The 131,348-nt window shown below is 41.3% G+C and overlaps 2 protein-coding genes across 2 annotated transcripts; one reads left to right on the forward strand and one right to left on the reverse strand.

Moving 5' to 3' along the window:
- Window positions 1-28,260: 28,260 nt before the first annotated feature.
- Window positions 28,261-30,988, reverse strand: LOC118829207 (GSK-3-binding protein FRAT2-like). Its single transcript, XM_036736183.1, has one exon. The coding sequence runs from the start codon at window positions 30,986-30,988 to the stop codon at window positions 30,095-30,097; it is 894 nt and encodes a 297-aa protein (XP_036592078.1). The 3' UTR covers window positions 28,261-30,094.
- Window positions 30,989-53,335: 22,347 nt separating this feature from the next.
- ARHGAP19 (Rho GTPase activating protein 19) lies at window positions 53,336-108,119 on the forward strand. The gene is made up of 12 exons (XM_036769583.1): window positions 53,336-53,459; window positions 78,764-79,029; window positions 81,505-81,585; window positions 84,965-85,174; window positions 85,952-86,178; window positions 88,692-88,778; window positions 90,357-90,422; window positions 91,542-91,733; window positions 97,512-97,610; window positions 99,842-99,952; window positions 100,381-100,459; window positions 104,128-108,119. Exons 1-12 carry the CDS (start codon window positions 53,404-53,406, stop codon window positions 104,136-104,138), a joined length of 1,485 nt encoding a protein of 494 aa, XP_036625478.1. The 5' UTR covers window positions 53,336-53,403; the 3' UTR covers window positions 104,139-108,119.
- The last annotated feature ends 23,229 nt before the right edge of the window (window positions 108,120-131,348 follow it).

Consider the following 131,348-nt stretch of genomic DNA (forward strand, 5'->3'; position numbering starts at 1 on the left):
GAAGAAACCCTAAAGACAAGTGGATGAAGAAGATGTATTGTCCAGGCTATAGCATGGAGGTAGATGGGTTGAACTCATGGGATTAGTTCATCAGTTCAAATGTCTTGGACAGTCACTATAGATGGCTAAGATGCTAGGAGGAGAGTAATCTGGATTGCATTTGGGAAGTTGTGTAGCACTTTCATCGATCCTGACCTACCTCCTGACACAAATAACCATATGTGCTAGTCTCCAAACCACCATCCCCCTTTCTCTGAAACTCACTCATATCCTAAAACTTCTAGTTTTCTAACTTCTAGGTGCCTGTCATTGGAAAAAATAAAAGAATCACATATGTCTGAGAAAGACCCTGAATGAAACATCAGACGTTTTTCCATATTAGTGAGTGATCCAGTTATGTGGGATTAACCCAGGGATATTCACTTATAAATTGTGGTACAATAAAAAGAAGCTGGCACATAACCTGGGGGTTAGAACTGTAGGTACCTCTCAAGTGATCGTTAACTGCCTTCCTTCTTCTGCTGTGGCATCAGGATCATCTCACTTTTCTCCTGTCAAAGCCATGAATGTATCCTGTTCCTTGAGAGATCCAGTTGTACCTTTGAATCTTGGGTGATTTTCGTTCCTGTGTAGCAAATTGTTGAAGGAACTGACCACGTGATGCCCAGAGAACACAAGATTTAAGGAGATGTGATCATTGTCCTTTTTCTTCTTTTTTGGAGCCCCAAAGTCTAGTTCAGTGCCTGAGACATAAATGTTTATTGTGGGATTGTTCACTTGATTCAAGCATTTGAAGGGACCAAATAGTTTGTTTGGCCTCAAAGGATAGAACCTGAAGCAAGGGGTGGAAATTGAAAACAGGCAAATTAGATGTCAGGAAGCCATTTCTAACAACTACAATTGTCTGTGGTGCTAATATGATCAAAGATCTTCCCCACCCATTCAATAGCCCTCAGGTGGAGCTAGTTAATGGAAGCTTGATTAGGAGAGGCTTGCTTGTAGACAGGCCCACACCCTTTTGCTATTAGGTGCTAAGCCCCAAGCCTACACCCATTTGCTACTAGGTGCTAAACCCCAGGCCTACATAGGGTATGTATACCCTGTGGGTAGCCATTAAGTTCAGACTAGAAGCTTTGGAGAGTGGCGATGAGAGAGCTGCAGAGACAAGACAGCTGAGAGGAGGAGGAGAAGAAGAAGAAGAAGACACAGAGTAGAGAGAGAGCTGCAAGAGGCGGAGAACTGGAAGAGATGCAGAGATGGAGAGACAAAGAGAGAACTGGAAGGGCTCTGAGAACTGCAAGGGCTTTCAGAATTTCTGGAGGAGAGGACATAGGCAAGCAGACAGTTAGGATTAGTGAGTGAGTGTTTACAGAAAGGCCCTAGCAGAAGGGAAGGTTACAGGATGGCTTGGCTCTTTGCCATGATAGTTTTAATCTCCTTGCTGTTACATTGAGGTGGACTTACTGGTTTTGGAATACAATTACTGCTATGTCAAATTGGAGTTATTGGTTCTAGGATTTGATCCTCTGCTATCTGAATAACTGTTTTACCTCTTCTGCCTTCTATACAGAGAGTCTTTATACTTTGCAATTCCAAACTCTACAGGCATATCCATGGTCACCATCAATATCATGAATCTTGCCTTACTGATACACTGTCTTAAAGTGGAATGGGCTGCATCAGTAGGTGGTGAGTTCCCCCTTCTTGGAGGACTTCAAGCAGAGGCTAGAGAACCTTGTCAAGCATTTACAGGAGGGATTCCTCATGGGTTGAACTGGATTGGTGTTGAAATCCCTTCCTACTCTCAAATTCTATTATAGGATGGGCTTTTACCTCTACCCCAATCAATCAGTCAAGTACACTAAACATTAAGGAACTTTCCTCTAATTTCATTCTGTTACCACCTTTGTAAATACCCTTTTCTAACAGAAAAGGTAATCAAAGTCTGGCTGGCCAATGTTAATGGAAAGCACAGGGTGGGAGCTTGTGAACAAAAATGCTCCTAGCCCCTCAGGGTTATCCCTAGAACCCTGGGGGTGATGTCAGCTACCCTCTGGAGAACCAGTCTGACAATGGGGTGTTTTGAGGAAGTAGTCCTAGAGGAGTTACTGAACTGTGATTCTATGATTCTGTGATTACCTTCTCCTGCTTATTTCCCCACGGATGTCTCAAGTTAAGTATCACCTCATATGTAAAATAAAATGCATTCTTAGGAAAGACTTTTTACTTTTACATTATTAGCTGATTTACTTATTTCATAGATATCTGAGTCCCCCTAAATAGATGCAATTGACTGGGACACTCTCTTTTTTTTTTTTTTTGGGAAATATTTTTTTAATTTATTTATTTACTTAACATATTTGGTTTTCAGCATTGATTTTCACAACAGTTTGAATTACAAATTTTCTCCCCATTTCTACCCTCCCCCCCACTCCAAGATGGCATATATTCTGGTTGCCCTGTTCCCCAGTCAGCCCTCCCCTCTATCACCCCCCTACCCTCTCATCCCCTTTTCCCTTCCTTTCTTGTAGGGCAAGATAAATTTCTATGCCCCATTGCCTGTGTATCTTATTTTTTAGTTGCATGCAAAAACTTTTTTTTTTTTGTTTTTGAACATCTGTTTTTAAAACTTTGAGTTCCAAATTCTCTCCCCTCTTCCCTTCCCACCCACCCTCCCTAAGAAGTCGAGCACTTCAACCTAGGCCACGCATGTATCATTATGTATAACCCTTCCACAATACTCATGTTGTGGAAGGCTAACTACATTTTGCTCCTTCCCAACCCATCCCGCTTTATTGAATTTTCTCCCTTGACCCTGTCTCCTTTCCAAAGTGTTTGTTTTGATTACCTCCACCCCCATCTGCCCTCCCCTCCATCATCCCCCCCCTTTTATTTTTTTTTTTATCTTCCTCCCTCTTCTTTCCTGTGGGGTAAGATACCCAACTGAGTATGTATGGTATTCCCTCCTCAGGCCGAATCTGATGAGAGCAAGGTTCACTCATTCCCCCCTCACCTGCTGTCTCCCCTCCTCCCACAGAACTGCTTCCTCTTGCCACCTTTATGCGAGATAATCCACCCCATTCTATCTCTCTCTATCTCCCTCTCTCAGTATGTTGCTCTCTCATCCCTTAATTTCATTTTATTTCTTTTACATATCTTCCCTTCATCTTCAACTCACCCTGTGTCTGTTCTCTCTCTTTTATATATATATATGTATATATATATATATATATATGTATGTATATACATATATAAAAGCACACACATATATATACCTACATACACATGCATACATATACACATAGATACATACATACATACACATTCACTTATATATATACATAAACATATATACATGCATATTCCCTTCAACTACCCTAATACTGAGGTCTCATGAATCATACACATCATCTTTCCATGTAGGAATGTAAACAAAACAGTTCAACTTTAGTAAGTCCCTTGCAATTTCCGTTTCTTGATTACCTTTTCATGCTTCTCTTGATTCTTGTGTTTGAAAGTCAAATTTTCTATTCAGTTCTGGTCTTTTCACTGAGAAAGCTTGAAAGTCCTCTATTTTATTGAAAGTCCATATTTTGCCTTGGAACATGATACTCAGTTTTGCTGAGTAGGTGATTCTAGGTTTTAATCCTAGCTCCATTGACCTCCGGAATATTGCATTCCAAGCTCTTCGATCTCTTAATGTAGAAGCTGCCAGATCTTGGGTTATTCTGATTGGGTTTCCACAATACTCAAATTGTTTCTTTCTGGCTGCTTGCAGTATTTTCTCCTTCATCTGGGAGCTCTGGAATTTGGCGACAATATTCCTAGGAGATTTCTTTTTGGGATCTATTTGAGGAGGTGATCGATGGATTCTTTCAATTTCTATTTTGCCCTGTGGCTCTAGAATATCAGGGCAGTTCTCCTTCATAATTTCTTGAAAGATGGTATCTAGGCTCTTTTTTTGATCATGGCTTTCAGGTAGTCCAATAATTTTTAAATTATCTCTCCTGGATCTATTTTCCAGGTCAGTGGTTTTTCCAAGGAGATATTTCACATTGTCTTCCATTTTTTCATTCCTTTGGTTCTGTTTTATAATATCCTGATTTCTCATAGAGTCACTAGCTTCCACTTCCTCCAATCTGATTTTTAAGGTAGTATTTTCTTCAGTGGTCTTTTGGACCTCCTTTTCCATTTGGCTAATTCTGCCTTTCAAGGCATTTTTGTCCTCATTGGCTTTTTGGAGCTCTTTTGCCATTTGAGTTAGTCTGTTTTTTAAGGTGTTGTTTTCTTCAGTGTATTTTTCAGTATTTTTTTGGGTCTCCTTTAGCAAGTCATTGACTTGTTTTTCATGGTTTTCTTGCATCCTTCTCATTTCTCTTCCCAATTTTTCCTCTACTTCTCTAACTTGCTTTTCCAACTCCTTTTTGAGCTCTTCCATGGCCTGGGACCCAGTTCCTGTTTTTCTTGGAGGTTTCTGTTGTAGGCTCTTTGACTTTATTAATTTCTTCTGTCTGTATATTTTGGTCTTCTTTGTCAGCAAAGAAAGAATGCAAAGTCTGAGACTGAATCTTGGTGCATTTTCGCTGCCTGGCCATATTCCCAGCCAACTAACTTGACCCTTGAGTTTTTCAGTGGGGTACGGCTGCTTGTAGATTACAGAGTTCTATGTTCCACGTTTGGGGGGGAGGTGCCAGCTCTGCCACACCAACACTGCTCCTTCCCCAACCCCCAACCCGAACTGGGCTTAGATCTTCGGCAGGCTGTGCCCCCCTGCTCTGATCTGCCACTTAATTCCTCCCACCAGGTGGGCCTGGAGCCGGAAGTAACAACAGCTGTAGCTGCCCCACCTCCGCTGCCCCCGGGGCTGGAAGCCGAACCACGAACTCCTTCCACTCCCGCAGCTTTTCCCACTAACCTTCTCCGCAGTCTTTGGTGTTTGTGGGTTGAGAAGTCTTGTAACTGCCGCAGCTCACTGAATCAGGGCGCTAGGGCCCCCTCCGCCCGGCTTCTGGTCTGGATGGTCCACGCCCTCAGGCTGGGCTCTGCTCCACTCTGTTCCCAGCTCCCAGCTCCCAGCTCCGAGCTCCGTGTGGGATAGACCTCACCCAGAGACCATCCAGGCTGTCCTGGGCTGGAGCCCTACTTCCCTCTGCTGTTTTGTGGGTTCAGCCGCTCTATAATTGGTTCAGAGCCATTTTTTATAAGTTTTTGGGGGGTCTCTGTATGGAGCTCACATTATTCCCTGCTTACCAGCCGCCATCTTGGCTCCGCCCCCCGACACTCTCTTTTTAATATGAATATTATCCTGGTAATGCTATATGGCTATGGGTAATGGAGCATCATGATTGCCAAAGAATAAAAATTGTAGATGTCTTAAAAATCAATTTCCAAAACTTAAAATTTAAATAGTAGATGACCCAAAGACTAAGGAAGAGATAGTTGTGGGAACATATTACTAATGAAGACATAAATGAAAGAAATAAAAACTGGAACATATTACTAATGATGGCTCATGCTTGTGAGAAGTGGCATCCAAAGTGTCATCCAGGAAATATATGATCAGAAAAGAAATGAGGCAAGTCGAGTAGCAAGGTCAAGGCGATAACAAATGAACAGAACAGTTGCTTCTGTAATGCCCACAGAGTATTAAAAGATATAAAGGAACAGCTTATTCATTTATTCCTTCAATGAACACCTATTAAAAACCTACTGTATACCAGGCACTATGCTAGGTGCTGGAGTTACAGAAACAAAAATGAAAACAGTCCCTTCCTATAAGGAAGTTACATTATTTTAGGAGGAAATAATGTGAACATGGAAAAGTAAACACAAAATATACAAATAAATATATGTCTAACACACTGAATACTTCCTCCATGGAGGATATTTGGAAGCAAATGGGCAGAGTCATATAGAGCAAGAAGCCAAGGATGTATGGGTTTGTCAGAACCACCTCAAGCCGGATTGAACTGGCTTGACAGAGCCAGTTCCTTGGAAATCAGCAAGTCACATATCAGGTCTTGATTTATTGTTTTGTTGATTGCCTTGACTTAAGAAAGTGATAGAGAAAATGTCAATACTGGAGATTAAACTTAATGATATAGATTAAACTGTGCTGTACAAACATTTCTCCTCCTGGATACCAGTTGCTAGATATTTACCAGCAAATGCCTGCATGGATGGGGTCTAATTTGCATCATTAGAGGGAGTAACTGATATTAATGAAGTTATGGATCTGTCGAAATATATATATATATAATGTATATATACATATATATTACACATACATATATAACATGTAAATACACACATATATGCACATACACACATATTTCAATTGAGATAACATATGTACAATGGAACCTTGTAAAGTGTTTTAAAAATGTAAGCTATTATTATTATCTCCCCCTAGTGCCTACCACAGTGCTCTTCTGCATGGTACTACTTAATAAATATGTTGCTTTTCTGTAGTAACAAAGAACTGGAAACAAAGTATGTGCCCAGCCAAACAAATTCAGATCATAAAAGATTTTGAGCTGGAAGAGACTTTGGAGACCAACCAACCAAATCTTTTCCCCTCATTTTGCAGATGAGGAAATGAAGGCACAGAGGGTAAAGAAGTCAGCCAGCATTATACAAGGAATAAGTGTGAGGCTGGATATGAACCTGGATAGATCCTCCTGACTCTCCAACCCATATACCATGTGACTCTCAAACTGGGCTAAATATTATTGTGCTGTAAGAAACTATGAATGTGGCCTCATTATTTCAAGTCTATGAAACAGGGGGACATGGCAAGACTTATATGAACAGATGACATAAAGTGATGTAAGCAGAATCAGGAAAACAATATACAGAATGAGTACAATAATTTAAGTGAAATGAGCAACAAAATTAAAACTGAATGCTACAGAAGATGGTGATTAGAAGCAACCCAGTGGAACTCTCTCAACATTCCCCTCTCAACAACTTTAAAATAATGCCTCAGCTTGAATTCTGGAGGGGCAGTGACTTTGAAAGATAAGACTGAGACATTTTCCTGGCCTAAGGGAACTTAGGAGCTTGACAGAAGTTTGTGACACTGGGGTGGAAGCTCATCTGGAGCTCAGACAAATGGCAGCAGTAATGGTGGCTGGAGTAGCAGGAGCAGCAGCTGGAGCTCTCAGCCCAGAGGCAGGGGTCAGATAACTGATCAGAAAGACACTAGAGGGGGCAGCTAGGTGGCACAATGGATAGCACTGGCCATGGAGTCAGGAGGACCTGAGTTCAAATCTGGTGTCAGACACTTGGTACTTACTAGTTATGTGACCCTGGGCAAGTCACTTAACCCCTGTTTGCCTTGCCAAAAAAATGAAAGAAAGAGATTATAGGGGCTCCTTTGCTGGCACTGGGTACAGCTAGTGCTGATTGGCACCTCTGTTGTCCAAAAGCAGTTCTGGGTCGCAGGTCTGGGGCAGAGACGAGAGCTTGTGTTTGGTCACAAGGGAACAGGACCCTGGTTGAAGTTCCAAGGCAAAGAGAGCTCAAGTGCTGGTGGATTTAGGGGACCAGGGGCCCTTCCTGGGTAAAGACCAGAGAGCAGACCAGGAGAGCAGTGACCACAGCTCTCCCAGGATCGCACCACCTTGAAGAACCAAAAACTTGCAGACTGTCAGAACTAGTTCTGAAAATAAGAGCATGAAAAAAGCCTGAAGCTGGATACAGTGCCTCCTCACTCTCAGATGAGCAAAGCCCAACTTTGACATAAAGTTCAAAGTCAAAAAAATTGAGCAAACAACAACAAAAAAATTTGACCACAAAAATCTACTATGGGGAGGGAAGACCAATATATAAACTCGGGAGAAGACAACAATATGAAAACAGCTATAACCAAAGCCTCAAAAAGAAATGCTAATTGGACCCAAGACTAGCAAAAATTCCTGGAAGAGTTAAAGAAAGAGATAAGAATGGTAGAGGAAAAATTGAGAGAAGAAATTATAATGATGTAAGAAAATTATGAAAAGAAAATTAATAGTTTGATAAAAAGAGACATACAAATGCTGAGAAAAAACCACTTTAAAAAACAGAATTGTCTTCATGGTAAAAGAGGCACAAAAATTCACTGAAGAAAAGAACTCATTAAAAAACAGAATCAGCCAAATGGAAAAAGAGGTACAAAATCTCACTGAAGAAAATAATTCCTTAAAAATTAGAATTGAGTAAGTGGAAGCTAATAACTCCATGAGACATCAAGAAACAACAAAACAAAAGAGAAGAAAATGTGAAATCTCTCAACGGAAAAACAAATGACCTGGAAAATAGCTCAAGGAGAGATAATTTAAGAATTATTGGACTACCTGAAAGCCATAATCAAAAAAGAACCCTGGACATCATATTCCTAGAAGTTATCAAGGAAAACTGCTCCAATATCTTAGGTCCAGAGGGTAAAATAGAAATTGAAAGAGTCCACCATTCACCTCTTGAAAGAGATCCCAAAATGAAAACTCCCAGGAATATTATAGCCAAATCCCAGAGCTCCCAGGTCAAAGAGAAAAGACTTCAAGCAGCCAGAAAGAAACAATTCAAATATTATGGAGCCACAGTCAGGATCACACAAGATTTAGCGGCTTCCACATTGAAAGAGCAGAAGATAGAAGAGGTTTCTGGGAAGATGACAGAGTAGGTCAGAAAATTCGAAGCTCTCCAGATTTCCCCCACAAACAAGATAAAATAGCACCCTAGAGTGAACAGAGAGCACTGAAAATTAACAAGAGTTGTCGCAGAACAGTGGTCCTGCTGGGACAATCTCAGAAGATTCAAAGAAAAATCCCAGAACTGGAGTTTGGTCCCGGTGAAGAGTAAACACTTCCAGCTAGTTTCACTGAAACAACAAAAGGTGAGCCCTGAGGCTAGCTGGATTGGGAGGTGGCCTCAGTCCCAGCCCCAGGAGCTTTCACCCCCTGGACAGTGTGGGGAGCCAGCTGGGAAGATTGATGGAATCTCTGCTGATAAGGAACACCAGCCCCGGCTGTGCAGTACAGCTGAGGCCCTGGGTGAAAAGAAGCTAGCACACACCTGGTGAGTGCAGAAGCAGTGGGGTGGGCACACCATTGGCTGTGTGCACTTAAGGGAGGGCTAAATTCTTGGTTTCTGTTCCAAGCTAGAGGGGAGAACTGTAGGAGGAGCTGAGGCCAGAGGCACCATTCCCCCATACCCCAGGACTAGAGATGATTACAAAAAATAAGCTGTTAGAATTTTTAAAAAAAATGAGCAGGCAAGGGAGAAAGAATCCAACCATAGAAAGTTATTATGGGAATAGAGAAGACCAGGGTTTATCTTTAGAGGAGGATACTGAAGCAAAAAAAGCCTCTCCTACTTGGCTGCTTGGTCTCCTACCTGAAATAGTCACCTGCCCAAAAAGAATTCATAGAAGAACTTTAAAAAGACTTTAAAAATCAAATGAGAAAGATTGCGGAAAATTTTTTTAAAAATAGAAACAATCCAAGAAAGACAAGGAGATTACTTAAAGAGAAGGTCAACCAACTAGAAAAGGAGATCCAGGATCTTAAGGAAGAAACTCCTTTAAGGAAGAAACTCCTTGAAAACTAGAATCGGACAGGGGGAAGCCAGCAAAGTTATGAGATAAAGAAATAATAAAACAAAATATAAAGAAAAAAATAGAAGAGAATGTGAAACATTTATAAGAAAAACAACTGATCTGGAGAACAGATCAAGAAGAGAAAACATAAGAATAATCTGACTACCTGAAAGTTACAATAAAAAAAAAAGAATTTTGATACAATAATACAAGAAATAATTAAAGAAAATCCTCCTGAAGTGTTAGAACAAGAGAGGAAAGTAGAAATAGAAAAAAAATCCACCCATCACCACCTGAAAGAGATTCTAGGAGGAAAGCCTACAGGAATATAATAGTCAAATTCCAAAACCCCCAGCTCAAGAATAAAATATTATGAGCAACAAGAGAAAAACAATTTAAATATGGTGGTGCCACAATTAGAACTATACAAAACCTAGCAGTGGCTACACTAAAAGACTGCAGATCTTGGAACACTATACATCAAAGAGCAAAAGAAGTGGTGTTGTGGCCAAAAATATCATACCCAGCAAAGCATAATCCTGAATGAAGAAAAGACATGTAATGAATTGTCAAATTTTCAGAATTTTATTAAAAAAACAAAACAAAACCTTGAACTTACTAGAAGATTTGACATATAAGATCCAAGAGGAAATATAAGGTACATATCAAAGACTAATTATAAGGAACCCAAGGACGGACTGCTTACCTTTTATATGAGGAAATGTAAGATGTATATCTAAGATTCTTATTAGTGATTGCCTAGTTCATAAGAAAGATTGGGGTAGACCTAAGTATGATATGATTTTTAAAAAGTAAACTCATTTAGGAACAGGTAAAAAAGGTAATTATTTTATACAAATGAGGTTCGAGAGGAAGAACCGACACAGAGGAATTAGATGGGGGAGGAGGGCTGGTAGTTCTGGAACCCTGCTTTCATTGGGAATGAGTTTAAGAGGGTAGAAGGCTATAAAAGTCTTCTAAATTCAGAAAGAAATTAAAGGCTAAGAGAATAGGGAGGGGGGAGAGGATAAGGGAGGGACTTCTAGAGGGAAGGGTGAGGGATTAAGATGGGGGGGTAATAGAAGGGTGTTTAGATTAATAGGAATGGGAGGATAAGGGACAGATCATTGGAGGGGGGTAGATTAAATAATAGGAGGGCAAGGTAGTGGGTAGAAGTAAAGCAGAGGAGTCAAGAGGGATAGGAAATAAGAGGTACACACAAACATAAAATAAAGATCAGGAGTAGAATTTATTAGGAAAAAATCAGGGATAGTAATCATGATCTCAGACAAAATTAAAGCTAAAATAGATTTAATCACGAGAGAAAAATAGGGAAACTACATATATGTTAGCCATATTAATCCATATTGTTTTAGACTATTGCTGTGGTATAGGACATGATAAGTTAGTGGACTTAGAAAAATATGGAAAGACTCAGACTTATGAAGGAAGAGGTTATCCACCCTCGGAGAAACAGGGGACAAATAAGTATAATACAGTCTTGCATAGATGCATATGAATGTATATGTCTACATATGAATATGATTATAGATATCTAAGTATATGTGTGTAAGTGTACATATATATACATGCACATATCTGTGTGCATGTTTGTATGCATACATATGTATGTATATTGTATGTGTGTATGTATATTCTGTGTGTGTGTGTGTGCGTATCCACACTTAATTGTACCTTCTTGGTAGGGGGAGGAAGGGGAAAAAAAGAACAAAGTAAAAAGTACACAGCAAAGAACAAAAGAAAACTTACAAGGAAGTAAAGAAAAGATGGATAGCTCTGAATGCAATGTGTAGTATTTATTATATAGGCTTTCTTGAAATGGAAATTTATTGCTATGGGGCAGCTAGGTGGCGCAGTGAGTAGAGCACCAGCCCTGGAGTCAGGAGGACCTGAGTTCAAATCCAGTGCTAGCTAGGTGACTTTGGGCAAGTCACTTAACCCCAATTGCCCTGCCAAAAAACCCAAAACAAAACAAAGGAAATTTATTGCTGTATATTTTGAATCCTCTCAAGTTCTGCTGTGCATATGGCAAAGCTTTTTTTTCTTTTCTTATTGTGTATTTAAGTTTAAAATAAATTAATTTTTTTAAAAAGAGCAGAGGGTTGGAATATAATATTCTGATGGGAAAAGGAGCTAAGATTACAACTAAGAATAAACTAAAAATCAAAATCTATATTTTGATATATTTATGTAAAAGCTATAGTCATATAAAAATTCTCTAAATCACTATTGATGTAGTTGGGTATAATCTTCCAGGAAAAAAATACATATTTAATTAAAAAGAGAACTTTTAAGCATTCCTGATCAAAAGATTGTGATGGAGTTCTATTGTGCTGTGAGAAATGATGGTGGGGGGTGGTTTCTGAAAAACATGGCAAGACCTATACAAACTGATGCGAAGTGAAGTGAGAAAAACTAGGGGATCATTGTGCACAGTGATAGCAATGTTGTAATGATAATCAACTGTGAAAGACTTGGTTATTTTAATCCAAGACAATCGCAAAGAACTCATGATGAAAAAATGCTATTTGTCTTCAAAGAGAGAACTGATGAACTGAGTGTAAATAGAAGAATTATTTTCTCACTTTATTTTTCTTGCTTTTTAAAAATATGGCTAATATGTAAATATGTTTTGCATTATTTCACATGTGTAATTGATATCATTTTTGCTTGCCTTCTCAGTGGGTGAGGGAGGGGGTGGTAGGGAGAGACAAGTCGGAACTCAAAAATCTAAAAAGAATACTAAAAACAAATAATAAATTTTGGGAAAAAATTTAAATGCTATGAAAATGCAAAAACCAAATCTATCCCCAAAGAAGAGGATGGACCTTTAAGAGAGGGAAGGGGAGGAAAATGGTAAAGGAAATGAAAAACTGGTAAATGAAATCAATGTAAAATCAAAAGCTACTTTAAAGTGTTAAAGAGAGAGGCTTCTCGGTGTGGTGCTATGCCTGGAGCCAGGGAGACCTGAGTTCAAATGCAGCGTTAGACACTAGCTGTGTGACCCTGGGCAAATGACTTAACCCTGTTTGTCTCAGTTTCCTCATCTGTAAAATGAGCTGGAGAAAGAAATGACAAACTACTCCAGTATCTTTGCCAAGAAAACTCCAAATGGAGTCACAAAAAGTCAGACACAACTGAAACGAATGAACAATAACAAAAGTGTTAAAGAGACTCTTTTACCTCCTGATTTGTGGTTCCCTCTACCTTGCTACTAGATCTCAGCACTAGTAGAACCAGCAGACCATTGTGCCAACCCCCAAAATTCCACTGAATTCTCTATCCTAAACCTGTGTCTTAATAAACCCTCGTGAGCCAAGGAGGTCCAGAATCATTCTTTCATTCATGTACTCAATATTAACTGACTACTATGTACTAAGTGCTGTACTGACTCTGAGGGAGATGTAAATATAAATAAGACACAGGCAGCTCAAGGACTGATGTCTGATCAGGAAGGGGTATATATAGCCTGCCTTTACTTTCAATTGAATGTGTTTAAAACCGAACTCATTATCTGCCTCCACAAACTTGTTTCCTGTGCCAACTTCCTTGTTTCTGTTAATGTCACACTTCAAAGCCTTCCCCTCTCACCTCCCATCAACCTCCCCCACTCCAAGCCCAAACCTGGGCTGCGTTTCTCCCTTCTCATCTATCTTGTTTATAATTAAATCCTGTGGCTACTTCTTTCAAAATGTCTCTTCTGAGCATGAGAAGACTTGCATGAACTGATGCAGAATGAAGAAAGCAAAACCAGGAGAACATAATACACAATGATTGTGATAATGTAAAGATGAGAAGGCAGCTAAACTTCGATGAACCATATGGGTTCCAGGGGCACAGATGATGAAACATGCCCCTTGGTGGAAGGAATGGCGGGAGTTTACTAAATGTTGCATGCCCTAACATTTTCAATTGCTGTGTCCCTAACTTGATTTTACTTAACGGTTTTTCCTTATTACCAGGGAGGGTTCAGTGGAGGTGGAGTCGGGTGGGGTGGGTGTAGGCATTTGGGGAAGTGACTGGGGTGTTAATAAAACCATTTTTAAAAAATGCCTTTCCTATCAGACCTCTTTTCTCTGTCCCTGCTTCCTCAACACTTATCACCCCAAGCCTGGGTGATTACACCAGCCTGGTTTCCCTTAACTGTAGTTTCTCCTCCTCTCTAATCCACCCCTGCCAAATTAATCTTCCTAAAACATCCCTTTTATTGAAGTCATTCTTATGTCCTCAAAGAATTTATCATCTCTTTGGGGGGACAAGTCATACATACATGAAACCATTAAATATCAATACAAAACAGTCAATGAAATGAAGGGAGTTAGAAGAAATGATCCCCATGGTCCCTTTGAGTTTCAGTGATCCACAGTTTTGCTGATTCTTTTTATGGAAGTGACTGTGAGGTTCGGAGAGCTGAGTTACCAGCATGACCTGAAGGGCACTAGGAGTCTGGAACAGGGTACATGTACATACTAGACTGTTCCTTTTAGTGTCTGATTTTCCTCTCCCTACCTTTCTATCTCAAGGCTTCAGGGAAATGAAAAAGCAACTCTTTAGAATAAAAAAGTTGGAAATCAGGCAATCACTTCATACCATATGCAGCTACAGGTTTACTGGTACAATATGTAATTTAGGAATTATTTTCTAATTATTTCAATCCCAGAGGAAGAGACTCAGAGGAAGAAGTAGCCTTCTTCCCTTAGATAGCAGGTCCACCTGAACCCTCTAAGTTGCATTAATTACCCTCATATCATTGGTCCTTCTCCAGAATGAAGGATGAACAACAACATTTCATTTTCACTGCAAGAATAAGAGGTCTTTTTAAGCCTAGAATAGACTCCTAGCTAGTCCCCCACCTTTGTGTGTTTAAGTCCTTCCCTTCCTTTTGAGGCTCAATTATGATCTTTTCTTAGTCCTTAAGCCTAGCTTGACCCTCCTCATTCCACTGTCATACAATCATTGGAGGACTTTAGAGATCATAAAGTCTAAGCTTCTGGTTTGACTGATGAGGAAAGTGACCTCCAAGGGGCACAATAATGTGCTCTCTGTCACATAGGTAGAAATGACTAGAGCCAGGTTTGGAAGTCAGTCCGTTTGACTTGGTTATGGGTACCCCATTTTAGGAAGGGCTTTGATGAGCTCGAGAGGTACCAGAGGAAGGCAATCAGAATGGTGAACGGTTTCAAGGTCATGTATCATGAGAATCAGGTGGAAAAAATCTGGTTAGTCTGGAGAAGATGAAGCTTTGGGGGGTGGGGTGTGAGGAGGATGTTTACTGTCTTTGAAAATCTGAAGGGATGTCATGTGGAAGAGGGATTAGACTTATCCCGCCACAGAGGGTAGAGCACCAGCAATGTGTTATTGTCACTGACAATGAGTTGTTTCACTTGTGTCTGACTCTCAGTGACCCCATTTGGGGTGTTCTTGGCAGAAATACTCGAGTAGTTTGCCATTCCCCTCTCCAGCTCATTTTACAGATGAGGAAACCAAGGCAAACAGGGTTCAGTGACTTGCCCAGGGTCCCACAGCTAGGAAGTGACTGAGGCTAGATTTGAACCCAAGTCCTCCTGACTCTAGGCCCATCAATGTGTGGAAATTGCTAAATTAAATTTCTCTTGGCTCTTTCCATGATTCTTCTTTGCAATTATTTCACTCTCCTTTGTAACCTCATTAGCCCCGTAAACTCTTTGAAAACAGGGCTGGTATGGTATTTATCTTTGTCCAAGTGTCCAACCAGTCTTCCTTTGCCCAGCCTACAGGATCCTTTCAAAGGCCAAGGCCCAAGGGTATAGCTGGTGAAATAGCTTTGAATCATCAATCAATCTCTCTCACTGAGGTGTCTGGGCTAGGTGAGCTCATACCTTAACAGTGAATTATTTACTTCTCTGAGGCGATTTTACACCTTGTTAAGGAGACTTGTCAAAGCCAGAACCAAGTCCTTATCTGAAGGCCCTAATGAGGACTTTTACAACCTATATTAGGAGAGGAACCATTAATGAATGATTCCATCAGTGGAGCAACCAGGACACCTAGGATGATGCCAGGGCACACACATTCCTCTGCCTGAGTAATTGGAGCTCACTTTCAGTTATGCTTGGATTAGATGGAAGCTCCTTCACTGAGGTGTTTTTACTGTGATTTCAAATCTGTAAGTTTTAATATTTCAGCCTTTGAGAGGTAGTGGAGACTAGAAGGGCTTGGTGTGCCATGGTTCCATGGGGTCAGGAAGAGTCGGACACGACTGAACAATTGAACCAAAACAAATTGTAGAACATTAGTGTAAAAACTTGGTCTTGGTTTCCTTTTCTGAGAAAGTGAAGCATTTGGACTGTAAGATTTCCATTGTTCTTTTTAGTTCTAGAGATTTTGTGACTTGAATTTTTTAATAGTTTAAATCTGTATTTTTTTGTTTGTTTTTCCATCATCTTTATTTTTGTCTTATTTCTCTCCCCTCTCTTTCTATTCACCTAACCAAAAATGTGACAGAGACAGAGACACACACACACAACACAGAGACAGAGAGAGGGAGGGAGAGAGGGAGAGGGAGAGGAAATAAAAATAGCTAGGAAGACTAACCAACACATTAGCTGAGTCTGATAGCATCTGTAATATTCCTTTTCCATTGTCCTTTACTTCTGCAAAAAGGGAAGAAGGTGCATTTTCTCACTTATTCTTTTCGGAAATCTCCAGGATCTGCTTCTGATTCTCTGGACTTTGTCCACTCTGCCTCTGCAGCCCTTTCTCTGTTTGGGTCGGTTCCTTCCAGACCCCTCATTTTTAAGGAAAGTGCCCAGGAAAGCCATGCTCATTCCTTCCTTCCTCTCAGGGCCCTCTCCTGATTCTCTGGCCTTTCTCCATTATGCCTTGGCAAGGGTACTTTCTCCCTTCCAATCTCCCTTTTCCTTTTCCTTTTTCTGTTTGTTCCCCTTATTCTAATGTAATCTCCTTGAGGGTGGGAGCTGGGCTTTCTCTTAGCTTGTATTGTATTACCAGTCTTAGCCCAGTGGCTGGAACATAGGAAGTGCTTAATAAATGCTTGTTGTCTTGGAGAAAAGGATTGATAGCTACTGAATATTAATAAAAGAAAATGGAGAAGACTGAGTTAAACTTGGTTGCTATGGCAACTTTTTTCTGACTCAATTCAATAAGAATTTTTTTAATCGATTTTCTCTGCATGAAGCACTGTGTTGGGCAAAGAGATATACAAAATGGAGGGGCCCCTAACTTTAAGGAGCTTGCTGACTACATCCTTCGAGAATGAGGGGTAAACAACAACAAAAGTCCACACCAAATTAATATGAAATAGAAGTGATTTGAGTGGGGAAAGGAGCTCTAATACCTGCGAGAATCAGGAGAAAGTCTTATGTAAGAGATGGTACATAAGGTGAGTCTTGCAGTGAGTTAGGGATTCCACAAGACAGAGATCAACAAGGCTGGGTCCCTGATTGGAGATAGAGGATAGAGAAGGGAGAACTGAAGACGACAAAGAGATTGCGGGTCAGTAGCTATCATAGGCTGTATGGAACCCTTGCCAGGGAGGTCAGAGGTGATACTGCCTTCTTCTTGATGTTCCTCAAACCCAACATTCCATCTTCTGACTGTGACTTTTCACTGGCTGTGCCCCCGTGCCTGGAATACCCTGCCCCATCACCTCTGCTTCCTGGCTTCCTTGCGGTCCTCCAAGATTCAGGTCAAATCTCACTTTCTGCAGGAGTCTTTTCCTATTGTGATATCTCTTGGGATACTTAAAGAGACAGCAAGCATTCCCCTTCCCCTCCCTGGACCCCCAAAGCTTTACCTTCTTCACACTAACCAGCCTCGTTTCTTCACCTGATTCTTATAAAGCACGACCTTAAGAATATTTACCGTTTTGATTGGTCTCCTCTGGTAGCTCTCTAGCTTATTGATTTTATACACACCCCTACACACGCACACACACATATATATACACACCCATACCCATGCATATGTGTGTGTGCATACACACACACACATACATGCATATGTTGTTGTTCAGTCGTGTCTGACTCTTCACAACTCTTGGGGTTTTCTTGGCAAAGACATTGGAGTGGTTTGCTATTTCCTTCTCCAGCTCATTTTACAGATGAGGAAACTGAGGCAAACAGGGTTAAGTGACTTTCCCAGGGCACACAGCTAGTGAATGCCTGAGGCTGGACGAATCTTCCTGACTCCAGGCCCTGAACTCTATCCACTGTGCCACCTAGTTGACCCTACATATATTCTTGCATGTTTTCTCCTCCATTAAAAAAGAGGCAGCTGGTGATGCAGTGTATAGAGCACTAGGCCTTGAGCCACGACGATCTGAGTTCAAATCCAGCCATAGACACTTGCTAGATGTGTGACCCTAGGCAAGTCACTTAACCTCTAATGGTCTCAGTTTCCTCAACTGTAAAATTGGGATGATAATAATAGCACCTACCTCAAAGGGTTTTTGTGAGTATCAAATGAGATAAAAAGAGCTTAGCACAGTGTCTGGCACATAGTAGGCACTATATAAATGTTTATTACTCTTCCCTTCTCCATTAGAATGTGAGCTCCTTGAGAATAAGAACCGTTTTTATGTCTTTCTTTATGTCCCTAGCAGTGCGCACAGTGCCTGGCACATAGTAGGCACTTAATAAATTTGTGTTGACTGGCTTTTCTCAATGTTTACTTAGGAACAGAGGTTAAATATAATTTAAATATATTAATATTTAATCTTTATTGCTCTTATTGGGTATTGGAACACTGGTTCCATTATTTCATTAGCATAAAGAACTCCCTAGTAGGAAACTCGTCTGCCAATGCATCTTAGCACCTTCTCTGCCTAGTTTATTGAAAGGTTAAGTTACTTGTCCAGGGTCACACAACCAATGCTAATAATACCTCCCATTGATGCAGTATGTTACTATTTGTAAAGTACTTTCTCAAAACCATTTAGTGAGGCAACAGCCTGGTTATTATTTATCTTCCAAGTTCATTGTAGGTTTAGAAAGTCAGAAAAAAATTAAAATTCAAGTTCCAAAATATTGAATTCTGAGCACTTTTTTTTTTAAACAATAAGGGTTAAGTGACTTGCCCAGAGTCACATGGCTAGTTAAATGTTTGAGGCTGGATTTGAACTCAGGTCTTCCTGAATCCAGAGCTAGTGCTGGTGCAGCCTCTTGAATACATTAAAAAAAAATTCCACTGTCAAAGTAATCCCATTTATAAAATTTCTCTCTTTGTATCTCTCTCTCTTCTTCTCTCTCCCCTCCTTTTTGGGGTAGTTTTCGTACAATTAATTTTAATGTTTTTTTGAGATTACAATATTGTACTTCAATGGAAATTTTTACCCAGACAGGTCACTAGCAAAACTGAGGCTGTGAAGATTATTTTGGCCCATGATACACAATTGTTTTCCCTCCTTTTTAAGGGGCATACTAATTAGTCAGTGCTAAAAAGAGTATGCTGGTATTAATCCAGGCATAATTACAAGCATTTTCCTCCTGAATTCCAGATTGGTTTAGCAGCTAGGAGGCATAGTGGATACATCATTGGAATTAAGTTGGAAAAACCTGAGTTCAAATCTTGCTTCAGATACTTCCTAGCTATGTGACTGCAACTTAACTTCTCTCAGGTTTCTCATCTGTAAAATGGGGATGATAAATAGCACCTGCTTCCCAGGGTTGTTGTGAGGGTCAAATGAGCTAATATTTACAAAGGACTTTAAAAACCTTACCATTCTATGTGAATGCTATTATTATTTTTTTCACTGCAATGGTGATAACTAAGTAATTCTCCAAATGTAAGCTCCTTGGGCACAGGGACTGTTTTTTTTTGTCCTTGTATCCTTGTATATAGTTGGTGCTTAATAAAGTTATTGAATTAAAAACAAATAAAAATAAGTAATATTTTGGTTTGAAATAAATACAAACAGACTGAGAACTTCAGGAGATCCCAAGTAAGAAACTGCTTTAATCTAGACCTGTCCTAAACTTAATTTTTCTTTAAGAAATAGGTTAAATTAGAGAATTATAGCTCTACAGCTGGCAGGGACTTCAGAATTGATCTAAATTTTTAAATTTACAGATGAGGATGCTGAGGTCTAGTGAAGTTAAGTGACTTGCCCCAAACTCATATTGGATGTGTCAGAGGCAGCATTTGAACTCAGGTCTTCTGATTTCAAACCTAGTGCTTTTTCCATTCTTTTGGGGAATGATTATACTTTTTTTAAAAAATTATTTATTTAATTTATTTAATATTTTTAATTTTCAGCATTGATTTTCACAAGAGTTTGAATTACAAATTTTCTCCCCATTTCTCCCCCCCACTCCAAGATGGCATATATTCTGATTGCCCCATTCCCCAGTCAGCCCTCCCTTCTGTCACCCCACGCCCCCCATCCTCTTTTCCCTTACTTTCTTGTAGGGCAAGATATGTAGGGCCTGTATATCTTATTTCCTAGTTGCATGCAAAAACTTTTTTTTGAACATCTGTTTTTAAAACTTTGAATTCCAAATTCTCTCCCCTCTTCCCTCCCCACCCACCCTCCCTAAGAAGGCAAGCAATTCAACATAGGCCACATGCATATCATTATGTAAAACCTTTCTACAATACTCATGTTGTAAAAGACAATATTTTCCTCCTTCCTATCCTATCCCCTTTTATTCAATTTTCTCCCTTGACCCTGTCCCTTTTCAAAAGTGTTTGTTTTTGATTACCTCCTCCCCCTATCTGCCCTCCCTTCTATTGTCCACCCTTTTTTATCTCCTTCCTCCTTCTTTCCTGTGGGGTAAGATACCCAATTGAGTGTGTATCGTATTCCCTCCTCAGGTCAAATCCGATGAGAGCAAGATTTACTCATTCCCCCTCACCTGCCCCCTCTTCCCTTCCTACAGAACTGCTTTTTCTGGCCACTTTTATGTGAGATAATTTACCCCATTCTATTTCTCCCTTTCTCCCTCTCTCAATATATTCCTCTCTCATCCCTTAATTTGATTTTATTTTTTTAGATATCATCCCTTCATATTCAACTAACCCTGTGCCCTCTGTCTATGTGTGTGTGTGTGTATTTATATATGTACGTATGTATGTATATTCCCTTCAGCTACCCTAATACTGAAGTCTCATGAATTATACACATCATTTTTCCATGTAGGAATGTAAACAAAACAGTTCAGTGTTAGTAAGTCCCTTATGATTTCTCTTTCTTGTTTACCTTTTCATGCTTTTCTTGATTCTTGTGTTTGAAAGTCAAATTTTCTATTCAGCTCTGGTCTTTTCACTGAGAAAGCTTGAAAGTCTTCTATTTCATTGAAAATCCATATTTTGCCTTGGAGCATGATACTCAGTTTTGCTGGGTAGGTGATTCTTGGTTTTAATCCTAGCTCCAATGACCTCCAGAATATCATATTCCAAGCCTTTAATGTAGAAGCTGCTAGATCTTGTATTATCCTGATTGTGTTTCCACAATACTCAAATTGTTTCTTTCTAGCTACTTGCAGTATTTTCTCCTTGATGTGGGAGCTCTGGAATTTGGCAAAAATATTCCTAGGAGTTTTCTTTTTGGGATCTATTTGAGGAGGTGATCTGTGGATTCTTTCAATTTCTATTTTACCCTCTGGCTCTAGAATACCAGGGCAGTTCTCCTTGATAATTTCTTGAAAGATGATATCTAAGCTCTTTTTTTGATCATGGCTTTCAGGTAGTCCAATAATTTTAAAATTATCTCTCCTGGATCTATTTTCCAGGTCAGTAGTTTTCCCAATGAGATATTTCATATTATCTTCCATTTTTTCATTCCTTTGGTTCTGTTTTATAATATCTTGATCTCTCATAAAGTCACTAGCTTCCACTTGCTCCAATCTAATTTTTAAGGCAGCATTTTCTTCAGTGCTCTTTTGGACCTCCTTTTCCATTTGGCTAATTCTGGCCTTTCAAGGCATTCTTCTCCTCACTGGCTTTTTTGGAGCTCTTTTGCCATTTGAGTTAGTCTATTTTTTAAGGTGTTATTTTTTTCAGTATTTTTTGGGGTGTCCTTTAGCAAGTCATTGACTTGTTTTTCATGGTTTTCTCGCATCACTCTCATTTCTCTCCCCAATTTTTCCTCTACTTCTCTAACTTGCTTTTCCAGATCCTTTCTGAGCTCTTCCATGGCCTGAGACCAGTTCATGTTTTTCTTGGAGGCTTTTGATGTAGGCCTTTTGACTTTGTTGACTTCTTCTTGCTGTATGTTTTGGTCTTCTTTGTCACCAAAGAAAGATTCCAAAGTCTGAGTCTGAATCTGAGTCCAGTTTGGCTTCCTGGCCACGTTCCCAGCCAAACCTTGAGTTTTTCATGGGGGTATGACTGCTTGTGTAGAGTACTTCGTCCCAAGCTTGAGGGGCTGTGCTGTTGTTTTCAGAGCTATTTCTACATAGCAAGCTCTGTCACAGCAGCGCTACTCCTCCCCCAAGAACTGCCAACCCAGAACGAACTCAGATCTAAGCTGGCTCTGTACTCCAGCTCAGATCTGTCACTTAATTCCTCCCACCAGGTAGGCCTGGGGCCAGAAGCAACTGCAGCTGTAGCTCTGTAAGCAGCTTCAGAGCTGCACCACCTCCGTTGTCCCTGGGCAGTGGCTGAACTGGGAACTCCTTTTACTCTGTCCCTGCAGCTTTTCCCACTAACCTTCTCTGTTGTCTTTGGTGTTTGTGGGTTGAGAAGTCTGGTAACTGCCACAGCTCACTGATTCAGGGCACTAGGGCCTGTTCTGCCTGGCTCCCGGTCTGGTTTGTCCAGGCGTGGCTCACACCGGGCTCTGCTCCCATCCCAGTTCTGTGTGATAGACCTTACCCCGCGACCATCTAGGCTGTTCTGGGCTGGAGCCCTGCTTCCCTCTGCTATTTTGTGGGTTCTGCAGTTCTAGAATTTGTTCAGAGCCATTTTTTATAGGTGTTTAGAGGGACCTGGGTGGGGGGGAGTTCACACAAGTCCCTGTTTCCAGCCTCCATCTTTGGGAACGATTATAGTTGAGGGTTAATTGTAGATTAAAACAAAATGCAAGGTCTTAGCTCTGAAGTAAACATTCCTTCTGCACTAGTACAAAACTTCAATTTCAACTCTAAATTGAACAAAATCATTTTAGATGTTGAAACATCATCAGGTTTTGAGAGGTAGCACCATGTAGGGGAAATGCCACTGACTTCAGAAACAGATGATCTGAATTAAAGTCTCTGGCTCTTTGTTTCCTGGGGCAAGTCTCAACTTCCTCGGGCGCAGGTTTCCTCTTCTACAAAATGAGGCAGTTGGACTAGATGACCTTGAAAATCCTTCCTAGATCTAGATCTGAACCTTTGATCACTCTAGGAATGCAAACTGGGCAGTTTCTTGTTTTCAGGTTGATTTAGTGATCTTGCTTTGTTCTCCAGAGCTCCTGACAGCACAGAGAACACAGACCATTTCACCTCTATTAACTGCCCTAACCCCAAGATTCTCCAATGTGTTCTAACCATTATTCTATCAGTATTCTAGTTCTGAGCCTGAAGATGGGCTTTCTGAGATCTTCATGGAGCTTTAATGGCCTCTGTCATAAAAATAAAAATCTTTTCACTACTTTGGAAATTATCTTTGAAAGGATAGGTGTTTCTGGGTAGAGAATGTGAACTTTTCCAGTAGGATACAAGCTCCTTGATGTCAGAGGCCATGAAGAAGCACTGGTGTGGGAGTTGATGGAAATGGACTTGAAAACCAGCTCTGTGTGACTTTGGACAAGTCATAATTTTGCAGAGCTTCAGTTTCGTCATCTATAAAATGGGAATCATAAGTGAAGAGCTGGAAGGGACCTTATAAGATCATTTGCTCCATCCCAGATTTGATTTCACATTATTCTCTCTTCTGCATTTTCTATCCCAACCAAACTGATGTACTTTCTATTCTCTGTCATATTATTCAATTTCCACGCCTTTGCAAGGCCATTCCCTAAATCTGAAATACTCTTAGTCCTTAAGGAGGAGATTGAAAAAAAAATTCCCATCCATCTACACCAAAGTACGTATAGCAGCACTTTTTGTGGTAGCAAAGAACTGGGAACAAAGTAGATGTCTGTCAATTGGGGAATGGCTAAACATACTGTGATACATGAATGCAATAGAATATTACTCTGCTATAAGAAATAATTAATGTGATCAAAACCAAGAAGCATAGAAAGATTGACATGAACTGATGCAGAATGAATACGCAAAGCCAAAAATATATGCATGACTAAGACAACGTAAGTGGAAAGAATGACCACAAAACAAACAAAAAATGAATGTTATAAAATTATAAAGAATAAGCTTCACCTGAAGAAGAGATATCAAGACACCTCTCACCATTCCTTTGAAGAGGTGAAAGGTCTATGAATATGGAACCCTGCCAGATTTTTTTTCAATCTCTCAACTGGTTTTGCAGATTTTTTCTCTTCTTCTCCTCCTCCTCCTCCTCCTCCTCTTGTTAAATTCTTTATCATAAGGGATGACTCTCTGGAAGGGGGAGACGAGGGATACAAGGGAAAATCTAGGTGATGTGGAAAAAAGGTACCAATAAAAATATATTTTTAAAAAGTCCTCTCTGTTCTCACTTCTACCTCTTGGAATCCCTATTTAATTTCAAGACTATTCATATACTGTCTCCCCCAAAAGGTCTTTCCTGATTCTCCACTCTATTCAACTCCCTTTCTTAATGCTCTTACCTCCAAAATGACTTTGAATATATTCTGCACTTTGTTTGAAGTAACATTCCTTCTCTTTTACTTCCTATCCCCATTACTTTTAGTATGTCATTATTGGTGTGCGTATGGAGAGGGGTCTTCATGTGTGAAACAATGGGGTTGAACTAGATCAATGATGTCAAAGTGAAATAGAAACCAGGCCACTAAACCATATAATTCCTGTGGGCTGCATATTGGCTTAGAAAACCAGCTATTAACATTAACTATATCCTGTTGTATTTTTATTTATTTTGTTAAATATTTCCAAATTACATTTTAATCTGGTTCTGGCCACACATACTGGCCCTGTGGGTTTGATATCTGAAAACCAGATGATCCTTTCCAGCTCTATATTATAAAAGCCTAAGATTTTCTGACTGTCAAGACTTGCTGCTCTTCCCCAATCTGAGCGGGGAGAGGTTCTCCCTAGGATTTCATGTTATTGGTGCAGCAGCATTTGACATGCAGAGCATTATGGGTTGGTTATAATACATTGTCAAAATCACTACAAGAACAGCCCAGCAGTACTAGATAGTTGTACCTAGTCAGGTAAGACCTCCTTTGACACTTACTAGCTATGTGGCCAGGGGCAAGTCACCTAACATCTCTCATTCACATTTTCCTCATTCATAAAATGGATACCTGAAATACCTGTCCCACATTTTTGTTGTCATGATCAAATGAAATAACGTATGCAAAGCACTTTGCCAACTTTTATAAATGTCAGGTGTTGTTCTAACTGCAAACCTTAATCGGTTAAAGCAAACCTATGTCAGAGGTAGCCTTGTAACTATTGTTTCCAAGAATTCTCAGCTACATGTTTCCTGATGTCCTAGCATGATGTGAGGCTCCTCCATAAACTTCTCCTGGGATGAAATCTTCATGGGAATCTTCCTTCTTTGTTCTCTCTTATTGTCTCAAATTCTTCTTGGGGCTCCCCACTGCTGTGAGGGCCTATGCTCAGAATTTCAGTGTTAGAAGGGACCTCAGAGCCCAAATTATATGTAAACAAAGATCCTTTCTACCACATAGCTGACAGCTGGTCATCCAGCTTTTGGTCTTTGGACCTTTGGTTTTTGGAAAGATTCAGTGAGAGGAACCAACCGTGACCCCTCCCTAGGAAGCCCATCCCCCCTTTTAGATAATTCTTAAGAATTTCTTCCTTCCAGTAAGCCTAAAATGTTCCTACCTGTTTGCAACATCTGCCCATTGCTACTAGAGGCCAAGAAGTCCATTGCTTTTTCTATCCCACAGCCCTTCAAGCTGTCTCATCTTTTCCAGGATAAACATCCCTAGATCTTCTATGACATCGATATTGATAGACAAACTAGTCCACTTGCTGTTTCTCAGATATGATATTCCATTCCCACCTGCCCCTCCCCTCCATTGCTGGGCCTTTGTACAAATTGCCCCACCCTATGCCTAGAGTGCCCTCTCTCCTCACCCCTGCCTCTTAACATCAACAGCTCCTTTCAAAGTTCAGCTCAAGGGCCACCTCTTACATGAGGACTGTCCCAAACACCTGAACTACTAGCCCACCCCCAATTGCTTTGTACGTCCCTTGTGTATATTCTGCAGAGTGGATAGAGTTCTGGACCTGGAATTGGGAGGACTTAGTTTCAAATCCTGCCTCCAATTCTCTACGAACCTGGACAAATCACTTAAGCACTCGGGGCCTCAGTTACCACATCTAAAAAATGAAAGGGTTAGACCAAAAAGCCTCCAAGGTCCTTTCTAGCTCTAAAACCATGAGCCTATGAACCTAACCTTTCAGCACCCTCATGAAAATCTGGGAAGTGCTTAAATTGCTGAGCAGGTGCATGCCAGTCTGCTTTGGAAGATAAAGCTTCCTCACCAGTGGCTCCTTACAACGACATCACATGCCTGCCTTAATTAAAACAAACAAAACCCCAGTTTGGCCTTCCTAATACCTAAGCTTTCAGACAGCTGGGACCGTTCTATTTCACCTTTGTACCCCCATCACCCAGTATATTGCCTGGCACTTGGTCAGTTGTTGAATTGGAATCTATCCCATCCATCCTTCATATTGTCACCCTCATGATCTTCCTATTGCACTTTTAATAATGTCACTCCTTGTAAAGCTTCCATGCCTTCTCATTGGGCCTAATACAAACTTGATTTTATTTTAAAAAAATCAAGACTTCACTAAGGCTTATAGGGTGGCTTGCTTCAAATCATAAGGCTGACAAATAGCATCTGGTAGTTAAAACTCAGGGCGTCCTTGTCCAAGCCCTGGCCTCTTTTCACGGTGGTACCTCGGCACACAAGGCCTTCCACCAAAGATCCAGCTTTATTCCCTATTATTCCGCTTTGTGCACTTTTGTTATAGCTCAGCCTCATGCTCCCATGTCATCCTCTATTGTTGTTAAGAGACATCCCTATGTGTTGAAGTCTTTCCCTTTAGGGCCCAATTCAGGTGTTTTCCTGTTTTAGTAGGAAAGCCTTTATCATAAAATGACTTCTCTTTCTTTTAAATGCCCTTTCCCCGCATTTCTTCTTTAAACTTCATCACACATCACATTCTCCCATTATCACCTGCTTGTGTGGTATTCGCTCACTCCTTGAATGCAGACTAACACCCATCTTTGTATCCTCATCACCTCGTACAATGCTTATACCAGAAGACCCTCATTATCTAGGAGACAGAACAAATGTCAGTGTCCTATCACAGATAGTCTGAGAATAAAGGGACAATTTAAGTCATACATATTAGTGTAAGCTAATGCAGGGAGGTGATAAACCTTGTTTTTTTTTTTTTTTGTTTTTGTTTTTGTTTTTGTCACAGTCAAGTCAATATTCAAAACACCGAAATCAGTTCTGGGCACTGTATACTTCAACATGAAGGGTGTTCCAAGAATGATCAGTTTAGTGCGTGGAGGGGGGAGGGGGACAAGTATGGAAATTTTATCAAGTGAGCAAAACTAGTCAATAGCAAGGACTTGGCAGAACCGCTTGATTCTATCTTCAGTGTTCCACCAAAGCTTATTTCCTTTGTGATAATTCTTACCATGATGACTGATTGGTAGCAACAGAGGGAATGGGATCAGTGTCTCTGAGGCACTGCTCCTTGCAGAACATATGGGCAGCTGTGGTTAGGGTGGGGCACCCTTAGCAAGACCCAGTTGTACATTCATAGCAAGGGTGTGGGGAGTATTAAGCTATAGAGCTGAGAAATCAAGACCTTGTTATCTTGTTTACCTTCTTAGGAATAGATCAAAATACCGTAATTTAAATTTGGTGGTGTTTGGACTATGCTTCCTGGCTGCCCACATTGGACAGTCAAAAGTTCAATGCCCCAGCAGATGCCTCTAAAGGTGCCTACTTTTAAAGGGCACAGGCTGCTTCAAAACATACCCCATAAGCTTTACAGAGTAACCATGCTATGGTTTTTTTGGACTAAGAATATGAGAATAGAGATTGATGTGTTGTTTAACGTATTTCAAAATGGCTTACTCAATCTGAGCCTGGCACCCACACAGTTACACATAAGCCAGATCTGTCCTAGATTAATGGTTGGAATGAGAAGATATGTTGGAGGATGTTAATAACCAGAAAGGTGGGGGGAAAGGAAAGCTTATAACATAACCCTCGCTACCTCCACCTCTGGGCTGGGGCGATGCTTGGGGAACAAACTGTCATCAAAAGTGGCAGATGCCTATTACTAGTGTGCTTAAATTGCCTGGTTGAGGCAGATTTGAATGTTATTTCACTCCCCTATTACTGTCTGTTGTTTGGATAGTTCCAAGGATTTGATCTTAATTAATTTTGAGCTAGCTCTAAAAGCATTTACAGGATGCATTTGTCCCACCCTTTTACAGGAAAGCAGAATGCTGAGGAACACAGGCTAATTGTCATACATAATCCATGCTGACATGTGTTTTCATCCCCATGGAAATCCACTGGTTAGGCCTCCTTTTGCACAAACAAAAACAGAAAACAAAAAAACCAACTTTATTTAACATAGATACTTCAGTAAAGATAGAATCCTATAAATCAGGACCACCACAATTTCAGACACTCCGCTGCGAAGTGTATGTGTGTGAGGATGTATGTGTATATACACGCACACATCCACACACATCAATAGCCACATCTGGATGATGACCAAGCCATTGAAACTTCAAATAACAACAACAACAAAACAAATATTTGAGCCACCTTAAAGGAAAATGTTTGCAGTTCTTCTAGACAGAGGGTCACATTTTCAGAATACTGAATTTACTCAAAAAAAGTGAGGGATGAGATGGAGAGAGGAGAAAACAAACCCCTTTCATTCAGAGGAGCTGCAGGAGATACCACAGATAGCCTCAAAGACAAACATATTCGAATGGGTCTCTGTCCCTTGGTGCTGAGACCTCTACTAAGGACCTGAAAGTATAAACAAGAAAGGAAGAATGGCCTGGGAAGAAAGGAAACCTTAGTGACCTATGGTATTATGACAGGTACTAAGGCATCTTACTCCTCGGTGGGAAAAAAAGGCCCAAGCAGTAAAAGCGGGAGCGGTGTCAACACACAAGCCTGTGGACATGTGCACACACGTGTATGCACACATGCACACAGCTCTCCCTCCCAACTAGTAGCTACAAGCACAAAGTGCATGTCCCCAGGAGACTCAGCAGTTTCAAAACACAGGGCTCCTTTGGAGGAGGTGCTGAATATAGTTACTCCCTTGACCAGGGAGCCACAGCACCATGTGTAGAAAACCAGGACCTTGCAAGGACGGAAAGCCCTTCTAGACAGGCAAGACTGTGGAGCTGGGAATTCTTCCTTCCCCACAAACAAATCCTTCCCCTTCTCATTCCCTAGCATGACCTGGTGGGAGTATTCCCTAGTTAAGTCTTAGAAATATCGAGCTGTTGCAATGCCAGGGCAGGAGGAGGTTGGCAGGTAGTCTGCTATGAGCCACCCTACCCAGGCTTTACTCATTTTCTTTCCTCTCACATTTACTGAGCTTAATTGTGTTCTTGCAGCAAGAACCCACAACTCAGAAGATTCAAATCTAGTTTGGAAAATGCTATCAAGTTTTCAAGTCAGGTTAAGTCACCTTGTTTCTTCTTGCTACTCTCAAAGCCTTCTCTCCATTCACACTCTGCTTCCTCCCCCCCCCCCCAAATGAGTCAAAACTACCAGTAGTGAAAACAAACTGGGTCAAGTCAAAGCAGGTAACTGGAATAATTCTCCATTCTGAGTTCATCCCCAATGGTTAGCTCAGTAGGATAGAGCGTGTCCTAAGGAGGCCAAGATGGAAGGTCTAATTCCTATTAAAAGGCCAGTTAATATTGCACAGAGGAAAAAAAAACAACAACTCTGTTCCAAAGGCACCTATAGAGGTGGCCAGTTAAGGAGTCCTGAAAAAGGTGTGCTGTTGGTCACATGGCAACCAGCCTAATATGCTGTGGATGGCTCAGTGCAAATCAGCACCACTAATTACAAGTTAAAGAGTGTCTTCTACTGATGCTCTTAGGTCAGTAGTGTAGTCTGTCTATAAATAGGATATATTCATCCTAATTAGACCGAGGGGTTCTAATTCTCAGCCCAATGAGGCCTGTTTGCCAGGCAATCCCCTAAAAACCACCCAGATCCACAGCTTATAGTTCTGTTCTACCTCACCCTTCCCCACTTCATAACCTCAAAAAAGGGACCCCCATGTTTTCCCTTTGCCTTAGAACCCCTGTTCCCCAATCCAAGTTCATTCATGTCAGTTTCTGGGGCTTCAGCTTTCAGGTTGTCAGCCTCCCTTCTTCTTGCCCTTGAACATGCTGGTCTCACTAGCTGCTCGGGACCAAGATGCCATCTGCAAGTCTGTGCACTAGCTGGCTCTGGAGGCCCTCTGGGTTGGAGCAGGCTGGTCGTCGAGGGCTGCAGTGAGCTAGAGTTCCTTCTGCCTCAGCCTCCTGAACAGCCAGGGGCAAAGGCGGAGGGGGGACCGGTGCTAGGGGCAAAGGGGCCCTAGCTCGAAAGTGCTGCCTGGGGCGCCGAGAATGAAGTCGTCGCACGGCCTCTTTGATGAGGTTCCCCGAGAGGACAAGCTGCTGCAGAAGCTGGTGGGGGTCGTCGTCTCCAGCACGGAGTCCCGGCTGTCCTCGGTACCGGTACTGGTGGTGCTGGTGCTGCTGCTGCTGCAGGCGCCGGGAGGCGGCGGCGCCCCGAAGCCAGGCGCGCCGGCATGGGCCGGGCAGCGGCTGCGGGAAGCTCCGCTTGCAGACGTGCGGGGCACAGGCGCTGCTCCGGGCCGGGGCCCCTCCTAGCACACAGGGACCCGACGGCGTCCGCGGTCGAGGCTGCGAGGAGGCGCCCACGTCTCTCGCCCAGGACAGGGCAGCGCGGGCTCCGCTCCCCATGCACTGCAGCGGTCCCGAGGGCTGCAGGGGTGCCGGCGGCAGCAGCAGCGGCAGGACCGGGGGCCGTTGCGCCGGCGGCGGCTGCTTGCGCGCCAGGGGCCCCCGGGGGGCGGGCCGGCTCCCGTGCGCCGCGTCCAGCTGCAGCGCCTCTCCGATCTGGGCCACCAGGCGGTCCACGTCCCCCGAGCCCCCAACAGTCACCGACTGCTGCAGCAGGAGGAAGCTCTCTTCTTCCTCCCCCTCCCCCTCCGCGTCCTCCTCCTCCTCCTCTCCAGCCGCCGCCGCCTCGTCGTCCTCGTCCTCCTCCCTCCGGCACGGCATGGCCTCGGTCCGCAGCCCGGACTCCGGAGCACCGCTGCCGCCGGGGCCGCTCCTCGCTCCCGGCCGGGCCCCGGAGACAGCTCCCGAAGAGCAGGCGCTGCGGTCTCGGACCGAGCCGGCCGCGTGCTGGGCCACCGAGCACGCTAAAGCCGCCGCCGCCGCCGCCGCCGCCGCCGCCGCCACCGCAGCTCCGGGAACTGGAGCTCAGCCGGTTCAGTTCGATTTGTAAACAATGGGTGACGCGGGGCGTTCGGGCGCTACCACTGCCGCGGAGCGGGGGGCGCGGGGATGGTCGAGTTCGGCGGCCTGGAAGGATCCCGGGAGGGCACCCTGCGGGAGCTCCGCCGGGCGCGGATGCGGCGCTGCCCGTTTACTCCAACTGCCTGGCCCTGGTCCACGGTGACTTCGTGTGCTCCAGCCCGGGCAGCCCCAACACACAGAGCCAGGCGCACGCCTTCTACCTTATGTTCTCTCCGCTTGGACTCGCCCGGCCCCCTCCTCCGGCCTCTCGTGGGGGTCCTGAGCTTGGGGGTGGGATGTACTGTCTCTGGGTTTGGGGTTAATGGTTAATGTGGGGGAGGGGAAAATTCGGGGTATTGGGCGGTGGAAGGGATGGGGCAGAAGGAAAACAAGGCCCGCAGAGCTGAGAGAAGGAAAGGGGGCAGTGTGGAGTGGGAGGGAAAGAAGGCAAAGAGAAGTGATTATTGTAACACCTGCTCTCCCCCGCCTCCTTATCCCAGTGCAGGAGAGGGACCTGTTTTTTCTTGGGGCGGTGGGGACCAGAGAGTGGGAATCTCGAGGCAAGTTTCCCTCTGGGTAGAGCAAGGGGGATTGTTCTTACCGGCTAAGGAGCGGCGAGCGGGAGCTGGGAGGTGTGTATGTGGGGAGGGGAGGTACAATCTGTTGTACATGCTGCTGTCAGCCTTGTCTTGGGCTCCTCGATCTGTGTCTGCTTTAATAAATGGGAGAGACTCTTGGAGGACCTTGCAATAATCTTGGTGTGGAGGGATCAGAATGTCTAGGAGTATTATGATGACAGCGGACTAAAGATGAAGGATGGATAGGAGAAGCTTTTAGGAGGACACAGAGCCACAAGCTGAGAGCTGGAAGACATCTTGGGAGTCATCTATTTCAACACCCTCATTTTATAGAAGAGTGAATTGAGGTACAGAGGCCAAGTGGCCTGCCCAGGGTCATGCAATTAGTGTTAGAGGCAGCACCCAGGCCCGCCAACTTCAAATTCAATAATCTTTTCGAGGGGTTAAGATTAGGGTTGGGTTAGATTTAGGATTTGAATTTAGCATAAAGTCATAGGAAAGATTAAGGTGGGGCAGCTAGGTAGCAGGGGATGGAGCCCTGGTCTTGGAATCAGGAATTCATCTTCATTTAAATCTGGCCTCCTAGACACACATTAGCTGTGTGACCCTGGGCAAGTCACTTAATCCTGTTTTCTCAGTTTCTTCATCTGTAAAATGAGCTAGAGAAGGAAACAGTAAATCACTCCAGGATCTTTGCCAAGAAAACTCAGAATGTATCATGCAGTTAGGGATAAAAGATAACATCCCCTTTATCCACTATCCTGGTTCAGTTCTTCATCACCTCCAGGCTCCACTAATGTAATATAAGCCCCTTAATTGATATACTTGCTTCTGATCTTTTTCCCCTCTTCATCATTCCTTTCTCCATACAACTGCTAAATTGATATTGCCAAAATACAACTGACCATATGGATCAAAAACAAAATACTCATCCTGTCATCTAAAGTCTTTGATCCGAGTTCCACTTTCTAGTCTTTGTACACTATTCCTGGCTTACCAGCCCCTATTCCAGGGGTGGGGAACCTTCAGCCTAGAGGCCACACGTGGCATTCTAGGTCCTTGGGTGCCATTTTTTGACAGAGTCCAAGTTTTGCAGAACAAATCCTTTTATTAAGGGGATTTGTTCTGTGAAGTTTGGATTCAGTCAAAGGATGTAGAAAGCCATGTGTGGCCTTGAGGCTGCAGGTTCCCCACCCCTGTATTCCCTTACAAAACGTGCCATCTTCCTTATACATCCATATATATATATATATATATGTATATATGTATATGTATATATCCTTGTACACCTCCACCTTGCTCACTTCCACCTCTTAGAATCCCTTGTTGTTGTTGTGTTCTTTGTTTTCGAAGAGGACCATGACATCAGGGAAATGATGACATAACTTGCAGTTGACTTTGATTTGAGTGAGGGAGGGCTGTACAAGGTCACCAGCCTCACTTTCTCCTCCAGAGCTGTCTGGGTCCATATGACCCAGGTTGCAGTGGGAGACCCTAGCTCTTTTAGGCTAAGGCCTTTTCAACTTCTCACTTTGAGTGAGGTAATGCCCATTCAGGGAATAGGCCTCTTTAAGAAGTGAGTCAATGGATGGCCTCTTTAATTAGGGGAAAAAAAAATACTGGGAGGGGAAGACCCTCAGGGTTGCTGGCCAAAAGAGAAACCATTACTATTAACATTCCCTCTGAGCCCGGAGGGTCCAAAATATAGCCATTAAGTGGAGCTTGGACTGGGAGCTATTGTGGTCCAATCTATAAGTGCCAAAGTGAAATGGGTTTAAGGTTTGGTCTTTGAGAAAAGATGAAAGAAAGAAAGAAAAAAAGAAAGGAAGGAAGGAAGAAAAGGAAGGGAGGAATCTAACCAGTAAACCCCAGAGCCAAGATGGCAGAGTACAGACTGGGACCCCCTGAACTCTCCTAACATTGTCCTCCAAACAATTTTAAAATAATACCTCGAGCCAAATTTTGGAGCAACAGAGACAACAAAAGGTCAGAAGGAGACATTTTTCCAGCCTACGACAACTTAGGAGCACAACCTCGGAGAGGTCTGCTATACCACAGGCCAACAGTACAGAAGGAGCACCAGCCTGGGCCTCAGAGGCAGCAGCTTTTGGAGCTTTCCACCCAGAGACACAGAGGTAGGGGTGGGGGTGGGGAGGATAGCTGGTCAGAAAGAGATTGCAGGGGACCCTTTTCTGGCACTACGGTGGTCACACTTTAGATCTCATCATCACCAGAACTGTTACATCTCTGAAATTCTGAAATCCCCCTGTTCTGCTTCTAATCCCCTGTACCTTAATAGACCCAATCTTTATCCTCACTGCAAACTCTGGTTCCCTAATCCTTTCTTAATCTCCCAGTAATTGTCCCTGTTCTGGCTTCACTTCCTTCCCTTCACAATTGTCTTGACCTTAGAGTTAACAACAACAAGGACAAAAACAACCACAAAAAAACAACTCTCTTCCAACCAAGAGTCCCTAATCTTCTTGAAAAGTATGTCACTGCAAAGTATTTATTAGGCACCTGGATACCAGTCCAAAAACAAGGCAGTCCCTGACCTCAAGCAGCTTACATCAATTGGGGAATGGCTGAACAAGCTGTGGTATATGAAGGTAATGGGATACTATTGTGCCATAAGAAATGGGGATGATATGGACTTCATAACAACCTGGAAAAACCTACACAACATAATGCTGAGTGAGCGGAGCAGAGCCAGGGGAACATTATTCACAACCACAGATATATGGATTCTGTGAGGACTAACCCTGATAGACTTTGCTCTTCTCAGCGGCACAGTGTGCAAAGACAACTCCAAAGGACTCACGATGGAGAATACCATCTACATCCAGAGAAAGAACTATGGAGTCTGAATGCAGATTGAGGCACAAAGGTGTGCCTTTGCCTTTTTCCCCCTTTTTTTCCCCTCTCTTTTGTTTTCGTTTTTGGGGTTTTTTTCGGTTCTGTTTCTTCTTTCTCATGATTCATTCCATTGGTCATAATTCTTCTTCACAACTTGACTAGTGTGTAAATAAGTTCAACGCGAAGTTATATGTAGAAGATATATTGGATTCCATGCCATCTTGGGGAGGGAGGGAAGAAAATCTGGAACTCAAAATTATGTAGAACCGAGTGTTGTAAACTAAAAAATAAAATAAAATAAAATGAGGTTAGACTTGAAAAAAAAAGAAGCCTACATTCTAGTTGGGAGAGACAACACATTTAAGAGAGTGGTGACTAGGAAGGGGTGTTTTGGTTTGGGAAGTCACTGGAATGGTGAGTGAAACCATGGGGCCCTCCACTCTTTTGTCACCCTTTCAAGAAGCCACAATAGTCTTCATCTGATTATTGTTCCTAGAGTAAGAGGTAGAAATTGATCAAGGAGAGTTGTGGTAAGGCAGCAAGGTGGATGGCAAGGAGGTGGTGGGTGTAGGTGGTCAGATGGAATGTGAAGCATCTTCAAGCCTGAGTCATACTTACTTCTACTCCTAAATTGCTGATAAAAGTCATAAAATCATGTAGACAATTCGTTCCAAAGTCATGTTATCCAACCTTAACTGGACCCTTACTATTCCACATCTCTGGTTGACTCCTTCACAGAATCACAGAATTTTGGTCATCAAAAATCAAGGGCCATCTAGTCTTGGGAAAGAAATCCCCACTAACAAACAGGTCATCCAGCCTTTGCTTGCAAACCTAAAAGGAGAGGGACATCCACCACTTCTTGGGGGAGCCTGAGACACTCAGCATTTGGGGACAACTTTAATTCTTAGGAAGTTTTTCCTGACATCAAATTTTCCTTTTTGTAACTTCTACCCATTGTTTCCTAGTTCTGCCCTTTGCGGTCAGAGAAAAAGGCCCAATCCCTCTTTCATATGACGGCTCTTTAAATACTTGAAGACAGCACTCATATTCTGCCTTGGATCTTCTCTAAGTTAAATGTACACAGTTTCTTTAACTAATTCTCATATGACATTGACTTAAGACCTTTCGTCATCCTGGTTGCTATCCACTGTACACTCTCAGGTTTATCAATATCACTCTTAAACTGCCACACTCAGAGCTGAACACAATGCTTCAGATAAAGTCTGATAAGGGCAGAGTACAGTGAGACTATCACTTCCCTTATTCCTGGAAGCCATGTCTCTTGCTGCAGCCCAAAGTTGCATTAGCTTTTCTTGGCTGTCACAGCACACTGCTGACTTACATTCAATTAATAAGCATTTGTTATGTATCTACCATGTGCTAGGCACTGTGTCAAATTTTGGGGATCCAAGGATAAAAGAAGTCCCTGCCTTCAAAGAACTTCCACTTAAATGGAAGAGGCAACATGCAGACTATATACAAAGTAGTTTTGGAGGGGGTACCTTAGCAACTGAGAGGAACAGGAAATGTTTCATGTAGAAGGTGGTGCTTGAGCTGAGTCTTAACACCAGGGATTCCAGGAGGTAGAAATGATCAGGGGCTGTAAAACAGGCATGGGAGACAGCCCATGAAAAAGTACAGAGATCAGAAATGAAGTATCCTGTGCATGGAACAGTGAGTTGGCCAGGATGGCTGGATCTCTCAAGGAGGGAAGTAAATGTGAGAAGACTGGAAAAATAAGAAGGGGCAAGGTTGTAAAGAGGTTTAAATATCAAACTCGGGAGTTTCCATTGGAATTTGTTCAGCAAGGTTGGAGTGATATGAACACACTAGCGTTTTAGGAAAATAACTTTGATGACTCTGTGGAAGATGGATTGAAGTGGGAAAAAGCTCAAGGTAAGGAAACCAAGTGGACTAACTCAATAATCCAGTTGTTGTGGTTGAGACATTTTGAGTCATGTCTGACTCTCTGTGACCCCAGTTGGAGTTTTCTTGGAAAAGATACTGAAGCGATTTGGCATTTCCTTCTCTGGCTCATTTTACAGATAAGGAAACTGAAGCAAACAGGGTTAAGTTACTTGCCCAGGGACACACAGATAATACGTGTCTGAGGCCAGATTTGAACTCATGAGTCTTCTGACTTCAGGCCCGGTGTTCTAGCCAATTAAGAGGTGATAAAGGTTTTTACCTAGGGTGGTGGCTGTGTGAGTGGAGAAGAGGAATACAAGTACAAAATAGATTTATGTGAAAGATAATGTAGAGATAGGATAAGATTTGCCAACTGATCTGATAATGTGGAGTGAGTGAGAGTGAGGAGAAGATGGTGCTGAATTTGTAAATCTAGTGAATGAGTAGAATGACTGGAAGAAGTACAGCTAGGTGGCTCAGTGGATAGAGCTGGGCCTGGAGTCAGGAAGACTTGAGTTCAAATTTGACCTCAGATACTTACTAGGTCTATGACCCTGTTTGCCTTAATCCACTGGAGAAGGAAATGGTGAACCACTCCAATGTCTTTGCCAAGAAGACCCCATGGATAGTATGGTCCATGAGGTCACAAAGAGTCAGATATGACTGAACAACAGCAACATGACTAATAAATGTCCGAGGTAGGACTTGAAACCATGTCTCACTGACTCAGAATCTAATGTCTTATCTACTATGTCATGTTGCTTCTCAAGTATAATATATTGTATTATACTTACTTGTTTAAGTAAATATCATATCCACCCACCGTTAGTAGAATATAAGCTGCTTGGGGTCAGGGAATACATGATTAAAAACCCCCACAACTTTGTGTCCCCAGGTATGGTGGGAGTGATATTGGAACTCCCCTGCTCTTATGCAAATTATGCTAGTTTTTCCTTAAAAGGTATGGAAACCATTCCTTAGACTTAATTAGCTCATGGGACTGAAGACTCAGGCTGTTGACATTTTCTAATTGCTAGAGTACAAAACAGGCACAAGGATCTCCAGATGCTCTTGGAAGCTTGGCCGGAGCACCACCTTGGGCAACTCAGAGGCAGAGTTTCTTTGCTCAGCTGAATCAACTTGTGGGCTCTTCAGTTCCTATCTTTGTTGAATATCCTTTCTCTACTATGGCTAAGTATATCTCCTTTTATTAACTGTTGAATGTTATCTGAGTGTTTCCTAACCTGATTCAGGCCCAGCCCAGAATATCAGGGATGCGGTGCCTTGTACATGATAATTGATTGAGTGCTAGTCAATCAGTTAATAAACTTTTATTAAGTCAGGTACTGTGCTAAATGCTGGGAAAACAAAGAAAGGGACAAGATAGTCCCTTCCATCGAGGAGTTTACAATCTAATGAAATAAGACAAAAGGAAGCATAAAAGCAGGGAGACTAGGGGAAAAGAAGGCGTACAGGGCGTGATGGGAAATACCAGAGGAGTCAGCTGGGTGGGAAATGAAGAATGCAGAATTGAAATGACTATGTGCCTTTTTAAGTTGATGTGTTTAAAGGAAAGCTATGAAGTTTACCTGGAAACATCCGAGTTTTTTTAAGTGTAATAGGAATTCATTATGGACAAGAGTCATTGAGGAAAGTTTCATGGAGGAAATAGGGTTTAAGTTGTGACCTGAAGGAGAGATAGAATTTGGATAAGGAGAGAGGAATGGGAAAGATGCTTCAAGAGTGGAGAGGGATAGCATAAGGGAACATAAAGAAATGGCAATTAGTATAAGGCTGGATGAAGTAGTGATGAAGGAACAGTCTGACCGCCTAGGGGTATCTGGTGAGTAAGTTATAAATAAGGTTGGCATGGTGGTGGTGGTGGTGGTGGTGGTTGTTTGTCCTTTATTGGCTCCCTTTTGGAAGGCAGGTTTCCCTGCAATTTTTAAAATCATCAGTAGGGCTTTGTGACCCCCAGATCTCTTTTCCTACTCTCAACTACATACTCATTCAAATAAGATTATAAAGCACAGAAGAACAATATACTTTCTGAATGTTTTCTGGTCAGAAATAATTATGGTAATAATTATGACAGCTAGCGTTTATATAGTGCTTACTGTGTGCCAGGCATTGTGCTAAGAGTTTTACAAACATCTCATCTGATCCTCATAACAACCCTGTGAGAAGTAGATGCTATTATTATCCCCATCTTGTAGTAGAGGAAACTGAGGCAAATAGAAGTTAAGTGACTTGTCCAAGGTCATACAGCTATCAAGTATGTGAGGCAGGACTTGGACTCAAGTCTTCCTGACTCTAGACCCTGGCATCTACTATGCCAGCTAGCTGCTGAAATAACATTAAAAAACAGAACACTCCACTGTTTGAGAACGTTGACTTTTCTTTCTGCAGGCAAAGACTCTTTCAGGTTCTGTTCCTAGGGTACAAAGGGGTTCCTTTGTACCAGGTTTACTAACTAGGCTAAACAAGCATGGTAGCAAGCACACAGACCTGCTTCACTGCATTAGTGACAGGGCAAGTGTGAGAGCATTGTCCTTCATCCAGAACCCGTGTAAGCATGCCATCGTGAAACTGGTATACAATGATACTGATGAACTCTGGGTAACCAAATTTTACCATGATCTTCCACAAGCCCTCACAACTGACAGTATCCAAGGACTTGGTCAGATTGACAAATGTTGCATAGAGACCTCTGTTCTGCTCCTAGCATTTCTCCTGGAGTTGGCTGAATTCAAATGTCACAGAACAAATCCCCTTAATAAAAGGATTTGTTCTATAAAACTTGGACTCAGTCAAAAGGCTGCACCTGAGGACCTACAAGGACACATGTGGCCTCAAAGCCGAATGTTCCCCATGCCTGAGTCCTAGTCCCAATTCCTCATGCATAAACCAAGGCCCAGAGAAGGGGCCTGAAGTTTGGATTCCGGCAAAGGGCTGCACTTGAGGACCTAGAGGGCCACATGTGGCCTCAAGACCATAGGTTCTCCACCCCTGAACTAGGCTAATAGCAGATATTAGAACAATCTCTTTAGTAGAAAAGTGAACTCCGCATATATCAAGTGTGGGAACTTGTGGACTGGTAGTGATTTATTGGCTTCACTCATAATATACAGTAAGCACTAACTATTCTTGAAACGCATCCTACAGGTTTCTGCCTCATTGCCTTTGGTCACATGGTTCCATATGCTTTGAATTACCTGCTGTGCCCCTAACCCTTCCTGTTGAAAATCTATTCAACTTCAAGGCTCAACTCAAGTACTCTATTACCACAGAGCCATCTACTTCCTCTTGGCTGGATATGTTTTTTCCTCAGGGTTCTCAACATTTTGCCTCTATCTCTCTCATACTCTTAGATTTGTTACCTGTCATCTAGACCTGGATCTGTATTTTGACATTGACTCAGGTTCAGTTTTAAAGATTTATTTAATAATTAATAGTATCCTGGGCTTGTGCTTTCACCCAGAATCTCTGAGAAAATTAGAACCTGGCTCATTTCTGTCTCTCTTTTAGAGGCAAATTCATTTTCTCTCCTGGAAACAAACGCGCTTCTAACAAGCATTTAACCATGGACTATTTTATTTAGAACAGCGATGAATTGAGAAGGGGCTAGTATCCCAGCCCTTTTAGTAAGAGAACAGAACAGTCACCTCATGGTCCCTTTTCATGCTTCTTCCCAGTCAGGAATCAGTCTCCCTTGGAGAGGGGTGGGAAAAATTCCAGAGATATTTATCCAAGGTTACCTATTAGACATTATATGTGGTCATATGTACTTTATATGGGCAGCATAAACCTTGCACTTGAACAAGAACACAGGATACTTATCAAATTGGAGCTAGTACAAAACTAGAAGAGATAACTAATATGTTGGATGACAGAATCAGGGTTCAAAAATATCTCAAAAGTCTAGAAAATTGGACTATATCTAGTAAGATGAAATCAAATAGGCATAAATGTAAAGTCTCATCATTTAAGCTAGAAAGTTAAATTTCACAAGCACAGGATGGGAAAGATATGGCTAGATAGCAGTTCATTTATAAAGGATTTTAGTGATCATACTCTCAATATGAGTTAACAGTGTGATATGGCATGAAATAGACTAATTTACAATTTTAGGATGCATTAATTGAGGCACAGTGTATAGGATGAAGACAGTGATGTTTCTGCTTCTCGGCTGGCTTGGTCGGACAGCATACATCTGGATTAGTGTGTTCAGTTCTAAGCACTATATTTTAGAAAGGACATTAATATTGTGGAGATTTTCCAGAGGAGGGCGACCAGGATGGTAATAGCCTTCAAAAACATGCCATATGAGGATAAGTTGAAGACAGTAGAAAAAATTTGGGGGAGGGGGGAAGAATATGCTAGCTGACTTGAAGTATTTGAAGAGCTCTCATTATGGAAGAGAGATTAGACTTGTTTTGTTTTTGCCAAGAGGACAGAACTAGAAGTGAAAATGATGGAGATATCAATTTTGGCTCAATTTAAGGAAAACCTTTCTACCATTAAAGTTATCCCAGAGTGGAGTTAGGCCTTTTCGAAATGCAACGGGTATCTCTTCACTAGAGGTCTTTAAGCAAAGACTAGATGACCAACTACTTGTTCAGTATTTTGTAGAAGTATCATTGTTTAAGTAGGGGTTGGATTAGGTGTCCTCCAACTCTGTGATTCTATGATTTTTTAACCTCAGGTTCAAAGCATGACTTCAACATTTACTGGCTTGTGACCTTGGGCAAATGCCCTTCTTGCGGTCAGCTCTGAGGCTACTTTTTTCTTTCTTTTCTTTATTGTTTTGGCCAAAATAGAATCTCCTTATTTTAACTCAAATGTTCTGTTCCTCGATATGAAAAGCCTCAAGTTCATGTTACATGAAGATCCATTGAAAGCTCTGGGCATGTTTACCCCAGATAAGAGAAGATTTAGCTCTTTATAGCGGTCTTCAAGTATTTGGAGGGTAGTCATACGGAAATGAGAATTGACTTGTTCTGTTTGGTCCCAGAAGACAGAACTAGGAGTAATGCTTAGAAGTTACAAAGAAATAAATTTAGGATTGGGGTATATTCCCAGGAAAAACTTACCGACAAATAGAGTCATCTAAATCTAGAATAGGCAGCCTTGAGAGGGAGTCGATTCTCCCTAACCAAAAACTGGACAACTATTTGTGTACATGGTAGAAAGGATTCCTGTTCAGGGACAGGTTGGACTAGATGGCATCTGAGCCCCCTTCCAGTTCTATGAAGTTAATTAATTAACTTCTCTGAGCCTCAGTTTTATCATCTGTGAAATAGGAGGAATAAAACCAACACTACCTCTTATGGTTGGTATAAGGAAATTTTTTTTTTCACAAAGTGTTATAGAAATGTGATTATAATTGTAATGATTTCACGTTTGTTCATCTTGAGCTGATAGACTACGGAACTGAAAGGGATCTTAGAGATCACTCATTATACAGATAAGGAAACTGAGGACCAGAGGCAAAGTGTCTTGCTCAAGGTTACACAGGTCACAAAAAGTAAAACTGGGATTTGAACCTTTGACTCCAGATCCAATGCTCTTTCCATTTTTTTCTTCCCCGTAAAAACCCCAAATGGGGTGGTGAAGAGTTAGACATGACTGAAACGACTAAACAAGAACAACTCCCTGATTACACTATAAACTTCTTGAAGGCAAGTGTTAGGTCCTCACTGTTCTCCAAGGAACCTGAGAGAATTCTAGATGGATAGAGTAAGTGTTTGTTGAGATAATTGCCTTGAAAAGAAGTCCAAAGCTACCAAATCAATCCATTGAGATAGAATCAGTGGCAAGTTCACCATAGACACAGATGAAAGAAAACTGTCAGGGGCTCATTTCTCCCAGGGAAGGTGCCTACTATGAGCTGGTAGTGAGTCAGTGGTGAGCAGTGAGTTTCCTAGGTCCCCCTAGAGATGGAGCGGATCTGAGGTAATTGTATTAAAGGACTTCAATTTGTATAATAGAATCATTCCTGTAACCATGAGGGGCAAGGTAGGATTTTTGAGAATGTCTGATTCTGCCATTACATTCAAGGAAACCAAGGAATTACACCTTACAGTATGTTATTGGAAAGCACCTTAGCAGCTGGTACAACATAGGCTCTGACTTCTTGAAGTGGAAGCAGGGAAAACTATCTCAGAACACTTGTCTTTAATGAAGATAATAATAGCTTGCATATTCATAACACTTTATGGTTATAAAGTACTTTTTATTATGTGATCACCAAAATAATGTTTCATTTGATCTTCACAACAGTCTGGGAGGTAGGTGAGGCCACTATTAGTATCTCCATTTTACAGATGAGGAAACTGAGGCTTAGTGAGGCTAAATGGCTTGTCTGTGGCCATGCAGCTAGAGCCAGTGGGAGAAAGATCTAGAACTCAGGTCTCCCGACTTCTTTCCAACATACCAGGTTGCTTCTTTTGTTGGGTATTTTGCATTCTTGTTTGAATGGCAAAGGATTGGAACCAGTTGACTGCAGTCTAGTGCTGCTGTCACTAGTTGTATGACCTTCAGCAAGCTGCTAACTGTTCCTGTTCCTTTATTTCCTTGTCCCCAGCTGCCAAAGGGGCTAATAAGTATCCTTCCTGTCTCAGTATATTTTTGTGCTGAGAACATGAAATACTACGTACGTGAAGAATACACTTTCTATTTCCCTCTAGAAACTATTATATAGTCTGTTGAAATGCATTTTTTAAATGTTCTGGTGGATGGGGAGGAAGGAGAAAAGTCTCTTTAAAAGTAGCCTAAAGCAATTGAGATGTGTCTGCATTTTTGAACATTGCCCGTGCCAGACTCCAGTGCCAAGCTTGGTGCCTGGGATATACTAGGTACTTAATAAATGTTTGCATTTCTTGGCTATACAGGAATAGGAATTCTTTGTAACAGGAATTTTGTTTTTCTTGTTTTTTAATGGGGGAGGGTCAAGGTGGGGAGGAAAGAATGAGGACCTGAAAATAAAATTAAATTGAATTTAAAAAATAAACATAAACAAAATGTAAAATTAACCTAAACCAATGGTTTCTAAACTTTTGTGATTGTATATTCAATTAGTAAAAAATGTTTGATTATGTTCTCCTGTATTTGTATATTTACTTATTTACAAATTACATAAGTGTACTGATATACTAATAATGTATATTACAAAATTTACACGTCCTTTAAAAAAGATGAGATGAAGATGATGTTTGATCTTAGAATGTTATCTCTGGAGGTGGCTGAGCAGGGTAGTGACTTGGTAACACCTGCATTTGAATAAAATCACTGCAGCAGTTGTGTAGAGGATGGATTGGAAAGGAGAAAGCCTTGAGGCACGGAAACCAATTAGGAGGTTACTTCAATAGTCTGGGAGGAATAAGTCCCTCTCAGCCTAGAGTGGTGGTTAGGTGAGTGGAAAGGAGGGAATATGTGTGAGAAGTGTAGAGGCACCAATAAATTTAGCAATTTTGGAGGTATGTGGATTGAATGAGAGTGATGAGTGCAAGATGGAATTAGGGTTGTGAATCTGGGTGAATTAGAAGGATGGTGGTACCCTAGGGAAATCTGGAAGACAGGTGGAGTTGGGGTTGGGAAGAAAGATAATGTGATGAGATTGTATGATCTGTTGAAACCCGTCCATGCCTTCTCATCCTGTGAGTCTCTATTGTTCAAAAGCATGGAAGCAGAGCTCTTCTTACTCACTGGTCACTGTCATATGGTGATCTGCAGGTTACTGGATAGGTTTCCTGGAAAGGGGGTGGAGTGTATATTTTCCCAGTGGCACCTACACTACACATTGGCTGCTATTGGTGTCCCGTAGGGCTATGGTGGAGCCAGCTTGGGAAAGCAGATTGTAAATTTTCAGAATGGGCATTTACACCTCAGAAATCAGCAAATGCTATGAATCAGGGCTTCATTTTTTTTTGTTGATTGTCTAGATTTAAGAAATGGATGGAGAAAATATTAATAATGTAGATTAAACTTAAAAATATATCTGGCTATTTCTGCCCCCTCTCCTCCCTACCCCACCACCGAAGTCAGTTGTTAAACTTTTACCAGCTTATCTTTGCCTCTAATAGTTGGGTTACAAATATCCTGAGGGGGTTGCCTACACTTGGCTCTGAATGGGGGAAGCAGGGTCAGGGTAGTATTGATGGATAAAAGTAGGTGTGGTTGTTTTGTAGACAGGCTCCATAATTGGCTACTGTGGAGAGAATGGGGTTCAACACATCTTGCCATCCTTGAATTGATCATTACTCACACTGTGCGTTCTGGCCATGGGCTCTCCCTCTTCCTCCTACCCCTCCCAGGGAGTCCCAACCCCCCAGTTTGGAGACTACTGGCCTAAAGGGTCTTCCCTCTTAGCTCTGTAACTGCTTTGTCTATGCCAGAGCTCTAGAAGAAGGCCACATTTCTCTTCACTCTTTAGCACTGGTGGTAGCTTTCTTCTCATCAATATCAGATCCCCTCACAGCTGCAGTGAGCTCCCCAAAGACTTCCACTTCTGTATTTGAGGAGGAGACTTTAGCATTCATAGTGGAAACCGGGACCACTCAGAAAGTGAGTGACTGAGAAAAGTGACAAGAAGAGGGTGGAAGAGGTGGCTGTGACAGAAAGAACCGCCAAAGACTATTTCCAGAGGAAAATAGTCCTATCACATTAAAGTGCTAATGTGAAGCAAATATCAAACCTTTCCCAAGAGCTATAGCTTCTTTCCAGGTATCTTCATAAACATCCAAGAAGTCCCAAAACTTCAGGACAAATCCATTTCTGTAGGATTGTCTTTGGAAATAGCAAATATGGATTTTTTCCTTTCCAATTAGAATTCTCAGCATGGGAGTAATTTTGTTTTATGGCTTGTTTGGTTCCATTTTTGGTATTTAGTAAGGTATTTTTCTAGATAGATTGTAAGAATTTTATTTTTTTGTATCTATAAAATTTTATCCCTTTCTGTACAAGTTGCATGTTCCTTGACTTGGTGACCTAGAGAGTATCAGCATGTTCCAAATTCAGAATAGTCCCATCTTTTTCTCCCTGCTTCATGCTACTGAAAGCCTTTCCATCTTGCTTTTCTGTCCAGTCTGTCCTGTGGGACCAACCATACTCATGCAGGTGTAACTTACCATGACTGCCTTAAGCAGGGTCTTACCAGTTTAAGCAGGTTTTTACTATTTGTACTGGGAAACACAGCAGTCATTACACCCAGTTTGGGGTGAATTTCCTCCTGTTGGTTTATGATTAATTTCTGTAAGTGAAGTCAATCCAGTAAAAAAAATTGTATTCTTTCCTCTTGCCCCGCCCCCAAATTAGTCTAATGCATTGTTTGTTGTTATTTTTAGTTCTGTCTGACTCTTCATGACCCCTTTTGAGGTTTTCTTGGTAAAGATACTAGAGTGGTTTGTCATTTCCTTCTCTGGCTCATTTTACAGATGAGGAAACTGAGGCAAACATGGTTAAGTGACTTGTCCAGGGTCACATAGCTAGTGAGTCTCTGAGACTAGATTTGAACTCAGGTCTTCTTGAGTCCAGGCCAGGTACTTTATCCACTATACCACCTAGCTGCCCAGTCTAGTGCATCCAAAATGACAAATATGAAGGAATTTCAAGAACCATGGGAAGACTTGGATGAACTGATGTAGGACAAAGTACACAGACTGAGGAGAGTAATATAAGGCAAATGAAAAATTTGAATGCTACTCAGTGTTTCTTTGCTTTCCCTTGCATTTTATAGATTTTAAATGAGCCAATGAGAAACAGAAACATGATGGTGGACTTGCTGGAGGAGGCATACTATGAAACGCAGATGTCGGAGGTCATTCTCTGGCTGTACTCTGGCAGAACTTTTAAAAAGGTTCAGACATAGGGCTTTGGAGCTTTCTTACTCTAACTTTTGGCATGAGTCTGCTTCACATCAAGAAAAAACTCAAGCAGACAATGCTATGTGAGTTCTTAGGGCTGAGTGGCTTCCCTAAATCTAGACTGTTGAGGTGGTGACCCCTCACACCCACAATCTCCTGGCAATAGGTCAGGAGTTGAGTTACAGCCTTTTTGTTAACAATGCCATGCATTGAGGTCATGAGGAGAGACTGTGTGAGCTGGATGAGATGAGTCTTTCTCTCCTTTCTCTTTGGTTTCTAAGACTGAGAATGCTGATGGTACTCCTCTACATGTAAAGGGGTTATCAGGGGAATTTCCCAAATCAGTTTGCTGAGTGGGACAGGAAGTGAGGTTTTGGGACATCTGATGGGCATCTCCTCATTAAGAGTGTGAACATACCCACCAGTACCTTGCTAGGAGAAAGGCTAGATCCTGATTGGGTTTCAGGGAATGGGGCTACCATCAAGATAATTTTGGTTGGTTTGGATTCAGGGGGAATGCAAATTCTTGTTGGAGAAGCTGCCCCCTCTCTGTTGGCCTGACAAATCTGTTTGGCCCTTTCTTCCTCTTTTCTGTGTTCAGAGGACACCTCTAATGCAGAGGCATGGACAGGGGTATTGGGGCTACAAGAAGCCTGTGCAGTCTCCTCTATCCAGGAATGGTTATTGACTGCCTGGGGCTAAAGTACAGATGACATGTGTGCATTGGTCACATGTGATTTCTAGAGCATGTCAGAGGATGGAGACACAAAAGAGGATTTCTTTCAAACCCAAGGGATAGCAGCAGCCAGTAGAGAAGTGGAGGAGTGAGAGTTCAATAGGAAGAAGCGGGTTCTTCAGATAGGGACACAGGCACAGCAGGTTTGTTACTCTTGTATTAAATTTAATATACATCGAAAAAGCAAACTGTGTAATGGAAAAAAGTCTCTTCTTCTGCTCTTTGAATACTGGAATGGTCATGTTTGTCAAGTTTATAATAAAAACAATTTTAAAAAAGAGTCTGGAAGAATAAGATTAATGGCAGAATAAGATTAATAATAACAGTACCTAGCATCTGTATAAGGTTTGCAAAATACTTTACAAATATTATTTCTTTATCCTTATAACAACCCTGGGAGGTTAGGTGGTTATATATTAGGAGGTTATTAACCTCATTTTACAGATGAGGGAACTGATGCAGACAGTGAAGTGACTTGCCCCAGGTCATACAGTTAGTACGTGTCTGGGGTTGAATTTGAACTCATGTCTTCCTGACTCTAGGTCCAGTGGGCTATCCATTGAATCATCTGGCTGCCTCACAAATGTATGTTTGTCTGTATGGTCTTACAGTAGACTTTATGGACTATACTTTGGGACCTTAACATCTTGTGTTGAGAAGGTGGAAAATCTTGATTTCTTAGGCAGCATAATTCTAGGATCTAGTATTCTAGCTCAAAGACTTAGATTTCTTGGGTCGTATTAGCCAGCCTTAGGGATTTCTATGACAGACAGTAATCCTTAGATCAAATTCTGAACAGTGTGTCTGTTGGAGAAAGAACCTCCCTATGTTCCTGGTCAAAGGGCTGGAGGAGCAGCAAGGAGATTTAAGGTTACAACATGGTAGGTGTAAGAGATAGGAGCCTTACTATCATTCCCACCCCTCTCTATTACACATAGCATAGGCCCAACGGGGAAGAGAGTTACCTCTCCAGCAGGCCCTAAAGTGTGGTTTACGGGAGACCAAACCACAGGGGCACTATGTGTATAGAACCCTGTTAGAGAGCTAAGAATTCAAATTATTAGAGTTTTGCCTGTTGGCTATCCCTAATTTATTTCTTTTCTTAACTCTTTGAAATGAAACTTCTCTCTCCAAAGTCACTAGTAATCTCTTAATTGCCCAACTTAAGGACCTTTTCTCAGTCCTCATCTTTCTTGACCTCTCTGAAGATTTCAACATGGTAGGTCACACACTTCTCCTTGGTACTCTCTTCTCTCTAGGTTTTTGTGACATTGCTGTCTCTTGGTTCTTCTCCCACCTATCTGACTGCTCCTTCTCCTTTGCTGTATCTTAGCCTAGGTCACATCTGCTAACTGGGAATTCCCCAGTGCTCTGTCCTGGGCTCTCTTCTCTTCTTTATCTATATTATTTCACTGGGTGATCTCATCAGCTCCCTTGGATTCACTTATCATCTCTATGCAGATGAATCACACATCTACTTGTTCAGCCCTAACCTCTCTCCAGACCCTCTAGTCATACAGCTCCAACTGCCTATTACACATCTCAAACTGGATGTCCCATAGACATCTTTAGCTCAATGTGTCTAAAACCGAAATTTTCTTTCCCCTCCAAGTTTCCATTCTTCTGAACTTTCCCGGTATTATTCACCTAGCTAAGCTCACAACCTAGGCATCATTTGCTTTTGCAACTTGTCTTATATAGTCCCCCTTCTCTCCTCTGACACTACTACTACCTTGGTTTGGGTCCTCGGTACCTCATGCCTAGACTATTGAAATAGCCCCATGTCTCTCCCTACTTCAATCTATTCTCTACTCTGCTGAAAAATTGTTCTTTCTAAATAAATTGAAGGTCTGACCATATCATCCTCCCTCCTAACTCTTCCTATTCACTAAAGCCAGTGAGTTCCCATTATGTCCAGGATCAAATTAGAAAATCCCCCAAAACAAAAACAAAAACAAAAACCCAACTCTTTTGTTTGACTTTCAAAGCTCTTTGTAACCTCTTTCCTTCCTACCTTTCCAGTCTTGTTATATCTTACTCCTTTCCTCATAGCCTGTGATCCAGGAACACTTGGACTCCCAGCCGTTCCTGACACATAATACTCCCATCTCCCAACTCTGAGTGGTTCCGCTATTCTCTCATACCTGGAGCACTCTTCCCTCCTCATTTGGGTCTCTTCGCTTCTCTGGCTTCCTTCAGTCTCAGTTAAGAGTCCTACCTTCTGCAAAAAGCCTTTCTCTTCCCTCTGAGATGATTCTTAATATCCTAGATCTATCTTGCCTATTGTCTCTTCATTAGAATGTGAACTCCTGGAGAATAGGGACTGTTTTTTGCCTCTCTTTGTAACCTCAGGGTTTAGCACAATGTCTGCTCATGGTAGGTGCCTAATAAATGCTGGTTGTCTGACTGCTGACAGCACCAATTTCGTTTCCTCCTGAGGGGAACTTCTTTGAGTACTTTATGATGGACTCCTGTGAGTTCCCTGAAAGCTCTATAAGTTTTCTTTATTTATTTGTGGGCTCCTATGAGTCCTTAGGTGGCTAGGTGGCTCAGTGGATAGAGCTCAGTGGAATCAGGAAGCCTCTTCTTTATGAGTTCAAATCCAGCCTTAGACACTTATTAGCTGTGTGATCCTGAGTGAACCACTTAACCCTGTTTGCCTCAGTTTCCACATCTGTAAGGAGAAGGATATGGCACACTACTCCATATCTTTGCTGAGAAACCCCAAAATGGGGTCACAAAGACTAGGACATGACCAAAATGACTCAACAACAAATGAATCTTTAAAGTCTTTGGCATTTTATGTTGGGTGAAATAAAGGCTGTCTAATACCCAATATGGATTTGGTTACCTAGAGTTTTTGTACAGGAACTGGAGACCCCAGTTCTCCACAAATATAGGCATGTGGATTAAACTCTAGGTGGGGGTAACATCCCCTGAGCTCAGACCTGAACTTTGTGAGCCCCAAGCTTGAGGGCCTCTTGATCATAGGTTCCAAATGGAAAAAGGCCTCTGGGAGCTTTTCTTTTTGTTCTCTGAAGAGGGGCTAGAAAAGAGAGAGGGTGTGGAATGGAAATCGATTCCTTAGTCTCAATGACAAGTGAGTGAATTCTTTGGGACCAAGCTGAGAAGGAAAGCAAAATCTAGTGGGGGTTAGAATAACACTCAAGTGGGGATAGGAGTCATTCTTATGTTAAGATTTTTAGAGAATTTATGCCTCTAAATTGAAATTCAAATTTGGAATTCAGAGAATGCATTAGGGCTGGGGAGCAGGAGGAGATAACAATTCATACAAGCTTTGAAAGCTATCTTGTGATCTGTACAGGCTTAGCCCTTTTTAGCATAACACTCCAAACTTAGTGGACCAATCCTGTGTGTACGTTAACAGCAGCTAAATGGCACCATGAACAGAGCGTCAGGAAGACCTGTGTTCAAATCCTATCTCAGACACTAGCTTGTGTGATTCTGGACAAGTCTTTGCTTTAATTTCCTCATGTGTAAAGTGGGGATAATAATAGCACCTACCTCGCGGGTTGTTGTGAGGGTCAAAACGAGATAATACAAACTGCAAAGTGCTACATAAACGGCGGTCACATTTTACAAAAACAGCCCTGAGAGGCGGCTGAACTGAGATTAACTACCACGACCAGTCTTGGTTTGGGAGTACCAATGAAGAGACACTTCCCTCCTCTCAACCAAGAGGTAGGGGCTTATAGAATGCCGAAGATGGAGCTGTTTTGTCAGTCTGTTCTGCAGAACTATTTTCTTTTGCTCTGTGGGAGAGGTGTATCAGGAAATGAATGTGGTATAAAAAATGAAAGGCATCAGTAAAGCTGCTGATGAGGACACCTAACTTAATGTATTTAATCTGGGAAGAAGAAGCAAAGCTTAGTCTGAATTTCTCAAGCAGCCGTGGAGCTTTCTGGGGATTCAAACTTAAGGGCATAGCAATTTTTACCTAGACTTGCAACTTCATGTACTGATGTGATTCCTCCCTCCCCTTACCCCCAACCCCTCCTGTTTTATTTTGCCACAAATGAGAGGGGAACAAGACAAGCTGAAGTGAGAATGAAAGAATCAGTTAATTAAGCAGGCATTATTAATGGATAATAAGTCTGATTAGAGGATAGTAGTAGCCTCTTGCAGGCTTTAGGTGTTACTCTGGAGGGGGTGTGGTCTGAGGGAATCAGTGCTCCTCTCAGTCCTTGGGTCTGATCCTTTGGAGTCTAAATAAATGTTATACTTCCTCTGCCTTCTACCTAGAGAATTCATTATACTCTGCGATTCCAAACCATTGAGGCATTGCTCATGGTCCTTTTTGAGGTCATGAATTTAGCCTTAATGATATAGGTGGTATTTCTTGTCTTGTACTGGTTTAAGAAGATGTAGCTGGGAGGTAGGAAGAAGATGCTTTACCATCATTCACACAACATTTGCCCAGTGCCATCCAGAAAACGGGTGTTACACTTTAAAATGAAGTCCTATACGCAAATACAACAAGATGCTTTGAGATAGACTTGCCTTAAATTGAATAAAATATAATTTAATTTTGTTTGCACATTTAAAGCAAGATAGTTGATTGAGGTAAGGAGGAAGCTCCCCCCACCTTTCATATCTCTCTAACAGTTCAAGGGTCCTTCTAAGGAGAATAGGTGGGGAGGGGGAGAGAGTAGGAACCTAGTATTTGTTGCAATATCTCTCTATAAACCCCTTTCCCCCGACACTGACAGCATCCTGGTGCAAGCTCTCATTACCTCACATCTGTTATTGCAATAATCTGGTTTTTCTCCCTGGCTAGTCTCTCCCCATTCCTATCCATCTTTCTTTCACTGGGCTGAAGAAGTGTTCTTCCTAAAGTGAAGGACTGTCAGAACCCTCCACCCCAACTTTCAATAAATTCCAGTAGCTCTTTATTATCTGTAGGAGCAAATATAAAATCCTCTGTTTGGCTTTTAAAGCCCTTCATTATAACCTGGTCCCTCCCAGTCTTCTTACAACTTTCTCTCCTCCAGGTACCCTGTATTGCCACTGTGTGTTCCCCACACCTCCAATTCTCTCCTTTCTCACTTGGCCCCCTGGCTTCCTTCAGATAACTCCCACCTTCTGCAAGAAGCCTTCCCCATACCCCTTAATGATTTCTCTTTGAGATTATCTCCAATTTATCTTGATTGTATCTTGTCTCTACATGGTTGTTTGCATCTTAGCTTTTCCATTAGAGTGTAAATTCCATGCTTCTTGCATTTCTTTGAATTCTCAACACCCAACAAAGCACCTGGCACATAGTAGGTGCTGAATACGTTTGTCAACTTCCTGAAGGCAATGGATTCCCAGAGAATCATTTTGGGTATAGTACAAGTCACTATGAGACTCATTAATTTTTAAAAAGCATCCTGAGAAAAAGAAAGTGGTCATGATTTTTACTAGACTGTAGGTTCCTTTATTACAGGGACCAGGTCTTATGTAAACTCAATGTATCCCTGTGGGCAGCATTCCCCACATCTAGCTGTGCTCTGCACATAGTAGGTGCTTAACAACGTTTTGAATTTTCTTGGAGCATTTTGTCTGGATCTTTCCTTTGCCCTTTTTATTTCCTTACCTTGCATATTTTCCAAGTACATTCAGCAAGCTTTTATGAAGTTCCTACCATGTGCCAGGCATCGTGCTAGCTTCTAGTGATAAAGATTAAAAAAACAAAACAAAACCCACAAAAGATCCCTTTAGAAAATAATTTTACTTGTGTCTCCCTCTCTGTCCTCTTACTATATACTGCAAGCAATTCGAGGGCCGGTGAATGTGTCACTTTTTTTTCTCTTTGACTCCCCAGAGTCGTGCACATAGTAGGTGCCTAATATAGGTCTTGAACGGTAAAAAAAAACCAGGGGAAGGAATTCGTGAACAATGTAGACGGAACAAAAGAAGTGGGAGAGGACGGGAAATCCCACCAGACGCAATTAGGCAGGTTTGCTTCAGCAAACGTTATCAATATTCGTGGGCATTTCCGGCCTCAAGTTCAAGGCGGGCGCCCGAAGCGCTCAGAGCCGAGGCACGCTCGGACCCGAATTCCACGTTAGCGCGGGGCGGTCGGTTATTTGAATAGACCAATGGGAAGGGCGGCTCAGGAGCAGGCCGCCCTCAGCCAATCCCCTGCAAGAAGTTTGAGACTGTGAGCCAATAAGGAGGAGCGGAAGGCGGGCCCGTGGGCCGGAGGAGAGGCTGAGGGTGATTACAAAGATGGCGACTGAGTCGAACAGCGACGGGGAGTTGCAATATCAGGGACAGAAGAGACGGTGAGTGAGGTTCCTGAGACGACCCTCCCCCGGAGCCCGAGTCGCGGGGTGGAGGCTGCTGCTGCCTCGGGGCCCGGCGCCGGCGCCACGGGAGGGTTTTTCTTTCTCCCTCCAGCCGGAATCTGCGGAGGCGGCGCGTCCGTAGTAACGGCGGCTCGCTGGGGCGGTAGGTGGGCAGCGGCCGGGGCGCGGCTCGGCCCTGCTGGGCGCACACCCTGCCCTCTGCGCACGCGCCCTACGTTGACCCCTCCGCTCCTCCTCATCCTCAGGCTTCTGGGCTGCGGGTGTCTTTTTAGCCTCTTCCCTGGCGACTCTCATCTCTTCTCCTCCCCCCACTCCATCTCCCGCGACGATCTCATTGGCTTCCGTGGATTTCATTTGCATATCGACGAAATTGATGCTCTGATGGCTAGAGCCAGCGCTAGCCTCTGTCCTGAGCTCCAGCCTCGCATCACCAGCTGTCTGCCGGCCAGTTCCAGCTGGATGGCGTCTCAAAGTCACGTCCTAAACAGAGCTCAGTATTTTGCGGGACCCCCGCCCCTCAATAAATCTTCCTCTCCTGGCTTCCCTGTTAATGTCGGGGGTACCACCATCCTCCCAGTCACTCAGGCTTGCAAACTAGACTGTCATCCTGGGATCTTTACTCCCACTGCCCCAATATCCAGTCTGTCCAGTAATCTTTTCTGTCCTCACCGCGTCTCTGCACTGCTGCTGCCCCGGGTCAGGCGCTGTCACCCTCCTCAGCCCTCACGTGGGGCTCCTGGCCTCAGGGGGGGTTCCCACTCCAGGAGTCTACACCCAGCTGCCAGAGGGATTTTCCCACAGTGGAGGAGGTCTGACCCCATGGCCTTGAGAGTCCGTTACCTGCAGTGGCCCAGAGGCGCCCAGCATCAAATAGAAAATTCTGTATTTGGCTTTTAAAGTCAAGGAGCATTCATTAAGCACCAGGCACTGTGCTAAACACCAGAGATACAAAGAAAATCTCTCTTCTCCAGGAACTCATAGTCTGATGAGTGAGGCAATCTGCAAACAAGTAAAGATTCAACTACACACAGGCACGCACACACACACACTCCTTCCCTCCCTCTAGGTGCCTTACAGGAGGCATTAGTTCTATTGTAGGTACTTATCTGTGAACATGTTGTATCCTCCTAATAGAACGTAAACTCACTGAGGGCAGGAATTGAAGTTTTACTTTTGTATTGTTTACACCAGTGCCATTTATAGAACTTGGTATATTATAGACACTTTATTGCTTGTTGGTTGCTTGATTCATTGAGGTCACAATGAGCGGTTTCTGTGAAGATTAGGTTGGGTGCAGCAGATTTTTCACCAGAGATGGGAATTTTAGAGTTTAAGATCTTCGCCAGGATAAGCAAACACAATACAGAGCAGAATTTGCTGTGACATAGGCTTGTCTTGGACTTTATCCCAGGTATTTCTAGAGAGTAGAGAGGACGAAGTTAAGGAAATGTCTAATTACGAAGTCTTCAATGATGTGACTCGGCCTGTTGTCACATGGTCACGTTGTTTTCACCCCTACCATAGGGATTACAGAATCTCCTGATGGTGACGTTTGGTTTGTGAGATAATTAAATCCAGTAATTACTTTTTTGGTAGTGATGAGTGTGTTGAGATTATTACTTATTTTTTAAAATACCTAGATGAAATAGTGACTGATGACAACAGTGGTTGGAGGTGTTGGTTTATATTTCCATCTGTAGGGGTTTTTAGCCTAGTGTGCTTTTAGAATACCAAGCGGTAACCTTTGTACCTTTTACTATCCGCACATGGTCTAGTGAGAAGTACATTGGACCGTAAGTCAGGAGGCCTGTGCTGGAGCTCCATCTCTGGTGCTAACAGGCCACATGAGCTTCTCTTGGTCTCAGTTTCCTCAGGACAAAATGGGGGTAATAATACTTGCATTACCTATTCACTGGGTTGTTCTGAGGAAAGCATTTTGTAAACTGTTAAATACCATATAATGTGAGCTATCGTTGTTAGTGCTGTCTACATTTGGCTCCTTTGGTTCATCTTCATTTATCCTCCTTTCTGTACCTCTTATTTTGGTCTGAGCAGGCCTTCTTTAATCCATAATTTACAATCAGGTTTTGTTCCAAAAATTTATCTCTAGATTGTCTAGAGGGCAGCTAGGTGGGGAAGTGGATAGGGCACTGGGCTTGGAGTCAGGAAGACTCATCTTCTTTGAGTTCAAATCTGGCCTCAGACACTGATTAGCAGTGTGACCCTGGGCAAGTCACTTAACCCTGTTTGCCTCAGTTTCCTCATCTGTAAAATGAGCTGGAGAAGGAAATGGCGAACCACTCCAGTATCTCTGCCAAGAAAACCCTAAATGGGATCAGGAAGAATCAGACACGACTGAACAGCGACAACAGATTGTTTAGAAGCCAGAATTTGTTTTTCCAATAAAAACACCACTATAAATGGTGGCTAGGTTCTCAGTTTAGCTTCAGAAGTCTATTTATTTTATATAGTTGCTGAAATATTTTCCATTAGAGGAAGCAGTTAAAGAAAAATGGCCTGAAGATGCTAAAGAGGTGATGGAAGATGGGGGTGGAGGGCTGGTTGCGGTAGTTCCACACTTTCTTACTCCTCTGTGAAGCTTTCTTGATTCCACATTTCCTGCTCCAACCCCTCTCAGAGCCGGAAGTGATCTCTTCCTCATCTGTTCTCTTGGCAGCACTTTATATTGCTACTATAAATTTATCACATGATCCTATTTATCCACATACTTTGTTTAATTGATATTTTCTTTTTCTTACATCTGTCGTAATTGCCTCTATCTCTTCTTTGGTTAAGAATAACGTCTCCTACCCATAGCTGTGAGAGGTATATGATCCATTTCTCTTCTAATTGTTTTTATAACCTGATCATTAATATTAACATCATCTATCCATTTAGGATGAATTGTGGAGTGTGGTGTGAGGAGGTGTTAGTCTAAGCCTAATTTCTGCCGTACTACTTACCAGTTTTCCCAGCAGTTTTTACCAAATAGGGAGTATTTCCCCAGATAATTTATGCTTTTTACTTTATCGAACACCGGATTATTGAATTCTCTGCTTCTGAGTCTTTGTTGTCTATTCTGTGCAATTGATCCATTTCTCTGCCCTTTAGCCTACCAGATGGTTTCGATAACTGCTGCTTTATATTAGAGGTCTGGAAGTGCTGTTATGCCTTTGTCCTTACTTTTTTTCATCATTTCCCTTGATATTCTAGATCTTTTGTTTTTCCGAATGAATTTTGTTGTTATTTTATCAAGTTCTGTTATGTATCTACTTGGTAATTTGATTGGCATAGCATTAAAAGTATAAATTAATTTTGGTAATATTGTCATTTTTGTTTTATTGGCACGGCCTAGCCATGAGCATTGAATATTGCTTCAGCTATTTAAGTTTTCTTTCTTTCTTTAAAGAGCATTTTGCAATTGAATCTATACAAGTCTTTTTTACCCTTTGGGAGGTTGATCCCCCAACATTTTATGCATATTGTAGTTATTTGGAATAGGACTTCCCCTCTATTATTGCTTCTTGTGTTTTGTTATTATGTAGAAATGCTGTTGATTTTTGAGGATTTACTTGATAGCCTGCAGCTTTGCTGAAGTTATTGTCTCAGTTAGTATCCTCGAAGATTCCCTAGGATTTTCCAAATAAACTACCATACATCATCAGCAGAGATAATTTTAACTGCTTTCTACTTATACATATCTAATGTATGTCTATACTGTGTTGTAAGGTTCCAAAGGGTGGTGAGCTTTAGATTTAGAAAGGGAAACATTGATTAAATGTTCATTCCTGGTTTCATTAAGAGCAGGTCATGCCAAACTTACCATTTCCTTTTTAGGGAATTTTTTAGTTAGTTTTTATTTATTCATTTATCTGTTTGTTTATTTATTTGATTTTTTAGTTAGCTTCTTAGCTTCTAAGGAAGCTTTTTTTAATATCAAGGCTAAGTCTGTCTCTGCAACTTATACTTACTGTTTCTAGATCTGCTTTCTGGGGCCACACAGGACAATTCTATCTGTCTTCCATATGACCATCCTTCAAATTGTTGAAAACAAGTGTCATGTTTTCCGTACATCTTGTCTTCTCTGGGCCAAACATCTTTAGTTCATTCAGTTGGTCCTTATAGAGTCTGATTTAAGGTCTTTCCTTCCTAGTTGTCCCTTTTTTGGGGCACTCTCTGTAAATGTCCTTCCTAGAATGTGTCTAGAACTTATCAATATTCTGGTGTGGTCTGGCTAGGACAGAGTGAAATGGAATCATCACCTCTCTCACGTATGTATGGTGACTACCAGATAACACCATTGACTTACTGAGTTCTCTTCAAGTATTTCTAAGGCTTTCAAGCACAGGAACTAGACTTACTCTGCTTGCCCCAGAGAACAGAAGTTGGAGCAATTGATAGCAATTGCCTCTAGGCAGATTTGGGTTCGATGTAAGGAAAAACTTCTTAACCCACTCTACATTTTCTGGGGGAGGTAGTTGGCTTACTATCACTATAATAGTTCTTTAAGATATGGAGGATGAACACGAAACAGATGATGGAGAGAAGATTCCTCTTTAGGTACAGTTTGCAATAGATTATCTCTAAGACCTTTCCAAATATGAGATTTTGTGGTAGAAAAAGTGAAAGTACCCCAGCATGATCTCCCTGAGAAAAAAAAAGAGGTTTTGAGAGGGCTGGCTAGCTTCTCACCCTGGCCACCAGGTGGGGCAAGTAACCCAGAACTACTGGTTGATGAGGCTATAAAATAGTCCAAGTTTTCGAGTCTATTAGTATGGGATGGGGTAAATTGCTGTCTGTAACTTGGAAAATCCTCTCATCTGTGTATACCCAGAAAGTATATCTACTTTCTGGCAAAATGGGAAGACTTATGCAAACCTATTGGTACTTAATTACTCATCATTCATCTCCAGCGTGTATAATACTTCACTGGGTGCCATGAATGAATTCAGGGAAGATTTTTTTTTTGCTTCCTCTTCATTATGGAGTGCATCTGGGAGATATTTATCTTGCAGCGAGTGGACTCCAGCCAGCAACTTTAGATTCTGGCACAGGGTAGTGACACGTAGGCAAATTTGATTTTATTTCCAAAGTGTTATAGAAAAGCTTTCTTTTCCCAGGGTGGGTAGGTGATTGGGGTGATAAGAGTCTTTAATTGTTCTTACAGATGTTTTATTTATACTCTGCCAAGCCACAAAGATAAATAATGTGATTAGAATTAGTGGGGTAAGCCAGGAATTTTCTGCATTAGTCAAGTACATCGTGTAGTGCAGTTAGGTCATCTAGCTATTACTTTGTGTCTTCACTATTATCCTGAGAAATTGAACACATCTTTTTGTGATTGTTAGGAAAATGCTTCAATCTAGGTCTTTCTAGGGCCCTTAAATAGGTATAACATAAAAATTCAGTTAGAAATTGTTAGTGCTACCGTATAGGCACCTGGAGCTTGGAAAAATGATTCTGTTTGGTTAAAGTATCCTTTTCTAGGCAGTATATATTTTAGGAATGTATAACTATATGTTCTAGGTTACCCTGGTTTAGGTTCTCATTACCTCTCACCTCTACTCTTGTAATAGCCTATTAATTGATCTTCTTTCTTCAAGGCTTTCCCCATTCTATCCTTCTCATATTTGCCAAGGTGATTTTCCTAAAGCGTGAGTCCATCCATGTCAGTTCCCTACTTGCTAAATTCCAGTCCCTGTTATTTCTGGGATCAAATAAAAACTTTTCTTTGGTGGTTTAAGACTTTTACAAGGTGGCCTCAAGCTATCTTTTCAGCCTTATTACACATTCTTCTCCTTCACACATTCTCTGTTCCAGTCTAACCGGTCTTTGTACTTTTCACATACAGTAGTCCCTCCATCTCCTGTCTCCCTGCCCTTGGATTAGGTGTCCCTCACATCTGGAAGGCACTGCTTCCTCATCTCATCCTTGTAGAATCCCTAGTTTCCTTCAGGGCTCATTTCAAGTGCTGCCTTCTTTATGAAGCCCTTTCTAGTCTACCCAGTTCCCCCCATTATCTTGTATCAATTTTGCATATGTTGTGCATGTATATATGTGTGCAGTCTAAGCTAGACTGTACATTCCTCAAAGGCAAGAACTGTTCCACCTTGTCTCTGTCCCCAGTGCCTAGAGCCATGCCTCCTGAATAGTTAAAGCTTAATAAACATTGTTGATTGGTTGATTGACAGCATCCTGGGGAACTCTAGTATTCTATGAAAAGGGAATAGGGATTCTGAGACAATTTCAATGCTAAGGAGCCACCTACAGGGAATCCTTCTTTTCAATTTAGCAGAAAAGTTTTCTGAGGTACTGGAGTCTGTGCTATGTCATGATACCTCTTTCCCTGGACTGGACCCCAAATCCCCCCTCAGGCTTACTGGGGTTCTTGTAGCCCAGGATAAAATAGTACCTCCATTGTCATCCAAAGGGAGTCAGGAGCTCCTGTCCACTGGAGTGAGTTGGTAGGGGGATGGTAAACAAAAACAATTGGGACTGAAAACTACTTTATGTCCTGGTTTTTGCTGAAAATTTTTAGGAGAGTAAACACTTTATTTCCAAGTCCAATGGTCTTTTCCCAGCTCTCATTCTTCTTTGCCTTCTTTATGTATTCTTTATAAGTGTTTCTTGAATTGAACATCCGTCCCTCATTATTGTTTGACACTGAACATACTTCTTTAAACTCCTTCCCTTGATCTCTATGACTCATTGTCTTGGTCCTTTTCCTGCCTCCTTGACTTCCTTTACTAGTTTTTTGACTCTTCTTCCTGATGTTTGACTATGGGTGTCTCTCCAAAGTTTAGTTTTTGATCCTCTGTTCTTTTCACTTTATATTTAATCCACTGAGATCAAATATTACTCTGTGAATACTTCCCAGGTCTCATTATCTCTAGCTATAACCCTCTCCCCATAGACTGTTAGAGGTAGAAGAGGCCTTAGAGATGACCGTCTATAGCCCTATCATTTTGTAGATAAGGGAACAGTAAAATTACTTGCCCAAAGTCATTCAGCCTTTTAGTTAGGCAGAGCCAGGATTGGAACCCTGATTTCCTGATTCCTTTTATTCTCATGTTGCTCGTGTCTTCATCATCTCAAGGTCAATAAGAGGGTAGCATGGTGTAAGGGAAAAGAACGAGACTTAGAGCAAGATGACTGAATCTGATGTCTGATCTCAGCTCTGCCATAAACTACCTGTGATTTTGCACAAGTCATTTAATAGCCTTTGTGGCCTTTGTTATTCTTCCCCTGTAAAAGGAGGGACTAGACCAAAATCAGGAGGTTTTCTTCTGGGGTCTGAAGTTTTTTTTCTTTTTTAGAGCTTGTTTAAAAATTAGAAGAGAAGCGTATCATATGTTTTTCACAGCTATGGGTAGGAGATACAGTTTTAATTAAACAAGGAAGAGGCAATTACAAAAGATAAAATAGATAAATTTGATTACATGAAACCGAAAAACTTTTGTATAAACAAAATTATTGTACCTAGAGTAAGAAAGAAAATGGTTGAATGGGAAAAAAATCTTTCTATCAAATTTTTTGATAAGAATTTGGTATATAAGATATATAAACAGTGAACAGATATGTATATATTGATGTATCAATTAATAAACATTTATTAAGTACCTACCAAATTCTAGGCACAGTGCTAAGTGCTATATTTCTATCTCTAGGTCTCTATCTCTATCTGACTAAAAGCCATTCCTAATTAGATAAGTGATAAAGAATATGAAAAACGGTTCTCAGAAGAATCCTAAACTATTAAAAACCACATGAAAGAATACTCCAAATTACTAAGAATAAGAGTAATGCAGATCAAAACAGTTCTGAATTTTGCCTCACTCCCTGAAAATTGGAAAAGATGACAAAAAATGAAAATAGTCAGTGTTAAGAAATTGTGGGAAGATAAGCACATTGTTACTTTGTTGGCAAAGCTGTTAATTAATACAGCCATTTTGGAAAGCAGTTTGGAATTATGCAAATATGATGACTAAAATGATCATACTCTGACTCAGAGATTCCATTTCTAGGCTTAACTCTCCAAGGAAGTCATTGATAAGAATAAAGTATCTCTATACACCAAAGTATTCATAGCAGCACTTTTTCTGATAGCAATAACTTGGAAATCAAAGTAAATGGCCATTGATTGGTGGGGAATGGTTAAGCAAATTGTGGTACATGAATGTAATAAAATATTATTGTGTTACAACAAGTGATGAATATGATTCATACTGAGAAGCATGGAAAGATCTATGTTAATTGATGCAGAGTGAACCACAAAAAAACTAAAAAAAGCATGTCTTCAAAGAAGAACTATAAGAAGATACTGTCACTCCACCCTTTTGCCAGAAATGGAAGGTCCACAAGTTTGGTACATTGCACATATTTTCATACTTTTTTTGATGCATTGATCAGTTTTGCCAGTTTTTTTCTTTTTTTGTCTTTAAAAATGTTATATCAGGTGGCTCTGTGTTGGAGGATGAGGAATGGATGTTACAGAAAATTTTGTTGATGGAAAAAAGACCAAAAAAACTTAATAAAAAAATAAAAACAGCGATACAAGGGTGAAATAGACTGCTTTGGGAGGCAGTGAGTGGGTTCCTTATTGCTGGAAGTCTTCAAGTGAAGATTGGATGACTATTATATTTGTTATAGAGGGCATGTGTTTTTCAGATATGAATTAGCCTAGATGATTATTGAGGTCCATTCAACTTTGAAACTCTTTGATTCTGTGAATGTAAAGTAGTTTCTGTTATTGAAGACCTTTCAATTAAAAAGTCAGCATGGCAACTGAAAAAGCTAGAAAAAGAACAAATTGAAAATCCTCAATTAAATGCCAAATTAAAAATACTGAAAATCAAAGGAGAGATTAATAAAATTGAAATCAAGAAAACTGTTGAATTAATAAATAAAACCAAGAGCTGGTTTTATGAAAAAAACCAATAAAATTGATAAACCTTTGGTCAATTTGATTAAAAAAAAAGAAAATCAAATTACCAGTATCAAAAATGAAAAGGGTGAATTCACCTCCAATGAAGAGGAAGTTAAAACAATAATTAGGAATTATTTTGCCCAATTGTATGCCCATAAATTTGACAACCTCAGGGATATGGATGAATATATACAAAAATATAAATTGCCCAGGTTAACAGAAGAGGAAGTAAAATTCCTAAATAACCCCATCTCAGAAAAAGAAATCAAGCAAGCCATCAATGAACTCCCTAGGAAAAAATCTCCAGGGCCAGATGGTTTTACATGTGAATTTTATCAAACATGTAAAGAAAAATTAATTCCTATACTTTATAGACTATTTGGGAAAATAGGTGAAGAAGGAGTCCTACCAAATTCTTTTTGTGAGACAAATGTGGTACTAATACCCAAACCAGGAAGAGTCAAAACAGAGAAAGAAAATTATAGACCAATTTCCCTAGTGAATATTGATGCAAAAATTTTAAATAAAATATTGGCAAAAAGATTGCAGCAACTTATCATGAGAATTATACACTACAACCAGGTAAGATTTATTCCAGGAATGCAAGGCTGGTTCAATATTAGGAAAACTATCAGCATAATTGAACATATCAACAACAAAACTAGCAGAAACCATATAATCATCTCAATAGATGCAGAAAAAGCCTTTGACAAAATACAACACCCATTCCTATTAAAAACACTAGAAAGCATAGGAATAAATGGAGCCTTCCTTAAAATTATAAATAGCATCTACCTAAAACCATCAGCAAGTATTATTTGTTATGGGGATAAGCTAGATGAATTCCCAATAAGATCAGGGGTGACGCAAGGATGTCCACTATCGCCCCTACTATTCAATTTGGTACTAGAAATGTTAGCTGTAGCAATAAGAGAAGAAAAAGAAACTGAAGGAATTAGAGCAGGCAAAGAAGAAACTAAACTATCACTTTTTGCAGATGATATGATGATTTACTTAGAGAATCCTAGAGAATCAAGTAAAAAACTACTTGAAATAATAAACAACTTTAGCAAAGTTGCAGGATATAAAATAAACCCACATAAATCCTCAGCATTCCTTTACTAACAAAGCCCAACAGCAAGAAATAGAAAGAGAAATTCCATTCAAAGTTACTGTAGACACTATAAAATATTTGGGAGTCTATCTGCCAAGACAAACCTAGGGCCTATATGAACATAATTATGAAACACTCTTCACACTCTTTACATGAATAAAGTCAGATCTAAATAAATGGAAAAATATCAGTTGCTCATGGTTAGGCCAAGCTAATATAATAATAATGATAATTTTACCTAAATTTGTCTATTCAATGCCATACCATTCGAACTACCAAAAAATTATTTTACAGAGCTGGATAAAATAATAGCAAAATTCATTTGGAAGAGCAAGAGGTCTAGAATATCTAGGGAATTAATAAAAAGTAATGCTAGGGAAGGTAGCCTAGCCATACCAGATAATAAACTGTACTATAAAGCAGCAGTCATCAAAACTACCTGGTACTGGCTAAGAAACAGTTGTGGATCAGTGGAATAGGATAGATACGTAAGACGCAGTAGTCAACGACTGTAGCAATCTACTCTTTGGTAAACCCAAAGAATCCAGCTTCTGGGCTAAGAATTCACTATTTCACAAAAACTACTGGGAAAATTGGAAAATGGTAGGGCAGAAACTGGGCATAGACCAATATCTTGCACCATATACCAAAATAAAGTCAAAATGGGTTCATGATTTAGGAATAAAGGCTGATACTATAAGCAGTTTGGGAAAGCAAGGAATAGTTTACTTATCAGATTTATGGAAAAGCAAAGAATTCATGACACAACAAGAGATAGAGATTATTATAAAATGCAAAATGGATAATTTTGATTATGTTAAATTGAAATTTTTGTTTAAAAAAAGCCAATGCACTGAAGATTAGGAGGGAAGCAGAAAATTGGGAGAAAATCTTTACAACTAATGTCTCTGATAAAGGCCTCATCTCTAAAATATACAGGGAACTGAGCCAAATTTATAGGAATACAAGTCATTCCTGAATTGAGAAATGGTCAAAGGATATGAACAGGCATTTTTCAGAGGAAGAAATTAAAGATATCTGTAGGTATATGAAAAAATGCTTGAAATCACTACTGACTAGAGAAATACAAATCAAATCAACTCTTAGGTACCACATCTCCTGTCAGATTGGCTAAAATGACAAAACGGGAAAATGATAAATGCTGGAGAGGATGTGGGAAAATTGGAACATTGTTACATTGCTGGTGGAGTTGTGAACTGATCTAGCCATTCTGGGGAGCAATTTGGAACTATGCTCAAAGGGCTATAAAAATGTTCATACCCTTTGATCCAGCAATACCACTTCCAGGGTTGTATCCCAAAGAGATCACACAAGTGGGAAAAGGACCCATATGTACAAAAATATTCATAGCGGCTCTTTTTGTAGTAGCAAAGAATTGAAAATCAGGGGAATGCCCATCAATTGGGGAATGGCTGAGCTAGTTGTGGTATATGAAGGTAATGGAATACTATTGTGCTATAAGAAATGGGGAAGATATGGACTTTATAATAACCTGGAAAAGCCTACACAATATAATGCTGAGTGAGTGGAGCAGAACCAGGAGAACATTATACACAACCACAACCAGAGAGATATGGATTCTGTGAAGACTAACCCTGATAGATTTGGCTCTTCTCAGCAATTCAATGTTCAAAGACAACTCCAAAGGACTCATGATGGAGAGAGCTATCTACATCCAAAGAAAGAACTATGGAGTCTGCAGATTGAGGCACACTGTATGCTCTCAATTTTTTTCCCTTGGTTTTTTTTTTTTTTTTGTTTTGTTTCTTCTTTCTCATGATTCGTTCCATTGGGCATAATTCTTTACGACTTGACTATTGTGTAAATAAGTTCAATGCGAAGTTATATGTAGAAGATATATTGGATTCCATGCCATCTTGGGGAGTGAGGGGGGAAGAAAATCTGGAACTTAAAATTATGTGGAACTGAGTGTTGTAAACTAAAAATAAAAAATCTTAATTATAAAAAAAAGTCAGCATGGACAAATAGAGGAAAAACATAAAAAATGGATTTGGTCAGTAAGCAATGCAAGAGACAGGCTCATATATAAACAGATACTTAGTAATGATAATATCCTATGTCGAGTAGGGGAGGGAAGAAAATGAAGAAAAAGGGGTGGACATTGGCCATTCTAGAAGTCAATTTGGAACCATGCCCTCAGAGCAGTTAAATTTAATGTACCTCTTGGCTGAGTGGTACTACCAGTAGGTCTATACCTCAAAGAGATCAGAGAAAGAGGAAAAGAGCCTATATCTACAAACATATTTATAGCAGCTCTTTTTTATTATGGCAAAGAATTGGAAGCTGATGGGGTGGGAGTGCCCATCAAGTGGAGAAAGGATGAACAAGTTATAATCTACAAAATGTGATAGAATTCTATTGTCCTGTAAGAAATGATGAAGGGGATAGTTTCAAAGAAACCTGAGAAGACTTGTATGAACTTATGAAAAGTGAAGTGAGCAGAACAATTTATAGAATAATAAAAATATTGTAAAGACAACTCGGAACACGTAGGTGCTCTGATCAATGCAATGTGAGAAACAGAAGGAATTCTGTTTCCACAGGATTAAAACTACTCCCATCTTGGAGTGATAACAGAATGTAAGTCAAAGGTGATTGGTTCTAATCAGAGCTGTGACGTAGCAGAACCAAACTTCTGATCATGTAAAAGGCTAGAAGCCTGTACTCGAGCTTAACAAACTGCTTGAGAGGGAACATATCAAGTAAGAGGACATAAAGTGGGCGATTCAAGAGGTTGCATCTAGCCAATGCAGAGCAAGGGGGGGAAATTCGAATTGGGAACAGCATAAAAAGCGTTGCACTTGTCTGAGCAAGTGTACTTCATTTGGAAGCTACTCATTCACTAGGAATGTAAAATAAAATGAGAACTTTCCTCACTTCACAACAAGTATTGTTCTTTCTAGAGTGAGCATGTGTTTCACAGAAAATACAGAAGAGGCACTGGAGGTTTCAGACTCCAGCCTCTTACAGGTTCACTCTTGATCTGGTCAGACAGGCAGATACCTTAAGAGGGGTTAATAATCAGCTTTATTCTAGTCTAGTCTTCTCAGAATGTTGTTGATAATGGGAAAACCAGCTTCTACATCATTCCCTAATCACCCTTCTCAGCAGGGACAGGTGAGAAGCCCTACACAGCTTGTGTACTCCCCTAAATCCCTTCAAGCCTTGATGGGGGCTGGTCAGGGTACACACAAGGGGGTGAGAAATAAGTGGGAGACAACAAAGAGGTAAGAAGCATAAGTAGCTTTTTCTAGGAGTTTGGCTGGGAAAGAAAGGAAAAACAAAGGGATACAGCTTCCTCCCTGTATGAAGGCTCCTCATAGTGATCTTTCATGGATTACCCCCTTTTCCAATCCTTAAACAGACATGCCCACCAAGGCTACCCCTGGCCTCCTGTGCTTTCTTCCCTGTGGATTCCCCACTCATTGACCAGTGCCCACTTACTTTATAGGGCAACAAACAAAGAAGGCATCTTACCAGCATTAAGCTCACAGGTTAACTTTAGCAATATCGTCATTCTTTGCAAGCGTAGTAAATATCAATTATGTCACCCCTATATCTCACTGCACAGCCTCAGTAGGACTGCCTATCACTGTGATTTTAGTGATTACTATCTAGGATCCTTGGGGCTATTCTGGAAACTAGACATTGCTATGGCCATGTATCCTGAGAAACTGAACTCTAAAAGGATAACAAAATCCTCCTTACATATAGAATGTTTCTCATAGCAATAACCAACCACAATTCTAGAGGACTCATGATACCAACCTCCGATTTTGAAGTAATGGAGTCAGAGTGTGCATTGAGGCCCCCCCTCCCCCAATAACTCGTGTGTGTGTGTGTGTGTGTGTGTGTGTGTGTGTGTGTGTGTGTGATCTATTTTGGATATGTCCAAGGTGAGGCTTTGTTTTGCTTGACTACATATTTGTAATGGGTTTTGTTTTCCATCTTTCTCAATGTGGGAGGAGGAAGCTGGGACAGAGAGAATATGAACCTAAAAACAAAATAAAATTGAATGAAACTTTTTTTTTTTAAAGGGTGGGCATATCTTAATTTTGGCCAACAAATATTTATTAAGTGCCTTCTGTGTGCAAGGCACTGGTGCTAGGTTTGCTCACTTTGGGAAGGAAGGTAATGGGGGAAGAGGAGGCCAGGGGTAGCTTTGGTGGGCATGTCTGTTTAAGGATTGGAAAAGGGGGTAATCCATGAAAGATCACTATGAGGAGCCTTCATACAGGGAGGAAGCTGTATCCCTTTGCTTTTCCTTTCTTTCCCAGCCAAACTCCTAGAGAAAGCTACTTATGCTTCTTACCTCTTTGTCATCTCCCACTTATTTCTCAACCCCTTGCAACATAACTGAAATTGACCTCCCACCCAAAGTTATCACTGGTTTCATATGTAAATTCCTTTTCTCAAGGGTCATTCTTTCTGATTTCTGTGCTGCATTTGATATTATTGATATTCCTCTCCTCCTGGAGACTTTGACCTTTCTGTTTTTGTGAGCCTTCCCTTGCTTGGGTCTCTCCTACCTGTCTGACTGTTCCCTCATTCTCCTTTGCTGAGTTATTATCCATATACCACCTCCAAACTGTGAATGTGCCCAAGCCCCCTTCTCTGTCATCAGTTTCCATGGGTTTAATTATCTCCAGGTGTTTGATGCCAGGTTTTTAATCTTCAGTTCTATTCCCATTAAATTGTAGTAGTCACATAGTGAGCTAAGATTTAGGCCTAAGCTACTTGTAATTATTTTTTTCTTCTTGAAAATTTTTTGATAGCTATATTTTCTAATTTGGAGAAATTTTTATCAGTGATAATGATTTCCATTAATCTCTGTTTACATGGATCATTGGCAAATGGAGTCAATTTGTCCAGCTTTTCATTTCTGTTTTGTTCCTACATGCAGACCAATACCCAGTGCCCAACAAGTGTTGCCTTTCAGGGTCTATAATATGCTCTTGTGTCCTTTAGCATGCTTGGAATTTGTGCAGGCTGTGCTGGGGTAGGGAGACGAGGGTGTCTTTGTCATTGTGAACAAGGAACAAGCTCTTCTCCAGCTCTCTGCTTCACCCAATGCCGCGCCAGAAGCTTTCATCACTCATGTAAGAGATTGATATTCTTTCTTTAAAACACAAACTTTTTATTTAAAATAAAAACATATTGTGGAATAGCAAGTTGTTTTTGGTTAAATGTAGTTATTTTTAAACTCTCTATATCATCTGAGTTAGCAGTCAGCAAATTTTTTTGGTGCAAAAATATTTCTGGGTGCCTAAATGTTTTCCGTAATATCTTTACCTTTTTAAAAAGAGTGTCATTTTGCTTTCTTCGGGAAGAGATCGGTGGGGCTTCAGGATATAGTGCAGATACAAAGGAAGCTTGGCCCTGCTCTTCTACCCTCAGTACCCATTTCCTTCTTCCTTCAGGGTCTGTTCCATGTGTGGAGTGGGTGATAATGCCTGGACTTCCTCTGACCCATGCCTCTTTTTGGGGTTCTGGAAAATAGGAAGGGGAAGGAAGGGAGAGGAAAGAAAAGAAGGAAAGAATAAACCAAACGGATTAACATGGATAGTAAGGGAAAAGTGGGAAAAGAACGTATTTTAGGTACTTGGAACCCCACATATTTTTTCTCTTGTATTTCACTTATCTTTGTGGGCCCATCTGTAGCTATTAACTGCTCACTTAAATTTCTCTATATGCTTCTGGTTGGAGATGGGGAGAGAGACGGTTTTAACTGAGCAACAAGGCAGATCTAATAGTGCTCCTTGTGTTACTAGAAATGACCATTTGCCATAGGTGGCTTAAATTTGGTCTGTTCTTATGAGGGCAAACTGATGCTAACTTTAGAACATTGATAAAGTCATGCTCTGGAGGTGATGATGCTGAATTATAGCTTGTCTCTTGACTATAAATAACTGAAATTAAAAAAAATATAGAAGAAAGCATGTAAATTGTTGGACTCTAGGCAATTGGAGAAAAGTATACTACTTCTATTGACAGAATGTCCCAGTCAGCATCTTAGCATGAAAAGTTAGCTCAGATCTTTTATTTCCTTCATACAGTAACTATATACTCGTAGATTTAGAGGCATCCTTATTTTTATATAAGAAAAATCATCTCTGAATAGAAAGAACAAGGAAGGAGAATATAAAGAATAGTTTTTTATATTTGATTTGGTTTGCATTATGAATGTCTCCCTTGGGTTCCATTGTTATTTTTTAACATTTTTGATTTTTTTTAGCATTGACACCGCTTTCCAATCCAATGCCCTGTCCTCCTCCTTACACCACACCCCCACACCAGCAAAACAAAGCAAAACACTGATTAGGTCTGATGTTGAAGGAAGGCTTCATTTCTTACCCAAAGTCCCCCACTTTTCTACCGAGAGGAGAAAGCTAGCTTTGCTTTCCAGTCCTCTGGAGTCAACTGACTGCTCACTGCACTTCAGTGTTCCTTTTTCTTTCTTTCTTTTTTTTTTTTGGAGGCAGTCAGAGTTAAATGGCTTGCCCAAGGTCGCACAGCTAAGTGTCTGAGGTCACATTTGAACTCAGGTCCTCCCAACTCCAGGGCTGGTGTGCCTCTGTCACATCGAATTGTTTCCCTTTGCATTTTTGTTGTCATGTAGATTGTTTTCTTAGCTCTGCTTGCTTTACTTTGCATCACTTCATGTCTTCCCAAGCTTCTTTGAATGATTTATATTCTTTATTTTTAAATGGAGCAGTAATATTCCCTTGCTTTCATATACAGGATTGTGTTCAACCATTCCCCAGGAGATGAGGAAGCTACTTTGTTTCCAATTCTTTGCTACCACAAAGATGTTGCTATAAATACTTCTGTACATTAAATTTGTTATCTAATCTTAAGTGAATTGTCACTGCAGTAAGGCAGTTTTTTTACTTCTCCCTAATTGACTCTATTCTACTTCCTACAGAAGCTGTTACAAACCAACTCTGCTCTTCAAGCCTCCTGTACCACTTTTCCCCCTACCTCACCAGCTCATTCTTTAGCACCTCATCTCATACTTTACTGAGGAAATAGAGATTATTTTCTGTGAGCTCTCTCTTCCCCCCTTCCCTAGATCTCAAAACCCCTTGACATCTTCCCATGTTATCGCCTTCTTCACTTCAGGGTCTGATGAAGAAATGACCTTTCTCAACAAAGTTGACCCCCTACACACACCTTTGATCCTAGCTACAAATCCCAGCTGTTTTCTCCAGCATCATCCCTATTCTCGATAATCTTCAGTCTCTCCCATCTACTAGTTATTTACCCTATACCAGGTTTCCTCTATCTTTAAAAAATCCTCAGACCTCACCATCTCATCAAGTTGTCATCCTGTCTTTCTCCTCCCTTTCAAAACAAAACTCCTAAAAAAAGCTGTTTACCCTCTGATCTCATTTCTTAACCCTTTTTAGTCCTGAGTTACCAGTGATCTCTTATTAATCCTTATCCTCCCCTGCAGCATTTGACACTGCTGACCACCTTCTTCCTTCTGGTTTTTCTTGCCTATTTTTCTCCTTGTCTTACTGCTCCTTCTCACTTTCCTCAGCTGATTCATCATCTATATCTCTTCTTCTGACTGTGGGTGCACACTAAGACTCTGTCTTAGACTCTCATCTCTTCTCTCTCTCCTCCTCTCTCTCACTTTGTGACCTCATTAGCTCTCATGAATTCACTTATCATCTCTATGCAGATGTCTCCCAGATTTATATTTGTAGCTCTAGTCTCTTTCCTAAGCTCTATTTTATTTACATATCTGCAGTTGCCTGTTGGACATTTCAAACCAGATGTCCCATATGTATCTCAAACTCAAAATGCCCAAAGCTAAATTCATTATTTTTTCCTATTCCCAACTTCCCTATTTCTGTTGAGGGTACTGCCAGCCTTCCAGTCACACAGGTTTATAACCTGGCAGTTAGACTTGACTCCTCACTCTTCCTTGCCCCGTGTATCCCATTTGTCACCAAATCTTGTCATCTCTGCCTCCAGCCCCTTCTCTCTGCTCGCGGAGCCACCACTCCAGTTCAGGTTCTCAGCACCTTTTACCTGGATTGTTGCAGTGGCCTCTTAAATGATCTCCCTGCCTGCCTTTCCCCAGCTTAGTCCATCTTCCACATGGTTGCTAAGGTGATTTTCCTAAAGCACAGACACACAGTAAAATCCAGGGGCTTTCTTTTTTCTTTAGGTTTGTACATAAGCGCCTCTGTTTGGCTTTTAAAGCCATACTTAACCTGGCCCTAATTTAATTTTTCAGCTTCGTGATACATTTCTCCATTTCCTGAATTCTGGCCAGATTGGTCTTCTTGTTCCTCACTCACAGTACCCTGTGCCAGGCACTGTGCTAGGCCCTGGGGATTCAAAGACAAAGTGAAACAATTACTCAACGAGCTTATGTCCCAATGGGGGAGACAATACGTATAGACACACATCTTTTAACAAAGTATATAGCATTTGTTAGGTAAAGTATTAGTAGTTGGGAGGATCAGGAAAGGTTCGCGTAGAAGATGGTGACAGAGCTGAAGCTTGAAGGAAACAAAGCCTTCCAAGAGTCAGGAGTGAGAAGAGGGGTGTATTCTAGGCTTGGGGGCCAGTTAGTGCTGAGGCAGAGGGAAGACAGCGTCCTGTGTGAGTGTCAGCAAAAAGCCCAGCTTGGCTGAACCAGGGGAGGAAGGAGGCGAGCAGTGTGTAATAAGGTTGGGCAGGTCACTTGGGACCAGACTGTTAAAGGACTTAAGGAGTTTAGATTTGATCCTAAAAGCAATAGGGAGGCACTGGAATTTATTGGATAGGGACATGACATAGTCAGACCTACATGGTTGTTTGCATGTTTTTTACCCTGGTTAGACTAAAAGCTCCTTAAGGGCAGCATCTGTCTTTCCCTTTCTTTGTATCCCCATTGCTTAACACACTGGCAGATAATGAACAATTAATAAATGCTTGTAGACTTGACTTCAAGGCCAACACTATGCACTGAGCCACCTAGTTTCCTGGTCAGCCAGGTGGCTCGGTAGATAGTCCTGGGCCTGAAGTTAGGAAAACCCATCTTCCTGAGTTTAGATCTGTCCTCAGACACTTATTAGCTGTGTGACCTTGGGTAAGTCACTTAACCCTATTTGCCCCAGTTTCCTCATCTGTAAAATGAGCTAGAGAAGGGAATGGCAAACCACTCCAGTATCTTTGCCAAGAAAACCTTCTTAGGATATTGAATGGGGAAGATGGACACAGGTCATTGAAAGGGGAGTGATAAAAGTTCTGGGGCATGGTGTTTAGGAGAATTAGCAAGAAGTACAACTTATGTGGTTTTGAGGGAGTTAGATGCCAGTTTGGGTGCACAGGCAGGACATCAGAAGAACCTTCACTGAGTGTGAGTTTGGGGAGTAGCCTGAGAATGGAGAATGATTGGGTGTGTCCTGAGAGAGATCATGAGTGCAGCTGAGGCTTCAGCAAGCTGGGAGGTTTTCTTACTCTGACACTTCCCTTGGAGAACAATCCCAGCATAGGCATAGAAAGTATGAAGGTAGGGACTTGCGGCCTGAATGCTAGTGCCTATCCGGGAAAGCAGGTGCTGATGAAATGGCAAAGACCATATTTTGTTTAGCACAGATTATCTGAATCATGGGTAACAGAACTTGCCTTTACATCTGTCTTTTGGAAAGGGTGGTTTTGAAGAAAATGCTTTGTGAATTTTAAAGTACCATGTAAATATGGAGCATTATCAGGTTTGGACAGCCTTTTAAATAAATTTATCAGTAAAGGGGAGGGGAATGATAGGGGAGTGGCTGGATGATAATAGAAGGGTTAAGGGAAGGTTGTTTTTTATTTATTTAATTATTATTTTTTTTTGAGGATCAGGGAAGCCTGATCATGTCCAGTGGGAAGATTGAGTGGGAAATGTTGAACGTTAAAAGAGACATGATGAAAATGAGGGGATGGCTCCTTGAGCAAGGTTCAGGATCAGGCAGGGAGAAAGTAGTTGGATTTGAGGAACTTAAGGACCTGTGTTGCCAAGGGTACCCATAGAGCTTTGAGTAGTAGTGGTTTCTCTCTGTGACCAAAGGACGAACAATAAAGAGGGTAATCGTGTGAGAAGCTTTAAGGAATTGAAGAAGGAAGCTGATTGTATTGGTGGTCTCAGTCTTCTCAGTGTAGCAGCAGGCTAGGTCATTTGTTGTGGGCAGGTTGGAGCATAGGGATATGACTGTTGGCGAGAGGAGAGAGGAAAAGTTTTATAACAGTTGTTCTGGGGGATGAAATAAATCACTAATGGCAGAGTAGGATTATTGAGCAGCAGTGAGATCCCAGCTGTGGTTGATTTTGTACCATAAATTTTTGGTGTGTAAAATCAGCTTCAAGACATTATTTTCTTCAACTGTTCAGCAGCTCTGGAGCAGTAATGAATCAGATGATAAAGACTACTAAAGGATGACCATTTGCAAGTCAGGATCTGTGATTGGTCAGAGAGGCAGGTACTCTACTGAAAAAATTGAGAGGATGACTTGGAGACAAGTAAATGACAACCCAAAGGAGGACTAGAGGATGGTACAAATGGATTTTAGAGACCATGAGAAAAGGAAAGGCCATTGAGTGATAGCAGAAGACTGGTTTGGCAGTAGCAGAGTGGAGCAAGGAGTAGTTATAGTTAGTGAAACATTAAAGTGGCAAACGTGAAGTCCTACATGTGGAGGGCGTTTAGTGAAGCTAAAGGATTAAAGGTCATGATAAGGGTGTAGAGTAGGTTGAGTGAGAGTGAGATATTGGGATAAGTAGAAAATTTGGAAATGAGTGGACCTTGGAGACTGTACTGTTATGAGAGGTGATGATATTTAAGGCATGGCCATGGTTTGTAGTTGAAGTCTGTGTATACTTTTTTGTAGTTGTCTCCCTTTTTAGGATGTAAGCTCATTGTGAGGAGGGATTTTTCCAGTCTTTGTACCTCCGTCTCATAGCACCTATTCCAGTGTCCCACAAGAAATATTGTTTGATTGAGTCAGGGAAATAATTAGAGTTGAAGAAGTTGAGGAATTGCGTGGTTAGCTTATTTGGGGGAATTTTCAACTTGAGTACTGAAGTCCACAAGGATGCAGGAGATGGGATAGAGAGGAATATCATGAACCAGGTACTAAAGTCATTGAGAAAGCATTTTTAAAAAGACCAAAGATGAGTAAATGCCATCCTCCTTTACTTCATGGATGCCATTCACAGTCAGGATTATAGCTGATAATGGTGTATTTCTCTTCATCCTCTTATACTTTTCCTCTGTGCCTCCTGCTCTCCTCTTTACAAAGAAGATGGTGGTGAGAGTGGAGTGTTTAGAAATTTTGACCTGCTTCAGTTCTATTGCCCTTTTTTCTCTTCCTTTCTTAGTCTCTGATCACAGGTTCTTACCCTTTCCTTTTCTTTTAAAATTTAATTTTATTGAGATTGGGTCACCCTGTGCCCCCCAGGCTGGACATGCTGTTACTGGGGGGCCTGATCCTGTTACTGATTAGCATGGGAAGTATAGAAACTGAACTATAAATACAGGAGTCAAGAAAACCTAGAAAAATAATTACATCGAGGTACTGGAAAGAACTCTAAAATGATCGAGTGTTTGCATACTCCCAGGAAGAGAAGCAGCTGTATATCCTTCCTGGGCCAGTTTACAGCAACTGCTCCTGCCCCTTCCCCAGGGTTGAGCCTGTCTGTAGCAGGGATTAGAGGTGTGTACCACCAAACCTGGTTCTTTCATTGGAGTTTGTTTTGTTTATGACTAATCCCTTTATGAATCTCCTCTTCTTATTCCCTCATTCTCTGTACTCCTTGTATGGTGGAGCTGTGTGTATTCAATTCCCCCTTGTCTCTTTGTCCAGTTTAGATGTAAGTTTCATGTGATGCCTGCTCCTCTACACCTTCTTTAGTGTTTGCATACTCTTCTTACCCCAGTTATGTAAGATGGTAGATTCCATCCCTTTCCTTTCCCTTTCTCCCCTTGCATATGTAATGTATTTCAGGTTCCCTCCTTTTGTCTTTCCCTCTTAAGATTATCAAAACATAAACAAAACTACTCTCAGGCTGTCCTATCTTATTTAACTCCTTTCATGACCCTTGAAGACATTTGGATTCTGAGGGGACACTTGTTTCTTCTCTTTCTGTTAGTGTGTAAATGCTTGATTATTATTTTCTTCCGGTTGCTCAAACATATTTACTTTTCTAGGTTTTTCTTGATTCTTCTCCTTACATTTTAGTTTCTATTCTCAGCCTCAGTTTTTCATCAGGGATCCTTGGAAGTCCTCTATTTTATTAAATGTCTATATTTTCCTCTTTAGGATTATACTCAGTTTTGCTGAGTGAATTATTTACTTTTTATTTTATCTTTTAGACTATTCTAAGTTCTTCCACCCTTTAAAGTGCTAGTTCCCAGATGTGCAATCTTGAGTGTGGTTCCTTGATATTTGAACTTTTTCTTTCTGACTGCTTGTAGTATTTTTTCTTTAATATGAAAAGTCTGGAGTTGGCTGTGACTTTCCTGGCAACTCTCATTTGGGGATTTATTTGAGGTAGTAAGTAGATTCTATTTTCATTTTTCTCTCTGCTTATAAAAGTCCCACACAGTTTTCATTCGTAATTTAAAAAAATATGGTACCCAGGCTTCCTAGGATTAAAGGTTCACATATTTAGTCCTTTTTTGGCTCTGGTTGTCAGTAAGTTTCATGAATCTTAGATGAGCTATCTTGACCAATTTTCTGGTTCAGTTGTTCTTGATAAGAAATATTTTCTTCTATCTTTTCAATCTTTCCAATTTGTTTTGGTATTTCTTCTTGTCCCACAGAGTCATTGATTTCTGTTTGGTCCATTCTAATTTTCAAAAAGTGTTACTTTGGCTGAGTCTTCGCACATAGTCTATTTAAAACTTATTATTCTCCTTCCAGTTCTTTCCTTTAGAGTTTACATTTAATTTCCAGGTTTTTTTTTAGAGCTCTCATTTAATTTATAATCATTTTTAAACTCTTGATTCATTTCTTCTAAGAATTCTAGTAGACCTTGTGGTAAAGCTGTTCCTGTAACAAATGTTTTAGTTTATTTTTTTTAATTTTGAGGGAAGACTATTTGATGAAGCAAGGCAGCTGATGAGGAGATGGCCAGGGATTAATGTGAGGCATGTTTGGAGTTAGTCTGAATTGACGTATTGAGTCTTCTTAGGTCCCGGCAGCTCTACCCTTTTACCCAAGCTTCTCAGAACCAGAGTTCAGGAAATGAAAGTTTTTAGTCTCTAGGGCAGGGGTCAGCAAACTATGGCCTGTTTTTGTATGACCAATTTTTATGTTGTATATTACACAGTTATGCATTATACAATGAAACTTTATGTAAAAATGTAAAGACCATTCTTACCTCTCAGGCAGTATAAAAACTGGTGGAGGGATGAATGTGTCTACTTGCCCTAGAGCAGAGTTTTCTAACCCTTGCTGTGGCCCTGCTGCCTGGTAAGGAGATGATTAAGGATGAGCCTGGTGGCATTCCCATACTACCTACTTACTTCACAAAGTATTAGGGGCATGCTCCGTACACCCAAGGTTTTAGCTTAAATGACTGATACTGGACAGTCCAAGAGGTAGGTTATAGAATTTGATAATGAAGGATTTGCAGAGTTTACATGTGACTTGTCCCATTGGTTGCTGAAGATTCGTTCCCTGAGACATCATGTAGATTCTCTAACCCTTTAAGAGCTAAGAAGGGATATTTGAGAAAGTGCTGATTTTAAAGTTTCTTGAGGCTACCACAGGAGGGGTTATGACAGCCTACCCTTTGAAGCAGAACTATATAAAAGCCTTCTTAACTTTGCTGTAGGCCCTCAGGCAAGGAGCTGCCTCCCTGCTCTGTCTGTGTCCTGCTCAGAGTTAGGTTTCAGACTCTGGACTCCTCACCTGCTTTTCTTGGACCTCAGTTGTCTGGATCCTTGGCTGCAGTGACTCCTGGTCCTCCTGAAACCAAGCCTCGTGATCTGTCCTTGAGCCCCCATCTGAATGATAAGCAAGATTGTTTTGCCCTCTCCTTCCTTCTACTATACATGAATAGGGCAGTAATAGAAATTGGGTTTGGATTTTTAAAAATAGGCAAATTTGGTCAAAACAAGTTCTGGTTTTAGTGCTTTCTCTGTAATGGCACCTATAAGCCTGATGGGATCTGTCTCTGTGTGTGCTGTTGCCTGACTTGGAAAGTGAGTCGAATTGCAGAATTGAAGAATTGAAGAGCTCCCAAAGTCATTGATTAGAACACACGTATCTGAAGGAGAATCCTGTCCTGTTGCCTGCCTCTGTGATTGGGGCTTCAGGCACTTACCTAGCTGTGTGACCCTGGGCAAGTCATTCTGCTTCTGTCTGCCTCAGTTTCTTCCTCTGTAAAATGGGGGAAGTAATCGCACCTCCCTCCCAGGGTGTTTGTGAGGATCAAGTGAGATAATAATAGTGAAGCACTTAGCGTGGTGCCTGGCACATAGCTGGTGCTACATCAGTGCTTGTTCCCTTCCTCCCTGTCTAGAACCGCCTGGAGAGACACTCCTCCAGCCTCCCCCCCGCCCCCTTTGAGGGTTGCCCCATCTCCTGACAGCCCAGGCCACTGTGGACAGCTCTAATGCCCGTGGGGATTTGCCTCTGCGACTTCTGCTCACTGCTGCTAGTGTTGTCCACTGGGGCTGAACAGGACAGATTGAGTCCCACTTAGATGGGACAACCTTTCCAGTGCTTGAAGATGTTCACATGCTTCTTAAGTCTTTTCTTTTATACATTGGACTTACTAAGTATGTTCATCTGATCCTTGATGCTGAGCCTCCTGCAGTCCTGTGCCTATCCTGGCCACCCTCTTCTAGATGGGCCCCTCTGATAAATACACACCAGTGTCCTTATGAGTCTTCCAGAGCCTCCCTCCTGTTGTCCTCACTTTCATGTGTGTCTGGGAGTTCCTTCCCTTTCTCCTAGAAACATAGGACCCTAGACTGAGAACTGAAAGGGCTGTAGGGAGTTTCAGACCAAAAAATTTGGCAATTTTACTGGGATTGCTGAACTCACAAGTGCTGTTAATTAGGGTGATTAGAGTCTGAACAAGTAGTGGACTGTCCTCTTCCTCTTTGTAAACAAAAGTTTTTGATTGTTGTTTGCATGGTTTTTATTGCCTGAGTAGGCATGTAAAGTACATCGAAAAATTGAAACAAATGCTTTTTTCTTTTTTCAGTGATGCCATCTGTAATTTTGTCATCTGCAATGATGCTTCTCTCCGAGGACAGCCAATCATCTTTAACCCTGACTTCTTTGTGGAGAAGCTCCGACATGAAAAGCCTGATGTTTTCACTGAGCTAGTGGTTAGCAATATCACCAGACTTATTGACCTGCCGGGGACAGAATTGGCTCAGTTGATGGGGGAGGTGGACCTGAAGTTACCCAGTGGGGCTGGCACAGCGTCAGGGTTCTTCAGATCACTCATGTCTCTCAAGCGCAAAGGTGAGAAATGGGTTTATTAAGGACAATCAGGATACTGCATTTTCCCTAACATTTTCATCAGTAATGATTCTCTGTTGATTTTATATTGAAGAGATGTGCAATCCCAAATGAGGTGTATGAGTCTCTGCAAGGGATTTTTGTGTAGTCTTCTCACTATTATAAATAATAAAATCACAATCGGAAGTGTGGTGAGAGAGTCAGTCTAGGGGTAAGAAGATTCAAGTTCAACTCTTTCCTCGTCCCATTCTGGTTGAGTCTTCTTGGGGAAGTCACTTAACCTCTCTGTGCCCCAGGGAACTTTCTGAGACTACATATATGTTACAAATAGTTGCTGGTCTGCATTAGAAGGCGTTTCCTCACTATGAGTGCCTAATACCATTGAACTCCCAGATCAGGACTCCCCTAAAATTGTAACATAGTCATAAAATTATAAATAAAGTCCAAGTAAATAGACCTATTAAGTTGAAATAAATGTGCCTTAAATCTTAAAAATAAAAGTTTTTCTTAGAGTCTTACAAGTATGGTAAGTGGGAAGTCAGTTAACTAGCATTTATTAAATGCTTGATATGTGCTGGGTACTGTGCTGAGTTCCAGGGAAACAAAGAAAAGCAAAAGACCACCCCTGCTCTCAGGGAGCTCACAGTCTAACGGAGATTATGTACAAATGAGGCACATATAGGGTAAATTGGGAGAAGTCTCAGAGGGAAGATTAAGGAGGATTGGGAAAGGCCTTTTGCAGAAGGTGAACTTTAGCTAAGACTTGAAGAAAGCTGGGGAAGGTAAGGGCTGGAGATGAGGAGGGGAATGGCTATCGTATGTATCTGCAGTTGGAGATGGATCACCAGGTGCTTGGAGGTAAGCTATAAGTCTGGAGGGTTAGGAAGGGGATAGGGGAGGAAGGGTTGTAAAAACCAAACAGGATTTTATATTTGATTATGAAATTTATAGGGAGCCACTGGGGTTGGTTGAATTGGGTGGGTGTGTGTGTGTGTGTGTGTGTGAGAGAGAGAGAGAGAGAGAGAGAGAGAGAGAGAGAGAGAGAGAGAGAGAGAGAGAGAGAGAGAGAGAAGAGAGAGAGAGAGAGGAGAGAGAGAGAGAGAGAGAGAGAGAGAGAGAGAGAGAGAGAGAGAGACAGAGAGAGAGAGAGAGAGAGAGAGAGAGAGAGAAAGCTGGTCAGAGCTGGAGGATTATTTTGGCAGCTGAAGGGAGGAAGGACTGGAGTAGGAGAGTCCTGAAGTAGGTAGACCCTCTGAGCAGCTCTTGTAGTGGTCCAGGGATAAGCTGCTGAGGGGCCTGTACCAGGGTGGTGGCAGTGTCAGAGGAGAGAAGGGGGGGGTGAGGGTGGGGGTGTGGTGTTGTATACATGACAAAGGCAGAAACACGAGAACTTGGGAGCTGATTGCACGTGGGGAGTGAGAAAGCCTGGGTACTTGGGAGGATGGTGGCGTTCTTAACAGTAGTAGTGAGGTGTGGCAGAGTAGGGAATTTTAGGGGAAAGATGAGGTCAGTTGTGGACATGTTGAGCATTGGATTTGGTGTCACACGACCCCGGTTCAATTTCCAGTAATGCCATGATCCCTGTGTAACTTTGGGAAAATCCCTTTGCTTTTTGGAATCTTGGTTTCTGCATCTGTAAGATGAGGTCTCTTCCATCTCTAAATTGATGAGGCTTTGAGGGTAGGTGTCAGCCGGTATAATTTCTCTTCTTTCATGTTGCATTAATATGGAAATCCAGTTCTGTTCACTTAAAAAAAAAAAAACTAAACCATACGTGGAGAAGACATGGATAGAATGAAGAAGACAGGAAATTTAGTCTTCTAAGGCAGCAGTCCCAAACCTTTTCATCCTGTGGACTACTCTACTAGAGCCATTACAAATGGATCCTTTAACCAGTTTGTGTTGGCCATGACTCAAAACACTTCCCCCAAAGAAATGGATGAATGATTCTTTTTGATGAGGTAGTAATGAGATCACGTTTGATTTTTGTTAAACATAGTAAGTTATTTATGTGAGAAGATATCAACGTTTTGATATCATAACCATCAGTGCAATGAAGTTAGTCTAAAGCCTAACTTAACTAGCTGTATACACTTGTGGATAACACTGCTCTGATGTTCTGTTGTACTTAAGTGCCTGCCTGTACATGTGACATTGTGTCAGACATTCTATAGAATAAAACAGATTTTTTTTACCCTCAAGAAGCTTGTGGTCTAATACTAAACATTGGAGAGAAAGAATAAATTAAGGGCTCCTTAATATTACCTGTAGCATTGCTTAGTATTATTTAGTACAGTGCATTAACCTCGCACTGAACTTGTAAATTAACATTAGTTTATTGACCCTGTGAAACCATTTTATAGCTCAGTAAAACACATAACCGTGTTCTGTTTATTTAGGATGCTTCAAGGCTTTAAGTAGGATGATTGTGTATTGTATGTACAAGCCTATTCACTGACTTGCTTTATGATTTTCTAGAAAAAGGAGTTGTATTTGGATCGCCATTGACAGAAGAAGGCATTGCTCAAATATATCAGCTCATTGAATATCTACACAAAAGTAAGTCATCTCCAATTTTTCTGTCCTTTTCATTATTAGAATGTGTAGTTTTGATAGGTGAGCCGCTCCATGGCAGGAAAGTAGCCTCCTATACGTTATTTGAGTTCCGAGTTCTGTGATGTGTTTGTGTATTTAATACAGTTCTTGTGTAGTTTGAATTTGTTTTATGCATTAGGGGTATTCGTGAAAAGTTGTACGTGAAAAACGTCTACATCACATGTCAAATTACATTTTCCTATTACCTTGAGAAAGATTCTTGCTGGAAAAAATACTGGCTCTGATGCATCATAAAAATCACACTTAATGGAATGTCATGCCTTCTCCCACATGACCCCTTTAAAAGAAATTAGTCACATTGATTCTCAGAAGCCCAGAAAAAGCCCTGGACTAAGACATCTATATTTCAGTTTTGGCTCTGCTTCTGATTGCCAGGTGACCACAGGGAAATCACCATCCTCTGTGGGCCTTGGTGTCCTCACTCCAAGATGAGGACGACATTAGGCCCGATGATCTCTCACTCTTCTTACTTCCAACATGCTGTGATTAAAGTAGATCACATAGTTAAATTGTGTTTGTTTTGGCAGAGTAGTTATGATATTTTTCTAAGTTTTTATTAAATTCAGTCAATAAACATTTATTAAGCATCTACCTTGTGCCTTGGCACTGTGTATCCTCAGTGGGAAGAAACAAGTGGAAATACTTTTTGAAATAGGAATCCTAGCTCAGTGCAGAGAAAGAGCAAGATGTGTGTGTGTGTGTGTGTGTGTGTGTGTGTGTATATGTGTGTGTATGAGTGTACACATGTATATGTGTATATATACACATACATATATACGTACATATGTATGTGTGTATATATGTATATAGAAAAAGAGAGAGAGAGTTGGATTGAATTGAAATAGAGGCTAGAAGATGTAAGTAGTTCCACAATACTATTTTAAAGGTGTCCTTGTCTCTTTAATGGATTCAACCTTGCTATAAATACATATTTATTGACCTAATGACCATTTAATAAGTACTAATTACTTAGCAAAACCCATTTTTGTTGTTGTCCATTCGTTTCAGTTGTATCTGATCCTTTATGACACCATTTGGGGTTTTCTTGGCAAAGATACTGGAGTGGTTTTCCATTTCCTTCTCCAGCTCATTTTGTAGATGAGGAAACTGAGGCAAACAGGGTTAAGTGACTTGCCTAGGGACAGACATCTAGTGTCTGAGGCCAGATTTGAACTCAGGAAGATGAGTCTTCCTGACTGCAGGCCTGGCACTCTATCCACTGTGCCACTTAGTTGCCCCAGAAGAACCAATAGGGCTCCTTAGAAAATGTTTCTGTTTCATTCGAGAAATGCTGTGCTTCCATGAACTGCATGCTCAGTGGTTAGAGAGTTTCCTTGGTTATTCACTTAACTCAACTAGAAGTCAGTCAGTCAGTCAGCCAGTCAATACACATTATTAGGCACTTTACTATGTCCCAGGTACTAAGATAAATGCTGAAAGAAAGCAAAACAGAAGTGGTATAATAAGCTGAAAGTCTGGAACTAGGGTTGGTGAAGCAGATCTGTGTTTGCCAGCGTTGGGTTGGACCCCATCAGTGAGCAACAGGAAATAAGATTTTCTCCAAAGTAATAACTTTTTTGTTGTTGCTAATAGTATACCGTGGTGAGATGTATTTATGTTGATGGGTATTGTACGTACCTACATCCTAAGGTGAATTTAAAGAATATTGGAAACAATATAAAATACCTGAGAGTATGCCTGCCAAAACAGACACAAAACTATATGAACATAAACATTAAGCACTTTTTATACAAATAAAGTCAGATCTGAATAATTGAAGTAATATTTATTGTTCATGGGTAGGTAAAACCAATATAAGAAAAAAATGATAATTTAACCTAACTAATCTATTTCTTCAATGCCATTCTAACTAAACATCATCTTACTGAGTTAGAAAAAATAACAAAGTTCATTTGGAAGAACAAAAGGTCAGGAACTTCAAAGAAACCAGGGCAAAAAGATACAGACAAAGCAGATTCAGCAGTATCAGACCTTAAACTGTATTATAAGGTGAGAGCGCTGTTGAAGTTTAAAATGGATAATTTTGATTATTGTATATTAAAATTTTCTTGTATAAATAAAACCTATATAGCCAAGAATATAGCCAGGAATGCAGAAAATTGGAAAAAACTTTCATAAATAATCTCTCAGATAGGATGTGATTGGGGTAGGAAATGATGAGCTGATTGATTTAGAAAAACATGGAAAGATTTGGACTTAGGGAAGAAGATGCCGTCCACCTTCAGAGAAACAGGTGACACGTGGAAATAAGCACAATGCAGACTTACACATATGTGTATGAGTGTATGTGTGTCTATGTTTATAGATATCTATGTATATGTGTGTGTGTGTGTGTGTGTGTATACACCACACACACACACACACACACACACACACACACGCACACACACACACATATCTGAGCTTAATTGTAGCCTTCTTTAGGTGGGGGTAGGGGAAGGAGGGGAAAAAATAAAGTAAAAAGTACACAGCAGAAAACAAAAGAAAATCTACAAGGAAGCAAAGAAAGCTGGGCAGTTTTGAAAACAACATGTAGTATTTATTATGTAGATTTTCTTGAGATGGAAATTTATTGTCTTACATTGAATCCTTTCCTGTGTTCTGCTGTGTACATGGCAATGTTTGTTGTTTTCTCGTTTTGTATTTAAATTCAAAAATTTACACAAATTTACAAAAATTTAAAAGAATTACAAAAACCAAAAAAAATGCTATTCTTTTAGTACCTCTAAAAACAAAATAAAGACTATTGGGGCTTTTGGTGGAGCAGGCTCCCTGCTTGGCCTCCAGATCTTCTGGAGACCTGCCTGCCAGGGTTTTTGAGAGGATCACAGGAGATAACACATATGAAGTTCTCTGCAGACTTGTAAAGCACTAGATAAACTCTAGCTATTAGTAGCATTATTACCATAGGGCTCCTATCTGATCAGCTTGGTCAGGTCCCTGTGGATTATTATGATCATTCTAGGCTCCTTCAGATCCATAAAAACTAGAGCTTTCCTTTCTCCAGAATTACTTAAAATCCATCTGGTGATATAGCCTATAGTGAACCATCTTCTAAATGAGAGCAGGGGACTTGTCTAGGAGAGTCCTAGGGGCTTAAGGTGATGTTGGCTGGGAACTATAAAGAATCATGTGCATGTAAGTTCTTTTATTATTATTGTGGCAGCAATATCATTACCACTATAAACGCTGGAGAAAAGCCCCCAAAACTATGGAAATGGTACATATTAGGATCCCAGTCTTTGTCTCTTTTTCTTTTGGCTTCTTTTGCTCTTCCATTGGTTTCCTCAATACTGAGAAGACTTGAGAGTAGAGGGTTTGTTTAGAGTTCCGGGAAACAGTGTCCGACAACAAATTCTAAGGGATGCTCTTAACAATGGCGCTGACGTTGACTTGGAGTCCGGGGAGTTTCACTCAAACGACGTGGCCTCTCTGCTGAAGATGTTTCTGGGGGAATTACCGGAGCCCCTTCTGACCCACAGGCATTTCCACGCACACCTGAAAATTGCAGGTGAGTCAAAGTACTTAGAAGATGCAAAAAGCACTTTGTAAACTCAGTAAAAGCTTTTGGAGCTTGTGTTACTTTAAACCACAGTAGCATTGCCACTGGTCTAAATGGTATTAGACACCTCCATTCACTTTCATGGGATGATTGAATTTTAGCATCCATACAATAGTTTTTGAGCTTGTGTTATCAATCTTATGTATGAGCTGATTAACCTTCCTGGCTGGGGTGGGCTGTACCTGAAACCAGTCAGTAGAAGATAGTGAAAAGCTGGAAAATTATAAGAGAAAAATTGAATTTTTTTTGGCCTTTGTTGGGCTCACTTTTCCCCTGGGGAATATATTCACACTGTATGGCTTTATACAGTGATGTCAGATCAGAGGGACAGGTGGATGGATGGATGTGGCACTTTTCTGCTACCCAGAAGTACATTTTTTGTTTTTATTTTCATTCCAATAAAATAACAGAAGAGGGAGGATATTAGGAAAATAGATCATGTTGATTCATAAAGTATTTCCAAAACAAAGCAAGAATCTTTGCCTTAAAATGTCTGCCTCCCTTTCATGAAACAAGCAGCTTGATATTAAAACAACATGTAGACACCCAAATCAGTAAAGGGGCCTACAGATCTTTTTCATGTCTTATGAACAAGATGAAGTGGTACCCTTGTTCATTGATTAGATTTCACTGCACACTTTGAATTTTGCTTATTGTGAATCTGATCTGTGGAGTGGCTCAAATAGACTCTTCTGGCTGATTTTTTCCTCTTCTTTGGCCTCCAAGATCTCATGCAGTTTGATGATAAAGGAAACAAGACCAGCATCCCAGACAAAGAACGCCAAATTGAGGCCCTGCAGTTGCTCTTCCTGATTCTTCCACCACCCAATCGTAATTTGCTAAAGCTGCTGCTTGACCTCCTCTACCAGACAGCAAAAAAGCAAGACAAGAACAAGATGTCTGCCCACAACCTTGCCCTCATGTTTGCTCCTCACATCCTGTGGCCAAAAAACGTAAGTGTCCAGGTAGCCTGATGTTGTGATGTAAGACTGGTGCCCTGTTTTAGCTTGGGTCTCACAAGTTATCTCAGTATTTTGTGTCTTCTCTTCAAGGTTACAGAGTCAAAATCAGTTTTTGTCAGTTCCCCTACTGTGATGTGACACTGACATATTTCTATCCATCCATATGGAGTAATGGTATATAGTGGAAAGGGCACTGGACCTCTAGGGACCTGGCCGTTAGCCCTTGGCGCTCGTGCTAGCTAAGGGACTACTGTTGGTCAGGGCACTTAATATCCCTTCTCTGTGGCTTAATACTCCCTCATATGTAAAACAGGGATAAAAGCACTTGTCTTGCCTGTCTTGAAGAGTTGTGTAAGGATTGATGGAGACACTAAAGGAATTTTTAAGAAACTCAAAGAAATGGGAATCTTAAGGCAAAGCAGAGAGTTTATATAGTCAGTTTCAGGTTTCTAAAATAGTAACTTTATTTTTTGTTGTTCTTTAGTTGTTTCGGTTGTGTCCGATTCTTTGTGACCCGGTTTGGGGTTTTTTGGGGGGATGGTGGTACAGGTAGATGGTGCCTTGCATAGAGTTCAGGGCCCAAACTAAGGAAAACTCATTTTCCTGAGTTCAAATCTGCCCTCAGATACTTACTAGCTGTGTGACCTAGACAAGTCACTTAATCCTGTTTGCCTCAGTTTCCTCATCTGTAAAATGAGCTAAAGAAGAAAGTGGCAAACCACTCCAACATCTTTGCCAAGAAAACCCAAAATGGGGTCACAGAGAGTTGGATGTGACTGAAAACAACTGAACAACAAACTTTATTTTTAATAAAAATTTTTTGTTTTTAATTTTTATTCCAAACTTAACCATTCACAAAACAAACATTCTGATAAGCAAACAAAATAAAGGTTATACATAAAATAATAAACTCAAAATAAAAAATCAACTTTAACAAAGTAATAGTAAATATATGCTTTTTTATTTCTTTGTCTCCTGATTTTTTTAATTTTCCCCTGGATTTTGTTATGGTTGCTGTCACCGTATTGTCCTTACTGTCATCATCATCTACTTGGTTATTGTAAATAATGTGCTTCTGTTTTCTTCATCTTGCACTATTCTGTGTCCTGTGTTTCTTGCCTTTTTTGAATTAATGTTTGTTGTTTCTTAAGGTGCAATAATATTTCATTCCATTCATATTAGTTTGCTTAGCCATCCCCCAATCTTTAGACAGGTGGATTATTTCTGCATTTTTGCTATTTTTTAAAAAAAGCTGCACTGAGTAATTTTATGCAGAGAAGTATTTTTTCCCTATTTCAATAAAACCATTATGATGTCCTAGTAGTGAGTGAGATCATTAAGTTAAAGGGTGTGAACAATTTTATATCTTTTATTATTCACTGTCATATTTTTTTTCCAAAAAGACTGTATTATTTCACACGTCTGCTGGCAGTGTAATGGCTTGTTTCTTCATAGTTGCTACTAGCATTGAATTTTATGTTGTTTAACTTTGTCACAGGTTGTACTTCAGAACTTTTCATTTATATTTCTCTGATTATTATAGAGTGAAAAATTTTCAGGTGGCTGATGTGGAATATTTTGCATAACAGACAGTTTTTGAAAGCTAACATGATGTTCTGGGGGTCAGAGACAGGTGTGGTGGGGAAGAGGAGACATAATATCACCCGGTCTCCGTCTCCAGTTGTGCCCTGTTGAGACACTTCCTCAAGATTATGGGAAGGAAAGAATAGGTGGGTCTTGGCCACGGAGAGGGTGGGACCTTGTTAAAAGGAAGGAGCCAGGAGAGGAAGCACAAAGGAGGAAGGAAGCGATGAGTTTGTTCTGTTCGTAGGAAACTAAAGTGTTACCTCTCTACTCGATAAAAAGGGTGGCTCAGTTTTATCCTCAAAGGAATCTCAGCTTTTTTGAAGGCAATAACAGCTAACATTTATACAGTGCTTACTGTGTGCCAAGCACTGTGCTAGGCGCTTTACAGTGATGATTTTATTTGATCCTCACGACAGCCCTGGGAGGTGTTATTGTTGTTGTTCTCATTTTACAGATGAGGAAACTGAGGCAAGCAGAGCTTAAGTGACTTGCTCATACGCTAGTAAGTGTATGTGGGGCTGGATTTGAACTCAGGTTTTCAACTCTCCTGGCCCAGTGCTATGTGGGCACTGTGCTAAACTCCTTCCTGCCTATTTGAGTCTTAAATGATATCCCTTCTAACTGTTTTGTTTTCTTGCTTGCTCCTTGGACAGGATGAGAAAGTATGTAGAATTAATTTCATGTGGATTTCTTAGTCATTCCAGGGTCAGGATCACTTGGTTCCTCCTGGATAAGTTCATGTCCTCAAACATTTTTTTTCTGGAAGGAAGGGCTTTTTCGACATGCTAGACGTAGCATAATAGCTACTATGGACAGCATGTTTTTAGAGTAAAGAGTTCATTTGTAAATAAATGAGGTTTTTCTCTCTCCTCGATCCAACGTCTTATCACTTTGCATTTATTTTCTCCTTTGAACAGGTTACTGCAAATGACCTTCAGGAGAATATCACAAAGCTGAATAATGGGATGACTTTTATGATTAAACACTCTCAGAAACTTTTTAAGGTAGGTATTATCCTAGGACTTAGGCAGGAGTAAAATTAGTGCCAGTAGGGAGGGAGTTCAGCTCGACAGGATCAGAGCTGAGAGTTACCATAAGTTTGATGGAACATTCATTAAATCCATCAGGATCAGCTGAGCTGGGGATAAAACAAAGGTACCGTTTGATCTATATAGGCAAGAGTAAAAGAGTCCATTAGGGTCAGTCAAGTGCAATTGGTGACCCCAGATCGAAGACTTGGAAACAAAGGGTTGGGAATCCAGGCAGAAGTTCTGGACAAAATGTCTGAATAATAAGAGGTCTGGGTCTTGGGAAAGGTGTCTGGAAGGGACACAGGGCACTAGCAGTAAGCCTGGTGCATGGTCCTGCTTCTGCAGCTCCGTGATCCAGGGGCTTCCTCATATCCTGTGATCTCAGGCATTGGAGGGAGGTCAGGGCTGAGTCTGCAGTCAAAGGCTATAGGGCTATCAGGCTGGAATGAGGAGGAAGGTGCCGCTAACATGAAAAAACAGGCTCCTCCTGGAGAGGCCTCCCCACCACCCATTCCCCCTTGCTGTCGGCTCCTCTTGCCGATGGAACTTCCCCCGTTTTTGACTGTAGCCGAGCATGTGCAGTTAGCTCCAGAGTGGTGCAAGTTAATTTCTGTGTGGGGACCTCACATATGTGGTGGTCAGGGCCATTAAGGCCTCGTGGGGTTCAAGAGAAAGCCGAGTTGTTTCCTTTGGTCCCCATCCTTTAACCAGGACTCATTTAGGGGCCACTCTGTGAATCGAGGCCCTCAGGGAACTTGCATTTTATCTGGAAGGATCATTCAGTTTCCTTGACTCTGCTTCTTAGGCTTTCCAGTCTTCCTTCTCAGTTTGGCAGGGCAGAGGCAGGGAGGGGGAGGTCTAGAGGGGTAAGGGTGGTGGTGGGGTCAGCTGGGGGAGTAAGCTCTCTGAAGGAAGGGGTGAGGATGGCTTTTGTCTTTGTGTTCCCACTGCCCGGCACATAGTAGATACTTCATAATTGGTGTCGCCTTAGATTCTGTCCTGTTTTTGGTCATTTAATCATTTACTCATTTTACTAAGCTGAGCTAGCTACCTCCAGAAACATCCTGGATTTTATTACTTCTAGCTCTCTTCTTTTCCCTACCCTCTTGTCTTTGCTCTTGAGGCTTTTTTTGGCATACTTTTCTTCTATTTCAGAACAACAGAATTTTTAGATTTGGAAAAGATAACTTAGATCACAGCTAGTTCAGAGATATCAAACAAAACCAGTGAGTGCAACCCAGATTAGAATAAAATATCAATGAGAAATGTTTAACAAAATAAATAAAAACATGGTGCCATGTAAGTAATGTTAATTTGTGGTTTTCTAAGGCAATATAGGTATCCTTTTCTGCAGGTATCCTTTTCTATTTAAGTTTGACACCACTGCTCTAGTCCAGCTTCATTTTATAGAAGAAAAAACTAAGCCCCAACGGTTTATTAAGTGATAGAGGCCAGACTAAGACCTAGTTTGGCAGAGTCTTGTTTCAATTCCTCCTGTGCTTTACTGCTCCATCCCCCACTAGGCCTGGTTGTTTTTTATGTCTTATTCAGGCTCCGGCTTATGTTCGGGAGTGTGCCAGGCTGCATTATCTGGGCTCTAGGACTCATGCATCAAAGGTATGTATAGGGAATTGCTCTTGCTGAAACACAAGAAGTCAGGACCAAACAAGAAAACAGAATTAAAGCTAAGCCTAAATAATTAATAAACACTGTACAAAGTAAAGTGAGGGAAAGTGAAAGCTATTATATGACTCAAACAGAGGTGAGGTGGAAGAATGTAAAACTTCAAATGGCTTTTCTTGGGTGTCACAGCTCAAAAATAACCAGTCACTTTGAGATTAATGAAAGAGCAGCTAGGAAGGAGAAGATGACGATGGGGGTTATAGAAGTGATGGGGCCTCTGTTGACCTTTGTCTTCTTTTTATCCAAGAATTTTCTGCTGATACAATATAGGAATGGTTGAAAAGATCCACAAGGCCTCACATGGTCTTCATTACACCCTTGAGTATTTTTAAATGTTCAAAATTGTAAGCACAACAGATCCAGCCTAGAAATGGCATTTGGAGATAGGATTGTTCTAGGTCTGGTCTGCCAAGTCACACAGTTGTACATATTGTATTTTTATATTTAATCCAGCGACAAACAAAAGGCCACTCTGAATGAGGTAAAAGTATAGCCTGTGGATCTGGAATTGAAGCCCATAGTGACTGAGAAGAAAACTCACCATTCATTAGCAGAAAAATTATAGATTTTTTTGTACGTGCTCAGAACTGAAGTTATTAAAGGTTAAAGTTTTTTAAATTGCCAAAGATTTTAACCAGGACGAGGTTAAGAATCTTTATAGCCACTGCCACTGTTTTCTTCTGGGTCTCTGCTTATTTTTCTTACATTTTGGGTTGCTTTTCCATCACATTCTGAAAACATTAAAAACAACCAGGCAGACACTTAGCAATACCTCCTAACTAGTTAAAATTGAAGTCTGTTTTATCCAGTCTTTCTGCCTTCTGCTATATCCCTGTACTTGTCTGAGCCTATGCTGAAGGAAGTTGGGATTGTTTGGATGGGGTAGTGATACCTTAACAAAACCTGTGGGATTTAGATCATGTTCACCTGGGTAAAATAGTGGGAAGGATGGCTGTGTTTGTATATTTATATTTTTCTTTCCCTTTTTGATTTAGCCTGAAAACAGGAGCTAGTAGGATTCCTTAATCTCATCTTCCTTTAAACTTTCTCCAGGATGACCTGGATCTGCCGACTTCATGCAGTAGTAAGGACTTTCCACTTTCAAAATCCTATAAAAGGACCCGGATGAACCCTTGCTTCCAACAGGAAGAGACGCAACAACGAACAGAGGAGGCCCTCAAAGAGTTATTTCGACATGTTCACAACATGCCTGACTCAGCAAAGAAGAAGAAGCTAATTCGACAGGTATCTGACCGGAAGCAGAGAAACAGTAACCGTGATGTAGTCATAGTTATGGGATTGACAGAACATTTTTGAGAATGGTAGGATTTGAATTGATTCTCAGTTTTCTAAGAGTGTAGTAGTTGAGGATCTCAGTGACTCCCACTTTGGTTCAGCAAGGGTAAATGAAAGTGTCTGTTGAGACCTGAAATCCAGGAGGATGGTCCTCTGTGACCAGTGTCAGGTGTAGCAAAACTCAGGATGAGCAGAGGCTATTGAGGGACACTGAGGGCAACAAAGAGGAGTTGTGTTTGTTCAAAGCTTCATTGAGGCTTGTCCCTGCTGCTGGGGAAGGGAACACTCAGCCCCAAAGAGGTGAAGCCCCTGGGAGAGAGGGGCCACCATGCTGCTTAAGAAGGGGCAGACCAGCCCAGATCAGAAAAATGAGCAGGTTAAAGCTTCTGGACCAGTCTGTATTGGGATTGGGCCTGAGAGTGCCTGTTGTCCTTCCATCTGGGGTGAGATAGGGAAATTAGGTCTAGAACAAACAAGACAAACAGCACCGACAAAATGAAGCTATATTGAGCTAATAAGCAAAGGGGAAGGCTCAAACACAAAGGCCAGCTTGTTGGGGTGGATAGAGCACTGAAGACTGACAGTACAGAGAGGGAAGTTTGCCTGATCCCGTTATTCTACCTCTTTTTTTTCTGCCAAGAAGATTGACAAAAACGACCATTAGGGAGTTGATATCCAAGGTTAGCAAAGGTACCACGAGAATGCACTTGGCTGTCGTTAATGGATTTTAGTCACTAGGTCCAGAGGGGCTATACACCAGGTTATTGAAAGACGTGGCACCTCTGGTGGCTGAAACCCTGCCATGATCTCTGGAAACTTGAGGAGAATGGGAGAGGCGTCACAAGACTGGAGAAAGACAATGATTAATTTCCAAAGAAGAGAATGAAAGTAGTCTACGGACTATAGGTTAGTGAGCCTGACTTCAATTTCTGGCAGAATTCTAGAATGCCTATTAAAGAGATAGTTGAGAACCTCAGGAAAAGGGAGCAGTGATCACCAATAGTGATAGCATAGTCTACACAACAAACTGACCTCATGTTCCTTATTTTGATAGGATCACGAGAGTGGCACATGAGAGGATTGCTGTCTGTACTTTAAGCAAAGCTTGTGGAGCTCATAATGTGCAATTGGATAGGAGTAAATGTAAAGTCTTATATTTGGGTTAGTAACATCAATTGCATCATTACAAGATAAGGGAAATGTGGCTAGATGGTAGTTATCAGAGGAAAAGGCCTTGGGGTATTGGTGGCCTGCAAGTTCCTTAGGAGTTAAGATTGCAACATGGCAACCCAAAAAGCTAATGCTATGTTAGGCTTTGTAAGAGAGGAACAGTAGCCAGATTAGGGATTCCTCAGTTATTTATCTAGTAAGTTGTATTGTTGTCTCTTAGTTCCTCATTGCAGTCATTTCTGGACTCTCCTTCCCCTACCCAGTCTTTACCAGCAGGTCATTGAACCCTCCCCTCTTGTAACAAAGAAAAATTGTTAAGTAGAACCATTGGAATTTGGGCTGAATGAAAGGGAATGAGACAGAAAATAATGGCTCATGATTTTTATTTCAGTAGCTTGTAAGAAAACAGTCCTGTTTAAGAAGAATTCTCATGTCCTTGTTCCTAAAATTGATTTGAGATGTGACAGATTATGCCAAAGCAGCAGTCTGTTCAGTTTTGCATATTCAAAGAGAGTGCTGATTTTAATCCTCAGCAGAGTAGGTTCGTTTAGGATTCCACTGAGGTCTGAACTGATGGTTAAAGATGACAAGGAGAAAAACCAGCCTCTTGAACTAACCAGCACTCTTCGCTCTGTGGGCATGTGGCTAATAGAACTCCAGGGTTGAATGAGACCTTAAAGGCCATTTAGGCCTTTATTTTATAGAACAGGAGACAAAGGCCCGGGGATTATTAATTGGGACTATGCTTTCTTCCTTCGGATCCAAATATAACTTGTATCCCAGGAGTATTCTTGCTTTCTCATTACTTCTCTTCTCTTTAGTAAAATTTTTATTGTTTCTATGATTTGTTCTTTGACCTCATTTAGGATGTCATTTTTAGTACTTACTAAAATCTGCATCTCTTATTTCCTTTAATAATTAAAATATTTATCTAATTATGGTCTTTAAAGGAAGTGTTTAAAACTTCTGCTTTTCTGTATGAATTTTGTGCCTTAGCATGTGATCAATTTTCATATACAGTACTTGGCATGGAGGCTTCGTAATAGTTCTTACAACTATGGGAAGGGGATGTATTTGTAACTGTTAGAGAGAGAATATTACAAAAGGCAAAATAAACTGTTCTGTATAGATACAAACTTCTGGCACAAATAAAATAAATGTCATTAGAAAAGGAAATGCAGCTATATAAAAAGCTATGAGTCAGAAAAGAAAAATCTTGCCATAAAACATTTTTGGTAAAAGTCTAACATCTAAAATCTATAAGGAATCATTACAGATCTTTTACAATTGAGCTATTCCCCAGGAGATATAAGTGGTCAGAGGATATGGAAAAATATCAAAAGAAGAAACGCAGATTATCAAAACTATTAAAAAGAATTTAGAATTGCCAGTAGAGAAACCTAAATTTAAATTTAAAATAACTTTTATGTCACTTTACACCCATCAGATTGGCAAAGATAGAGAAATTTGTTGCTGACAGGGATGCAGGAAAACAACCGTTGGTAAAACTATGGAAGGGATGGACCATTTTGGAAAACAATTTGGAATTAGGCAAGGAAAGCTGGAAAATGTTTTATACCCTTTGATCTCTTGATCTCATTATTGTACCTGTACGCCAAGCTGACCTATCTGTGTGACAATATTCACAGCAATGCTCCATATAAGGAGCTGTGAATATGAGGAATTCAAAGAAATAATAGAGGACTTGCAGAGTGGAAATAGCCCAGCCAAAAAGATGCATGATGATTACAGTTATGTAAATGACTATAAATTTGAATGGGAAAACATTCTGATGATAAACATTGGAGAACATTGGTGCTGACATATAAAGCATACACTTTGGTTTTAACAAACAGAAAAGGACCAAAGTAATAAGGGTAGCTGTGCTATCTATCACATTCACATACCCTGATGTCTTATTTAACTGTTTCCAGGGATTGCACATTGGGAGATTCAATTAAAAGAACACCAGGGGTTTATATAGTGAGATTCATTTATGAATTAAAATTTAAAAAAAAGTATTTTGGAAGAGAAAAAGCTGATTCCTTTGGGTAGGATCCTGCTATACCTTAAACTTCTCTCAATAGGGAATGACTTACAGTGTTGAAATAACTCAGAGGAGTTTGTATTCGTGAAATACAGCTCCTCTGGGGCTAATGCTGATAGTCACAAATCTTCAGTTTTGAAAGGATGGAACCAAGATAGTGGATTAGAGGCAGCAACCCAGCTAAACTCTCTCAACATTCCCCGCTAAGCAACTTTGAAATAATACCTCAAATCAAATTTTGGAGTGGCAGAGCCAACAAAGTTAAGATGAGACATTTTTCTGGTCTAAGAAAACCTAGGAAGTCCGCAGGAAAGGTCTGGAGTGGTGGCTTGTAAGGAGCTTGCACACTGTGTGGTAGGAATGGTGGCTGCAGTGACAGCAGCAGCTTCGGGAGCTCTCAGCCCAGAGACTGGAAGGGGGTCAGACAACTGCTTTGAGATTACTGGGGACCTATTTCTGGCACTGATTGGCAACTCTGTTGCTCATATGCACTTCTGGGTCACAATTCCAGGGTAGCAAAGAGTTCTTGTAGTTGATCACGAGGCAACAGGGACTCTTCCTAGGCAAAGACCAGAGCGAAGACCTTGAGAGCAATGACCACACCTCTGCCCAGATCATACCACCTTGGAAATACCAAAATTTGCAGACCCCCTCAGAATTAGCTCTGAAAACAGCACCATGAAAAAACCTAAAACTTGGGACATTGCCTCCCTACCCCAAGGGGAGCAGAGCCCAACTTAAACATAAAGTTCAAAGTCAAGAAATACGCTGGAAAATGAGCAAATAACAAAAGATGAACTTGACCATAAAAGACTACTACAGTGCCAGGGGAGACTGAGACAGTTTGGAACTAGGCCCAAAGAGCCATAAAATTTTGTATGCCCTTTGACCCAGCAATACCACTGTTAGGTCTGTACCCCAAAGAGATGAAAGAAAAAAAATATGCATGTACAAAATGTACAAAAATATTCATAGCAGCTCTTTTTGTAGTGGTATAGAATTGGAAATCGAGGGGATACTCAAGTATCCATTGGAGAGTGGCTGAACAAGTTGTAGCATGATTATGATGGAGTACTATTGTACTATAAGAAATGGCAAGGGTGGTAGTGTTGTGTGGAAAATAAAAGCGAGACGAGACCTGGGTTCAAGGTAAATTTAAGTGTGGATTTATTGGCCAAGCACACGACTACCTGGAGTGCATACCCAAAGTATACTCAAATCAGGCAGTCCCGAATTGAGGGACTACAATGCTCATAAAGGCAAAAACCACAATTTCATAATTAGGGTGGGTTGCTAGCAGAAGCAATGACATACAGAAGCAAAGATCAGCCATTGGTTGAATTCATCAGCTCAGAGCTAGTTTGGAAATATGGTGAGATTCAGGGGTGCGACCATCCTGTGACACAGGGTGGTCAGTTTCCTAGAATGGGAACCTCTTAGGTTGTAATCGGTTTCCTATAACTGGGTGGAGGGTTCAGGGTGGAATTTTCCAGAAAGTAACCTCTACTTGATCAGCTATGGTCTGGGTGGAGGGACCTAGCTTGGTCGTCAGCATAGCTGCACCGTAACCCAGGGTGTGGGGCCATCTGGCAACCGGGGGGCTCCTCCCCAAAATAAACCCATACCTTACCCTAGCAACTGATCCTTGCACATAATGCTGATGTAGAGAGAATATACAGAATGCTGAATCATGAGGAAAGGGGGAGGGGTCAGGGGGCTAGCCTTGGGTAGTCTACCCAGGACTATGCCTTAAGCTGTTTCAAGCCATTTCAGGGTGTGGACAGAGACAAAGACAAGAATATGAAGGGGATTAGTGGTGGGCTCAAATGGTGGTCTTCATTTGGGTGTGACAGTAGTTTCAGAAAAACATGGCAAAACCTGTATGAACTGATGCAAAGTGAAGTGAGAAGAACCAAGAGATGAATGTATCCAGTAACAGCAGTGGTGATGATTGATGATTAACTATGAAAGACAAACCAAGACAATTCCAAAGGACTCATGGTGAAAAATGCTATTTTTCACCTCCAGAGAGAGAACTGATGAACTGAGTGCAAATTAAATTATAATTTTCTCACTTTAAAAAAATATGGCTAATAAGGAAACGTATTGCTCAATTTCACGTATATAATTGATATCATATTGCTTGGGGGTGGGGGGGGCAGTCAGGAGGGAGAAGATCTGGAATTCAAAATTTAAAAAGCAAAGAATACTAAAAATAAATAATAAATTAGAAAAGAACCCTCTTCAGTCCCAGGGCCTTTCAGAGCTTCAGAACTCCTTATTCTTTTCAATAATATATATTAAAATGAGGCATATGGTAGTGTAAATGAACTTTGGATACTACAAGAGTGTTTTTTGGCACACATTTCTGCTTTTATGCATATATTCCTGGACAGTAGATTTGAAAGGCATACAACTTGGGAATCTTTTGGGCATTTGTATTTGGATACTTGGAGAGGCATCTGTTGCTGGGAAAATAATAATGAAATATTCTATTTATTTTCTCCAAGTTTAATAAGCAGTCAACAGCTCAAACTCCAGGAGCAGATGGATTTACTCCCCAGTTTCAGAAACGGACCCGTTCACGCTCCTTCAGTGGACTTATTAAGGTAGGTAGGTCCAACCACAGAGTTGTCAGCATCACCCCAGGAGTTTTTGATGGATATGAACCTTGTGCTGAGCCTTTACCTATCTGTGAAATAATTTTCTACTCTTTTTTTAGGGATGCTGGGATGGAGTTTGGGAAAACTATTGTTATGATAGGCGTTTTGATGTGTAATAACTGTAAATTGAGAAGGGGGAATATCCTTGTAGGACTTTGGTGGTATCATTGAAGCAATGAGGACCGACACAGCCACAAACCAGTCTCCACAGGTGTCAGTGACATTTTCTTCCAGCTTCCTTTGTGCCTGTGAAATGACTGTTGTTCAGTAATGGGAAATGTTTCTGTTTTTCTCTAACTTGCTTGTGTTTTCACGAACTTGAAGTTTTTTGAGACTTAATCTGGGAGGAAGTTGTGATCAAGGGGCTTGCTGCGTGTTAAATCCCCATGGGAAGTTTTAGGATAGGGGGAGTAATAAAAATAAGGATAAGGAGGGATCAGGGTTAGAACTGTGATTTCTCTGGTACAGAGAACTACTCTCTATCAAAGCAAGCTGGCAACCTCCCTGAAACAGTCTGAGAGTTGCCCAAAGCCTAGAGGGGCTGTGACTGGCCCAGAGTAACAGGCAGTGTGTGTCAGAGGTGGGACTTTAGTGGGATCTTCCTGGGCCTGAGGCCAGATCTCTCACCACTCTTCTGTCCTTCATTAGAAACTGATAAATCTCTTAAAAGGATAGTATATATTCCTGGCCCCGAATTTTGAAATGCTGATCCATCTATATTAATCATTTTTTTTATTCTGGTGTTGTGGTATTATTGTCATTCCTTATTTGTCTGCAGGCGTCTTTTTAGAGGGTTTTTTTTCATCACTCAAATAGCTGATTCTAATTAAGATGTGCTACCACCAGGTGGTAGTAGATGCATTGGTCACAGAACATGAATTACCAGCTTCAGAGAGACAGGATTAACTGGGAGAGAGATTCACATATTTTTCTACCTATTATCTTAAAGAGGGAAAAAAATCTATTAAAATGTATCTTATAGCAACACTTTTGGGCTCTATTTGCATTTAAAATTCAAATATTACTGTAAAAGTTCCTTTGTACAAATTAGTATCTTTCTCATCAGATTATAACCTTTCCTGATCCTAGCCCAGTTGAATTGTAATCAGTAAGCTAGTCTGCTTAGAAGACTTCTTCAAGCACCTTGAAGCCTTATTCTGGCAGGTGGCTCTGGGAATCTTTGATGTTCAGCATCTCCAGCCCACCTCTTTCACCAACATTTACTTCACACCTATTCCACGCAGGCACTGGGCATCAGAATTTTTTCCTTAGTGGCTAGGTCCTCTTGAGCCTTTTTGAGTTAATTAAAAGGAATGTCCTACTAGCCTCCTTATGAGCTACAAAAATTAACTCCTCTCTTTTTCCATGTTTCATTAGAATCGTGTAACCGTTTGCAGATGAAAGATTGAAACCAGTTAGAAGAGAGTTGTTTTCTGTAATGCTTAGGAAACCTGCCTCCTGGTGGTGGTGGAGGTGAGGGGGGGCGGTGTGTGTGGGTTTGTAACACCTATAGGCGTTCATGGCAGATACAGCAGAACTCTTCTTTGCAGTGAAGCAACCTGCAGCTTTTACAAACTGCCTTGTGAACAGACTTGCTCGTCAAAAACGTTTCCTCAGAATTAATTTCCAAGAGTATGTATCTTGAGGAGAGCACAAGATTTTTCTTTTGAGAGCACAAGATTTTAAAAATGATCTTATCAAAGAAAAGTTATCATGCATTCTAAATAGAGTAAGATGGATTTCTGGCACGTGTTCTAATGAGGGAGTCCTTGGGTTGTGAAAAGTACAAACATGCATGATAGTTGTAACAAGTTAGGAGTTTTTTAGAATAGTCCAGTGCCTGCTCCTCCATCTAGGGTTTCCAGAAGCATTTTGGAATTGACTTAGATAAGTTAGTTTAAATTGATCTTAAAGTTGTTTCTGTCTTATCTCTCTGCCTTTTATACCTTTCCCTCCATTCTTAAGTTATTCAGACTAAGTGGTCGTTTGAATAGTGAAATACTTCTCTTCATTTTTAGAGACTTGAACAATTCCTGACCCGATGAGCAAAGTTTTATGCCATACTTCATGCAGAATTAGTTAGAAAGTTAGGTTCTTTGCACCTGAACAGTGTATCTTAATATTATAGCTATGATGCCTTTTTTTTCTAACAATATTTTTTTTTCTTCTTAAATTAGCGGAAAGTCCTGGGGAATCAGATAATAATGGAAAAGAAAAATAAGTGTTGTACTCCAGAATCTGTGGACATCGGTGAATTGAACAGATCCAGCAAAGAAAATGTGAACTTAGTAAGAGACTGTTCTTGTCTTTTATGTCTATGGGAGATAACGTAAAGATGAGTAAGAAAGTCTTGAAGTCTTTCTTGTTCTCCATTTTATTCTGTCAATGGTCCTTTGAGCCATTAGCTTTGTTTTCCTTTTCCCCACACATTCCCTTTTGCTGATTCTCTTCTTCTCTTGGTGGGACTTTATTGTTTGCCTAGAACTACATGGCTCGTGTCACTAATCTTGTACCATACTTAAATATTTGTATTTTGGTAGATTAGCAACTGAATATGTTAAAAGTTTCATGGGACATAAACTAATTATAGAAATACTTAAATACCTTCACATTTGACCTATGCAAATAAATAAAACATTTGCTTTGATAGCAAACTCTGTCTACAGGAGTGATATTAGAATACCAAAGTCATAGTAAAAACTGTCTTGTGTTCCAGGTTTGTTCTGGATCTCCAGCACTAAAAGTGACACCAGCAAGATTAAAATTGTCTGAAGGCAAGAAAGAAGGGAGAAAAGGTACCACCTAGCTGGTTTATCTTTTAGCCTCTATTATTCTTTATAGGCATATACTTTTGCAGCTAGAAGATGGCATCCACTCCTTTAATAGCATTTTTTAAAAAAAGAGAATGTGTATAGAATACTATGGAAGATGCTATAGGAGAATAAGAGAAGTAAGCCTGGCAGCCTGGATTCAAATCTTGTCACCGATACTTACTAGCTCAGTGACTATGGGCAAGTCAGGCAACCTCTCAGACCCTCTGTTGGCTGACCTGTGAAATGGAGATAATGCTAGTTAAAGCAACATATAGTATATGGCCTATGAGGTTGTTGCGAAGCTTATGTGACATGATGTGTTCTAGAATTTTGCAAACTTTGAGTGTGCTATACAGAAGTTGTTTTGAAAGATATTTAAGCTCTTAGAATTTGCAGTCTAGTTGGGGAGATTTGACTTATTTGAAAAGACTGAATACCTACAGAGTAATTCATTTCAAGCAGAATGCTGGTGTGAATTGTCAGAATGCAAACCAAGTAGATGAGTGCTGAGGGAATGCACAGTAAAAGGAGTGATTACAGTCATCTGGGATGAATAAAATATCAAGCATTTAACAAGTTTTTCTGAGCAGGCAGCAAATTCTATTTTAAGAGTTGTTACAACTGCTATAACTGTAGTCATTGTGGCTTGCTAATTAAGTAACAGCCAACTTCCTCTTCCTGCTGAGGGATGTTTGAATTGTCATAATGCAACTCCTCATTCCAGTTGCTTTTGGCCCAAAGGAATGATGGGTTGGGAATTCCATTCCTCATAGACCATACAACTTTGTAATAGGTGGTGGTTACTGTACTTTACGGAAGATTGCATGGAACTTGGTCATTATGTAGTTATAATGTAGTCTTGTCTCTAGATTGACAAAGTATCTTAGTTTGAAGACCTAATTTTGCTGAAGCTTGAGGACAGTTGTTTGTGATGCTCTAGAGAAGGTGAATGAAAACTGTATTTTTCTAGGTGAAACTTTTCATCTTTTTAGAGAACTGAAATTCAGTTCAGTTCGAAATTTCATTATCCTAGAATAGATCCTCTGGAATTGGGCATAGTCTGTCTTCACCCAGCTGGCTCTTGGTGGCCAGGAGGGGACTGTAAGCCGGAGGAGTATGGGGAATGAAGAGAGGAATCTCCAGTTCCTCAGTGAATTTATACATCACATTTCTCACCTAAATTGCCACATTATTTTACCATTATTCTTTTAAAATAAAATCAAATACTCAGCGAGAAGGTCTGTTTGCCTACATTCTTCATGCCTTCCCTCCTGTTAAAAGGAGATGATGTTCTTCCTCAGGGCTCAGCCTCTCTCAGTCCTTGATCCCTGCCATTCAGTATTTCTCTCTCTTTTTCTTGTCTCGTCTTTCCTTTTCCATTGGCTTTTTCCCTCTCCTTTCAAACATGTAAGGATTCCCCCTCATACAGAAGAATCTTCATTTGACCCATATCATTTCAAGTCACAATTCTTTATATTTTCTTTTCATTGCCAAAGTTTTTGGACGAGTCAATTTCTTCACTACCCACTCATCCTTAATCTCAGTATGGTTTCTGCTGTCGTCACTGCTGCAACTCTTGTCTTGAAGGTCACCAGTATTCTCTGCATTTTCAGATTCAGTGCTATGCTCTGAGGCCTCATTCTTTTTGACTTCTTGAACACTTAAAACTGTTGCTCAACCCTTCCTTCTTCAAACTTTTCCCTTAGCTACATTTTCTTGTTCTCCTTTCACAGTGACTAAAAATTCTCCATTTCTTTTTAACGAAAACTCTTTATGATTTCTTTCAGTCCCTACATATAGGCATACCCCAAAGTTTTGTCCTGGTCTTTCTTTTGTTCTCTTTTCATTTTTGTTTTCTTTTAGAGATCTTGTCCACTCCCGTAGTTTTTGTTTTTGAGGGTTTATTTTGTAGCCTGTGACTTTGCTGAACCTATTAATTATCTCGATTAGTATCTTTGCTGATTTCCTAGGATTTCCCAAGTAAACCGTCATATCATCAGCAAATAGTGAAATCTTCTTTACCTATCTTTACACCTTTCTTTTTGACATATTAATTCTCTCTACATCTTTGCTTCTTGTCCATAAGGATATTTATTTCAGTGCATCTGGGATCTCGTCAATGTGGACATTCCCTCGAGTAGAGTGTATTGCAGTCCCTCTTTGCTTTCTGTTATGTACAGATCTTCCCATAAATCTTCTCTTGGGAGTCACCTTATTGAGCAGATATACCCGGAACCCACGATCTGGTTGTTACGTGTTCTCGTCATATATTTTTCTGACAATATCTTCCATACCCATGATGAGTTTAATCCTATTAAATCTTTGTATAACCTAAAAGGTTCAGTATACTTCCTCGTCTTAATAGTTCTAGTTCAATTTGTTTATTACCCACGCACTGCATTTATCTATAGACATGAGACAATTATTTCTGTTCTGCTTGTATGTTGTCATTTTGTAATTTTCTAAAATATAAGGCAGTGTATGGTATTGTTCCATGTGAAACACAGCTTATCTCCCCAATTAGGTTTAAAGGCAGAAGCTTTGTCTTATTCTTTGTATGTCTCCTTCAGTATTTCAAGGCTCTATGCTTTTGGCAATGTAGATACTCCCTTCATCGATGCAGACTGCAGTCACTCTGACTTTTTATCTATTTTGTGAGAATTGGTATGTTAAAAAAAAAAAGTTCATCACCCAATCTGGTGATGAGCTTCATCAGGCTTAGTGAAGTTGGTCCTTGGACAGTACACACACCCTTATACTAAGAAGCCCTCCAGAAAGTCATATGCTCATGCAGAGATGGCCCTGAGTTCTTGGAGGCTGGGCCAGGGGAACATGTGGTCTGGCCATTTCTACCAGGCCCAGCTCTCAATTGAGCCTTTGTTCCCTTGGCCTGGCTTTCAAGAAGTCAGGATCATGGCTGCATTAAAATGAGGCATGATCAGGTGCATTTCTGGATGACTTCTTTGTTTAAGTGTGTATGATATTAAATAACTGAACTGTACTGGGTAACCACTACCCAAGTCTTCCTCCAAGGGCCACTCGTGGCACAGAGATGACTCTGGAGTTTTAGAAGCACGACTTTGGGCAGGTTCTACCAAGCTGGGAAGACTTTAAATTATAGGCCTCGGGCTTATCACCATATTGGTTACAGGTTGGTGAACTTTTTGGCCACAGCTGCTCTTGAAATCAATGACCAAGTATGAGAGAAGTTTTAATCTGTGTCAGGTGAGGGAGTTCACACATCAGGAAAACTGTCTCCTTGAAGGATTGAAGAGTGAGTGTCTCTAGAGGGATATGAGTGACTTGCCCAGAGCCCACAGACAGTGACCTTGATGCAGGTAGAATTTGAATGCAAGTCCTCTCATCCCAAATCCAGTCCTCTGTGGTCTTATTCGACTTCCTTTCCTATGGGACCTTGCCCCCTGACCTAACATAACTGAGATCTGAACAAATGCAGGTGGCGAGACTAGGTTGGAGAGAAAGGAGTCATTGGAGAAACTTTCCAAAGGTTTGCCAAAAGGGTCTCTCAGAGGGAGAATTGCAGGTGTACATTTCCTAACATTTGCATATTTTTTTAACAAGTTCATATGTTTAAACATATTGCATACTTGTTCAAGTTTACTAATTCTGTTGTTCCTCTTTAAATCTAGGAATCCTGTAAAAGAAACCAGAATCCTCAGGCTTTCTAACCAGGAGTCTTCCATGTAGTGCAAGCTAGGTGGGAGTCAACATGTCTAGTAAAGCATGGACTGGCAGCCTGCCTCCTGCAATTTGAATTTTCGGAGCCACTAATGCTATGACTTGACTGTTGCCTCTAATTCTACTCAATGGATGATTATTTGGAAACTGTGAACTTGTGGATGTTTTCATTTTTTTTTATTATTTCAAAATATGGGGAAACCACTATCTAACAAACAACTTACACAATGCAATGACTACTTGGAATAAAAGTGGGTGTGAGAGCTCATGCACTGTAGCAGCTCAGTAACTTCTTTTTACTCTGATATTTGTGTTCTTCTGTCAGTATCTGTCTTTTCAATATTGCCTCAAGCTTTCTTTGGCTACTGGCAGACTTATTTTTGTACTGATATTTTTGGCTTTTCTTTGTTTTAATACATCATTTTCTTCTTGAAAATCTTTCATTTCCAATGATAAAAGCCTCAACATATGAGGCTTTGAGCCATTTTTTAATATGTCATTTGACCCTCCACTTTTGTCTTCGGGAAGAATCCTCTTAGAATTGGGAAAACTGTGTAGTCTCTTGCTTTCATGTCTCTTATTTCAATGTTTATATCTTCATCTGAGACTGTTCAGGAATCTCTTTTTGGAATATTTTCCTGTGATCCAGAGATTGGAATGTGTTTATCTGAATTAAAGCATGAAAAAACCAACAGTCTGCATAAATGCTCTAAAATTTAACAAATATTTTTATTTTATATTTTACCATTTAAACTATCACATACTTCTTTTTCCTGTTTTTCCTTTTCTCATCATTTACAATGACAAAACAATGTGTTGTTGCCAAGCTTGTCTCCTCTTCAGTCAGTTGCCTCTTGCGTAAACACACGTCTCTGTTTTCATTTTAGAACCTTTGTCCTTTATTGTTTCTGTGGCAAATATATGGGAATCAGATCAGAAAAGTTGCTGACAGCTCATAGGAGATCTGTTAAAATATATGTAAAACATATGTATGGCTGCATGTGGTAGAAGCTCTGTACTGTGAGTGGGATAGAGCCAGCTTGCCTGGTTTTGAGAGTTGGTAGAGTCATAGGGGGAGGTAGAAGTACCAAATTGTGTCTTCTCAGGGAGACCTATACAGTCAAATTCTCCTGGCTCCTGAGAGCAAGTTGGTAGTGTTGGGGGTGTCTCTTGGAATGATGTATTTGGTCAAACCTGTGGCTTATGTCCAATGCTGAAAGAGATGGCTGTTACTAATGTCATCACTCCTCATTAGAGTGAGTGTCCTTCAGAGGTGGTGCCAAAGACTTGAGCGGAATGAGGTGGGTTGGTCAGTAGGAGGCTCACATACACACAAAAACGTGTGTATATGTGTGTGTATGTGTGTGTGTGAGCAGTTGTGGGCTGAGTTGAACTTGCATAATTATTTAACAAAGCAAACATCTTTGTTAGAAACTTATTATATGCTGCCTCCGTTGGTGCCAATATGGTGGAGTTTGAGATTTTTCTTAAACTGGTAAAAAATGCTGTTATCCTTGAAATGATTGTTTCTCCTGATTGTTGGAGGATACATGTAGTCCATATCCAGCTTAAGTGCCAGCCCACCCTTACACATTTCTGGTTTCTGGGTCTCTGTTTTGTTACTGTAATTTTAGAAATGAAAGCAAGTAAGAAACAATAAGAACTCCCAGTCTGATAGAAAAGAAGCTTGGTTTGAATGAGGTGAGGGGTACTGTTCTCATTCAGAGAAAATTGAGGTTGTTTAAAAAATTTCTCATAATCAACCACGTGGTATATTTGGTTTTCTAACATTTTTCCCCATTTAAAAACAAATAACTATCCTCCTTAGCTACACATCAGTGAATCCAAAGTTGAGCCTGGTTATTTTTGCCACTTAATTAAAATAGAAAGGACTTCCATGCTTGTTACCTTTCTTCTTCCTTTTTAAATTTAATGTTCTCTTAACCTAGAACAGAGAGAGCCTAGGCAGTATGGTCAAACATCAAGTTGGAAGGGGAAATGGACAGTCTGGCACCCTCTGGTCTATGAGGAGATTAGTTCTTTCTGGTGCTACCTGCAAGAAGTAATTGGTATTATTGCATTAGTTGTTTGGGTTAAGATTATTACTGGAGGGTGTTTCCAGTAAATGTAACCACTCCCTTGGCCAGTGTAACTTGTGCAACTTGTGAGGCATTTCCTGTGTTATTAACTTGTTATCATCCTCATTGTCCTAAGGGTATCATAGGTCATTTTTCACACAAAAGTTAAGGTCCAGGTGTTATTTATAATTTGAGGCATTAACCTCCCCCTCTGTGATACTAGACGGACCTAATGGTGGCGAAATCCTATGCAAAAAGGGGCTTAGCCTTTTATCATTTGCCACAACATGACATTTCCCATTAGGAGTTGAGAAGGTATGTACTGTATTGGAGCCAAAGTCTATGTTTGACACACCTTTTTGGGGGGGAGGGGAGGATAATCTCTAAGCTATTAGGTTTATGTGCTCTTCTGTCTGTGTATTTCCTATGTTAAAATAGCTTTTTTGGAAAGGCCTCTTGCCATTTTATATATTTTATTTCCTTCTAGGGTTAGTTAGAATGTTTTTTCATGTGATGCCAATTCAAAGCAGTATATTTATGTGTGTATATTTATTATTCTTTGAGAGAGCAATGATACTGATGGGATAAATGGATGGCCATTGGCACCAGCATTCAGAAATACTTGCAGCCATAAAAGTAAGGAAGTACTTCTACTGTGGTGTGGCCCACACTAGGGAAGCAAGGGCCTAGTTTGACCTCTTGAAACTACCCTAGAGTAGATGCTATGCAGGGGAAGGAATGCAGATTTGACAGTGTTTTTCCTGGCTAGGAGTTAGTGTTCAAAGGAAAGCCCTGGGAGCTCTGGTTGTAACAGGGCTATGGCCATTGTTCAGTCTTAGAGGTGAAGAGCCTCCTTCAGCTGGCCTGAGTTCACTGTGCCAAGTCATAGGATTGGTCTTAATTGTAATGTCATTCTCTTCTCCTGCCAACACAGACCCAAACAAGCATTTCTACCTAATTTCTTCCAAAGGATTAGGATGCAGTTGAAAATATGCTTTTCTGGTTGAATTTATGATCATTTTGAATTGTGCTACAGGTTGATTGGCAACATGTATTTGAGGAAGTCATCTTTGAAGTGGACTCTTCTTTCTGCTTTCACATTCTGTGCCACATCATTAGACCCTAATAATCACTCCACTTGTCTTCAGGGGGTCCATGCAGGCTCCCATGGAGCCGATTGCCTCAGTTGCAAGCATCTAGGTAGTGGTGAGTGCTGTGAAAAGGGAGTTGAAGAGTGATATAAGCCCTAAGGATGGAGCTTTTCCCCCTTTTTCTGCTCAGAAGGAATATCCTGGATTAGACCCTGAATTGATACTACCATGTTGTCCAGTGCTAGAAAGATTTTCTTTCAAACCGAGTTTCCGAGTGTATGAAAATCTAAGCCAATAGTTTATTTGACTTTGGCAATTAGCATAATCTAAACAGCTTTATAAAAAATATTCAGCATTTTCCACCAGCTTAGATTGGCCTTTGAACAATATAGTGCTGATTGAAGGGCCAGTGAGTAGGTATAGCCTAGAATAGCCCAAGTGCCGAGTTGCCATAGAAACTGTGGTATATGAGATTACAGCCAGCACTAATGGCCTTAGACAACTAAAAAGAGTCACTGAATTCTGCCTCAAACCTGTTGGAAAGTAACACGGTGTAACCTGTCAGGATCCTTTGCATGATTCTATAGGTCCGGTTATAGATAGCTAAGGTTTCTGAAAAACAAACAAGCTTCTCTGTTTTTCTAAAAAAAAATTTCATTTTCATTCCACTATATGTGTAACTGTATGTGTAAATAAACAAGTAACATGCTCTCTGTCATTTCTTTTATTGTGTTTCTGTAATGTTCAAAGATTAAATTTTTTTGTTTGCTCTCTAAACACTTGACTGGCTTTTTTATTGCAATGTTCCTCTCTGCTGATTTGGTGAGGGGGGGAAGGCATCTTGTTTTCTATCATGTGGGGTCTCTACCAGGAGCTTTGAATGCTACGCCTTAGCTTGCTTATTTATAGGCTAGCAAGGTTCATTGGGAAATGGAGGATGTGAAAGAGCTAACCTGTGTTTGGTAGGAGGTAATGCTGATGCTTCAGTTATGTTCTGAATTTTGTTTTCCTGTAGCCAGGACCTGACCGTGTATGCATTTATAAGCACTCTTTTCAATCACAGTCTCTATCTCCACCCTTTTTATAAACAATAGGACTCATTAAGAAACACATTCAGAGCAGCAATGATTATGCCATTTTTTTTTTACCAACAAAACTTGAAATTCAGGTTACTGATGGCTCTGTTCTTTTCAGTTTGCATTATCCCAAGCTTAGAGCTTGAAAGAACTCTTCCCAATTTCTCTCCTTTATTGCTCATTCAGACCTTTATCTTTTTCTCACCTCACTCCCCAGAATGCTATGGAGAAGATCTCTGTCCTCTTACCCTGCCAGTCTATAGTGTCCCTTATTGAAGACCTGAAGATTTGGGTTCTTATATGTCAGTTGGTGTTTGGCCCTCCTGGAGAGCCTGCTGAAGAGGAATCATGGTGTCGTGGATTTGGAATGCTCTCCAAACCCGAGTTTAGAATTCCGACTCAACTGTGTGAAAACAGGGAAGTCACAAATTCTCTGGGCCTTAATTCTGTTTTCAAGGTTAATATCTACACTGTTTATCTCAAAGGGTTGGCACGAGTTATTGTATTTCCCCATGTATAAGATGCTCCCATGTGTAAGACGCACCCTAATTTTGGGGCCTGAAATTTGAAAAAAAATGTATTACATAAAGTTATTGAACTCAAGTTTTATTCATCTGCTCGTAGCTTTCAGGCATCTTTTGGGCAAGTCTGGTGCGCGTACACATGCTAAGTCCATTCCATTTCATAGATCTGAAGTATCAATTGTGTCCTCCTTTGAAATCAGTAACTTCTTTTTCATCAGCAATTCTTCTTGCCTCATGCTGAACCATCTTTGTGGACACAGGAATTCCAATTGCCCTTTGCTCTTCAATCCATATCTTCAATTCCCTCTCTAAATCAGGCCATTTTGCTGACCTGCCTCTCATGGCCTTCTTCTGCTGTGGCGTTTTCAGTAGGGTTTCTTCTTCCCATAGCCAGTCTTGGATTGTTTTCTCAGTTGGAGGAGGACCAAACTTACGTTCAGCAGCACGATTTCCATTCACTTTTGCAAACTGGATCACTTTTAACTTGAATTCAGCATTGTATGAAAATCTTTTCTGAGCCATTTCTGGGCAGAACATGGCAAAACGTAATCTAATATACTGGTAACAAATGCAAAACAACGAGCGCAAAGACAACAAACGCGAAAAAGCAGGAAGTGCAAGTAAAAAAAATCTACAACCACTGTATAAGACACACCCAGGTTTTCGACCCCAAACTTTTCGAAAAAGGGTGTGTCTTATACATGTGGAAATACAGTGTTTTGTAAACTGTAAAGTGCCCTATCAATGTGAGTTGTTAATAAAGAATACTTAGGGGAGCAATAAGATAATAGCAAAAAAGGAGATGGGGGCAGGGAAGAGGGAAGGGATGGAGGTGGGGTAGGGAAGAAAACAATAAAGTGCTGGACACAGATCACGTGGTCCGTTAATACCTGATGAAATAAAAGGAAAGTTTTTGTTGGAACAAAGAAATGAAAAGAGAAATGAAGAATGAATGGAAGAAAGCCTGGAGATAATAGAAGAGCAATTCAGAGAAAAAAGATGCAGAAGCAGCTTTTGACCAAAATAGAACACATTAAAAACTAGAAAGCCTAGTAAATAAGTGAGATCAGGGTAAGCAAGCATGTTCACAGTCACTAGTATTATTTAATATAGTCCTAGGAATGGCAGGTATGGCGATAAGGCAAAAACAAATAGAGAGAATGAGCATAGACTAAGAGGAAACAAAATCACTGCTCTCTGCAGATGGCACCTAAAGACGCCTGGAGATTCAACTAAAAATCAATTGAAATAAGTAACTTCAGTAAAGTAGCAGGGTATAAAATAAATTCATAAAAACCATCGGCCTTTATGTATTTGTTGCTAACGAAAGCCAACGGGAAGAGAGAAAAAGAAGTCCCAGTTTAAGTGATTCTGGAATGCATAGAATAATAGCTGACATGTAGTGCTTTAAGATTTGTAAAAATGATACGCATCTCAGTTTATCTCATCTGATCCTCACAACAACTGTGAGGTAGTTGCCATTAACCCCATTTTACAGATGAGAAAGTCAAGGTTAAGAGGATTAAGAGACTTGTCTAGGATTATACTACTAACAAAGGATCTGATTCAGGATTTGAACTCATGTCTTCCTGACTCCCAAGTCCCATATAGTATCCACCAAACTGCTGCATCTTAAGTATCTTGGAGTCTTATCTACCAAGACTTACTTAGGACCTATATCAATACAACTACAAAACACTTAGTGGAAGTGAAAGAAGAAAAAGGAAAAGAAAAAAAAATTATATATTATAATTATATAAAAATATATTAGTTGCTCATGCTTGAACTGTGACAATATAATAAAAGACAACAATATTATTTGAATTGCTTTACAATTTAGTGCCATACCATTGAAACTATCAAGGGGCTATTTTATAGATGAAGACAAAATAATAACAAAATTCATCTGGTGAACAAAAGGTTCAGAATCTTGAGGGAAACAAAGTGGGAAGGGAGGGAGCCTAGCAATACCAGATTTCAAACTATACCATAAAGCAGTAAAACTCAAAACTATTTGGTGCTGGTTAAACATTAGAAAAATTGATCAATGGAATAGATTAAGTAAACAAGTTCTTGTAGCCCAGTGTTTGATAAAACTAAGTGACCTAGGTAAGTATACTTTAATGTATACAGTTTTTACTGGAGTAAAGATTCCCTATTTGACAAAAAACTGCTGGGAAAACTGGAGAGCAATCCAGCAGAAAATAGGTTGTGAATTGTACCATAATAAAACTTCAAATGGATACATGACCTAAATTTTGTGAGGTCAAATCCTAAACTGCACTGGGGATGACCATGTACAAACAAAAAGACTGACCCTACCCTCAAGGAGCTTGTATTCTAAAAGGGAAAAACATCATATAGGGGGGAGGTGGCATGGTTTGTAGATGGCCACACAGAGGCATGGTTCCAAGCCAAAATAAGGGAAAAGCTCCCTTACCAGAGCCTGGCATCCGCAGGGTGGAATCTAAAGTTCCAGGTGGGGGCAGCGAGATGGGTTTGAGTGAAATCAGTATGGTTGTGGAGACAGCTGGGAAGTGATAGAGAACCATTTTTGAGTTATCTGAATTTTAAGGCTCTGTTAATATGCATTCTATTTTAAAAATGTTTAATATAAGTGAAAACTCACCAGTTTACAAAGGCTTGCCCTTATAAGAGGAAGGAGATGAAAGAAGAGGGAAAGTAGAGAAAGCTGGAGATGGCATGCTGCCTCCCTTTTTTCCTTTTCCGCTCTAGGTAATAATAAACTTCCTCTACGTGGTAAGGACTCCAGAAACCATAACATACTGGGGGGGGGGGGGTGGGAATGGGGCTGAAAGAACTGGAGATGTTTAGAATCTTGAGAAGAGAAGACTAAAGGAAAGCATGAGAGGTGTCGTCAAATATTGAGAGGGTTGTCATAAAGAAGATGGATTTTAACTCATCATAAGGAAAACTTTTTTTTTTATAACTATTAAATGGAATAGATTCCCTGTCACAAGAAGCATTCAAATGGGTTAGATGAGCGATTACCTAGGGTATTATGGAAGGAATTCTTGCACTGAATAACAGGATGAGTTAAGTGACCTCTTTCTTACAGTCCTAAGATCCTGCGGCTTTATGGGGGAAGTTATATTATTGAGGCAATCCTAGAAAGCTAATCATCTAATTCTGGACCTAATGCCATTTCTGATTCCTGGTCCCTAAAATAAAAAGTGCTAGAACGGTCCTAAATAGGTTAAATTTTGGTCCTCAGCTAGGTTTTCCTCCAGGTTCCTAGCTCCGTACTATGCATACGTGTTTTAGGAGAATATCTGAGTAAATTTCTGCTGAGTAATTACAGTATGGCATTTATACTTAATATAAGTGTTCTGTGTATAATGGAAATTGTCAAATGATAAAAAGAGTGTATCTGTGCTAAGGCTGGAAGGTCACCCATTTGGCTTGCTTATGTCCACATGGCCTGCATGATTGGCTTGCAAGGGTAATTAAAGCTAGCTTTAGAGGCTTCAGGTGGACTTGTCCATTCCACTAAAAAAAAACTCCACATTTTCAGTAGTGTTAGCAATACAACTAGTTCTGAATCCAGTGACCAACTCTTCAGATATGGCAAATTACTACTACTGCTGCTGAGGCTGCTACTACTACTACCATTACTACTACCACCTTTCCTTTCCTTTCGACTAATTTAGGTCTATTTCCAGACCTATCCTTTTTCTTCTGGCTTCACTCAGACTGGTTTATATTGCTACTGCTGTTTGCTCCCTAACTGCTGGTATTACATTAAAATGATATTTCATTTTTAATTCCCACTCAATCAGAACACACCCATCATGCACCAGCCATCACTGGGGAATGTTATTAAAAGGAGATGACTTTTGAAGTCCCTTCTAGTTTCAAAATTCTATGCTTCTGAGTAGTGAGCATACCCTTGTATCATTAGCTACTCTTCCCAAGGACCAGGTTGGTGTAGGGGAGAGGTAGATGCACTGCCACATAAGTATATCTGCAAGCTGCCAGGCCCCCAAATTCCAAATGGAATATTTGGGTAACTCCAGCCTTCTTAGAGATTGGTTTTATGTACATGATCTACAGAGAGGAAGAAAGAATTCTCATATGGACCTACTCTACTTTGCTTAAGAGAACTAGATATAAGCTGTTTCAATTCTTAAAATATAGGGTTAACAAGATAGTGAGAAATTATCCAACAAAAGGAGTCATAGCCTTCCATGTGTTAGTAGAGCTGACTTGTTCTGACCTCATAACCAAAACCTCAAGGAGTCTGGTCTATTAGAACATAAATAAACTATGGGAAAACAGGTACATACACTAGTACACCATTGGTGGAGTTGTGAATTGGTCTAGACATTCTGGAAAGCAATTTGGAACTATGCCCAGAAAGTTAACAAATTGTGCATATACCCTTTGACCCAGCCATATACCATTACTAGGTCTATGCCCTAAAGAAATCAAAGAAAGAGGAAAAGGATCTATATGAACAAAACTATTTATGTTGGCTCTTTTCATGTTATCTAAAAATTGGAAACTAAGGGTGTGTCCCGTTGGGAAATGGCTAAACAAATTGTGATACGGGAATATGATTAAATATTATTGTACCATAAAAAATGATCCTAAGAAACCTTTAGATTGTGAGCTCCTTGAGAGCAGAGAATGTTTTTTGCCTCCTTTTGTATCCCCAGCATTTAGCATAGTGCCTGGCACATAGTAGGTGCTTAATAAATATTGATTGATTGAAAATGGACAATTGGAGGAAAGGAGAAGACCTCTGTGATCTGATGCAAAGTAAGCAGAGCTAGTACAATTTATACAGTGATAACATAATAGAGAAAAATAACTTTGAAAGGCTTTAGAACTGTGATCAATGCAATGACAAACCACAAGTCCCAAAGAATGACGATGAAACATGATACCTCCTGACAAATAATGAACTTAAAATATAGACATACGTTTTCGGACATAGCTAATGTCCGAATTTGTTTTCCTGAACTGTGTAGTGATGTACTGAAGGATTTGTTTTTTATTTTAAATTTGCTCAATCAGGTAGAGGGAAGGGCAGATTAATTTTAAAAATGCTTGTAATTAAAAAAAATAAAAGTAACAATTTTTTTGTTTTGTTTTTTGGAAAGTAACAAGTTACTAAGAAAAAAAAGAATATAAGCAAATTCTTTGAGGGCTATATATTTTTTTCTATATGTGTCCCAGTGCTTGGCATATAGTAAATGCTTAATAGATGCTTTTTCATTCAGTCACTCCTTCATTCATGCATGCATGCATGTATGTATGCATTCAATTTTCCTGCGCAGTCCTCCATGAAACAAAAAGAGCTACAAAGAAGTTAAAAGAAGAGTGGGGGAACCAAATCATTGCCAAATGAAATAAGCAGGAGAGAATGTCTTTACTGGGTTTACTCACTTGTAGTCCATCAGATAGCCACTAGCTGGCGCTGGTGATCTTTTGTTCCCCTGCTCTTTTCCCTGGAGCCTCCCTAGATCTTTCTTTTGGTCGTTTTATCTGGTAAATTCAGTGCTAAGGATGGTTGATGTTTCCGCCTTCCCGGATAACACCAGCCTATCGTCCCTGCTTTTGGATCATCTCTCTCTTAAGCCCTCACTCTGCTCTTACTGCCATTCCAAGAGAGTTTAAAAACTGTTGAGTAGGAAGAGGACAGGGAGTGAAACATGACCCATCCCCCACTTCCACCTCTCGATTACTTCTATAAATCGTCCCCCTCCCCTGCTATTGAAAAACCTGAAGATAGGGCTGTGGAAGGAGCTTCAGGAGTGGAGTGCAGAAAGTATGAGTTTTGCTTCCTCTAATCATTAGGACCACAATGGGAGAACATACTGCCTGGAATTCTGGTCCAGTTCAGCTTTCTAAATATCTTCACACATTAGGTGAACAACTAGGGGACATGCACATGCCCAACAGTATTCATCAAAGATGTCCAAGTGCCCGGCAGCCCAGGATCAAGGCATGGGCTCTAGCCAAGACTCAAAATTTGGAACTCCAGTGGGTTCCACTGTCCACCAGGAGCTTCATGGTAGCATATAATGAACTGGTTCATCACAAAATAAATACCCATATGCTATGGGGAGTGGGATGTTCTGGCACTAAATAAAAAGGCTACCCCTTTGTCTCTCCTTGTGTGGTGACCCAGTTATCTTCCCAATCTGCTTACTTCTGCTTTTGGCTCTAGAGTCCCAGCACATCTTTTGGGGTGCAGAGCACAAATCTTAAGTCGTCACTGCTTCAGGACACTCTCTAAGATTCCGAGTTACAGATGAATTGCTGGTTGGCTGTGGTAGAAGGAGTTTCTTCACCAGGAGTTCCCTTTCCAAGATGTCACATGTGAGGCCTGCAGCACTCCTGAGTGTAGCCTGACCCAGATTAAAAGGAAGTTCCTATCTGATTTTAATGTGTTGATGTATTAATAAAAAAAAAGAAATTATATAAACATGGGATTTTCTAAGTCAGTATGTGGCCCGCAGGGATCCTTGTGTATGGTTTAGTAGCTTCTGTTTCTATTTGAGCTTGATGCCGCTGTTATATATCAGTGAAATCACATTTGATCCAAGGAAAAGAATGAGGAACGGTAGGATCTTCTTTTTAAAATCCTGAATTTCTTTTGGGTGTTGTCTTCCCCTACTAGACTTTAAGCTTCTTGAGAGCAGGGACTGTCTTTATTTTTCTTATTTATATCTTCATCACTTAGTACAGTCCCTGGCACATAGCAGGTGCTTGATAAATGTTTATTGAGGGGCAGCTAGGTGGCGCAGTGAATAGAGCACTGGCCCTGGAGTCAGGAAGACCTGAGTTCAAATCCAGCCTCAGATACTTGACACTTACTAGATGTGTGACCTTGGGCAAGTCACTTAACCCCAATTGCCTTGTCTTCCCCCCTCCAAAAAATAAATGTTTATTGAATTGAAGGGGGTCAGGAGTAGCTCAGACAACCACAAACAATTATCTGCAGAATTCTGGGAGGATGTGGTAGAGAAGATTGTCAAACCCAGAGGGAAAGGGTCAGGGAAATAAGGAGCTGTGGCCTTTAGTTATGGCTGACAGTGGCCTAGGAAGAGTCCAAGTCCCTCTTTAGCCCCTTGAGCTATATCCCCCAGATCCCATTCCCAAGGAGGCTCATTAACCTTCCTAAACTGTATACAAAGGAGGAGGGATGAGAGACAGAATGCTACCGATTGAGAAGTACAGATGGAACCCCGACTCTAGCTTCCTGTCTCTCTTGACTTTTGCAGCGACCGAAGCTGTCTTGCTGTTCCTCTGTACATTTTTTTTTCTCTTGAAGAAGGAGCTTGTACCGCATCTGTGCTGGAGTAACAGGAAGTGAGCCCCAATGGGAACTGATGGGAACAGAGCTCAATCCACAAAGCACTTCCTCCGACTATAAAGCCAGCAGACAAAGGCCTGCAAGTTTTTCAAATGGTCCCTCCAGAGAAGGTCACCAGGAAGAGGCTTGGGAACTCCATCATTCTGGGCAGGGTGCACAGTTATAGGGCCGATGAGACTCACTTTATGGCACCAGGGAGAAATACGTGCGTGGACTTGGCAATGGCAAATGGAAAGTTAGTCTATTAAACAGTAAATTATCGCTCCAACACTTCTTCATTTAGAGGCTTAAGGAATGGCTCTGTGCCAGGTGAGGCAGAGCTGGGGGAACATGTGGCCTAGAGAAACCAGGGATGTCTCAGAAACACCTTTCAGTTCTAAGGCCTTGGCTTTTCAGGAGCTGAGATTTCCTTAAATTTGTTTCCAAGTGATCTCCATATAAAGTGAGACAATGCTAGGTGAATCCCATCTATCTGAAATAGTGCAAATTTGGCGGGGCTTATCTTTTATCCCAACACATGAGTTGGGTTTTCTAGAAGGGGGGATAATTCTCTCCCTTTGTAGGGATGGTGGGAGAGAAGGTGAGGAGGGGGAGCTGCAACTGATCTCATCGGTGAGTGAACATGCATTTATTAAGTGCTACTCTGTTAGTCCATCAACAAGTGTCTATTAAAGTTCTCCATTTGGGCCATTGCTGCACGGTTGTGATAATACAAGGCAGCTGACACACCAAGTGCCTATCTTTCTGCCTGACATTTTTTGCACCACGAGGGTTTCCCTAGGGTGAAGAAGTCTGACACAGACAACAGACAACCTGGATGGCATATTGAGACAAAGCTGAGCTTCTGTCTGTCAAATTGCGCTGGATGAAACAAGAGACAGAAACTCGGTGCAGTGGAGTATTTCCATCTCTTGTCACAGGATCATACATTTGGACCTGAAAGGGACCTCTGAGACATCTAGTCAAAAGCCCTTGTATTACAGATAAAGAAGCTAAGGACCAAGGAGGCTCTGAGTCATTTGGGTAAAGTCACTGGCCTCCTTGCTGTTCCTTGAACAAGACATTCCACCCCCTGATTCTGGCCATTTTCTCTGAGTGTCCCCCATGCCAAAAAGCTCTCTGTTCTCATTTCTGCCTCCTGGCTTTCCTGGCTTTCTCCAAGCCCCCGCTAAAAGCCCATCTTCTCCAGGAAGCCTTTCTGGATCTCTCTTAATTCTAGTTCCTTCCCTCTCCTGATTATCTCCAATTTATCCTTCTATAGCTTGTTTGTGTATAGCTGTTTATACATGCTGTCCCCCCACTTTGAGGTCTTCAAAGGTCTGAGAACATACAAATCTTAAATAAAACATGATCCCTGCCCCAATGACAACTTGTAGGGAGGTATTACACATGCATAGGTAAATATAATGATAAAAAACAATAACGTGAGGTCTCCAAAGGCAGGGACTGTCTTTTGCCTTTCTTTGTATTCCCAGAACTTAGCCTAGTGCTTGGCTCATAGTAGGGGCTTAATAAATGTTCACTGCCTGACTGAAAAAGGGCAGCTGGGTGGCACCATAGTGCATAAAGCATTGGGCTTGGAGTCAGGAAGACTCATCTTCATGAGTTCAAATCCAGTCTCAGGCATTTACTAGCTGTGTGACTCTGGGCAAGTCCCTTAACCCTGTTTGCCTCAGTTTCCTCATCTGTAAAATGAGCTGGAGAAGGAAATGGCAAACCCACTCCAGTATCTTTGCCAAAAAACCCCCAAATGGGGCTACAGAGAGTCAGACATGACTAAAATGACTAAACAGCAGCAACAACAGACTGATTTGTTGACACAGAAACTGTTATAGAGCCAGGATTCAAACCCAAATCCCCTATGGGTCTCGGTTTCCTCATCTGTAAAATGAGGTGTTTATACTAGGTCCTTTTAAGGGATCTTCCATCTCCTGAGCTTCAGTCCTGCCTGTGTTCCCAGTCCTGATGGTGCCTCTTCTGTCTGTCTGACCACTCATTTTATATAAGCCATTCTGGCACCATGATCTCCATCGGTTCCAGATCCTTGGACGACATTATCTACTGAAGTCTGCTGATTGAGTTTTTTAACTTAACAAGCAATTATTAAGTGCCTACTCTGTGCAAGGTACAGTGCTGGGAATACAAAGACAAAAATAAATAATAGTCCCTGTCTTCAAGAACAATATATTCTACTAGTGTTACTCCTCTGCTCAAACATCCTCACTGCCCACTGAGTGAAATTAAAAATCCTTGGCTTGGCATTCAAGGCCTTCCACAGACAGGTGATATTCATCCTTTCCAGCCAATTTCATGAAACTCTCCTCTATGTACTCTCTGCTCTGACTAAATTATTGCCACACCATCCTGTGCTTTCTCTCCTCCATTCCTTTATTCAAAGTATTTCCTATGTCTAAGAATATCCTCTCCATCTCCCTTATCCATTGATGATAAGAACTTCAGTCCTTTAAAGTCCTACACAAATTACACTTCCTCCAGGAAGCAATCCCCCAATTGGTAACAAGCTTTGTCCCCTGACTCTTGTATAGCACTTTATTTCACACCTCTCCAGCGTGCTTAATCATGATTTAAAAAAAACAAAACAAAACCTCAAACTGTGGCTTAATTGGTTTAGGGAGCTCCCAGTGAGGAACGACCAATGTAGATTGGCATGCTCTTTTCAATTTATAATGTAGCTCATAAAGCTCAGGATTCCAGCTCCCACTCTTACTGTCCAGTTGAGTCCAAACTGGACAGAGCTTGGCTGCATTTCTCCCATGAGGTTCTAGGGGCATCTTTAGGAATTGTGGATGACTCTCTAACGCTATGAGCTTGAGCCCCCACTGGCATGCCTCCCCCTTAACACTATTCATTGAGAATCATTTACTAAGCCAACCTTATGTAATTTTTAGAAAGAGACATTTATTGATATTTTATTCATTTTAGAAAGCAATCACTAAAGTGATTGGCATAAAACATCCCCCTCCAAAAGTGTGTGACACACTTTTCCACAAATTCATTCAGAATTCAGAGGGAAGTGGATTCAAGTTTAGAGAGCACACGTTTCAAATGGGCAACTTACAGCTTCTGGTTGCTAAAAGTAATTTTCTCTTTTTCTCTCATTTGTGAGGTACTCAAGAGGTTTCCTTTAAGTTGGTGAATTTACATCCATCTGTCCTTGGATCTTGATGCCCTTCCAAGGATACAACTATGAGATTGATGGGAAGGTGAGAAGTCCTTTGGACCCTTCCAAGCTTACAAGTTTCTCCTTTGGCCAAGAGGAGGATGTCAAAGCTGAGTGAGACCTCTCCTTCCCCCACCTCCTAGCTGGTTCTTCCTGGATATGCTGGGAAGCCTTGCTTACTCCAAACTTTTGAGTCATTTGTGTTTTCTAGTTTGATAATTTATGGTCAAATTTCCTTGGCCTACTGAAACACATTTCTCATACAACATTGCTGCAGTTCAATGGACTCTTTCACGTTTAGTCTAAGGTTTATGGGATTGAGGCTTTATATGTTTTACTTTAGTTTTTAGACTGTTGCATTTGGGCACTGAGAAGTTAATTAAGTGACTTTGCCAGGGTCATATAGCTATTATGTCAGAGGCAGGACTGCTACCCAGGTCTTCATGATTCCAAGGCCAGTTCTGTATTTGGTATGCCACATGTAATTATTTTTATCATTATATTTACCTATATATGTGTAATATCTCCCTACTAGGTGTCATTGGGGTAGAGACCATGTTTTTGTCTTCTCAGCCCACTGTCCTCTGTACACAATAGCTATTTAATAAATGTTTGCTGAATGGAATGGAAAGTCTATGGATGTTTTGCTTGACTGAGAGCGGGAGCTGTGGGATTCAGTTCAATGGCCAGAAAGATGGCTTCCACTTCAAACTTCTGTTAGCTTCTGGGGGTTCTACACTATACCCTATATTCCAGCAACACCAGACTTCTAGCCATTCCTTGAATACAACAGTCTGTCTCCCATATGCATGCCTTCCCATTTGCTGTCCCCCATGTCTGAAATGCTCCACTCCCTCACCTCTAAAAATAGCTTGTTTTCTCACCTAAAAATACCTAGTTTCCCCGCCTTCCTTCAAGGCCCAACTCAAATCCTATCTATTCCAGGAGGTCTTTCCCAATGGCCCCTAATCCCTCCTTCCCCATGCCTTCATTTCTCTTACTGTCTACTTTGTATATACCCTATATGTCCCTAGTTGTTTACGTGCTGTCTGCCCCCATTAGAATTTAAATTCCTTAAAGGGAAGAGACCCTATTCTTGCTTTTCTTCATATCCTGAGTGTTTGGCACAGTGCTTGGCACATAGTAAGTGCTTGACATCTTGGCTTCTCCGATACAGACATGGGCTATAAGAGCTTAATTCTCTAATAGCCCTGGGTATTGGGATCAACTAGGAGCTCTCTCTACCCTCCCCACTTTTGCCACCTGTATATTATAGAAGTGAGTCCTTTTGTACATGGGCTGAACTAGATGGCTGCTGATGTCCCTTTCAACTCTTTAATTACATGATTTTGTGACCATCCTTACCTTATGCTTCCTTAGCCTTCTTTTAACCACAATAACTTTTAAAAAATATTTATTTCACTTTAGCTTCTATCCCCTGTCATGGCCACTCCCTGGAACTGTTCCAACTCCGAGAGCTTGACCTGGAAGCTCTTCCTTTCTGACAACATCCTTTTTATCTTCCACTTCTCCCACTGCCTCACACCTATTGAATTTCCTCTTTGTTCTCATGGTGGGCTCTGGTCTCTTGACCCTTCCCTGTTCCTCCAGTCCATTGGCCTCCTCTGGTTTCACCTCCACCCCTTAGTAAGCTATTTCAATAGTGCTTTCTTTAGCACCTTAGGATATCTTGGCCCCATTATGTCAATGGCCATTCCTAGACATCCCTTCCATTTGCTTTCTCTGCTTCTGGCTGCTGAATATTACTAGGGAAAGACACAAAACTCTATTGACTGTATCCCTACATATTCAGATGCTCTAAACTCAGTCTTTTATTGCTGCTTCTCATTCTTCTTTAAATTGATTCCATATTCCATTTCCCTCAGAAGTTCTACTGAACCTTTTCTGTATTCTTCAAGACCTTCTTGACCTCTCGCTAGCATTTGACCACATTTTCCCCCTTCTCCTTCTTAAAACCCCTCTCTATCCTGGCTTCTGTGAATATTACATGATCCCAGTTGGTCCACTCTTTCTCTGTCTCCTTTGCTAGCTCCACCTGACCCTGAATGTAGACATTCAGCCTTCTGGATCTTCTTGGACTATACTCTTTCACTTAGTATAGTCTCACTTAGATTATATTCTCTCACCAATTCTTAGGTCTTATCTATCACCTCTCCCAACTCTACTTCTTCAGCCCCAGCCTCTCTCTTGAACTGCCATCCCACAGCTCTGATTCTCAGCTGGGCATCTCTATCTGGATGTCCTATCATCATATCAAACAACATCTCTAAAACCATTGTTTTTCCTGTTAGATTGTAAGCTCCTTTGGGGGAAGAACTGTGTTGCTTTTCACTTTTGTATTCCCAGAAGAGTACAATACAATAAATGTTTATCTTAATAACTATATGCTAGGCACTGTGCTAGGTGGTAGGGATACAAATAAGAAAATAATAAGAAAAAAAGAGATTTCCTTCCTTTAAGGAGCTTACAATCCAATGGGGAAGAGAAAAGGAAGCTGGAAAGGGTGGGGCGGCAGAGGGTACCCGCCACAGGGGCATGATGATGGTGCAATCAGAAGCAAGCAGTGTAGCCAGTGGGAAAGGAAGACTCGGCTGAACTTTTGGGTCCTTATTAACCAGAGATTTGTGGGAGGAGTTTTGTGATCAGAGATGCTAAGGTAACTGAGGATACAGATGAGGTGCATGGTAGACGTGTGTGTGTGTGTGTGTATGCGCGCGTGTATGTGTGTGTGTGTGTGTGTGTGCGCGCGCGCTCACACTTGGGGGCATCCATCATTGGAGTTCTGCCCAGTCAGTTGAAACATTTCTTTCTCCTTGTTGCACATGGACATAAACATTGATGCTCTGTTCAAAGGACACAGACAACTAAGGATAAAAATACAAAGAATGAAACTGTTCCTGCCCTTAAGGAGCTAATATTATAATGGGAGAGATAACTAGAATACATGGTCAGCTGGGTGGTGCAGTGGATAGAGAGCCGCACCTGGAGTCAGGAAGACCTGAGTTCAAATCTGGCCTCAGTCACTTCCTAGCTGTGTGACTCTGGGCAAATCACTTAACCCTATTTGCCTCAGTTTCCTCATCTATAAAATGAGCTGGAGAAGGAAATGGCCAACCACTCTAAGTGTCTTCACCAAGAAAAGCTCAAGTGGGGTCACAAAAAGTTAGACATGACTGAAATGACTGAGCAATAAAAGCTAGAATAATGTAAGTATATACTGAATAAATGTACAGAAAACAAATGTAAATAGATACAATTAGCTAAATACAAGGCAGTTAGGGAGGGCATTAAGTAGTTCATAGGATCATAGAGCTAGAAGGGACCTTAGTGTTCATCTAGTCTAGAAGCTAAGACAGTTAGGTGGTGCAGTGGTTAGAGTGCCTGCCTGGAGTTAGGAAGCCCTGAATTCAAATCCAGCCTCAGATACTTACTAGCACTGTGTCCTGCTGTTGTGACAAGTCACTTAAACTGTTTGCCTCAGTTTCCTCAGCCCCAAAATGGGGATGATAACAGCACCTACCTCACCAGGTTGTGAGAATCAAATCGAATGAGATAACATTTGTGAAGTGCTTGGCACAGTGCCTGGCATGTAGCAGGCATCATGTAAATGCTTATTTTCCTTCCCCACAAACCCCTTCATTTCACAGATCAGGAAACTGAAAAGTTGAGTGACTTGCCAGCATGACGCAGCTCATGGATGTCTAAGGTGGGAGATGAATCCAGATCCTCCTCACCCCAAGCACAATTCTCCAAGCTCCACCAGGGAAGCAGGGGAGGCTTCGTGAACAAGATGGCCCTTGAACTTTGTCTTAGAGAAAATAGAGGATTCTATGCGGTGAGAGTGGGGAAGGAAGGAATTCTAGGCATGGGGGAAACCAGTGCAAAAGCACAGGGATGAGTGAAGAAGCGCCATAGGTGAAGAGTAAAGAGAGAAACAGCTTGGTTAGAGTGCAGAGAACAGGGAGGAGAGCATCATAAAATGAGTCTGGAAAGAGGCTGGTACCAAAGGAGTTTATATTTTATCCTAGGATAGGTTGCCCCTGGAGTTTATTGCGTAAGGGACTGATGCAGTCAGATTGGTGCTCAAGGAAGACCATTTTGACAGCAGCGTGTAGGATGCACTGGAGTGGGTAGAGAGTAGGGGAGACAAAGGGGCAATAGTCCAGGTGAGAATTGATGAGACCCTGGATGAGAGTGGTGACCGAGTGGAGAGAAAGGGATGGACGTGAGACTTGTGGAAATAGAACTGACAAGACCTGGCGATTGACCGAGTACGTGAGATGATGGAGTGAGGAGTCAAGAATGGAATGTTAAGACATATGAGGCAAAGAGATTTATTAGACTATGCAATAATAGTCCGGGTGGAAGATGATGAACTAAGATGGTGGCTCCAAGAATGGAGAAAGAGGGTCAGATGTGAGAGGTATAGAGATAGAAGGGACAATATTTGATAACTAATTAGATGTGTGAGGTGAGGGACAGTAAGGTGTGGAGGATGATGCTGAGGTTATGAACTGGGAGCTGGAAACGTGGTGGGGCATTCCACAGAAATAGGGAGGTTTGGAGGAGGGGAAGGTTTGGGGAGAGGGGAACATAACGAACGAGTTCCGTTTCAGGCAAGGTGAGTGTGAGGTGTCTCTAGACTGGGAAGGATTGGATCAAGAGAACATTTTGAGCAGGTAAGGAGAAGAATGACTCCATTATCAGAGCCTGGAAGAGTTGGGGATGACACCATGGAGCTTTGGTGTGAAGAGGAGAGAAGAGGGAGCTCCCAGAAATTCATCTCAATTTTCTCAACAAAGGAGTAAGCGAAGTCCTCAGCTGAGAATGTTGTGGTGGTGGGGATGGTGGTTTGAGAGGCTTGGCGAGAGAATAGAAGGTTTGGAATAGCTTCTGTGGGGAATGAGATCAGGAATGAATTAGGGAGGAATAATAGGATTGCCTTGCTGCAGTGAAGGTCCAGTTGAGATTAGATAACATAAATTTATAGTGTTGTGTCCCAGGTGGTACAGCGGCAGCTGTGGGCACAGCGCCACAGACAGTATATTTTCACTGACCTGAATATTGCCCATATTGCCACAGACAATTTATGGGTGCTACTCTGGGGGGAAGACATTTGTGGGGCTAAGCTGCATCAGTTTCATGCCACTCTAATAACCAGAGGGTACTGGTCTGGGAGGAGTCATTATTTCAGAGCTCACTAAGTATCAGAGTGCCAAGAATGGAAGGACTGTTCAAAGGTGGTAGAAGCAACTGAGAATGTCAGCTTCGGCTGCCACTTCCAGCTTCCTTCGTGCTCAGCCGTAGGTTACTTCTGGAGTTGTAGCCAGAAATTTGTTTCCTACTTACACAAAGAGTTGATGAGGGAGATGCGTATCAGCAGCTCAGGATAGTTTAAGGATGGGTGCAGTCAAGTTGGGGGACACGTGTGTCTTACCCTAACCCCTTTAGAGGTGGGAGGTGAAGGCACCCAAGATAGCCCCAGAGTGGCCTAGGTAGAGGACCATGAGTTGCGGTGGTGATGGTAGGGACAGTGCTTGCTGTGGAGACAAGACATACAGCCTTCCTATCCATGATGTGACAGTAGTCCCCTGGGGTAAAACCCGTTTTTCCATGTGCTTGTTATGGTTCTTCCTGCTTCTCAGGCCTCTTCCTCCAGTCTGTCCTTCTGTTTGCTGAACTTCATCTCTACTTTTGATTTCATTTCCCTGGTTCCTGAAAAAGGGCTTGAAACCTGAAACTTCTTTCATATCCGCCGTGACTGACTTAAACACTGTCAAAAAACAGTTTTCGGACCCAGTCAAGCGCCTCCTAGAACTCTGTTCCCCTTCACCAAGCCCGAGTCTTCAATCACCCACTTGGACTGCTAGGTGGTGCAGTGGATAGAGCGCTGGGCCTGGAGTTAGGAAGACTTAGGTTCAGATGTGACCTCAGACGCTTACCAGGTGTTCGACCCTGGGTAAGTCACTTAATCTCTCTTTGCCTCAGTTTCCTCATCTGTAATATGGGAACCCTCCCAGGGTTATTGTGAGGATCAATACTTAGTAATTCTAATTGAATAATAATTTATTATCAATTGATAAAAATGCATTCATTTATTATTTTATTGGATTATAATTTATTATCAATAAAGATAACAATTGTAAAGCACATAGTAAGTGCAACATAAATGTTAACTCTTATTATTATCTCGTGACTCCAGGTATGCATTCATATCCCAGAATCTCTCTGGAGGAAGCCTCCCTTGGGGGCTCCCTGTTGGGGGGAAAGGATCCCACTTCTGCCTTAGCTCACTCTATCAAGTAAATTGGTCCTGCCAAAATTCCATCAGGCCAATCACTTCACAGAATCATAGATTTGGAGGACATAGAACCCAACTCCCTCCTTTTACAAATGAAGAAACTGAGACTGAGACCCTTGACCAGAGTCACACAGCTGGTAAGTGTATGAGCGGGGTTTGGACCTAGGCCTTCTGTGCTCTAATAAACATTCCACTAGGACGTACAGCTTCCAGTTGTGCCTCAGCTCTTCTCCCTGTGACACAGAACTAATGCAGGCTATCACCATTTCTATCCTTATGGAAAACGAAGAATGGCTTAGTTCAGATTTCTTTAAGAAGCCCAGAGGTGGGGCTCAGGGAAGAAGGGTTCAAATGGCTTCTTAGTCTGCCCTTTACATCAAGTGCCTCTGTAGCAGGGGCAAGTGAGCTGGGGCTCAGGGGCCACCGAGAGGCACCCAAAGGAAAAGCTGTTGGTTTTCTGTAGGTGCTTGGCACCAGCACTTACTTAGCACAGTGACTGGCACATAGCAGGGGCTTAATATATGTGTATTGACTGAGTGCCTGACTACATGTCCACATAGTCTGCCTCTCTCCTTCTCTCTCCCTTTATTTCCCTCTTTCCTTCCCCTCCCCCCTGCCCCCCCCGCTCCTGTCTCCTGTATATTTTTTTTGTCCTCTTGTTTCTCCCTTCTCTTTTGCCAGTATCTTAGGTCAGCCAGTGGCACCCGAGTTATTGCTCGGCTCTGCTCCCTACATGGCCCTTGGAGGCTAAAGATCTTGTCGATTCTTAGTCTAAAGGAATAAATCACAGGAGAAACTAGAAGCCTGGGGAAACCAGGAGACTGCCTTCTGCAGAGGAGCTTTGGGATGAAAGGAATCAAGTTATTTGATCCTCTGCTCTGAGAACCTCCAGGGGCTCTAAGGATCAGATTAAAGTCAAAATATACTTGGTTCCTAGTTGCTCACGTTTCTGCAGCACTGGTTGGTTTACAAATTGCCTTCCTGGCCACAACCTTCTGATCTAAGTGTGCAAATATTATCACCCCCATTTTACAGACAGGAAAACTCTGACTTGAAGAGATAAAGTGATTTGTGTAAGGGTGCACAGCTAGCATACAGCATAGCTTGGCGCCTAGTAAAATGTTTTTTTTTTTTCACTTTTAAAGATGCTGCCCCTGGAAATAAGATATACAGGCAAAAGGGTATAGAAATCTGTCTTGCCCTACAAGAAAGAAAGGGGAAAGGAGATAAGGGGGGGAGTGGGGTGATGAAGGGAGGGCAGACTGGGGAGAGGGGCAATCAGAATATATGCCATCTTGGGGGGGAGGGTAGAAATGGGGAGAAAATTTGTAACTCAAAATCTCATGGAAATCAATGTTGAAAACTAAAATTATTAAATAATAAAAAATGAAATATAAAAAAAAGATGCTGCCCCTTCAGTAATAGATGTTACAAAGAAGCCTGGCCTCTAGTTCTAACTGCCACTCATTTGCTGTGTCATCTTTGGAATATTACTTCCCCTCCTGGGCTTGTAAATCAGAGGGTTTAGACTAGGTCATCTGGAGAGCCAGGCTGGTAGATATGGTGGAGAGAACACCAGATTTAAAGATGGCAGACTTGGGCTTGGCTTTAGTACTGATACTGACTGCTGAGGTAGGTAAATGGAGTGAATGCTAGACCCGGATTCAGGACACACATAGGAGCCCTGCCTCATACAGTATATATTCATGTGATCCTCAACCCTCTGGGCCTCAGTCTCCTCTTCCATAAAATGGGGATAGTATTGGTATTACCTGCCTTGTAGGGTTGTTACAGACATCAAAGCGCTGTATAAAATGTGAGTCATCGTTAAACCTCAAGATATTATGTAAAGGAGAGTGACCCCATTGCTTTTCCAGACCTCTGTTTCTTCATTTGTAAAACGAGGGATTTGGACCAGAATATCACTTAGGTCTGTTCAACACTTGATCCTAAAACTTCTCATGTGCCATCTAGCTCTCACTTTCTTCTTCTGCAAAATGAGAGACCTGGGCTGGAATCCCTCAGGTCCCATGCAGCTCTGGAGGGATGATGAGATTGTGGAGTTTTCCCAAGCAGGCTCTGGTCCTTTGTTCTACTTCAAATCCTGCCAGCTCTATTGCCCGCCCCCCCTCCCCCCCAGGTGTCAGGCCCATTGTTCGCTGCTTCCATGATCCATTCCTTCAGTGAAAAGTTCCAGAGGATTTGGGGAGAGGTAGCGAAGGACGACAGACCTAAAAAAGGGGTAAACCTTAGGCCACTTCGAGCAAGCCTGGGGTGCAATGCTCTGTCTCTGCAAGTAAGTCTTCTCTGTTTGTGAACCCCAATGGCCTCTTTTGTTCAGCCTTTGTGAGAATCCTGCCTGTGGTTACACGAGGGAGGGAGAGGGATGTGCTGAATTACAGACAGCCCAATCCACCAGTCCTAAAGTATTTAGGCATTCCCACCTGCCGGTCACTGGGCTAGGCACTGGGGATACAGACGAAAGTGGAAAAACAGTCCCTTCCCTCAAGAATCCCCTAACCTACCTGGAGGAGACAACAAAAGGTCTAGAACAGTTATGGGTAATTTTGAGGGGAAGGTGCTAGCACCTGGGGCCACTAGGAAAGATGTCCTGTAGAAAGGGGCACTTGAGCTGAGTCTTAAGGGAAGTAGGAGGTAGAGGTGGAAGAGAAGCCAGTCCAAAGAAGAAAGAACTTGAGGAGTTCTTTCTTAACTCATTTGTTCTCCTGCTCTTATGATCAGCTGGAAGAGGAAGGAGGTTCCTATCCCTGGTTGGACTGGACGGGGCGGGGGGAATTTGATTCAAAATTATTTCCTGTGGAGGTGACCTGCGGGAACAGTGTGAGCCGTTCTTGTAGAGGAAGTAGGAAGAGAGGGCCAGTCAAGGAGATGCAGGCTGCCATGCCTGTCTCCTTCCCCCTCTTCCTCCTTCCCCCTCTTCCCCCTCCCTAAGCAGAGGGAGCAGGTGGTAGTAATGTAGGGGGAGACCAAAGAGAGGAAGGGGGGAAAGGAAATTGAAAAAAGCAAGGGGAGGGGGCTGGTGGCAGTGGGGAGGGTTTGGAGCTGTTATTTAATGAGTGCATGTGCTATGAACACTAATGAGCTGGCGGCATTCACTGAATGCTGCCTCCCAAAATGGGGACTTGGGCCAGGTCCTTGGGTCTAATAGAACAGGGGAACAAATAGCCAAGAAGGGGGATAACAGGGCATGACTGGATGACCTCCTGCAACATGGAGGTGGCCGGTTTGTCATTTGTCCTCTGAGCTCCCCGCCGTTTGAACTCTGGGAGATCTGTTAGAGAATCATAGAATTTGAAGCTGCAAGGTACCACAGAAATGATATTTGTCCAAACCCTTCCTTTAAAGACGAAGAAACTAAGGTCCGGAGGTAAAGGGCTTGCCACCGGGTCACCCAGAGGCAGAACCGGGATTCAGAACCAGGTCCTTGGATTTGCAAATCCTGTGTTCTTTCCAAGTATCTTGCCGTCCTCGTCTTCCCACATGATTTACTTCTAGCGTAACAGCTGTGAAGGGCCAGGAAGATGAGTGACAGCTAAGCTATTCCAGAAGTCCATGCTGGTGTGTTTAGCTGTGTCTAGGTATTCTTGAGCCAGTGGCAGGATTATATTGTGTAGCTGGTTCTAACTTCTCCTCTACACGCCCCGCCCCCCCTCCCATTTCCAGACGTTCTGTTTCTTTCCATAAGCCTCAGCAGCAGCAGCACTCAGTCCCCCAGGGGAATTAGTCTGACCAATCAACACTCCCACATTTCCCACATGGAACCCTGATTCTAAGTACCCTTCGGGGGTCAAGGCAGGAGGAACAAACAAAAAAATGAAGTCCCAAGCATAATTTTTGCATCTAGGTCTCAAATACCTTTTTTTTTTATTGTTGGTATGCCTCTTGGTGTCTTCCTGATAAACAGAATAAGGGGAGGGGGTGAGCTTTTAGCAGACAGTCACATTTTCAGAGGGTCCTCAGGAATGTGGCTGGTCCTTCCTTCTGTGGCATCAGATACAATTTGTTCCCGGTGAGGAAGGGCTAAAGTATTTAGCATTTGAGGCAGCTTTGTGTCACAGAAATAGCAGTGTGGCCTGGAAGTCTGGAGAGGTAGTTTGGGCTCTGTGTGAGGTTGGGTACATCACTTCTCTTTTGGACCCCAGCTTCCATGTCTGTCAAATGAATGGCTAAATGATCTTGAAGGTCCTTTTCAGCTCTAAATATCAATGACATATGGCTAGGAATTAGTGCAAAGTTGAGGCTGGGACAGTTTTTTTACCTATCTTCTCTAGTATGGAGAATATAGGACATATTAGGTACTTGGAAAGGAAGTGGGCACTAGGCACTAACAGTGCTCACTGGTTCAAGTATGGGTCTATACTCATGACCTGGCTCTATACAATACAAAAGTGACTTTATCATGGAAATGGACACATTTTTCTATACTGGATATCTTGCAATCTTGGGTCAGGAGACATCCCATTATACTCCATTTGGGAACAGAAGCTGTGGCTAGAGACCTCTGTCCAGACAGGATTAGAATTTGGGACCTTTGGTAAGACAGATACCCCAAGGGAAGGAAATTGCTAAGAAAACATTCCTGCTTATTAGTTTACTTATGGTCTCTAGCCACCAGGAGTTGAAAGACTCTGGAGTCTGGTCAAAGGCAGATGTAAGAGACAAATTTTGCCGCCCATTTTTGTTTCTTATAGAAAATGAGACACTCTTTCTGCTCTTATTTTCAGATCTCTAGCTCTCACAGAAAGTGCTTGGATGGCATCATTGCAAGTTCTCTTTTATGCCTTATCACACAGTGTCTTCCTCCCATTCACTCCAAATTCCATCTTGCCCTGAGCCTTACAGAGTAATCTTCATAGCCATAACTAAAGCAGAGCAGCTGGAGCTTTGTCCCAGAGCTGATAATTTGGAGGGTCCTAACAGCACCTTCTCTGGGAAGGTGCTATCACTGACCTCACCCATCTGTACCCTTTCTTATCTGTCCCTCTTGCCCAGTTAGCTACTTGCTCCCAAGTGAAAAAAACATTGCTAGTTATGGCTGACTTTGGTCCATTTTTATTTATTCATACACTGAGAAATGTGCATAGAGCCCAACATACTGCTTGTGGTTCTAAGGTCTACAAAGTAAGGCAAATAGTGTGTGCCCTATTCCCAGGGCAGGCTGCAGAGCATCCTGAGAGCTGCAAAGATGCCCATTGGCAGTCTTACCAAGTCTATTTTCTCTGCTTACTTTTGAAGAGAGGCTGGGAAAGGGCAACCAGCATCATGAAAGGCCTGGAGATCATACTATGTGTTTATCCCTTGAAGGGACTGGAGATATTTAGCCTGGAAAAGAGAATTCTGGAGATGGGGGAGGGACGTGATAGCCACCTTGAACTATCTGTAGGACTATCATGTGAATAAATAATTCTACACTTGTTTTGTTTTGCCTCAAAAGGCAAAGCCAAGAGCTGTGGGTGAAAGCCACAAGGCAGCAAATTTAGGTTTGATAAAAAAATTTCCTGAGGATTAGAGTTGTCCACAAGTGAAATAGGCTG

This window comes from Trichosurus vulpecula, chromosome 8 (genome assembly GCF_011100635.1).
Source record: "Trichosurus vulpecula isolate mTriVul1 chromosome 8, mTriVul1.pri, whole genome shotgun sequence".
NCBI lineage: Eukaryota > Metazoa > Chordata > Mammalia > Diprotodontia > Phalangeridae > Trichosurus > Trichosurus vulpecula.

Bases quoted from the DNA above. Each gene is read 5' to 3' on its own strand.
- LOC118829207 (XM_036736183.1), bottom strand. From the start codon at position 30,988: ATGCCGTGCCGGAGGGAGGAGGACGAGGACGACGAGGCGGCGGCGGCT.
- ARHGAP19 (XM_036769583.1), top strand. From the start codon at position 53,404: ATGGCGACTGAGTCGAACAGCGACGGGGAGTTGCAATATCAGGGACAG. The intron at 81,586-84,964 runs GTAAGTCATCTC...AATACTGAGAAG, and splicing joins CATTGAATATCTACACAAAA to ACTTGAGAGTAGAGGGTTTG. The intron at 85,175-85,951 runs GTGAGTCAAAGT...TTGGCCTCCAAG, and splicing joins CGCACACCTGAAAATTGCAG to ATCTCATGCAGTTTGATGAT.